This window comes from Wyeomyia smithii, chromosome 3 (assembly GCF_029784165.1).
Source record: "Wyeomyia smithii strain HCP4-BCI-WySm-NY-G18 chromosome 3, ASM2978416v1, whole genome shotgun sequence".
Taxonomy (NCBI): domain Eukaryota; kingdom Metazoa; phylum Arthropoda; class Insecta; order Diptera; family Culicidae; genus Wyeomyia; species Wyeomyia smithii.
Genome location: NC_073696.1, coordinates 73,463,883 through 73,575,028, shown reverse-complemented (window position 1 = coordinate 73,575,028; position 111,146 = coordinate 73,463,883). Strand labels below are relative to the sequence as shown.

The 111,146-nt window shown below is 39.8% G+C and overlaps 10 protein-coding genes across 14 annotated transcripts; 7 read left to right on the top strand and 3 right to left on the bottom strand.

Moving 5' to 3' along the window:
• Positions 1–12,585: 12,585 nt before the first annotated feature.
• On the top strand, positions 12,586–14,934 carry LOC129728349 (uncharacterized). The gene has a single exon (XM_055686787.1). It carries the CDS (start codon positions 12,586–12,588, stop codon positions 14,932–14,934), a length of 2,349 nt encoding a protein of 782 aa, XP_055542762.1.
• Positions 14,935–24,518: 9,584 nt separating this feature from the next.
• On the top strand, positions 24,519–25,997 carry LOC129728348 (uncharacterized). The gene has a single exon (XM_055686785.1). The coding sequence runs from the start codon at positions 24,519–24,521 to the stop codon at positions 25,995–25,997; it is 1,479 nt and encodes a 492-aa protein (XP_055542760.1).
• Positions 25,998–37,935: 11,938 nt separating this feature from the next.
• Positions 37,936–41,610, bottom strand: LOC129727713 (ovarian-specific serine/threonine-protein kinase Lok). Of its 2 annotated transcripts, none has more exons than XM_055685791.1 (5): positions 41,032–41,610; positions 40,740–40,897; positions 39,487–39,855; positions 39,243–39,423; positions 37,936–39,075 (listed from the first exon to the last, which is right to left on the bottom strand). In XM_055685791.1, exons 1-5 carry the CDS (start codon positions 41,213–41,215, stop codon positions 38,495–38,497), a joined length of 1,473 nt encoding a protein of 490 aa, XP_055541766.1. In that variant the 5' UTR covers positions 41,216–41,610; the 3' UTR covers positions 37,936–38,494. The 2 variants fall into 2 exon arrangements, with proteins under 2 accessions (XP_055541766.1, XP_055541768.1); XM_055685793.1 differs by having other exon boundaries at positions 41,080–41,607.
• An 8,731-nt stretch (positions 41,611–50,341) lies between these two features.
• Positions 50,342–52,044, top strand: LOC129728080 (SUZ domain-containing protein 1). The gene is made up of 3 exons (XM_055686460.1): positions 50,342–50,612; positions 50,960–51,309; positions 51,498–52,044. The coding sequence occupies exons 1-3, from the start codon at positions 50,556–50,558 to the stop codon at positions 51,979–51,981; spliced, it is 891 nt and encodes a 296-aa protein (XP_055542435.1). The 5' UTR covers positions 50,342–50,555; the 3' UTR covers positions 51,982–52,044.
• A 7,137-nt stretch (positions 52,045–59,181) lies between these two features.
• LOC129726701 (nuclear pore complex protein Nup214) lies at positions 59,182–77,489 on the bottom strand. 2 transcript variants are annotated; one of them, XM_055683702.1, is made up of 7 exons: positions 77,332–77,489; positions 77,115–77,250; positions 74,212–77,063; positions 72,487–74,023; positions 71,862–72,204; positions 71,389–71,793; positions 59,182–59,200 (listed from the first exon to the last, which is right to left on the bottom strand). In XM_055683702.1, the coding sequence occupies exons 1-6, from the start codon at positions 77,365–77,367 to the stop codon at positions 71,403–71,405; spliced, it is 5,295 nt and encodes a 1,764-aa protein (XP_055539677.1). In that variant the 5' UTR covers positions 77,368–77,489; the 3' UTR covers positions 59,182–59,200; positions 71,389–71,402. The 2 variants fall into 2 exon arrangements, with proteins under 2 accessions (XP_055539677.1, XP_055539676.1); XM_055683701.1 differs by lacking the exon at positions 59,182–59,200 and having other exon boundaries at positions 68,560–71,793.
• LOC129726702 (trifunctional purine biosynthetic protein adenosine-3) lies at positions 62,365–69,332 on the top strand. Its single transcript, XM_055683703.1, has 7 exons — positions 62,365–62,706; positions 62,889–63,136; positions 63,298–63,692; positions 63,937–64,191; positions 64,311–64,533; positions 64,774–64,921; positions 66,409–69,332. The coding sequence occupies exons 1-7, from the start codon at positions 62,527–62,529 to the stop codon at positions 69,076–69,078; spliced, it is 4,119 nt and encodes a 1,372-aa protein (XP_055539678.1). The 5' UTR covers positions 62,365–62,526; the 3' UTR covers positions 69,079–69,332.
• Positions 77,490–85,275: 7,786 nt separating the features above from the next.
• Positions 85,276–86,782, top strand: LOC129727876 (dnaJ homolog subfamily C member 28). 2 transcript variants are annotated; one of them, XM_055686124.1, is made up of 3 exons: positions 85,276–85,453; positions 85,516–85,639; positions 85,698–86,782. In XM_055686124.1, the coding sequence occupies exons 2-3, from the start codon at positions 85,550–85,552 to the stop codon at positions 86,682–86,684; spliced, it is 1,077 nt and encodes a 358-aa protein (XP_055542099.1). In that variant the 5' UTR covers positions 85,276–85,453; positions 85,516–85,549; the 3' UTR covers positions 86,685–86,782. The 2 variants fall into 2 exon arrangements, with proteins under 2 accessions (XP_055542099.1, XP_055542098.1); XM_055686123.1 differs by having other exon boundaries at positions 85,277–85,453; positions 85,509–85,639.
• A 1,657-nt stretch (positions 86,783–88,439) lies between these two features.
• On the bottom strand, positions 88,440–94,184 carry LOC129727875 (homocysteine-responsive endoplasmic reticulum-resident ubiquitin-like domain member 2 protein). Of its 2 annotated transcripts, none has more exons than XM_055686121.1 (4): positions 93,618–94,184; positions 91,276–91,769; positions 90,118–90,807; positions 88,440–89,601 (listed from the first exon to the last, which is right to left on the bottom strand). In XM_055686121.1, exons 1-4 carry the CDS (start codon positions 93,741–93,743, stop codon positions 89,112–89,114), a joined length of 1,800 nt encoding a protein of 599 aa, XP_055542096.1. In that variant the 5' UTR covers positions 93,744–94,184; the 3' UTR covers positions 88,440–89,111. The 2 variants fall into 2 exon arrangements, with proteins under 2 accessions (XP_055542096.1, XP_055542097.1); XM_055686122.1 differs by lacking the exon at positions 93,618–94,184 and adding an exon at positions 92,120–92,303.
• A 4,567-nt stretch (positions 94,185–98,751) lies between these two features.
• On the top strand, positions 98,752–99,588 carry LOC129728347 (uncharacterized). The gene has a single exon (XM_055686784.1). It carries the CDS (start codon positions 98,752–98,754, stop codon positions 99,586–99,588), a length of 837 nt encoding a protein of 278 aa, XP_055542759.1.
• Positions 99,589–104,220: 4,632 nt separating this feature from the next.
• Positions 104,221–108,569, top strand: LOC129727874 (alpha-aminoadipic semialdehyde synthase, mitochondrial). The gene is made up of 6 exons (XM_055686120.1): positions 104,221–104,354; positions 104,510–104,656; positions 105,644–105,973; positions 106,030–107,980; positions 108,039–108,224; positions 108,287–108,569. Exons 1-6 carry the CDS (start codon positions 104,292–104,294, stop codon positions 108,400–108,402), a joined length of 2,793 nt encoding a protein of 930 aa, XP_055542095.1. The 5' UTR covers positions 104,221–104,291; the 3' UTR covers positions 108,403–108,569.
• The last annotated feature ends 2,577 nt before the right edge of the window (positions 108,570–111,146 follow it).

Below are 111,146 nucleotides of genomic sequence, written 5' to 3'. Positions count from 1 at the left end.
AATGTTATATAGCAGGAATCCAGAGATTCAATGAATGCTGCTGTGGATAGGACACCCATTAGCATAATCATTATTTTTTTTCCAGTTTAAATCTCTTTTAAACCATCGTCGAATTTTTCCGACGAAAGCGAAAGGCATGACTCGAACTCAAACCACCGCATTGTGTCTAACGCGGGTGTCTGGTCAGCTGTGTGTATATTGATTACTACACCATAGCCACGCAGAAATCTGATAATGGAGATTTTTCAGTTAGTCCTAACGACTCGTTTGCGATGTTTGTGTGATGCGGTAAATGACCGGTTTTGCTTGCCTAGCCAGGTCAGGCCATACACCTCGATCATACACACTATCGTTATTTGAGAGGAGTGTATTTTCTATTCTTTTTTTAGCGGGTGTATGTATGTATGGAAAATGATAAGACAATCAACATACAGAATTGGCCTCCAAAACAAGAATCTGTTACGTATGCGTTACCACGGAACAGTGTGTTGATGTCGTAATATATTTTTGTATACTTCATCTTGGACGGTTGTTCTTAGAAGTTTCTTGGCGCGTGTCGATTCTCCGCTAGTGTATTTATAGGGTGTTCCTACTTGCTCACAGGTAGCTTTTTTTTAATTTATAAAGGAAAAAAACAATGACTTTTCAGCTAAAATAATTTGCATTCAACAAAACAATTGTCATTTTTTTTTATTCTCATTTTTGATTTGGCTGAAGCTCTGCATTGGATTTTCTATGGGCAAAAGATGCAATTTTGTGTTATTGTTTTTTTTTAATCACGACTCATTTTTGAAAAGGTACGTAAAAAAGGTATTGATGACTACAATTTTTTTTTTTCAAAAAATCATAACTTTTTTCCTGATTTCTCAATGATTGAACAGTTCTCAATGTTTGGGTAATGTTTTGTAGTTTTTTTAAATTGATTTTTTAAGAACGAGTCTCTTTAGATAATTAATTTTGCTTTAATTATTTTTTTTTTCAAAATAAAAGAAATTTTTTTAGAGTGTATATTTTTTGAAAAGACAAAATTATTATCTATAACATTGCTGAAGATGTTACACCGATCAAACAAACCGTTTCGGCTCTAAAAATGGGGTATTGCACTCAGATAACCCTCCCTCCCTTCTCCTCAAGCGTTACGTATTTGAAGGACATTTCCTTACGACATTTCAGCTTCAGATAAGTCATTTTTTATTCTCGCTTATTTTCCGTCGATTTAGTTCCGCCACTGTTGTTGTGCCAATCACCGGCGCCAACGGTTCATGCGAAGGAAGGCGTGATCCCAGAGATTTTTCGCCTCAGAAAATCTCCCGGTGTCGGCTGGGATTGAATCTAGACCAGTTGGGTTGGTTGTGAGTGGATCACACCACCTCACAACCATCGACACCTATGCCGGCGGTGGGATTCGAACCCAGGCGTCGAGCGTGCTTGGAGGAGACGTTACCAACCACATCATATTTGAAATAGAAAAAAATATTTCCTACAATAAATAATCGAATTTAAAATGATATACATTTTCCTGGTGTTTTGTTTTTTTTTTTGTCACCCTAAGGCAATAAAATGTATGAGAAAAATTTAACCATGAAACATCCTTTTGCGTTAGGGATAAAAAAAAAATTCCTCAAAACCGATTTTAAGCGGACTTCGGGAACAAAAGCCTTCGGTAACAAAATGCACATGAAATCGTCTAATTTTTTATGGCAAATATTGAAACGCATGAAACGTAGACATTTAATTAATTTAAATATGGTATACGGCACGATACAAATTTAAGTTTAACTGAGCCAAGTACACTTTTTATTAATTCTAGATTAGCGGGAAGAGGAGGGAGGCACTTTTTTTTTATTTCTCGCGGCCGACTACGAGCTAGTGGGGATTAAAGGTGAGAGGAGGGGAGATACAATTCTTGCTTAAAACTAATTAAGATATACGATCTATTTGTGTTTCGACTGGTGTACTTTTTTGTTTTTCAAACATAGATTTAGGCTCTTCGTGTTCGTGTCTCCAGCGTCGTATACGGGTATTCTGACAAATAGACAAAAGAATATTAATTTTTTTTTTATTCTCGCTTGTTTTCCGTCGGTCTAGTTCCACCACTGTTGTGGCCAATTACCGACGCCCAGGGAGGCGACTCCACACCCAGGACCCTAACTCACGATCCGTTTATTAACGGACCGGCGTCAACGGCTTTACTTCTTCGTGCGATGGAAGGCGTGATCCCAGAGATTTTTCGCCTCAGAAAATCTCCCGGTGTCGGCTAGGATTGAATCTAGACCAGTTGGGTTGGTTGTGAGTGGATCACACCACCTCACAACCATCGACACCTATGTCGGCGGTGGGACTCGAACCCAGACGTCGAGCGTGGTTGGCGGAGACGTTACCAACCACACTAGGCCCCCGCAATATTAAATTTTAATGTCAGTCTTTTTCAAGTAACAGTACAATTTTTCAAATAACAGTACAGTTGTGTCATGTACTGAAGATCACCGCTTCCCAGAATGTCTCTAACGGGAACGTTGGGTTGTTTTCCTCGGGCCTGGAGGGAATCTATAAGCTCGGACCTAACATCACAGAATTCGGCACACGACCAAACACCATGCTCGATATCATGGTAGCCATCGCCACAAACGCAGTGATTACTGTCTACAAGCCCTATACGAAAGAGATGCGTGTAGTGATTGGACATAAGTCTGGACATCACGCGAATGAAGTCCCGACCTACTTCCAACCCCTTGAACCATGCTTCCGTCGATACCTTAGGAAAAATTGAATGTAGCCACCGTCCCAGTTCATCTGAGTTCCATGATGATTGCCAACTGTTGAGTGTTCTCTGACGCAACATGCTATAAAATTCATCATAAGCAATTGGTCTTACATAAATATCGCCATCAATAGCACCCACCTTAGCTAAAGCGTCAGCCTTTTCATTGCTCGGAATGGAACAATGAGAAGGGACCCACGCTAAGGTAACCCGGTAATTTTTATCTGTTTAAGCACTTAAAAACCGCCGTATTTTCCCCAGGAAATACGGGGTGTGCTTCACAGTCTTCATCGATCGCAGAGCCTCAATGGCACTGAGACTGTCTGTGAAGATGAAGTAGTGGTCTATGGGCAGGGTTTCGATGATTCCAAGAGAGTACTGAATAGCAGCAAGTTCTGCGACGTACACGGAAGCAGGAGCATCGAGTTTGTAGGAGGCGGTAAAATTTTCGTGGAAAACACCGAAGCCAGTGGACTCATCTAGATTAGATCCGTCAGTATAAAACATTTTATCACAACTCACATGTTTAAACTTATTTTCAAAAAACCTTAGGGATCTCTTGTGGGCGCAATTGATCCGGGATACCAATAATGTCTTCTTTCATGGTGGTGTCGAAGAATATAGCATTGTTAGAAGTATCTAAAGGTGCGACATTGAAGGGAACGTATGAAGAAGGGTTAATATCTTGAGCCATGTAGTCAAAATATAAAGTCATAAATCTGGTTCGACCAACCTCTCGAAATTTTCAATTACTAATGTGTTCATGAATGTACATCGAATTAGTTAAAATAACTGTGAAAGCCAGCCAGTTGTTCAGACAGGGTTGTATTCTAGGGTGGTCACCACAGTTCTCCCCCCTTTAGTTTAAACAATATTTTTCTGAAAATGGCCAAACTTCACTGCCATATAGGTATTCATTTTTTTTTTGAATGCGGTTAAACATGACTGCCGCTTTAACTTTTTTTTCAGATAGTGGCGAAACAATACTGCCACAAACTCAAACTTATGTTAGTTTTAATATATAAAATCGACATCCCTTTTAGGACGCTTCGGTCTACTAGAGCGACGCAAACTTTCTGGATGACAACTCGAACTTGACGGTTGATTCGATTGCGACCACTGTCGCGTAGATGGGCCCTCCTGGGGATCAACTTCCTCAGGCGGTAAACACGCCGATGTGCCGCCACCTTCCGAATCACAAACCATTGGATGATCGTCAGATGTGCCTCGGTAGATATACGAATCTGCTGCGAAACCAAGGAATCCGCCAGCATCGTCGTCAACGCTTTCATCGTCATCGTCATCGCGCGCTCTTTTCCGGTTAACACTCCTTCCTTCCTCCCTCGCAAAAATCAAACCGTGACGATTTCTGCGAGCTCCAACCAGCTTCAGCTGATTGCGGTGCGCCAGATACACCCGACCTCCGACGGAAACCTGAAAAGTTGTTAAGGAAACACGTTTTAAAAATTTTGCTTCAAGCCATCGTCGAATGTCAGTAGGTTTGAAATTTTTAAAGTATACTAGATCTCCTGGGCGCAACTTGTCAATCCAGTCAGGAATGAATACATCCAGCCAGTCTCGTCCCAACAAAGGTGTGAAGCAACTTCCACTTCGCAAAACGATCAGTTGAACAGTTTTCGCTTGGCCGTTAAACTCAACTTTTACTGTTATTTCTCCTTCCACCTTCAACTTACTGCCATTGATCACTGCTAATTTCTTGTCGCACGTCTCTAAAGGTATGTGATCGAATTCTCCCTCGTACATCTCCAAACTGATGACGGAGACTGCAGCGCCACAATCAACTTCCATCTTCAACCGCAAGCCGTCAACGAAAACGTTACGGAAACACGGTTCGTTGATTCTATTGACTGATGATATCATCAAACAGTCCATGTCGTCGTCATCCGAGACGGATCTATTTAATCGACGTCTCAAACTTTTCTGATACTCGTTCAATTTTGGCTTTGCTGCTGGAGAATCGACAAACTTCACTGACTTTTTCTTGTTTTTCAAGTCGTAACAAAAACGACGTGTATGTCCACTTCTACGACAGAAATTGCAAAACAGATTTCGTGACTTTGAAGTGGAACGATTTTTACGGTCAAACGAAACTGATCGGCTTCTGCTCTTTCCTCTGCTAGGCTGACGACTCCGTCCACGCGAGCGATCTCGGAAATCAGACCGATTGTCCCGATTCCCAAGCCTGTTCAACACGCTCGTACGGCGCGAACTGGAATCTCGAGAGATTATTTTCACCCTCTCTCCTGCTGCTTCCGAATTCGTGATGAGTTTCTCCGTTTTCGCCAAGGTTAGATCGTCCTCATCAAACAAACGCCTTTGTAGCTCCTCATCGCGGATTCCACAAACCAACTTATCGCGAATCGCCATATCCTTAAACTGTCCGAATTCACACAACTCTGCTTGGAGCTTAACAGCTAGTATGAAATCCACAGCTGTTTCATTCGGCCCTTGTTCGCGTTTGTAGAATCTGTAGCGATGGATCAAATCGCTTTCCGTCTTGTCATACCGTTTTTTAAGAGCATCCGTAATCTCCTTTAACGATAAAGCTTTCAAATCCTTGCCAGGGAAAAGAAGCTTTATCTCGCTGTAGACTTCCCTGCTACAGGTAGCGAGAAAAGAAACTTTTTGCTCCGCCGGATCAACCACTTTATGATGCGCAAACACCCAGTCCAACTGCTCCAAAAACTGCGCAAACGGAATAGTACCAGGAACGTACGGCTCGATTTGATTCACTAACGGCATACTTGACATGATGAAGAAAAAAAAATAAAAAAAAAATTGACAAACTAAAAGTTGTACTAGTGTGCAAAATTACAAAAATATTTTTTTTTCAGTGTATATTTCACTGGTGCGATCAAATCAAAACAAACTGAATTTGATCTCCACACAACTCAACATAAAAAAAACAGCTGTGAACAACAAAACACTTTTGCCTATTCCGCTTCGTGCGGAACGAAAAACACAAGCAAGAATACGATTTGTTTCGGCGGTGCGATGAAGCAGACAAAAAAATGCCGCCGATTAGTGTTAGTGCTGAATCAAACAGAACTTACATGCAAAACTTTAATATGCTGCTGTTTGATTATGGTAGTGCAGCATAAACTTTGCCAAAATCAAAAATGGCTCTTTTGCCTATCCGATCACGGTAAAAAACAAAATGAAGCGCAATTCCTCCTGCGTGCTAAACAGTCGAAAAAGGCTTACAATCGCACTTTGAACATGCAGTTAAAACAAGATAAACTGTGCAAAAACTTACGTGGTCGTTGACGCAAACCTGTTTGATTAAAATCAAAAAACTTGTTAAAAGTAAAACAAACCTGATTTACCAGGATAAACTTTTTTTTTTTTTAAATGATTTTTATTACTTTGCGGAAAAACACTACTACCGCTTTTCAACACTAGCTCTCCGCAAACACTTGGCGGGGCAAAACTTTTTTAATTTTTTCTGTCGCTTTTCACTCCAGCGGGAAACAAACTTTCGGCAAACTGAACGCCGCGAAACCACTTCACCAGCAAACTTAACGCCGGAAAAAAAACTGTTCGTAGGCTACGGAAACACTGTCGCAAAACCAAAGAAACCGTTCGTACACACGCGAATTTCTAAGAAAGAAAAAACCGATTTCCTCGTCGCCACTAAAATAACTGTGAAAGCCAGCCAGTTGTTCAGACAGGGTTGTATTCTAGGGTGGTCACCACATTAGTAACCGGTAAGAGAGATTCCAAAAACGATGTTTCAACGGAAGAATACCCGCTAGCACTTCAAGACTCATCGTATGGGTCGACTGCATGCAACCCAAGGCAATCAGGGATGCCACATGTACAGATTTATCTGTATTTTACAGATTTTTGGCCGAAGTAACGGTACAGAATCTGTATATACAGATATACAGATTTTCGTCGAAAAGTACAGATTTACAGATTTTTCGAAATTGACATTAATTTTTAAAAACGCTCCAGATTTTATTTCAATAAATATTAAGCAAATTGAACATATTTTCAACTCCTCACACGTTTTAAGCTAAAAATTTTGTTGATGTACCATAAAAACTTAAAAAAAAACAAAGTTCTTTATGTTTAAACAATACAGATTTTTTTTACAGATATTTTTGTTCCAGATACAGATGCTCAGATTTTTTCAAGGGAAAACACAGATTTAAATGTGGCAACCCTGAAGGCAATACGCAAACAACGATATTGTATTCTTTCTAGTTTCAAAATATGCGTGTTCGCAGCGGAGCGAAAGCAGAAACAACCGTATTTGTTCCGTCTCCCCACCAAAACTAACCACGACCAATCAGCATCAAGCAGCATCTATGCGAGCCACCGCAGCTGCTATAAAAGAACCCTTTGAAAGGGAAAGCGTTCATTCTTCGTCTCACGCTTGGTGTGTATAGACGTGTTAGTTACAACAACTGAAAGTTTTAGTTTACCTATCGCATTCGTTTATTTTACCTATCGCATTCGTTATACAACAGTACGTTGTCGTGTCCCAACGAAATGGGAAAAACGGGTTCCAGTAAGGAGCAAAACAATAAGCGTCCTCGTGACCCTGCTGAAAAGGATGATGGAATCGCCAAGAAGATACTAGCTGCTAACAAGTTTGCATCGCTGGCTGACCAAACTACCGAGAAAACGGAAAAGAAGGAGAAAATGCCGCCTTTCTACGTAAAAGGTTTCCCGCCTGGACTAAGGCAACACTTCAATGAACTTATCAGCAAAGGGCTGATAGCTACCCTGAGGCTATGCACGGACGGCTACAAAATCGTCGTTCCATCCACCCCACATTACAAGGCAGTAGAGGCTTACCTGAAGCAAACAAAAGCGGAGTATTTTACTCACGATATTGCAGCTACAAAACCATTCAAAGTTGTACTGCGTGGTTTACCGGAATTGGAACTGGACGAGTTAAAAACGGAGCTTGTCGCTTGCGGCCTAGAAGTGGAAGCAGTATACAAAATGATAAGACACAACAAAGCCATCAAGTATCGTGATCAGTTATACCTGATCCACCTGACCAGGGGTTCAACTACACTGAGCACAGCGAAAACAATCACCGCCCTTTTCAACATCATCGTGCAATGGGAGCGATACAAACCGATTCATCGCGATGTCACGCAGTGTTCCGATTGCTTGAACTATGGACATGGCACAAAGAATTGCCACATCAAGAGTCGCTGCATGAAATGTGCAGGTCCGCATCGAACAGTGGATTGTCTTGTTGAGGAAGCCGAACAAATCAAGTGTCTCAACTGTGACAAAGAGCATGCTACGAACAGCCGTTCCTGTCCAAAACGAGCAGAATTTATCAAAATTCGAAGTGAAATTGCCAATCGCCAGCGACCGTCGAATAGAAAAAGTGTACAACCTAGCGTTACACCAACCCCGCCAGCGACTTCAAGTACGTTGCCGTTTCCACCTCCTCCAACTGGTGGTGTTCCTAGCCGGGACCCCCCCGGATTTTTGAGTTATGCACAGGCTGCCAGCATGCCCCCAGCAAGTAGCAATTTGTACTCGATGGAACAGCTAGCTACGCTGTTTCTTAAACTCGATCAGCAAACAAAGGTTTGTCGCACCAACCAGGAACAGATTGCGGTCATGATGACTTTTTACTACCGTCATGGATCCATTCTTTCGAATCCTTAACTGGAATGCCCGCTCTGTGGCCAACAAGAAGTTAGAACTTCTACATTTTCTGAACACACACCACATCGATGTCGCTGCAATAACCGAAACACATTTGAAGCCGAACATGAACTTCTGCCTGCCGGAACACTCGGTAGTCAGACTGGACCGCACAATCTCAGCTGGGGGCGGGGTTGCAATCGCCATAAGGAGAGGACTACCATACAAATCACTACCGAGTTTCAACACAACCTTTGTCGAAGCTGTAGGAATCGAAATTACCACCACTGATGGACCACTCACATTTATTGCGGTCTATTGTCCGAAGCAGTCTCGTCGGGCAAATGGAACCACGGTGAAATTGAAGAACGACATCCAAAAGCTGTCTAGAAGAGGAGGCAATTTTGTCATCACAGGTGATCTCAATGCTCGCCACTCCGCTTGGGGTGACTCCAGGTGCAACTCAAATGGTAACATCATCGTAGAAGATTCCGAAGCTGGATATTACTATCCCGCTCATCCGGAATTGCCAACTTACATCTCTCCTGGTGGTGTAGGCTCTAAGCTTGACATTTTTCTGACCAACATCACCGATCGATTTTCGATTCCGAAAACCATAACAGAGCTCTCCTCGGATCATCTTCTAGTCATCGCTGAGATTGGTGCTAACGTAGAGCGGCGTCAAGTTAAACAAAGAAGAAATTACCATCGTGCAAATTGGGTTCAGCTGCAGCGGTATGTTGAAAACCATCTTGATGCGGACATCACTTTGAACAGCACTGGAGACATCGACCGTACTCTACAGTCCATGATAGACGTCATCCAGGAAGCAGAGTGCCGCTACATCCCATCTGTTCCAGTGACATGTAAGTTTGCGCAAATCGACGATAACACCAAGCGCATAATTTCCTTGCGAAACTCGCTGAGAAGGCAATATCAACGTACCCGCAACCCTAGGCACCGAATCTACGCTAGACAGTTGACAAAAATCGTTCAAGAACGTCTGGAGAAAGTGAAAAACAGGCAGTTCGCAACCGGATTACGTAATTTGCCCAACTGCTCACGGCCATTTTGGCGTGTGGCTAAAGTGTTGAAGAACAAACCAAAACCCATTCCGCCATTAATAGTGAATAGTGAAATTTTGCTAACTTCCCGCGGAAAGGCTTGTGCTACCTCTCAGCATTTTGCCGCTTCCCACAATCTTGGTCGTGATATTGTGAGTGGAATCGAACCAGCTGTCAGTGAATCGATAGTAATTCTGGCCCGCACACCGAATATCTTACCACCTGATCAGCGGATAACAGTGGACGAGGTACAAAACAACATTAAATTCTCTCGGAACATGAAGGCTCCCGGATTTGACGGAGTGTTCAACCTTGTGCTCAAAAACCTTGGACCAACAGCCTTGTCTGTGGTGGAAAAAGTGTTCAACCGATGCCTTGAATTAGCGTACTTTCCTACAAAGTGGAAACTGGCGAAAGTGATTCCCATTTTGAAACCAGGAGAGGATCCCACATGCCCCAAAAGCTACCGTCCCATCAGTCTGCTTTCTGCCCTCAGCAAGGTATTCGAACGATGCATCTACAGCCGTATTCTGTGCCACGCAGAAGTGAACAACATATTCCTGGACGAACAGTTCGGTTCTCGCAGAGGCCATTCAACAACATATCAACTGCAGAGAGTAACAAAACTCATCAATCGGAACAAGGAGCTATCTAAAACAACTGCCATGGCCTGCCTGGACATAGAAAAAGCATTCGACAACGTGTGGCACGACGGGCTTATCTACAAGCTACAGCGCTACAACTATCCCGTTTATCTAGTGAAGATTGTGCAAAACTATCTTACGCTGCGCAAATCTCAGGTCTGTGTGCTGGGTGGCCTGTCTGACCCATACGACGTAGGAGCTGGTGTTCCACAGGGCAGCATCCCTGGTCCTGTTCTGTACAACTTATTCACATCAGATATTCCTGAACTACCCAATGGAGGCATCCTGTCGCTGTTTGCTGATGATACCGCCATTATGTACGAGGGCAGACAGATCAACCAAATAGTTAAAAAGCTGCAAACTGGGCTTAACGTCTTCGTGAATTACCTCACCTCATGGAAAATTTGTGTGAATGCAGCAAAAACTCAGACCATAGTCTTCCCACATCGGAATAGTCAACGTTTGGTGCCGACAACAAAGATTCGGTTGAACAATGTGGATATTCCCTGGTCGTCAAATGTTCGCTACCTTGGTTTGACCTATGATCATAAGCTACTTTATCGCCCCCACATTGAACAAACAGTAACGAAAAGCTTAGTGCTAATGAAGAAGTTGTAACCGCTAATCAACCGAAAATCGAAATTTGTCGTGAATAAATTGACGGTATACAAACAGGTCATCCTGCCGATGCTTCTATACGCCTCGTCGATCTGGAGAACCTGCGCGAGAACCCACCTGCAAAAGATTCAACGGATCCAGAACAAGTTCCTGAAAATGATCTTGAACGTGCCCTTCGGAACCCGAACATCAGAAGTGCATCAAATAGCTGGTATCGATATGACCGAAAACATAATCTCTGCACACGCTGAAAACACTAAAAACAATGCACTTAACTCTAGTGCGGTGCTCATTCGTGAGCTTTATTTATAAGTAGCTAGGTATATTTATTTAATGATTAAAACTCTAATGCCGAGCATTAAAATGTAAATCATGTACGTAGAAAAGGAAAAAGTAGTAACACTTATAGTACATTAAAAACATCAGAGTTGAAAAGTTGATAAAATTGAATCTCTCACAATGTTCAAAAAACAAATGTATAATGAAAATACCGTTGTTTGACCAATAAATAGTTAATGGGTTCGATGATGGCAATTTCGGTCACGGGTTACTTTAAAACACGTTTTATTATGTCAAAGCCGACGTTTCAAGGATATATTTCCTCGTCCTCAGGGCAACTACGATTAACAGTTTACAATTTACATAGATTAGTCACACGAATTAAGTTATTACATACACAACTTACAAACAAAACAAACAAGTTCTCGTCAAAATATGGTGCATTGGTGTTAAATTGCTGTTGGTTAACTACACTACACTGTGGGTGTCAAATATGTAAAATAATTATTGGTTTGTGACTTTTCAAAATTTAAAAATGCAAACGGATGAGCTACACTTACACAGTATCTTCCAACACACATCACACACGATTAAAGCCGTCGGGAAATGTTGCGTCAAAACGGAGAGAAATAATGTTGCAACATTATTTCTCTCCGTTTTGACGCAACATTTCCCGACGGCTTTAATCGTGTGTGATGTGTGTTGGAAGATACTGTGTAAGTGTAGCTCATCCGTTTGCATTTTTAAATTTTGAAAAGTCACAAACCAATAATTATTTTACATATTTGACACCCACAGTGTAGTGTAGTTAACCAACAGCAATTTAACACCAATGCACCATATTTTGACGAGAACTTGTTTGTTTTGTTTGTAAGTTGTGTATGTAATAACTTAATTCGTGTGACTAATCTATGTAAATTGTAAACTGTTAATCGTAGTTGCCCTGAGGACGAGGAAATATATCCTTGAAACGTCGGCTTTGACATAATAAAACGTGTTTTAAAGTAACCCGTGACCGAAATTGCCATCATCGAACCCATTAATGAAAATACCGTAAGAAAAATAAAGAATATTGATTCCAAAAAAGGGAAAGTGTTCATTCAGTTTTTTGTCGCGCAACCATCCACATCGTAGCAGCAGTAGCAGAAGACCAAAGAAGAGAATAAATAGTTGGTAGCATAGCAGCAAAGTTGTTTTTCCTGCATTCTTCTTCCTTTGGAGCTGAGCAAAAGGCAATTCCCCCAGTTCTTTTCAGGACTAATTAGAGTTAATTTTGAGCCAATTGCAAACTCCGTTCCCCTCTGGTGTTTACAGTCCACCACAAGACGTTCCAGTGCGAACATCAATTTGGTCCTTCGAACCGGATCACGAGCCACCCAGAAGAAGCAAAATCCGTGCTGCGTTATTTTCCTACCAAAAGAGAATTGAAAACGCAGTCGCTCTGTGCTATCAACTCGCCCGTAGGTAGAAGAACCTGCTACAGCAACTGCGATTGTGGCTAAAGCGTAAAAGCAAAAGTAAACGTGTTTGAACGTGTTCGCGCGCGTTTGAAGTAGAATTTTCGAGAATGCCCGTAATGCATTCGCCGTCGCGTTCGGAAAACGGTGATGGTGACGGATCTGCGTCGTTTCATGGATTCGAAGAAGGAATTACTATGAATCCCGACAACGAGAATAAATATCGTGTTGTGGGCCGTCAGCGCTCACAAGTGAAACAAAAGTTGGTGCGGATTCAACGTACACTTATCACTAATTCTAATATTGGATTGGCACAATTAAATGTGCTGTCTAAAAATCTGTCTGCTGTATATTCGAAGTACAGTGGATTCCACAGTAAGGTACTTTCCTTTGTATCGGACGATGCTTTGTATCAGCAAGACGAGGAATATGCTGGGTTCGAGAGCATATATAATGACGTGTGCAATGCCGTAGAGGAGTTACTTTTGGCAGCAAAGAATACAGCGGTGCCAGAATCTCCAATAAACCAACCAGCTCAACCAGTTATTATTCAACAGCAACCATTAAAGATGCCAATTCCAACATTTGACGGAAGTTATGCCGCATGGCCGAAGTTTAAGGCTATTTTGATTGATCTGATGGCAAACTCCGGGGATACAGATGCAATTAAGCTATATCATCTTGATAAAGCGCTTATTGGAAATGCCGCCGGAGCTCTGGATGCTAAAATTCTGAGTGAAGGTAATTACAAACAAGCCTGGGATGTACTTATGGATCGCTACGACAACAAGCGTGCGATTATCGAGACTCATTACCGCGGATTGTTATCCTTGAAGACAATGTCATCACCATCGTATAAAGAACTACGTGCCCTCGTGAATGAAGCGACCAATCATATCGAAAGCCTTCGTTATCTCGATCAAGAAATCAACGGTACTGCAGAGCATTTTTTTGTATTCCTTATCGTTTCGGCATTAGATAGTACCACACGTCAATCTTGGGAATCTACAATGAAAAAGGGAGAACTCCCGAAGTACAAGCAAACCATAGAGTATCTGAAAACTAGGTGCCAAATCCTAGACAATTGCGAAACTGCTTTCCAGGCAGCTGCTGCTCCAATCAAATCGAAGCAAGTTCCTTTCCAATCAAAGATTCAGCCACAGAAAAGCTATGCCGTTTCGACTAGTTCATCACAATCTACGCTTGTTTGTGACATTTGCGGCGGTTCACATCGAAATGTCCAGTGCTCAGCCCTTTCCAACCTTACACTTGCTCAGAAGAACGAGAAGATTCGAGCTGCTGGAGTATGTTATAACTGTCTACGCAAAGGACATAGAGCCAAGGATCGTCCTTCCGATAAAGCGTGTCACAAATGCCAACGCCGTCATCACACATTACTTCACCACGATGGAGTCATCAACAAAGAATCCAGATCCAATGTTTCTGCTCCTGTTGAAATGGCAAATCAGCCATCGGTTATTGCCGTTCCAAACCAAGCTACTGCACAGCAAACACCTGCTCTGGTTGAGCCACCTATTTCAACCACTTGCTCCTCGTTTTTTACGAAATCCGCCAAAACAGTGTTACTACAAACTGCGCTAGTAGAGGTCTTCGACATAAACAGTCAACCGCACCTGTGTCGTGTTCTGTTGGACAGTGGTTCTCAGGTGAATTTCGTAACCGAAGAAATGGCCAACCGCCTAGGCCTCCTTAAGACACCAGCCAACGTTCCTATCGTGGGTATCAATGCTTTACGTACCCACGCCCGTGATAAGGTGAAAGTACAGTTCCGTTCCCGCGTGTCTGCTTACCACGCCGAGCTAGAATGTCTAGTTACCCCGAGAGTAACGGGCATAATCCCAACCTCCAAAATTGACATCTCGCAATGGATGATCCCTGACGGAATAATGCTTGCCGATCCTGAGTTCCATACACCCGACAAAGTTGATTTGCTTATTGGTGGAGAACTATTTTTCGACATCCTCAAACCGAGTTCGATTCATCTTGCCGATGGATTACCACAGCTACGAGACACTCACTTCGGATGGGTCGTAGCTGGTGTCATCATTGATCCGCACGTAGTCAACGTGTCCCTCCAGTATTCGCACACAACCGTCGAAGACATCGAGCGAAAAATGCAACAGCTCTGGCAAACAGAAGAAGTGCCTAACGTTCCAAAACTGTCAACAGCCGAAATAGCATGTGAGGCACATTTTCTTTCCACTTACCAACGTAATGAAACAGGAAGGTTTATTGTCAAGCTACCATTCAAGGAGAATCTTTCCCAGCTGGGTAATTGTCGTTCTCTGGCCTTGAAGCGATTTCTCATGCTGGAGAAACGATTGATTCGAAACCCTGAGCTGCAAACCCAGTACGTAAACTTCATCCGGGAATATGAGTCTTTAGGTCATTGTCGTGAGGTAGCCGAGTCGGAGGACGTACCAAACCAACAAGTGTATTACCTCTAGTGATGGGAAATATCGCCCAAAACGGACATCGATTACAATCGATAACTCCGGGGTTTTTATCGATATTATCGATAAGTATCGATAATTTGACAGCAAATGTTTGCGGTAAAAAAAAAATTTTCAGATGGCGATGAAAAAAAAACTATTTCAGATGGTGATGGAAAAAACTATGCCAGATAATTGAGTTGGATAAATTTCCCATGGAAGGTCATCATGTTAGCTTCCTCACAAAAAAATATTACGTCCTTGTGTGCAGCCTACCGGCAGTGAACCGGAACATTCGCCATGGCGGACGAAAACATGCGTGTAGCCATGTTTTTAGCTCTTTCTTCGTTTTATTATTAATTCATCCTCCGTTTTCGCGACAAAATTGTTGGAATTAAGGCTGTGCGAGATTTCGAATGATTTCGTATAATTTCGCAAAACTCGAAATTTCCCGAAATTTCGCGAAATTTCGGTTTCGCGAAATTGCCTAAAAATTTCGTTGAATTTCGCTGAACTCCGCCTAAAATTTCGCGAAATCAAACTTCCAATTTCGACGATTACGAAATTTCGCGAAATTTCGGACCAAATTTCCGATGCACATTATTACATTATTTTGGTTTGTGCTCATTGCGACTATAAATTAAATTGAATATATCTCAACAGTTATCTGGTATACTATGTCAGACATAGAAGATTCAACTCTCAGCCGGTAATTTTCGTTTTTAAAGACAAAACCGTAACATCATGCGGGAGATATTTTTTATTCACGCAGAGCATAAAATTCATGTCATCACTGAAGTCATATTCGAGGAATATGAAGCCGTCCAACTGCGCTACAAGGTATCTAGTAATTTGTTTGTAGGAATAAATTTTACGCATCTTTTACGTACATCAAAATGTGGTTATATTTGCAGCGCACAAGGTTAAAAAGGTCACTTTTTGTTTTTCGTTAAGGAGGGCATAGCAATTTCTGTCAAAACTAAAGCTCTGAAGCTTTATCTTACAGGCCAAATGTTCTATGCCACTCGACTTGTAAAAATTTTAATGCGTTTATTCGGATTTCTCTGTGTTAGAGGACTCCTCTTCGCACACCGTAGTGTATTTAAATGTGTTTTTTTCAGATAGTTCATTGCTATCACTAGGCTGACCAGATATCATGCCTTATAGTGTGCAGACAGAGTGATCGATGTGTCAAGCAGAAAAAGTTGTAATTGCCTGAATTTTTAGTATTGTTTCAAAACACTCTGCTTTCAAAGTCAGCATAGGTTTCAAAATTGCCAGGAACCTTATCAAAAATATTTTAAACGTGTTACCAAAAAAGTATACTTTATCAATAAATGAATAAAAAGCACATGGTTCGCTCTCGTCGAACACATAACTGAGAAATGTTTCTCTTGTTTTAGAGGACACAAAATTTTACAATGTCAAAAACAAGTTCAGATTATAAAAGCGATTCTGACTTTGCACTTGACGAATATACAAGGCAGAAGAAAAGAAAGGTTAGAAAGAACGAGAAATAAGAGAACGAGGATGATTACGAATAACTTAATTGAGCAAAAAGAAAACTATTTGTTTGTTACAACATTCCATTCTAACTGTTGATTGGTTGAAAGAAAATTAATTTTTGGTTTGTTTCAAAGGGGCCGTTCCCAAACCACGTAGTCATATATAGGGAGACGGGGGGGGGGGAGGGGTGGTTATCAAAAGACCACGAAAAATCACGCGGGGGTGTGGGGGTTAACGAATAGACCACGTAGTCTTTTTTCTGACTTATAATTTATTATTGCCACTCAGTCAAGACGAAGCCTTCGCAATTTTTTAAATAATAAATTTATTTGATTAATAAGTGTCACGGAAAGTTTGAGAGTTGTCAGCAGTTAACTGTAATAAAATTTTTGAAACATATTTCAAATTTATTCGAACGAAGAAAAAATTTATTTTTGTTTTAAACTGGCTTTGCCTTATATGGCATTTACTGCTTTAGAATAATAGTTCTATTTTGCAATGCGTCGGGATTCATGACATTTTTCCTGGAAGTATATTTCAATACTCAACGACCGGTAAAAAAAACAACGTTTTGGTCTTAAAAACAATATATAACACCTGGATGTTCATGAACTGAAGGAAGAAAGAAGATGTTTATATTTTGTTCGACATTCAAAAACTTTGTAATTTATTTAAAAAAAACTAAGTTACAAATCCGATACCTGAAAATCACTAAAAGTAAGGTTTCACTTATTATCAACTAAATATTTTTCTAGATGATTTCTAGATGAGTATACAATTTACCATATCTATAAGCGAAAAGTTTATCGTAGATGATCAAATTACTTAAGCAAATTTTATTTATTTTGATACTCAACAACAAATTAAAAATCATTTTGAATATACTCAACAGAATAGCGTATTTTAAATTACTTTCAGGTAAGAAAATTGTTATATTTGTTAAAGACAATGAAATATTATTAAAAATTAAACAACCATTATCTATTTGTTATTTTGGCTTTGAGAAAATGATATTACTAAAAATTCTATTTACAATTTGCGCAATAACTAATAATCAGTTTTCTTAAACCTTCATTTTTTTATAAATTTTTCATACTTTATTGTACATATATGCAGAATAAGATCACAAAACAAAAGACCACGAAAGACCACGGGGGAGTAGGAGGGTATAGAAGGGATCAAAATATGACCACGTAGTTTGGGAATGGTCCCAAATGCATTTTATTATTTTTGGTTTCGCAGAAACTCACAGGGCATATTTTTTTAGGTCAAAATTATTTTCTACAACCTTACCAGAGACACTAGTTATGCCAGTCAAACAAACCGATTTAGCTGAAAAAATAATTTAATCTCAAATTGGGCACTCTGTGGGTAGTTAAAATATTTTTATAATCGAAACAGTTGGTTTGATTGGCATAGTGCCTTTGGCAAAGTTATAGAAAAAAATATTGTCCTTCCAAAAATAAACATGTTGTAAAATTTTTTTTTTTGAAAAAATATAACTTTTTTTTGATATCTTCATCGTCTCGGTAATTTTTTTTGTAATTTTTATACAAAAAAAAAATAAGATTTTTGAAAATAAGCTTTTTTATATTAATTTTAATTTTTCTTTTACATTAAAAAAATGAATTTTTTGATTTTTTTTTATCGGAAAGATAAAATTACTATCTAATACTTTTCCAGAGGCGTCACACTGATCAAAAAACTTTTGGCTCTGAAAATTTTTATAATCACAATAATCCTCCCAAAATAGCATTTTAAATAGCTTCTCAGCCTATAGAAACGTTTATGCAAAGTTTAAGCCAAATCTAAAATAACAAAAAATATAGAAACTGGGACATTTTTTGTGGAACTGCTCAGTTAAAAAGTAATTTTAAGTTGTATTAAAAAATGTGCAAACATATTGAAAACTTTAAAGTTTACAGTATAGTTAACTTAAATTTCGTTTTCCTCGAATTGATAAAGATGTCACTTAGTCTAGTCTGACTAAACGGTGTTAAAGAAAATTCAATAACACTGGTCGACAAAAGCGAAAAAAAAGTTGCCCTAAAGCTCAAGATGGTTGGTTGCCCTCCAAAAGTTTCACAGCTTTTTAACCATTCCTGTAAATTTTGCTGCTTTTAGAGAATGCAGAAATGCATCCGAAGGCCGCCGAGGAATTGCTTATCGGATTCGTCGCTTTTACGTTTGCATAGGGAAAAACCCTTTGGAAAAGTCATCTTTGCTAGGGACACCAAAACTCACAGGAATGGTTGAAAACCTACCTACCATCTCTCATGTTTTCCAGTTCGAGCTCTAGGACAAAACTTGGATTTTGAATGATGAAAGTGCTATGAAAGAAGGATTACTAATTTACTATTTTAAACATAGTTGCATTCAAACCAAAAGAATCAGTTCAGAAGTTTATTAAATTATTATTTACAAAGACATTTCGAGTTTGACCTTTATATCATTTGTATCTATCGCGCTACTATTACCTGCAATATAATCTGTATAAATGAATGCATCAAGATTTCAGTTTTTAGCGTTTTTGATTTTCTCGACAATGTCGGTTTATCGATATCTGAATACCTACGTCACTCTTCGTCGACCAGGTAAGCACCTTGCGATCAGCTGCTGAAGGGTACTTCGTTAGCGTACGCTCCAACGTTTCAAATCATTGTAATGCTATGTTTCAGGAACATTCATTTTATTTTTCGGAATTTCGCGAAATTTCGCGAAACTTAGAGACCAATTTCGTTTCGTCTCGAGAACTCGAAATCCACCTTGATTTCGTTTCGACTAATTTGGCGAAACCGAAATTAAGGGTTAATTTCGTTTCGTTTCGTTTCGACACCAGAAAAGCCAGTTTCGCACACCCCTAGTTGGAATAGGTCTTGCGCTTCAAGTTTGTCCAGAAATTCTCGATGGGAAGCAGGTGGGGGACATTGGGCGGTTTCGCCGACTTCGGTACCACATCGATATTCAGCTGCTCCATCTCCTCCAACGATCGCCGACGTCAAATCTGGCCAGAACACCGTGTCTTCGCGCTTATGGTGTTTCTTGATGAACGTCGCAACTTCTGTCAGGCACTTCGTACTATAAATTTCCCCGTTCACGGCCAGCCCGGAGCGAAAGAAGAGCAACTTTAACATCCCTTTCTCGCTGATTGTCAGCCACAGCCCCACCTTCTTTGGGAACTTGGTCTGTGAAATAAACTTTACCTCGGTGCTTACTCCCTTCGTGGGGGAGGTAAAATACGAAGAGCCCTGCTAGTCGTTGCCATCCAGGGTGAGATAGGTCTAGTCGTCCAATACCACTGCCGCGTCGCGATTCGCCGGAAAGTCGACTTTACCATCTTATTCAACCGCTGTCGCTGCGCCATTGCCTGCAGCTCCGAGACCAGTGGACGGGACTGCCGCTTCCTGCATGTATGTCCATGTTCTCTAGATGCTTTTCCACTGTTTTAGAGCATACACCAACCTCTCGGCCAAGTGCGAGCCACTTTTCCCTCAGTCTTCCTCTTCAGCACCCTTTGAAGCTTCTTGTCGCGCAGGGTCGTTGGTCGTCCGGAACCGGGCTTTCTTTCGATGCTCTGATCGTTGTCCAATAGTGTCAAGATGTTGTAGATGCCAGAACCGGCATACCCGGCGTCCACAAAGTGCCGCACGATGTCCGTTTTTGACGCGGCGGGGTACCGTTCTTTGAACGCGCACACTTCTGAACGGAGTAGCTTGGCTTTTTTCACCATCACAGTTAGAGTTTGACTGATAGAGCTGTCCAATTTTTTTTGCTAACTCATGGGTTACTATGATTGATGATGCATGAGTAGTAGTTTCGCCAGTGCGATTAAAGGTAAACCCATGAAAAATCGGCAATTTTTGTCCATTTTTTTACCGCAAACGTTATTCGACAAATGCAATTTTGCTATATAAATTCGTTAAAAACAGAGACAGAGATGGCCCTAACAGAATGGATACGTTTGCGTTGCGTTGACATCAATGTGACAGTAAATGTATGGGCTAACTGTCAAATTGCCGCAAACGCAGCCGCAACGTATCCATTGTGTTAAGGCCTTGAATGACAAAATTTACGATACTGCGTATGAAAATTCAAACAACCGGACGAGTTAAACAGTTTGTTTTGGAAAGTCTTCGGGTTTTACGCCGGGAGTGCTTTCTACGGAGTAGTTTCAAACCGAAGTTCATTTTGAAGGTTGTATAATTAGGGAAATAATTGAAGCAGGCAAAATTCTGTCAATTTTTAAATGGCCAAAACTTCACGAAAAATGAATCAATTCTGACAAAACTGGTTTCATTTTACTGGAAAACTGTCCTAGTTTCCTAGTATTACTTGAGAACTGGACGTGACCAAGGGTCACTGGAAATGTTTCGGATTTCCGGAGTGTGCGCCAAAGTGTACAGAGCGTTGCAAATCGAGCAAGAAGTAAAACCTCTCTTCTCCTTTCTGCTTGAGAACGGAACATATGTTACGCTTCTCGAGTCTTTTGTACACACGCTTTGGAGATACTCTTTCTTCTTCATGCATTCCCTTGAGTAGCAGCTAGCACGCACCGACACGAACAAACTCTTTCGTATTGCTACTCAGCTACCGTGAAAGAGTACGTGAGTAGGAGTACTCGACTAAAATTGCTCGACTGAAAAACTGTGCTCGAAAACGAAAATGCTTTCTTCCCGGTTTAGCCTCATGCACCGACAGTGGGGTAACGTGTAGGGTATCGGACTGCTTCGGTAAGTTTTTTACAGCAGTCTAATGCAAAACCAGCCGAAGCGAACCGCTGCCGAAGTAGTCCGATACCCTATCATTTTTTTCCCTATGCAACCATCGCAAAGCATCTTGAAACAATTGTCTTCGGCTAGTAGTTCTCGCGAGTTGGGCAATAGGTACACACGAGTACACATGAAGAGAGTAGACGGGAGTGTGTGCATATGATCTCGGGAGTAAATGCGAGCAAGAAAGAACGAGAAATAGCTTGAATAGAGAATTCTCTACTGTGTGAAAGCGGCATCACCGAGAACCTCACATGAGGTGTTGCATGCCGCTTACGAGCGAGACTAACAACACTGAGTGTACATTTTTGCAACGCGTAGAACTTTTTCTGACATTCTGTTTCACTTAGGTTTATATGTTGTCAATAAATCAGAATTTATTTCGGGTTTATTGGTAGCCAAAGATTGAAAATTCGCCAAGGAATCACCGAGGTATTTATCAAGTATGGGTGTTGATTTTGGCGGTTTTTTCCCTGTTGGGTACTAATTTTCTTTGAGCTTGCAGCACTCTAGCAGAATTCAATCGAACATTGTGGGTGTGTAGGTCTTGTTAAACCAAGCAACTTTGCAAACTTGCGTTTGAAAATTTATCTGGATTAACATTTAAAAAGGTCAGATTATTTTCACGCGGATTTTCTCTAAAAGGTTATTTATGCAGATTTTCAAATTAACGTGGTTTTTTACGCGAATTTTTGAATTAAAGCAGTTTATCAAGCGGATTTCTGAATTAACATGTTTTTTTCACGAGGCGCGTAAGAAAACCCAACTGTATTTGAACCTTTTCAATTAATCAATATATTTTAGTAAAAATTATTTGAACTTTCCTTCAAAAATATAAAAAATTGAGTTAAAGATCCTACTCTGAAAAAAATATAATTTTAAAAATGAAAAATGATTTTAGAAAATATCGGTGATATTAGATTTTTTTAAATGAAGTATTTTAGATAGACAATTTCGTTGCCTAAAACGTTCTATGTGTTGCAAAAATGTACACTTTGACACAAACTCTTGAAATCCGAAACATTTTCGGTGTAGGTTGGTCACACCCAGAGTCTATGTTTATAATAAGAGTCCCGCAAAGATGAAACCAAAGGAACCAAATCAGTGTCAAACGAGGGTACCAATCGAGCAATGTAAATAAACAAGGTGATAATGTTAGGAGTGGATGAAAAGTGTTGTAATTGAGCGTAATAAAGAATATGTGTTTTTCCGAAGTTTCACTTACACATTTCAATCATTTTCAACATTTTCATTTCAACATTAAATCTGTACACTGGTTCACTCAAATTTAACAAAACATTACCGGTGTAATCTTTCAAAACTGTGTACCTTGTGAAGAATTTCAAAAAATGATATTCGCTTATGCATGGTGAAAAACAGAACTGTATAGTTTTTGGCAACAAACGGCATAGAAACTGTGTTGCCGAAACGATAGATTTTCTCTTCGCGCGTGAAATGAAATCGGTTATCAAAATTGATTCATTTTTCGTAAAGTTCTGGTCATTTAAAATTCGAGAGAATTTTATTTATCTCAATTATTTTGTCTACTCCAGGATATTTTTTGGCGCAACAATTTCGTTGATTTGGATTTTTAGTGGAACTAAAAATTGTTTGTTGGATAACAGATACTTTAAACTTAAACAGTTCCATGGTAAACTAAACAATTACCAGAGAATTACCAATAGACTGCCGCTATGCATGTCCATCATATTATAAGAGTTGGCAAGCCAAAGAAAATGCATTTTATTACAATTTCGTATCATTGCTTTTTATGAGATTGTGCAAAAAGTTTGGATATTTTTTTAAAGTTCTCCAGTACTAAGTTGTCGAATTCATCTGTTCTTAGGAAACTAAAATCTATAAATACCTTATTAGTTACCATTATTTCTCAGAAACTCAGTGACACCCGGGGCTAAAGGTTCGCCCGCACCACCCCCAACAATGCTAAATCTTGTCGAATAGCAGCACCAAACAAATACCTAGCGGCAGAAGCAACTCCTGGGGTAGGGTAGGTGAGGTTTCCTTCTTTTGAGTCTCCTCCAGTAACCAGCCGCACTGACTTTTGCTTACCCTTATAATATCGATAATTACCGCTAACGTCAAAAAATTAACGATAATATCGATGACCATCATTTATCGATATTGTCGATAAGTATCGATAAGTTTCCCATCACTAATTACCTCCCGCACCATGCAGTACTGCGGCCGTCCAGCTCGAGCACGAAATTGCCGTGTCGTGTTCGACGCAAGCGCAAAATCTTCACCATTGGAAGTTTCCCTTAATGATGTACTTCAGATCGGCCCAGTAGTACAAAACGACTTATACCATATTGTGCTACGATTCTGTACGTTTAGAGTGGCCATCACCGCAGACATTTCAAAAATGTACCGCCAGATACTCGCAGCTCCATCGGACCGTCGATTTTTGAGAATTTTCTGGAGAGAAAAGCCGTCGTTACCTTTGCGCGTGTTGGAATTATGCACTGTCACGTACGGCACTGCCTCGGCACCGTACCAAGCAACAAGATGTTTACTGCAACTTGCCGAAGAGGACGGTAGAGAATTTCCTATTGCTACGCGCATAGTAAAGGAAGAGACGTACATGGATGATGTACTCTCGGGTGCAGACTCAGTGGAACAGGCCCTTGAGGCGCAGAACCAGCTGAAGCAGCTTCTTCACCAGGGAGGCTTCCCTATACATAAGTGGTGTTCCAACTCGCAAGAGTTCCTCGAGCACATACCGGTCGATGAGCAGGAGAAAATGGATGCTTCCGAAAACCGTGGTGTGAATTCAGCTATTAAAGTGCTCGGATTGCGTTGGAATCCTACCACAGATACACTTTCCATCGCAAATCATACGAATCCATCGGTCCCAAAATTGTTGACGAAACGAATACTGTATTCAGAAATCGCTAAGTTCCCCTAGGCCTGGTGTCACCGGTAATAGTGAAGGCGAAACTTCTAGCGCAGCAACAGTGGCAAGCTAAGATTGGATGGGATGATCCTGTGGACGACAACATAAAGGAACAGTGGCTAGAGTTACAAAGTTCATTGATTCATTTAAATGATATCGAGATTCCAAGATGCGTGCTCTCCGACAGTGCGGTAACCTATGACGTACATGGTTTTTCAGATGCTTCTACAGTAGCATATGGAGCATGCATTTACCTCCGAAGTCTATTTGCCGATGGGTCGGCCTCGCTTTGTCTTCTAACCAGTAAATCAAAACTGGCCCCCTTGGAAGAACTCTCCATTCCGCGGAAGGAACTGTGTGCCGCTTTATTGCTATCCAGACTAGTGCAGAAGGTGTTGCCAGCTTTAACGATGAAAATCCAGGAAACAGTACTGTGGTCTGACAGTACGATTGTTTTAGCATGGATTAAAAAACCATTGAATCAACTACAACAGTACGTGCGCAATAGAATCGCTCTGATTCAAGAGCAGACTAGTGAGCATCGATGGAAGCATGTCAGATCGCAGCAAAACCCAGCCGATATCATCTCCCGAGGCCAACTTCCTGAGTATCTTCAGAACAATCCGCTCTGGTGGAGTGGTCCCGAATTCCTGAATAGGGAAAAGTATGAAGTAGACGTGCCCGAAACTATACCTGATGAAGAGCTACCAGAACTTAAATCCATGGTGACAGTGTCAAACGATGATGGTTTGCTGGCCCATTTCCACAAGCAAAGTAGTTTCCGTAAAATTCAACGAGTCGTGGGATACATTTTGCGCTTCGTTAAGAATTGTAAGAAGAAGCGTGCCGAACGTGAGCTTGGGACACATTTAACCGTCAGTGAGCTACGCCAATCCACGGAAACCATTGCATATGTCGTACAGCAGTTCCATTTTGCCGATGAAATCAAGCGCGTTGTTACCAATCAACCGTGCCGAAAACTTGGTAATTTACGCCCGGTTTACGTCAATAAGCTTCTCCGCGTGGGTGGTCGGTTGGATCGCTCGCAACTACCTTTCGAGAATCGTCATCCTATAATATTGCCGGATAAGGATCCGGTGGTGCGGCTGCTAGTGCAACAGATGCACATCGAGTTACTCCACGTAGGACAAACTGGACTTTTGAATGCCATGAGACAGCGATATTGGCTTCTAAACGCAAGATCTACCATTCGTTTCATCACCCGTCGTTGCGTCAGATGTTTCCGTACCAGCCCTACTACTACCAGTCAGCTAATGGGAAACCTACCAGAGTCTAGAGTAGTACCTTCCCCTCCGTTCGCCGTAACAGGTGTCGACTATGCCGGGCCCTTTTGGACGAAACAAGGATCACGTCGACCTGCAATAGTGAAATCGTACGTAGCAGTGTACGTTTGTATGACGACTAAGGCTGTTCACCTGGAGGCCGTGTCCGATTTGAGCACCGATGCTTTCCTGGCTTCTCTTCGACGACTGATTGCTCGACGGGGCATGATTCGTGAGTTGCACTCGGATAATGCTACTAACTTCCGAGGCGCCAACCATGAATTAAGAGCATTGTACCAACAATTCCATAATCAACAATTCGTTGAGTCGATTCAGTCTTTCTGTAGCAGCCGTGAAATCGAGTGGCACTTCATCCCACCAGATGCCCCTGAATTTGGCGGCTTGTGGGAAGCGGCGGTGAAATCCTGCAAAACTCATCTTAAACGTATTGTCGGTACCGTGAAGTTAACTTTTGAGGAACTGGCTACAGTCTTAGCACAGATTGAGGCTGTCATGAACTCCAGACCGCTGTTTACCATCTCCAATGATCCAGCAGATCCACTTGTGATCACGCCAGCTCAAACCTCATCGGTCGACCACTTATAGCTCCCGCTGAACCATCGTTAGAAGATGCTGGCAGCATCTCCAACTTCTCCGTGAACAATTTTGGCGTGCTTGGAGCCGAGACTATTTAAACACCCTACAACCCAGGAAAAAGTACCTACGAGAGACGCCCAACGTTCGTGTCGGCATGATTGTGCTACTGCATGATCGAAATCAACCTCCTCTCAATTGGAAACTAGGTAGCATCGAAGAAGTCTACCCTGGCGATGATGGGCTTGTACGAGCAGTAGATGTCTTCTCCAACGGTCACCATTTTCGACGTCCAATCAACAAGGTTTCAATTCTACCGATTGAGGACAACCAATTAGTTGGAAACTTCGACGATCGCCGAGTTCCGCAACCGGGGGAGGATGTTCCATCTCCCCACCAAAACTAACCACGACCAATCAGCATCAAGCAGCATCTATGCGAGCCACCGCAGCTGCTATAAAAGAACCCTCTGAAAGGGAAAGCGTTCATTCAGTATTTTGTCGCGCAACCATTCACATCGTAGCAGCAGTAGCAGAAGACCAAAGAAGAGAATAAATAGTTGGTAGCATAGCAGCAAAGTTGTTTTTCCTGCATTCTTCTTCCTTTGGAGCTGAGCAAAAGTCAATTCCCCCAGTTCTTTTCAGGACTAATTAGAGTTAATTTTGAGCCAATTGCAAACTCCGTTCCCCTCTGGTGTTTACAGTCCACCACAAGACGTTCCAGTGCGAACAGTATTCAAGAACTGACAGTATTGTTGTTTGGTATAACCTCAGAAGGTCTCCTGGGTGAGAACCCCACCAGGTTCCGATAATCGTACGAAGAAAATTAATCCTCTGTTGGCGTTTTCGTGTCAGATACCTAATATGACAAGCCCAGGTGCATTTAGAGTCGAACCAGACCCCGAGATATTTAGCGACTAAAATCTGAGTGATCGTTTTACCCGTTAGTAGGAGCTGCAGCTGAGCTGGGTTATGCTTCCTAGAAAAAACGACCAACTCAGTTTTCTCCGGAGAGAATTCGATACCCAGCTTAAGAGCCCATTCAGACAAATTGTCTAAGGTATCTTGCAATGGTCCTTGCAGATCGCTAGCCTCGCTACCAGTAATGGATACAACGCTATCCTCTGAAAGTTGCCTCAGTAGAAAGCAACGCTAGGCAATCGTTCGTCCCTTTGCCCTGGCGAAAGCCAAATTGAGTATCTGAAAGTAAACCGTTTGTTTCGACCCATTTGTCTAACCCTAAGAGGATCATTTTCTCCATTAATTTCCGGAGGCAAGAGAGCATCGCAATCGGCCTATATGAATTGTGATCAGAGGCAGGTTTCCCGGGTTTCCGAATAGCAATGACTTTTACCTCCCTCCAGTCATGCGGAACAATATTTAGCTCAAGAAACTTGTTGAACAAATTCAACAAGCGTCTTTTTGCAGAGTCGGGTAGATTCTTCAACAGGTTGAATTTTATTCTATCTAACCCTGGAGCCTTATTGTTGCACGACAGGAGAGCCATTGAAAATTCCAACATCGAAAATGGAGGCTCTTCTGTAGTTACCAAAAACGCGTCGCGAAAGGTTTTCTGCTCCGGTACAGAGTCCGGACAGACCTTTTTGGCAAAATCGAGTATCCAGCGATGAATACTCCTCACTCTCATTCGAAACGTCACGGTTCCGCATGCGCCTGGCGGTATCCCAAAGAGTGCTCATCGCTGTTTCCCTCGACAACGCGTGTACGAACCGCCGCCAGTACCCGCGTTTTTTCGCCTTTACTAAGCTCTTCATCTGCCTGCTCAGTGCCTCGTACTTTCGAAGTAGGTCGACAGTGCCGTACTCCCGGTAGTCCTTATACGCCGCGGACCTTCGCGCGTACAGCTCAGAGCATTCTTTGTCCCACCATCTGTTGGGAGGGCGCTGTCTAATCGTTACCCCGGGTACCAGTTTCGTCTGAGCTTGAGTCGCGGCGTCGATTATCAAGCCAGCTAAGAACGCGTATTCTTCCTCTGGAGGAAGTTCCTCGTGAGTCTCGATAGATTCCGCTATAATAGACTCATAACGCTTCCAATCAATATAACGTGTGAGGTCGTAGGAAATATTGATTGGGTTCGGGGGAGTTGAACCATTAGCAATTGATATAACGATTGGAAGATGATCACTACCGTGGGGATCGTTGATTACTTTCCACTGGCAATCTAACGCTAGTGATGTTGAGCAGAGGGATAGGTCAAGCACGCTTTCACGTGCTGGAGGATTAGGTACACGTGTCGCTTCCCCAGTATTCAAAAGTGTCATATTGAAGTCGTCGATCAAATTACAGATTAAAGAAGATCGGTTGTCGTCGTACAGCGACCCCCATAGCGAACAGTGAGAGTTAAAATCTCCCAAAATCAAAAAAGGTGCGGGAAGCAATTCTGCTATATCAAGGAGTTGCTTCTGTTCAATCCGCGCGAATAGGGGAATATATAACGAAACAAGGCAAAGGTCTTTTCCATTCATATTCGTTTGAATGGCAACAACTTCAATATTCGAGATCGAGGGGAGGTCGATTCTGAAAAAAGAATAGCACTTTTTGATCCCTTAAAGTACCCCTCCACCGTGTGAGTATCGATCTCGACGAATGATATTGAAATCGTGAAAATTAAGTTGGTCATTTGAATTGAGAAAAGTTTCACAGAGCGCGAACGCATCACAATTGTATGTGTTTATCAAATGTGAAAATAAATCGAATTTTGGGATGATACTTCTGCAGTTCCACTGTAACACAGTGACAAAATTCCTAACCTCTTTCGTCGTATTAGTCATCGAAAGATATGATAGCTGAAATGAGGGGCCAAGTTGCTGTGAGTTGCTTCAAAAAGGTTTTCACTGTAGGGAGAAGGGCAAAAAGAATGTTTTGAAGGGGATCTGGTATGTTGAATGTTTTAAATATCCAGTCCACAATATCAGAGAATTTTATGAACCCTGTTTCTTTTATGTCTTCTGATCGAGAAATGGGTGCACGAGGGGTTTTTGGTGCCCCAGGAAGCATAGGCGTAGCCAGAGGGGGGCATGAAATGTTGACATTGGTGCAAAATTTTGTTTTCAATTACTCTAATAGCACAAAACGACATCTTTAGTTCATAGAAACATCTGTGTAAAGTATCAGCCAGATCAAAATTAATTGATTGAAATGCTTCCGCTATGTTGCGTGTAATCACACAGGTTTTTCAGTTGATCCACCAAGGAAATTGCAGCGGCAAAATTACCGGGCAAATCCACCTGCATCAACTGGCTTGGAGTATTGGAACCGAGCTGTGACAATTCCTTACCTTGATTCTCTTGTAACCTCACTGGAAACACGGTTCGATGAAGATAGTGCACCTGCCTACGCGTTGTCCTCGCTGCATCTCGCTAACGTAATACGCATGTCGTTGGAAGAGTTCAAGCGCAAAACCGAAAATGTCGTAATTTTTTATGAAGTTGACAATTTTGTTGGAGAGATGGAAGTTTTGTATTAACATTGCAACAGTATGAGAGCAGACCGTAAGAACTTGGAAGAGTTGGATCTTATAGATCTGCTAGCTAAAACCCGTTCTTTCTTCCCTGCGACTGAGAAAGCAGTTAAAATTGCACTTGCTCTACCATGGAAACATGCACGATTGAACGCTCGTTCAGCACATTACGTCGGGTGAAAACCTGGCTGAGGTCAACAATATTTGAACAGCGGTTGAGTGCTCTCTGCTTGCTGAGTGTTCATCGGCAGATGGTCAACAACAATCTTGAAAAGACACATGAACCGCTTCCGGGACGTTTGACGTTTGATGCCCGAAGATTTTATTGAGAATCTTGACTGTGTCTTCAATCTTCACGTCCTTGGGAAGCTTTGACAGGATGTAGTTGAGATAGCGGCTGTGCGAATGGGTGTCCAGCTTCCGGAGGAGTAAACGTACCTCCGCCACATTATTCAGCTGGCCTGCATCGTTCTCGAAGAGGTCCTGGTAGCGGTTGAACAACAACGTCCGAACGTAACTCCGTTTTCTTCGTCGAAGACAAACTCGATGATGTTCGAAAAGAGGGACTCCAAAATCTGCTCCGGGGTTTGATACTGACGCTGCTGCTGCTGAACCGCTATCCACTGTAAAATTTGGGTCATCTTGTGAATCATATCTTGAATTCCCGGTTGCAGCTGCTGATCAACTCTATCTTCTGCCATGTTCGTGGATTTTTGAGATCCTCGTCACCAAAATAATATGTCCGAAGGTTTGAATGAACTTAAGAGTTTTTAGTAAAGAACATCTATTTATATTCACGGTTGGAGAAAGAATAATCAAATTCTCCACTCTGATGTCAAGGACAACTGGTTGCCTTGATGTAACAATCACTAAAGACTAGTATTTATTTCTATTTTTCAAAACACACTACAGTCGCTTTTACGCGGGGGATACGTGCGCGTAAAAAAACGCGTAAATTCCGGAATCCGCGTAGAAAAAACGCGTAAACTTCGGAATCCGCGTTGAAACCGCGTAAATTCCAGAATCAACGTAAAAAAAGCCGCGTAAAAAGCGACCTTAGTGTACCATTTTTTTACTTCTAAAATTTTGAAGAGCTTGCCCCCCCCCCTATTTGAAATTCTGGCTACGCCCATGCCAGGAAGCGGTTGGTACTCCTGGTTTGATTTGAAATCAAAACCGGGGGATACTTGCTTCGGTTTTTCTTCACCGCTTCCTTTTTGTGTTGTCTTATTGGTCACTCCGCTAGGGGTTATCTTACGACCTTTGCGAGAAAAATTAGGAGAGTTGAGCATTCTCCTCTTCCTAGATCCCTCTGGCAAGGCATAAGAACACCCTTCGACGGGATCGTCAGATGTACCCTCATCGGTTAGCAAAAAGGAAAAGATGTTTCCTGTCGAGGGTGGCTCAGCCCTCTTAAGCATTTCTGCAAAAGAGCGCTTTGATCGTTCCTTAAGGGAACGCTTAATTTTTTCCTCGCGCTGTTTGTACGCGGGACACACCGAAAGGTCATGCTGAGTTCCCTCGCAGTAGACACTTTTCAGTATCCTCACTGCAAGCGGTCTCAGCATGATTGCCTCCGCACTTGCTGCAGCGTGCCTTGTTGCAGCAGTAGGTGGCTGTATGACCTAACTGCTTGCAGTTTTGGAAATGCATGACCCGCGGTACGAACAGGCGTACAGGCAGACGAACCCTGTCCAAAGAGATGTAGTTCGGCAGTGCGGATCCGGCGAATGTTACACGGAAGGAATCCGAAGGGAGGAATTTCTTTTTCCCTTCTTCGATGGATACTGAATGCAATTGCTTGACATCCAGTATCTTTACATCTTGAATCAGGGATGCAATTGCTTGACATCCAGTATCTTTACATCCTTGGCAGGGATGTACACGCGGTACTCCCTTGTAAAGAGCTCGTAGCTAGCAATTTCGTTTGCTTGCTTCAAGCTACCCACGACAACTCGCAGTTTGTTCGGCCTCACCTTCGTAATCTCGGTTACGGCCGGAAACTGTTTTGCCAGGTCTTTGCCTATTTGAATTATATTCAAAGGTTTTTTTATGGGCCGGAAGTAAACAACGTAGGGACCGCTAGCGGCATCTGGGTAAGCTTTTACCCGTATTTCCGGTACCCTTGGTACAGGGCTAGGTATCGGGGATGGTACAGGGGTAGGTAAGGGAGAACTGCTGGGGGAAATTTCAATTTCTTCCCCATTTGTTTCCACATCCAGGAAAAGTTGCACCTGCATGTCGTCCATTCTGCGGGAGCGTTACGCTCTACCGCACACAAACGATAAATATTCGAATATGTGGGGGGGGGGGAGATCAAATAGTTGAAATAGGTAAATTTTAAAAACAATTTTTCAAACTACGATGGATCAAATGAAAAAAAGACAATCGTATTGGGGACGAAAAATAATACTAATAATATTTATAATAATAACAATAATAATAATTCTAATAGAAATAATTCTAAAGTAAATACTTCACCGAACGTCTAGGTCTGTTGTCTACACGACCTCGTGGCTGCTATAGGATTAATCTGGAAGGGTGTCTCAGCAGAACAAACAATGGTGACACCAAAAGATCCAATTTCGTGTTGTATCACAGAGGCTGTATCTCACATGCAACCTAACAGATGCCACTTCTATTGAATCCACTCACTCAGCCGTATGGAGATCCGTGCTGCTAGCGGGGTACCAGCGGGGCGAGGAACTATTTTTGCTGTTGTAATCCCAGCTGCGTGACCGGGCCGGCCACTGGCAGGGTAGCCTGCCAGTGCGCAAAAGATGCTTCTGCTGATAAACTGCAGGCTATTGTTGTCGCACAGGGCACAGCACAAGAACGAACCGATAAAACAATACCCGTCGTACGACAACTCGTGTGCCGTATTGTTAAATTTCGAATCAAGCGGAGTAAAACAATTTGCGTCTGTTCAAAGCGAAAGCAAAACAACGAATGGTGAAACGTCGACATCTCGAAAAGAATTAAAAAAAAAAATTTCGACATTTTGGGACTTACAATATTTTCGAGGTAAGGTAAATAAACAATTCGAAAGAAATTATTCAAAATAATCAGAGTAGATTGCGACTTTTACTGGTATTTCGCATGATAAACTACGAAAATTCTAAAATCCGCGTTAAAAGAAACGCGTAGAAATCACACCAAAAACTGCGTAAAAAGCAATTTTACTATATTTCCAAACGAACTCACGACTGTTTTCGGTTATTCGATAAATATGAACTCCTTTTTTAAAACACTATGCAACTCTTTGTGTGATTTTGCTCCATCTTTTAAGTTTTCAAATGACATCAAAAAGCAAAGCCTTGGTGCTACCATTCCGTATCGGAACTCGACCTTCTGTTTATTATACACAGACTTCGCAGCCAACTGTTGAGTGTACAGGACAATTGCGGGGCTAGCGCTACGATCCTACTGACACTAACAGTCTCTCCCGCCGAGCCGAGACTCGAACATACGACGACTGGCTTGTTAAGCCAGCATCGTACCTCGAGACCAGCTGGGAGAGTATCAAATTACATCAATTTTACTTAAATGATGTAAAATTTGTAAATTTTTTTTTAGAATTGAATATTTATTCAAGTCTAGAAATTAATTTGCTGCAACGGCATGTTTTTTTTCCACATTTCCGCGAAAACTGAATGTGGAAAATTGTAGGGAATTAGCCCCCCTAGGATTTTTCTTTGGTTACGTCGATGACTCTTATAAATGTTTAAAAAAGCCCGCAATATGTGCTGCTTGTAATTAAAATCTCATCAAAAATTGAGTTTAGTTTTTTTTCTTCCGATCCCGCAGGTAGCTCTGGTCCAAAATAAAATTCTTTTTAAAGATTCCGATCCTATCTCTATCAACTTTACCCGACTCGATGTCGAACACTATTCACAAGTATTTTCAATACGCATTGCGCGAAACTGATAGCGTCGTGAACGATGTTTTGGATAATCAAAGTTTTTTTCCATCTGATTTAAAACTCCCTTTTCACGGAAAATGTAAGTATCCATTCACCTAAGAACATTTTCTTTAAAAAACCCAACAAAATATGTTGCCTTACAACTGTTACTCATTCAACGCAGGTCACAGTTGCCGCAAAGCCGCTGTCGCCTTTAGCTGAAAACAACAACTAGCTTTTTCCATAACCTGAAGAATCAAGCCAATTAGGTCATCATTTAAAAAATACGGGTTTCACATTGATAGTTCATTGGAAATGGTTGAACAAATGAAACTGAAGACATGCCAAAGGATGAGCTTCCCGGTGTGAAGCCTAATTTCCCGGTGGAGTGGCCACCCTTGCAAATTACATTTAAAGAAATATGTTTTGAATATATTAGGTGAATTTTTTTATGATTGTAATATAATCAAAATGTCGTTGTGGGTTTTCAGGAACCGGGATAATGCTTAAAAGCCGGAAACCGGCAACTTCAGATTTCATTTTGAAATCCGAAATTGCGGCTTCCGTCTTTTGGAACCCATCCTAAAATTGCCCAATACAACCCAATAGAGGTATTTGCACTCTTTGCGTACCAAGAATAGCGATGTTGTATATCAAGTGAATGAATTTCATAATAATAAGAGTACAGGCCGGATTAGATTATCCAGCATGTTTGGAACATGTCCGAGTTAAATAAAACTAATCAGTGTCAAATTATTTTTTTTTCTTCTCGAGATTTTCCCCCTTTTTCCACAGAAATGATTTCTGGTTACGCCACTGCATTCATTCAAGTAACATAACAAAAAAAAATTATTTCACGTTCGGTAACGGCAAATTTGTGAGAAAAAAATGGCGATTCGATTATCCGGAGTGAAATTTTTTTCGATACTCTGGATAATCGAGTCCGACCTGTATAATGTATGAATTTTAACAAAATATTTTTGAAGTGAGTTGTTCTAAAGAGATAGTTCAATAAAAGAAATGATTCCTGATTTCGAATAATTTAATTCCGAACAACGTCCAGAACGTTCAACTTAAATAAAAATAATGTTGACGCCACATATTTTGTACCAAGCACCCTTGAGAGCGGCCATCCATCAGTTAACCGCAACATTCGCCATGGCGGACAAAACATGCATTTAGACAAGGTTTTGAGTTCTTTCTTCGTTTTATTTATCCATTCCTCCTCAGGTTTCAAGACAAAATTGTTGGAGTAGGTTTTACGGTTTAGGTTTGTCCAGAAATTCTCGATGGGAAGTAGCTGGGGACGTTGGGCAGGTTCACCGACTCGGGAACCGCATCGATATTCAGCCGCTCCATCTCCTTCGACGATTGCACCGAGTAGTGGGTTGATGCCAGATCCGACCAGAACACCATGTCTTCGCCCTAATGGTATTTCTTGATGAACGACGCAACTTCCGGCAGGCCTCTCGTTCTATAAATTCCCACCTCCATGACAAGTCCGGAGCTAAAGAAGAGCGGCTTTGGCATCCCTTTCTCGCTGATTGTCAGCAACAGCAGCATCTTCTTGAGGAACCGGTTGTGTGAAATGAGCTTCACTTTGGAGCTCACTTCCTACGCGGGGAAAGTAAAATACGAAGTGCCCTGCCAGCCGTTGCCATCCAGGGTTAAATAGGTCTCGTCGTCCATCACGTCGCGATTCGCCGAGAAAATCGAATTGACCATCTAGTTTATTGCCTGCAGCTCTGAGACCGGTAGACGGGACTGCCGCTTTCTGACATGTATGACAGGTATGTCGCTCAGGGTCGTCGACCGTCTGGAACCGGACTTTCTTTCGATGCTCTGATTGTTGCCCAATAGTGTCAAGATGTTGTAAATGCCGGAACGAACATACCCGGCGTCCACAAAGTGCCGCACGATGTTCGTTTTCGAAGGGACCGCGCACACTTCTGAACAGAGTAGCTTCACTGTTTTCGCTATAACGTCTAGAGTTCGACTGATAGAGCTGTCATTTTTTTCTGCTGATTCATGGATTACTATAATTGATGCTGCATGTGTAGTTTCTTCAGTGAGTTTGATGCTAAACCCATTAAAAACCGGCGGTTTTTGTCCATTTTTAATGCAAACGTTACGTACAACGTGTTCAATGGGGACGGGACACGAGGCATATGGACGCTAGGCATATGGATGTTAGGCATAGTGTGCTAGGCATACAGACGCGAGGCATAATGGATGTGAGGCATAATGGATACGAGGCATACTGCCACAAGGCATAACGGACGCGAGGCCGAATGGACGCAAGGCCGAATGGACGCGAGGCCGAATGCGATGTTGTACGATCGCATGAGATCCAATTATGTAGTTCAGGTGTTATTATATTCCTAAAGAGTTTAAGTTGGGTATAATACCTTTCTTGAAATCATGCGGCGAAGACGCATAATCGAGGGCAAGGAAACGAGGCGGCACTAAGCCGCAGTGGTTTCCGCAGTCCGAGCCGGCCGCCGACCCGCCGTCGGAAGCGGCGGCCTCTCGCACCCAAACGACTGATCTACTGGTTTGCTAGGTCTACTCAAACAGAGTTTTCTTCCCTTAGTTAAGTCCGAACGAGCGGTAGCGAGTAAGGACAGCATTCGCTCGGACAGCGAGTCGGCCGAAGGCCGCGAGTGTATTGCTTTTCAAATGACACTTTGAAGCGAAATACATGTTATCGAATGCTGTGTTGATGATGACGATAATAACACATTCCATATCACTTCCCCTTGGCCTTGTGTCCTTTCGGCCTAGCGTTTATTCGGCCTCGCGTCCGTTCGGCCTCGCGTCCACTCGGCCTCGCGTCCATTCGGCCTCGCGTCCATTCGGCCTCGCGTCCATATGCCTCGTGTCCGTATGCCTGCCGTCCATTATGCGTAGCGTACTATGCCTCGCGTCCGTATGCCTCGCGTCTGTATGCTTAACGGGGTGCCATCGTGTTCAATACGTTCGAATACACTTTGAAATGTGTTTAAAAATTAAAATACAAGATATTCTTTTCTGAATCAGTTTTATTAAAGCAGTGTTTATTGAGAACCTTTACGACTATATGACGACTATGCTATATGACGAGCTTGAGACGTTTTTAAAAATAATCGCACGTGGCACCCACCTGGTCCATTGGTATCGCGCCCGACCTTAAAAAAAAGCTTTTTAAATTGTTTTATAGTGCTCACTTTATATATGCTCTGCTTGGCCAGAAAGTACGACTATACATAAAAGTCCAGGGGATTAAGGTCCGGAGAACTAAGAGGCCACAAAGTGTTATCGAGAAAATCAGTCAAGAAACGTGTTTTATTTTTTCATTTATACACAAGTAGGAGCTTCCCACTGAAGTGGAAATGTAAAAAAGTAAGTTTTCCCATACAAATTTAAAATGCAATGCGCCAAACATAGACAAAGCCAGGCGATCTCCGGTAAGTTCAGGATTGTTTGGGCCCCAAATAGAATTAAAAAATGTGTATTCTAATAATTTTAAGAGATTCAGATAGACATTCCAAATCAAAAACCTTTTAATGATTAACTTTCTCAATGATCCGTTTTCAAGGTATTTCAAATTTATGTATAGTAAATTAAAAAACAAACACTAAAATTTAATATTATATAGTTCAATTTTACCTTGAAATTTTTTTTTGAAACTTGACATTCCAAAACTTTTGGTGAGATGTTCAGCATAGAGAAATGTAGGCCGATTTTTCACTTAAGAGTTAAGTTTTGATGTTTTATCATCAATTTCGACTTCCAAAAGAATAATCAAATTTTAATGATGCAATATGATTCTAATACTAATTTTAAATCATAAGTCTCTTGGCGATTAACTACTTCAAAGCATCCGTTTTTAGGAAAGCTTAAAGTCAGGTTTGAAAAATTTGAGTTAATGAAAATATAAAAATATATAATTTGAAGGTTATTTTTGCTGTCAAAAAATGAATTGTGTTATATTGAATTGTGTATGCTTGTTGCTGGAGAACCACGAGTTTCGTAGACTATTAGTGGTTCTCCGGAACATCTTGAAAACGGATGGGACAGAACATTCACGGTGCTTATAGGTCCTCTGTGGAATTCAAGTTATAGCACCCTACGTTATGATAGGCAGTAATAACGTCAAATGAGATAAACTTATCTATCTCAAAACGAAAAATGATGTTTGCTCGACCCTTTTGTAGTCGTTTCCAAATTGTAATCTTTTCAGGGTGGCGAAAAAGTTTTCTATATCAAATTCCCTGGTTTTCCCTGAAAAATAACAATAATTTCCCTAATACTTGTTAGTATTCGGCACAAAAAAGGGCAACGTAGACTAACGCATCTCTGAAATCCCAGTGAAAAAGTATTCAATTGGATATGGAATCGAACCGTAGTGGTCCCGAATTAACCTTTTATGCTAGAAAAATCAGTTTTTTCGCTAGAGAGTCGTTTAAAAAAGAATCATTCAGAACATCCTCTGATTTCCCTGATCGAAAAATTCATTCCCTGATTTTCCGGGTTTCGACACCCTGTCTTTTTTATACCTAAAGGATCTTTTATTTGAAACAAAACAAATTACAACAAACAATCGGTTTATTCTTAAAACATATATACAAAATAAAAGTAAGTCTTCATAAAGCTCAACAAGAAATATAAGCATTTTTTAGCCCACAAAAATGTGTGAAGCATTGTCTCTTATTTTTAAACGATTGAAGGTAACTAGACGACACATTCAATCTTATAATCAACAGTTCAAGATTCTTGCACATTACATTACATATGATAACTTTTCTCTTGTCTAATAATTGAGCCGTATACGTATTTCTACCGTTTCTGCAGTTTTAAAATAAATTTCCTTGTTAACAACAATGTGAAGTAATTGTGTAGATGCTTATCGTGAAATCTCCAAATATAAGACACATGGTGTTTGGCACATGGAATGTTTTTTTTTTCAGTTGATAGACGCAACTATATCAGATGAGAGAATAATAATTATGATTTAAATCGACAGATTAGATTCAAAAAAATATTGGCTTTAATGTAAGTTTAAAGTCATTTTAATGTTATGGATTTTAACACGTGCCGAGGTTTTAAAGTTGATTGAATCAGTTTCAAAAATCATATGGTTCTCTAGTCAATTGTTCCGCGGTCGTTTTTTCGGTGGTTCAATGAACACGTGGTCATTATTATTTTCAATATCAGAAGTACATTTTCCAGGTTTTTTAGTACCTGTCAACTTCTTTTTTATTAATCGCTCAACTTGTGCGACTGCATCGCGATCTCGCAGCCATGCACTGCCAAGAATTTCATCTAAAGTAGGGCGGTTTTTTGGATCAACCGTTAGAATTTTATATATGAGATTTTTAGCCGCGGATGATATGGGTTTCCACGACTCATCACTGAAATTAAATCTGGCTCTTTTGATCTGCTCCACTGCAGGGGTCCCATAACTGTCAGAAAATGGCATTTTTCCGCTTAGCATTGTGAACAGCACCACACCGAGACTCCAAATGTCAACTTTTTTGGTATAAGAACCTATACCTCCAGTTGCCAGCACCTCAGGCGCCACAAATAGAATAGTTCCGCATATGGTACGCATTACGGAGTCTTGCTCAACAAATTTACTAAGACCAAAGTCGGACACCTTCAGCAATGTAATTTCATCTTCTTTCTCTAGGAGAATATTGTCTGGTTTTAGGTCACGATGCGTAATGCCTAAAAACAAATAAACTTTCTTAACGGTAGAATTTTTTTTTAGTGCAATCTCAATCTTCTTTAAATATGGTTACTGAGTTTTATATTATATTCAGTGTTTTTTTCAAGAATTTTTTCATTAACATACATATATTCATCACAAAAACTGCATAACAAATATTACCAACCTTTTTCGTGAAGATATTTAACCGCGTGGCACATTTGCAGGAAAAATATCTTTGCCGTTTTCTCTTGAAGGCGTTTATTGCGAATTATTCTGGAAAGTAAATCTCCACCCTTCATATACTCTAACACCATATACACGGACTCTGGAGTATTTACTATGTCATGCATCTTGATTACGCAAGGCTGTAACGAATTATAGAAAAAACCATATAAATAACGTATTCTATACTATGCGGGGCCACTTACATGCTTCAAGCTTTTCATAATTTTGACCTCATTCATAATTCTTTGGGGTTCGTTCAAAATTGTTGGCTTGCTGCATTCATTCAACAAATTTTTTTTAACCAACTTCATCGCAAAAGCTTCGCAAGTTATCGCATTGTGAATCAAATAAACCGTACCGCATGCGCCGGAACCAAGCTCATGACCCACATAGTACGTTTGTCGTATTTCTTCTGGTAGTTCTGTAAGGTGTTTTGAAACTCGTTGATCCTTATATACTATTGCTTTGAAACTTTGATGCGATAGAGAAATGACATCGTCGTCTTTCAGAATAAATTCTTTGCCTTGGCCAATCAGAGTTCCGTTGATAAATGTTCCGTTTCGGGAATGATCCTGCAGAAAAAAATAACACTTAGAAACTATCAATTATTCTTATTCGTTCTTAAATATCGTTTACAGTACGTTACAACGGTCGTTGTTCAGAATCAATGAAATTCAATAACGTGGGAGAGTGTTTTCATCCAGGAAGTATAAGCAATATTTACAAATGCAAGAGTTGCAATTTCGGCGAAAACCGTTAAATAAACATCGGAATCATATCATATACCTTGATAGTGAAATGGACATGCTAAAAAATACGTATGTAAAAACATAATATAGGTAGTTCTAATATAAAACTAGTAAAGCCCTATTATTCACCCCACAGTTAAAAAGTGACTAAGAGTTGATATGAAAAATCGTTAAAATATAACTTGTATAAATACCTACCTACATAAATACATTTCTTGTATAAAATTCTCTAAGAAGTTTGTAAGTAACAGATCTTAACCCATTCCCGGCGGGAGATGCCATATGGCTTATCCTGAAATCTAAACATGGATTACAGCTTAACAATTATACTTGATTTTTTAAACCATGGAGCTATTCAATACGGTTAGGGAACAAATTGATCTACAATACGCAACCCAGTTTGTGTCAATTGAACATGTAGTTGCTGGGTAATAAAAGTTATAAGGTCATTTTTCGAGGTAACATCTGATTTCTCCCCGCATGGAATGGGTTAAAATAGGTGCAAATTTCTTTGGAATTCTACATTTTTTTTACATTACATTTTAACAGTACTTTTTTTTAATTTTAAACAGTGGAGGGGATAATATTGAAGAGAATTGAAACAAGACTAGCAGCAAAAAAGGTGGCTTCAAACTACTATGCTACATAATGCAATTTTACTAGTTCGTATTAATTTCTGGTAAATACTAAACAAAAATGTAACCTACCTTAATATAGGCTGGAGCCTCTTTATCAGCTAGATTTTTGCGTATTGTGAAATGCAAGCTGGATATTCCACGAATTATTTTAAGCGGAACGTGCTCCGTATTAATGCACAGATCATTTGTCTCCTTTCGTCCTGCGCTATAAGTTTCCTTTCGCAAATCTGTAAAACAAGATAATAAAATTCATGTAACACACACATCCATTATACTTTTTTGTTTCAATTCGGTTCATGATTCAATCTACATTGTTTATTGTTACTACTTAATTTTGTGCATCGCAAATCCAATCATGTACCGTAGATTCTGGAAATAGTATCAATAAGCGGAAGCGCTCTTTTTGTACCAAGGGTAGTGATGGTCATGTTTTTGGCGTACAATCGTCCCCATATCAATGCCTCCATTGGTTGGCTTTCGAATTGGCTCATGTCTTCGGAATGTTGAGTTTGAGTTGTAAAAACAGTATCTACTTCTTGCGACATGATGAAATAACAATGAGATGTTTCGTAGCAAAAAAAAGTTTGTCAGCACTTTAGAAATTCTGATTGCACTTTAGTGCTCATTAAAGAAGAAGAAACACGTTTTACAGTCCACACAAATACAAATCTAACTATTTTTCGATCACTTATTAAAACAAAATCTTTAATAACAAAACAGTGACCAAAAGTGTTAAACGCTAACACAAACTTCCTCATGAAGTTTAACCACTTTGAGTTTATTGCTACTTAAACACTGAACAATGCAGAACCTTAACCCTATACGATTATATTCCTAAATCCTATCGTGAAATCAATGCGATCATCTCGTGCAAGGTTCTAAGGATAACAATGAAAACGGTTAGCGGGAAGAAAGATTTAGGTATCGGCTTCCGTGTTCGAATGAGCAAATCCATCGAACAGAAATAACGCTTCTAAACATCAGGGTTCTCATTTCGGTAAAAACAGGGGTCTGACGTTTGATGAGTATCTATCCAAAATCTAAATGCAATATGGCGTCATTTATTCAGTAAACAACTTGAAAACTATGATTTTTCTCAACCACAGTGCAGTTCTTACATGAAGATATATTACGTGTAAATGGTGTTATCAAAATTATCACAATAATGGTACCACAACGTCAGTGTTACCACAATCTCAGTGGTACCGCTATAAAATTTGGTAACGCGACTTTTATATCGGATTTGACGTTAATAGCATAGCCCTGGGTAAAAAAAAGTCGCTGCTCTAACCAAGGGGTTGGCAAGGTAGCCTTCTTGTTGAACGTACTTCTAATTTTGCATCAGTTTATCAGTAAACTACTAAGTCTTTATCTTTACCGCTTCATCTGGGGACAAATAGATATATTGAGTATCAACTAGAAGATCAAATAATATGTATAACTTCAAGTATATCAATATTATTAATATCAATAATATTAGTTGTTCATATCCCGAATCAACATAAGATGAATGTATCCAACTTTCCACGAACGATAATGGCACGTGGATTTGACATTCAATGTAGGTTGTCAAACTATTAGGTCATTGGATATTTACATTGAATCATAGACAAACAGACGTGCCACCTGATGACGATCTCATCGACCAGAAACATAACGATTATTTTGAAATTTTGCTTAGTGGGCATTAATGCCGCTAGTGTCGCTATAAGCAAGCGTACGCATTCATTATCAAAGACAAAAAGCGTCAGTAATGCCGCTGGTGTTGCTATAAGCAAGCGTGCACACCCATTAGCAAATACAAAAAAACCAACTTACATCAGTCTTTCTCAAGACTACCTAGTCCTTTCTTTCTTTCTCAAAACTTGCAATTTGATATTATTTTTGAGCTTTTTTCGTATCACCTGAAATGGCAGGACGAAAAAAGAAACCACGCATCGCTACGGGGAGGAAAAGAGAGGCATCTCTTTCTGACACTAGCTTATCCAATGAAAATTTTTATGATATTCTGCCTGAGCAAGAAGCCAGCGAAATTTAAATGTTCGAAAGTAAAACTATTCAAAGTGAAATTTCTGTAAAAAAGGAGAAAGTTCCACCTATTGTGGTAACTATTGCTTCTGAATTTAATATTTTTAAAAGAGAACTTTCTACGTTTCTCTCCGACGTCAAAGTTTCTTATCAAATTGGCCGAAGAGGCGAATGCCGTTTACTGGCCCAAACATTGAAAGATTGGAATCGTCTTATTCAGTATTTAACTGAAAAGATGTATAATTTTTTTACATATGACACTAAGAGCGCCAAGCCGTTCAAGGTCGAATTGAAAGGTCTCACCAACGATCAAACCGTTGATGAGATCAAACTTACTTTAACAGAATTACTTGGCATAGCCCCTACCCAAGTTATTCTAATGAAACAAAAATCACGAGGTGAAAACAGTCAGAGAGCTGGAATTTTCCTTGTTAATTATTTAATTCATTTTAACCGCACTGAGGTTAACAATTTGAATTTTTTTGACAAAGCACATGCTATCTATAATGTGCGAGTGAAATGGGAATTGTATCGAAAATTTGGCGGAGGTGAAAAGCATATCACCCAATGCCGTATTTGCCAATGTTATGGCCATGGTTCAAAATTCTGTAACATGGACCAAAACTGCCTTATTTGTGGAGACTCTTTTCACAAAAAGGCCACATGTCCTGTGAAAAAGAGTAAAAATTTTCGTTGTGCGAATTGTAACGGCAACCATATGTCAAATTTTTACCAATGCCCAGTCCGTTTAGCAATTGTTAAGGCAAGGCAAGGTAAACATATACCAATTTCCCAATCAAAACAAAATTCTCCAAGCGTACAGTACCGCCCACTTCTTCTACTCCTTTGCATACTCGTTTAACATATGCACAGGTTAGTTCGAACATTCTACAGGTAGTTCGAACATTCTACCGCCTAATGTTGGTAGTTCGAAAATGACCGTTAATATGGGAGGTAAGCAAAACACGGTTGGTTGACGAATGGTTGGACACGTGTCACTTGAGATCCTATTGTGGTCATTCACCTCTGTCCAGCAATTTCTATCCCAACCTCCACGTGGTGCCGACCGGGATACGAGTAACCTTAGCGGAGATCGGGTAACCAACCCCGGTGGAAACTTTGGTCGTATGCTGACTGGGAAGGGGGAACGTACGCGGCTGTTTCCCCATGTTAGGGGCGGCGTACAACAGCGTCTGATCCGGAGCGGGCGGCTGAATCATGAAACGCGGTGTCTCGCCAGCTATATCAAAGACGGCAGCCCCGTCACGAGACTAGGTATCGCAGCCCTAGTAAGGCAGCATACTGAATATTAAATACTACGAACAATCCAGATATAAATACGGAACGGAATAATCGGCATGGACCTAGGCGAACGAAAAAGGACAACGATTATTGGAAACTCGGTACTTGGAATGTAAGGACTCTACTCGAACCGGCACGCGCAAGTATCCTGGCTAGAGAGCTGCGGAAAGTGAATGTGGAGGTTGCAGCTATCCAAGAGGTGCGGTGGCCGAAATCGGGAAAACGCGAATTCCGAGCAGTAGTTCCTATTGCGGACACTTCATTTAAGTACCCCATCTACTATAGCGGCGGCGTGAAAGCAGAAAGAGGAGTCGGTTTCGTGCTAATTGGAAAACGGATGAAGCGTGTCATTAGATGGAGGCCGATCAGTGACCGTATATGCGTGTTGAGAATTAAGGGCAAATTCTTCAACTACAGCCTAATAAATGTGTACGCACCGACCAACGAGCATGCGTAAGCACACCTGGATGCACCCGAATGGAGAGCTTTGCTCTCAAATTGACCACGTTCTGATTGATGGACGGCACTTTTCAGACGTTACAGACGTAAGGTCGTTCAGAGGACCGAACGTTGACTCGGATCACTATCTCGTAGTAGCCAAAATCCGCGCCCGGCTGTCCAACGTGCTGAAATCCAAGGCAACGAGGAGGATGCAGTTGAACATCCAGCGGCTATCAACTGAAGGAGTGGCTGCAGAGTACTCGCAGAAGGTTGATGAACGGATTGAGGAAAGAGTTGAAGGGAACCTGAATGAACAGTGGAGGCACATCCACAGTTCGATCAGCACTACAGCGCGAGAAGTGTTGGGTACAACTGCGGCAGCTGCGCCCAATGAGTGGTTTGACGCTGAGTGCTAGCGAGTGACGGAGGAGAAGAACCGCGCCAGGGGTCACATGTTGGCCACGGCTGTGACTCGTCAGAGTATGGGTAGAAGTAGTCGACGAATTTATTTACCTGGGAACATTAGTGACATGTGACAACGAGGTTAGCCGTGAGATAAAGAGGCAGAGAGCAGCTGCAAACAGGGCCTTTTACGGACTACGTAACCAGCTAAGGTCCCGCAGTCTGCAAATCCGTACTAAACTTGCACTCTATAAAACACTGATTCTTCCAGTGGCTCTTTACGGCCATGAATCATGGACGCTGAAAGAGGCTGATCGGCGAGCTCTTGGTGTTTTTGAGCGTAGGATTTTGCGTTCAATCCTTGGCGGCAAACTAGAAAATTGTGTTTGGCGCAGACGCATGAACCTTGAAGTGTACCAGGCATACAAATCGGCGGATATAGTCAAGCGGATAAAACACGGCAGGCTTCAGTGGGCTGGGCATGTAGCGAGAATGCCGGATGAGCGTCAAGCGAAGGCTATTTTTAGGAATCCCGATAGAGGTCGTCGACTTCGGGGTAGACCCCGCACTCGTTGGATGTGTGCTGTCGACGAGGATGCACGCGAAATAGGTGTTAGGGGCGATTGGAGGATAGCAGCCCAAGACCGAGGGACATGGCGACGTATTCTGGATTCGGCCCTGGATCGATAATCGGTCTGTCGCCTTAAAAGTAAAGTAAAGTAAGTAAACAAAACACGCTGGAAAATAAATGTACACCTATTACCCCAGCTAATATTACTACCAAAAATATTTTTTCTAATGTCAACTGCCTGGGGCCTATTACGGCAGGTAAACTTTCTTTTCTGCAACAAGCAATGTTCGATCGCCATGTTGCAGGCAAAATCAATGTTTGAAGCCATCCAAATAGGTACAAATTTTACTATTAAAATTGTTTCTAATTTAAAATTTAGCAATGATTTTAAATAAACCAATCAAAATTTTAAATTGGAATGCTCGCTCATTGAATGCCAATGAGAATGAGCTTTTTAATTTTCAAACAGTAAATAATGTGCATATTGCAATTATTACTGAAACCTTTTTTGAAACCTAACATCAAATTAAAATATGATCCCAATTACGTGGTTCATAGATATAGGATTCAGGGTTCCGGCGGTGGAGTTGTAATTGTTATTCATCGCCGAATCAAACATCGTCTTCTCCATCTTGAGACGAAAGTTATTGAAACTTTGGGAATTGAAGTTCAAACTGAACTTGGGATTTTATTTATTGCCGCAGCATATTTACCATTCCAATGCACACGCGAGCACAAAAATTTTCTTAAAGGTGATTTACAAAAACTCACCAGAAATCGTTCGAAATTATTTATAATCGGCGATTTTAACGCTAAACATCGTTCATGTAATAATAATTCTCAAAGTAATTCCAATGGCAAAATGTTATTCAATGATTGTTCTTCAGGATACTATTCTATTTTGTCTCCGAATAGTCCTACATGCTTTTCTTCTGCAAGAAACCCATTAACAATTGATTTGGTGCTAACATATCAAAGTCATGTATGCAGTGATTCAATATCAATATCAATCAATATCAACGTTCTCGTGACCCTGTTTTTAAAACTATTTATAAAGATTTACAGAAAGAGATTAAACATAGATTTACTCTTCTGAGAAATCAAAATTTTGAGACTAAAGTTGAAAAATTGAAACCATATTCAAAACCCTTTTGGAAGCTGTCGAAGATTCATAAGAAACCTTCAAAGCCTATTCCAGTTTTAAAAGATGGTGAACGTTTTCTTGTATCCAATGAACAAAAGGCTCAAAGACTTGCTCAGCAGTTTGAGAGTGTTCATAACTCAAATTTCAATTTTGTAGGTCCAATTGAAAATGAAGTCACACGTCAATTTGATTTAATTTCTTCCAAGACATTATACCTGCAGAAATAATTGAAACTAACTTGAATGAGATTAATTCAATTATTAAAAATTTCAAAAATATGAAAGCACCTGGTGACGTTGGAATCTTTATTATAATAATCAAACATCTCCCTGAGAGCACAATGGAATTTTTAGTAAAAATTTTCAATTGCTGCTTCAAAATTGCATATTTTCCCAAATTATGGAAAAATGCAAAAATTACTCCAACTATAAAACCGGACAAGAATCCAGCTCAGGTTTCAAGTTATCGACCAATCAGTTTGCTTTCTTCAATATGTAAACTGTTTGAGAGAATTATTCTTAACAGAATGATGTCACACATCAACGAAAATTTAATTTTTGCAGATGAACAGTTTGGATTTCGCCATGGGCATTCCACAACTCATCATTTGCTCAGAGTTACTAATATGATACGAGCTAACAAATCTGAAGGTTATTCCACTGGAGCTGCTCTTTTAGACAAGAAAAAGCATTCGACAGTGTTTGGCATAAAGGTTTGATTGCAAAATTGCAAACATTTAATTTTCCAATTTTCCTAATCAAAATTTTGAAAAGTTCGAAAGTTGTTGTCTATCAGAATTCAAAATCTGTTAGATTTCCTGTCAGAGCAGGTGTGCCTCAAGGTTCCGTCTTGGGCCCAGTCCTGTACAACATATCCACTTCAGATCTTCCTGATTTGCCTCCAGGATGCACAAAGTCATTGTTCTGCGATGACACAAGCATTTCCGTAAAAGGAAAAAGCCTTCGTGTCATATGCAGTCGATTGCAGAAAAGTTTAGATATTTTTTCTTCCTACTTGCAAAAGTGGAAAACCTCTCCCAATGCTTCTAAAACTCAAATGATAATTTTTCCTCATAAGACTAGGGCTTCTTTCCTCAAGCCAAACAATAATCACGTTGTCAAGATGACGTTGAATATTTTATATTTGCTGAAAACTCATTCATTTTCAAACATAATTAGAATCTTCAACGCAGTAATGTAAAACATTTCAGGTAAAAATACTGTTTCGTTTTCAAATAGGATTTGAAATATTGAGTGAAAACTTTCAATCTTCTCAGTTCGATGCAAATGTTTAATTGGTCGATTTAAAAAATTATGCAGGATATTTTTGGTAGGTGACCTAGGGGCTAGGCACCTATATTTTATGGAAAATATTTCGAGAATATTATTCGATATCGGTAGATATATTTTGATATTATCGTTTATCTGTCAATTGACAACCCTCCAACGATAATATAACGTCAACGAGCTATGATATAATTAGAGGGGTGCCCAAAAATGCAACGATAAATACTTCGTAATATTGAATATTGGAAAAATTTCGCAATATATCAATATTGTCTTGCCCCAAGTAGGTGACAGCTTTGCCATTTCCGTGCTTGATTTCTATGTGCTATGCATACTCGAAAAGTATAGCATAAGTGCGGCTCTGGTAGAAATCATAAAAAAAGGAACCTGTAATTACTTGCTCAGTTCGAAAGATATTGGTATCTCTAACCTGACCTGTTACGTATTTCTTTAGTATGTGAAATAATAATTCATCTCTAAACAGCCTGTATTTTCATCAGTGTATGTACTTTTCACTCCTTGGTACTGACATTGAAATATATTTGCTATGCCGTTCGCTGCAAGGCGACGGTAGCGACATCACACTCTACATTACCATAGCATGGCGAGGTGTTTAATTCGGAGGGTATATTTTTGCGCACATAAACTTTTCACACACTTTTTATCGTTTGCTTGTTAGTCTGTTATCTGTAGTTTGGATAAACGAGTGAATATGAGTACAGTAATTGAATTTCGAGTGTGAATTGTTAAGAGTATTGCTTTTCTCAGTCCATCTAATGCAACGAGGTATACAACGGTGAGGAAGGAGAAGACATTTGTCTACATAGACCATTTTATGAACCGACAGGTGTCACGGATCCTGTTGATATTGCTGCTGCTTTTACGTGCGATATGTCAGCGGTTCCGAGCTTTCTGTCAAAATTTCATTCATGAATTGAGTTCAGAAACGTCTCGTAAAATGGTCTATTAGTAACAAAAAAAAGGTAAACAGAATCACGTGTTGAGGTTGTAACGTAGATCTCCAAAAACAAGAGAATGCCATTTGGAATTGTGTTCCGCATTGTTTAACGACGCAGGCAGGCTGTTAAAAACCGCAGGGCACCGGCTCGATACCCAAAAGATCGCAGCCTGACAACACTGCAGTGAAACGTCAAAATGTAGGGATCACTTTGGATGATCGTGCGAGAGCGACTACAAGTGCGTGCTTAAAATCGTCTTAAATAACTATTTCCTTAACTATATATATGCTAAGAGGCAATTTACTTTTTTGAATTCACTACATCCTTCACGAGTAAGTCATTCATTAAATACCTTTCTCAAGTTAAAATATATTGAATAAAAGATATCGATAAAATTATTTAGGAAACGTATCGATACGCGAGCACGCGGTTTGGATTCATACGGGTGATACGGAAACTAATTGTACGTATCATCATTATATGACACTAAATTGTACACTAATAATTGAATATAAATTCCAGTTTGAGTTGATTACATAAAACTACACTTAGAAAAAATGCCACGATTACTTCAAGTGTTTTTGCACTTGACTCAATTCGTCACATCGAACTGCAAGTTGAAGTGATTTAGTGTTGATTTCTCGATGATTACCACTTTCCAATGAAATGATCTTGCGTTGAAAACTGGTTAATGGAAATCACCATCGTATTATAATGAATATCTCTTGTATTATCACCACTGTTTAAATCAATTGAATTACAGCTGCAATTCCAATTGACAAACGTCAAAACCATGAGACGAAACAAAAATAGTGACGATGGCGAACAGAGTAAGCAGCTTATTCAGCCAGAGATCAAAAATTTATTTGAGCGTAAGTTTTATTGAAGCTTTTGAATTAAAATAACAATAAAACGACTCTTTTACAGATCCTGAAAGCGATTGCATCGATACAGTGACAGGGATCATCTATAGGTTTATCTTATTCTTAAATTAAAAATCTAGAATAAAATAAAAATGAAAAATCTAAAATAAAAAGAAGTCTCTTGAATTTAGTGTGAATTTATATAATTATCCAATTGACCGACATTTCGTATCTCAAACATAAGCATATCAACAATGATGAACATAACAACAGAAAATAAAGTGATTTGCTGTTGATTTCATCGTTCTTTGCTTTAATATATTTCGAAAGATTTCCATTCAACTCTGAAATGTTAGGCAAGTAGTGCGAATTCAACAGCAAATCACTTTACTTCGGCGTGATTTTTATTTACAGTGTACTAAAAAGCGCTTTCTTTGCCTCCCGCCGGAACATAGGCATTTTCAGCCGTAAACTGTCATAACGTGTGATAAAATTTTGAAAAAAAAATGTACCGACATTGATTTTTGTGCATTGTTTTTTGATTTCTACGTCATCACTGTTAACAAAAAAGTAGCCCTTTAAACCCGAGACTCAAATCATTTCCGTACCTTTCTATATTCCATTGCATCTGATGCACAGTTAACTTTTCAACTCAACCCTGACGTAACTGTTATTGAACGTCAGTTTGCTCCTTCCAATTTGATATTGTTCTTGCTTCTTGCGTTTCACTTTTCCTTGTGTGCCTATCTGGGAATTCCATCGATGAAAATTTTTTCTCGCAAATAATTTTTACTGTAATAGCCAAATTTCTTGTTATCTTCGCGAAAACAGACAACGGATAAAGCATTAAACGGATAGCGCAATACAAACTGTAGCGCACGCTATAACAATGTCTAGCAAAGGACAGGACACAGTCGACAGCTGGGAAGAAATCGACGAAGATCGGGTAAGTAGAGGCAACAGCGTAATCGCAACATTCGTGAATCAGGAATTTAGATTGGCATATTTTGTTCGTGCGTGAAACATTAATATTTTTGTGTACAAATTAAGATGTCTAAACGTTATATTCGATCGGATCAATTTAAAAGGGTACTACAAAACACGACCTTGCTCTGTATGTGCATTCTCGTTTGACCTATTCAGTGCTACTGTAGATATAGTGTAATATTAATATTACGTTATAGGTTTTCTGTCTTCTATTCAATTATTATTTCTGAAGCATTTCTGATAACGAATTTGCTTGATACAGCAGATTTATAATACAAAAACAATAATGTACATACTTTTTCACAGTTGGCTTCCCGGTTGAGTAAATTATCTAGTGATGATACCGTGCGGTCTGGTGAACTATTAACACCGAATGTAGCTAGCGGGAACGGAAAAGCAGGATCATCCGCAAACAGTTTATCTGGGATGCTGGACGAAGAACTTCGTCCACGAATGATACTGCAAAGACCTCAGATGCAAATATTAAAGCGACCACAATCTATTGTGCAGGAGGAAAATGTAACCATTGATTCTAAGCCCAAGACCAATATTAAGTCGTTGGATCAACGTAAACAAGAGTATGCAAAAGCACGTTTGCGTATTCTTGGTTCGGCCCACGATGAAGAGGAACAACAGCAGAAACAGCCGGTAGAATTGTGAGTGACTAGAATCCATGAATTAACAGATATAGCAAGAAATTACGCCTTATTTGCAATGTTAGTAAATCACAGTATGCAAAATGTGCCAAGCATTCTGTTTATTTTGCAACAGGCTTCTAGTCTAAGCGCGTGGTTTTTTCCTATTGTAAAAACAATTATTTTTACGAGAAATTTTGTGTTTTCAGATCTAAAAAAAGCAACACAAATGTAAACGGTTTGCGAATAAATAACAATAGTTCTGGTAATAGCAATGTCGGTGGAACTGTGAGACCCGACCGTCCACAAAGCTCGTTTCGACCTGTGCCAGGCAACTTTCATATGCCGCTGCATCCCGGTGCCTATTACCAACCACATTCTGCTGTCACTAGGTGTCAGCTTCCGCCAGAACCACCGAGTAACCATCACTATTATCAGCATCAAGGGCCGCCTCCTCAACCTGGTGGATATGCCTTTCCACATCACCACCAACAGCTACAACAGCAGGCTCATCAGCATCAAAAGCAGCTGATGTCATTTGTTGGCATGTCCCCACAATCTTCTGGTCCTGCTAGTAGCTATCATCAACAAATGGCTGGATACAATGCCCTCGGAGGAATTAGTAGCAATAACAATGTTCTGAGAATGCCTGCTGGCCCGGACGGCTCTCATGGATTCACAATGCGGCGGTAGCTAGATTACTAAAATGGGATGCGTAATAATAAAATATACCTTCATTTACTGACTTTTCCTCAAGTCATTTTTTATTATTGGTTATAAAAATTTGCTTTATAAAAATATCTTTTGTAACTGTTTGTTGAGAGCGAAACCAATTCGGGTGCGGGTAATTCATAAAAGCGTCAGCATACTTATATTTCTAGATTTTTAAACCATGTCATCTTGCGTACAATGCTTTAAAATGGTTATACCCGTTTTATAGTGAAGAAAATTTGTTTTATTATGATTATTAAAGTATATGATGAAGATTGCGAATTGTACCACGAAAAAAGTGTTTTGAAATGACAAAAGATATTTTGGAAACTGAGTAACTATTTTTCGTTGTTTCCGAATGAGTTCCTTTTTATGCACTTTAACGAACGCTGAATCGTCGAGCTGATTGATTATTGCCAAACAAATTTTCCGACTTTTAAATATTTCGCGTTGTTCCGTTTTCGTTATCAATACGCACAATATGTCGGTACCCGGCCACCGTGAGACTATTTTATTGTGCATCAAGCCATTGTTTCTATTACGATAACTGTCACGATGTTGCGATAAAAGTTTTGATTTTGAATATTGAGTGTAATGAAAAATGTAAGAGTCGGGATGGAAAAGAGAGTTAAAACTGTGTAACGTATAATAATTTTATGGGATTTGTGTCATTATGTAAATATGTATGTGTATAAAGCTTGGGTAAATATCATGAGTCTCTTAACATTTTCGTTTGGTTAATTTTATTGATTGATTGATTTGTTGATTGATATATTAATATCAATAAAATATAAATAATTTTCTCATGAACCAATAAGGAAAAATTGATAACAAATTCAGCATTAGGAGTGAATGAATGAGATTCATTATAAAACACTCAATAACATATCATGTTCTACTGTTGCAAGTAAAAATGTGTCACTTTTATACACAAAAATGCCAATTTGGCCCAGCCGTCCGAAAATTCAAATATTTTTTGTCGAGTTAAATATGAGCATTTACTGCCTAAACTTCTTTGTATTAGCTTCTTGAAAAGAGAGACAGAATAAAACACACACGTCAACTCTCCAATTTTGTTGAAAATTTATGAACTCGTGCCTTTTTGGTTTCACCAATAGAAGACTTCTTCCTAAGTTAAGGTAGGTGGTCCCTAAGAGCATCATTTTTACTAAAACATCTATTTTATTCGACTTCATTCATGTAAATCTCAAATCTTTTTTCTTGAAGAGAATATCTCAATAACAGCAATTTGATATTTTGTAAAAACTTTCTCACCCCATACGCTTGTTTTAATCCTTGAGAACCTATATAAACTGTATAGTTAAATACGACAAGTGCGCGTTGTTCATTTATTATTCGTATTAACCTGATTCGATCAAAGAACGGTTGAATAGAAGCAAATGAACGCAGTTTGTCAATCGTTAATCCAGTTCTACCTCGCGTTAATCATTTAATTGGTGAATAGTGAAGAATATTGTTCTGCCCTTAGGTGTCGTACACAAATTACGTAACGCATGAAGAAGGAGGGGGGGGTGAATCTGCGGTACTTAGTGCTACATATGAGGGGGGGAAGAGGTGGACTTGAGGGGCAGGTTGTTCAGCGTTACGCGATTTTCCCCTTCCTCGTAAAATTTCATATCGAACGTTTCCATTGTTCAAACGAAAACGGGAATGCAATTTTGTGATATTTTCGCGCAAATGTTGTACTGCCGTAAATTAGAATGACAACCTTTATTTGAAAAATTAATTGCAATCCTGGCCAAGGCAATGACGGTTAAATTAGTTATTTCTCGGTCCAATTTCAGCACTATAATAATCTGTTGGTGCGGCACGAATGACGAAAATTGTTTTTTCACGGTTTGTAACTTTTTCAGTTCAATTTCCGTTTTTCATGGCTTAAAATACTGAGGCCGAAAAAAAACAATAATGCAATAAGAGTCCTTCGAATCTCTTGATTGTTCTTGAATAAAATAGAATTATTCATTTAGATTTTAATGTTGTTTTTGCTGTTTCTATTTGACCATTTTCCCGTGTTTATATTTTATTAGAACATCGATGAAATCCACCAACCTATTGCAAAAGATAATTTATCTTATTGAAAAATAATCAGATAATTTTGCAGCTTATGTCTTGTTCAGACTTTAGCGGATATCATGTGATATCGTGTATCTTGATATTAAAATCCATACATCTAGTTTTTGCAGAAAATTTGGTGTACGAAATTTGATATCAAGATAGGCGATAGCACATGATATGCGTTGTAGTGTTAACTCTTGGAATAAATGGTGTACACTGTTAGGCGGTCAAATAACTAATGATTTATTCTTCTCTCTTCTGTGCAGCGTTGCCAACCCTCCAGTTTTTCCTGGATATCTCCAGTTTTTTTGAAGATCGTCAGCGAAACAGCTGAAGGTTGAATATTTCCAGTTTTTTTAAAATTGTTCCAGTTTTATCCAGTTTTCTGTTCATCATCACATTTTTTTAACTCATTCCCATTACATGTATGGTCTTTTCAGTATTTTTTGCATTCATGCGCCTCGGTTGTAAGATTTTATTCGAAATCTACTCAATTTCAAGTACGCCAGTGACTGGCGATAATCTCCATGTGTAAACAATTTTCTTTTAGCCTTTTTGGTTACATGCAATAATGCGGTGCAGCATTTTTGAACCGAAAATCAAATAAATTTATGTAAAAGCTTCATCTTTATATATACAGTTTTCTCCAGTTTTTTATTTTGAATTCTTCCAGCTTTTTTTAAAAAAAAAGGTTGGCATCGCTGCTTCTGTGTTATAAAAGGTATAATATTTGGAGGGAAAAAATTTAGGCGCGCTAACTGCGCTTTGGTTTTAGTTCTAGATAGTTGCCTTTCTGAGCTACAGTAGTTTCTGCGAATACGTGTTGCCAGTTTAGATTCCACAGTCTCCTTCACTCCTCCTCAAGCACTATTCCGCAGACCAATCCGCTCACGGAATGTTTCCAACTTAACACGCGCCAGCGGCTTAGTCAACATATCCGCTAACATGTTCTCCGATGGACAGTAAATGACGTCGATTTTCTTCTGCTCAGCCAAGTCACGTACAAAGTGGTATTTGGTATCCACGTGCTTAGACCGTTTGGTTCCTCCATCTTGCTTTAGCAGTTTAATGCAGCTCTGATTGTCTTCAAAAATTTTTCTCGGATGCTGGACGTCTTCACCAACATCTTTCATTAGCTTCATTATCCATTCCAATTCCTGACAACACTCTGATAGCGATATGTATTCCGCTTCTGTTGACGAGAGCGCAACACATACCTGCTTTCTTGCAGTCCAAGATATTATTCCATCACCAAGTTGAAATATAAATCCTGAATTGGACTTTCGATCAGTAATATTTCCAGCCCAGTCTGCGTCCGCGAATCCAATAAGCTCGCCTTGTCCGCCGATATGCAGGTTTAAATCAGAAGTGCCGATGAGGTAACGAAGTACACGTTTTGCCTCAAGCCAGTCAGCAGTTGTGGGTTGAGTCACTTTGCGACCAAGTATCGATGAACTAATGGCAATGTCCGGTCGGGTGTGGGTAGCCAAGTAAAGCAAACCTCCAATGAGACTTTGGAATTTTTCGTTAGTTGGTAGTCTCTCACTCTCCTCCTTTTGCTTTACATATCCAATATCCATTGGGACTTTGGATATTTTAGCGTCTGTCATACCAAACATCTCAACTAGCTTACGTGTATACGACTTTTGATTAAGGCAATAATAATCGTCCTTTTTCTCCACTTGTATTCCAACAAAATGACGGATGTCTCCCAGTTCAGTCAAATCGAATTCTGATTGTAGCTGTTTGAAAATTTCGTCGTATTCTTGCAGATTGGTGCTAACCACTAATATATCATCGACGTACAACAAAATAAATGCCGATTTCGCTCCTCGATGACGCACATACAGGCAAGGATCTGCACTGGATGACTTGAAACCCATTTGTCGTAGAATACTATCTATTTTACGGTTCCACATTCTTGCAGATTGACGCAAGCCATAGATGCTTTTCTTCAACAGACATCCTGTATTGTCATTCGCGGTCGTCACTCCAGGTGGCATTTTCATGTAGATCTGTTCATTTAAGTCTCCGTTAAGATGAGCTGTCTTAACGTCAATATGTTTTACCAACATTTGTCTTCTTGCTGCGATGGATAGCAATGCACGAAAGGTAACCTGCTTGGCAACGGGAGCGACTATCTCGTCGAAATCAGTACCGTACACTTGAGTAAAACCCTGTGCAACGAGGCGTGCTTTATAGCGTACAACATTACCATCCTCGTCGTATTTTCTTTTAAATACCCAACGACAGCCAATAAGTTTTTTCTCAGACGGTACTTTTACCTCTTCCCAGGTTTTAACATTCCGAAGCGAATTTAGTTCTTCACCAAATGCCCGTGTCCATTCCACCTTTTCAGGTCCACTGACAGCCTGATGATATGTACGAGGTTCGACAGGTAACTCTTGAACAGGACCATTTACCTGATAGCGTTGTGGGGGATTTCCGAAATTGCTGCGCTGGGAATGGCGTGTCGCGTAATTTGCCAGCACTTCTTGTTCATCATTTCCATAAAAGAATGAACTCGATTCAAAGCCTTCGAAATCATCTTCCCCCGCATCTTCATATTCTCTGATATCACTTTTGTTATCATTTTCAGGTTCAATTGGATCTATCGTCATCGGGAAGTCAATTAAATTATCTTCATTTTTCAATTTCTTTCCCATCGGTCGGAAGACTTCTTGCTCATCCTGCCTCAAAAAACGCACATCTCTGCTTATGGCGACTTTGTCCGTATCCAGATCTATCAACCGGTAGCCCTTGTGTTGTGAAGAATAGCCAATGAATGTCATTCGAGCGGCCCTTGGTTCTAATTTTGTGCGTTTCTTCGACGGCACCATAACATAGGCCTGCGAACCGAACACATGAAGATCCTCAAAATCAGGTTTTTGCTCGAAAACAATTTCATGAGGGGTCTTACTCCTGATTCTAGTCGGAAGCATATTTTGCAAAAAATTGGATGTGTTGACAGCCTCCGCCCAATAACGATAGCTCATGTTAGCATCTAGTAGCATACATCGAGCCATTTCCACCAGCGATCTATTTTTACGCTCTGATACACCATTTTGCTGTGGTGTGTATGCTGTAGTAAATTGCTGAACTATTCCTTCACTCGCACAGAAGGACTGCAAAGATTTTGCATTGTATTCTCCTCCTTGATCTGAGCGGAGAGCTTTCGGCGGTCTTCCGAACTGTATTCTGGCCATCTGCACGAAACGCTTGAAGCAATCTTCTGTTTCCGACTTACTATTGAGAAAGAATATCCAGCTATAACGACTGAAATCGTCTATAAATGTTAGGAAGTAACGACATCCTCCTGGTGTTGTAGTTTTCATCGGCCCACATACATCGCTATGGATTAAATCCAACACTGTGGTTGACTTTTGCTCTACTTGTTTTGGAAAAGGTAATCTCGCCATCTTACCCTGAAGACAACATTCGCATACCGCACGTATACCACAAGGCTGAATACGAATTCCATTAGCAAGTCCTCCTCTGACCATTGCAAATATGGCCTCTGGATCGCGATGTCCTAATTTTCGATGCCATTCATGGATACATAATGGATTATGACTTTCTGTTGCCGCCACTGTCGGTCTGCTTTGCGGTTTCAGTAAATACAAACCACCAGCAAGCACAGCTTCAGCAGCTATCCGTCCATCTCGTGAAATAGTACAACCAGAAGAAGTAAAGCTCACCTCGGCTCCCTTGGCGATCAAGCAGCTTACAGATACCAAGTTAGCTTTAATTTCCGGCACGTAGAGTACTTGTGTCAGTGTCATTTCATTAACACCCTGTTTGCGGACGAGGCGAGGGATTTGACATATTCTTTCGCCTTCCACTTTACACTTGCGGCCGTCTCTCTTCATAACGCATTCGAAAAACTCACGGTGTGCACAAATATGCCATGACGAACCAGAATCAATTGTCCAATCTTTAATCGAATCACCAGTTGCAAATGCGAAAGCTTCTTCTTCTTTTGCGTTTGTCGCAACTTTGGCCAGAGCACTTCTAGATGGCTTCGATTCATGACTCACAAAATCTGATTTTAATTTCACTCTGCAATCTTTTTTCTTATGGCCGATTTTTTGACAAATCTTCTTGGACATTTTTTCATTCACCTTTAACGCTTTATCAGATTTTTCATCCCCCTTACTTTTAATCACTTGATCGATCACCTCTTGCTTCACTAATTCCAGCGTAATTACTTCTTCTTTTCGGCAATCCAACGCTGTCGTCAAAGCACTAAACGATTTAGGTAGACTTCGCAAAACCATCATTACTTCCAGTTCTCTACCTAGATTGGTTCCTGCCTTCGAAAGCTTTTCGAATAGTTGCTCCATTTCATATAGATGTTGTTCAATGTCTTCTCCGTCTGTGTAGCGCATTTCACAAAGTCGATAGAAAATGCCAACTTTTGCCGACAGCGTCACTTTTTCATGGTGATTTTGCAAATTTTCCCATGCGTCTTTTGCTGTTAATGTGTTACGAATAAGTGCATGTTGGGTTTCTTCCACCAACAAGCCGATGGTTGCTCTAGCCTTTTGATCTCCTGCTCGCTATGCAGCAACTTCCGCAGCATTTCCCGCAATTCCTTCCGACGCAGCTCTAGCCACCGGTGGATTTCCTGGGTTAACATATTTCCACAGGTCTTCCCTTACCAGCAGCAGCTCGACGGTGAATTTCTAGCTGCCATAGTTCTGATTATTGAGCTTCGTGATTCCTAGACGTTCCATCTTGACTGCAGCGCACTAACAAAAAAAAAACTAAACTGTACCCATAACCTCTTGGAATAAATGGTGTACACTGTTAGGCGGTCAAATAACTAATGATTTATTCTTCTCTCTTCTGTGTTATAAAAGGTATAATATTTGGAGGGAAAAAATTTAGGCGCGCTAACTGCGCTTTGGTTTTAGTTCTAGATAGTTGCCTTTCCGAGCTACAGTAGTTTCTGCGAATACGTGTTGCCAGGTTGGATTCCACAGTCTCCTTCATTAACGGGTGTTAAATAGTTTCCAAACGGTTGCCAGAAAAAAGTGACAGTTCAGGAAGCGTCAGAAATCGGTCGGTAAGCATGTTTGCTCTCATCTGAAACCATATAGAGCTTTTTCGAAACCATATAAAACTGAAAAATTTAATAAAACTTTACTGGTACGTTAGGGTTTTCATTAAACATATTTTTTTTTCAGGAAAATAACAGTGGCAAAAAATACTCAGCAAAATTCTTTTAGAAATCTTAAAATGTAATATGCCTTATCTTTTTTAAAGATAGTTTAAGTTATACCCTCGAAACTAACAAAGTTATTTATGAAGAGTGTTTTTGGCTTTTTCAGAAGCTTCGACGAGCAACTCGTCTCATTTGAAATCATGGTTGAGTCGAGAGACTTCTGCAAAAGGGTTCTTTGAATCGCCGTACTTCAACTCTTTCCTAGGTCCATCTGCAGCCCATCAAAATTATGATGAAAGTGATGAATTTCAAGGTAACAAACACATAATTATTCTCAGTCATAATGCTCTTTTCTATTTCTGACATACATTGAAATCTACAAATACTTCAATACAATTACATTTGAACATATCAAAATTCATACTAGGATTTGTCATAGCAATATTTTTACCTCTCGATGGATAATAAAACCAATATTCTACCTGAGTGAATTCACCTACCCAATTCTTCCCCACCAAATATGAAATGAAATTCAAAAATTCTAACCATGCTCGTGAACCAAGTATGATGACAGTTCTACAAGGTATGTTATTCACGTCGATGCATTAGTATTAGTGATCGTTATGAACTTTTTCCAATTTTGTATGAAATTTGAAATGATTTTGCATTTTAAACTAAACTTATAAAACATACTTTCCTGAAAAGTTATAGAAATGATGTTGAAACATGTTTTAATTGTGGGGAATACATAAACATGCTGCGGTTTAGGTAAAATATGCTGTTTTTCATCAATTTGCCGGTAACCTTTTTGCACTTTTCGTTTTTTTTTGTACTCTAATAGCGCTTCTAAATAGAGTCGCTTATGTTTCATACAGTAACAAAAGTCATGAGCTATGACAATGACTAAGATTATGCTCCAACTATTAGAAATATAGCATTTTTATATATTTTATTTCGACATATTGTCGCAATCTTTCACACTAAATCTAAATTAATATCAATTTCTAGTGTGTTTCAACTGGAGATTCACTCTCCAACCAAAAAAAATCAGATATAAAACAACATAAAACGAGAAATTTCCAAAAATGTTCTGAATTCCATACAAAACGCGAAATTTTTCATAACGAGATTTGTTTGTGTGCGTAGATAGACAAAAATGTAGCATACCTTGTAGAACTGTCATCATACTTGGGCTCGTGAATACTTGTTTATGTCGAACACGTTTCAGAGTCTGAGTGTAAACTTATCAATTATCACTGACATACATACAAAACCAGCGTTAGTTGAGAGCCAGGGTTGCCAATGTTCCAGTTTAAACTGGATTTCTCCAGTTTTTTTCAAGTAATCCAGTCAAACAGTTTATTCCCAAAATCTTCCAGTTTTTCAGATATTTGCCAGTTTTATCCAGTTTTTTATTCACTGAAGCTCCGATTGATTTTCGAAAATATTTTTAAAACGTAAATATTGTAGATTGATAAATTATTTTCACAATTCTTAACAGCATTCTCAGTATGCTATCTTCTCAGAGAGCTTCGTAGCCGCAAGGTTACAGAGTCCGCTTTGATAAGCGAGTGGTCGTGGGTTCGAATCTTAGTAGAATCAGGCCATTTGGTTGTCAAAGGACTTTAACATGGGTTCATTCTCAGGCTCTCTACTACATACCCTTTCTTCAAGCTGAATTCTATAGTACCATTGCTGACTTTCATCCTAACAAAAAAGTCCCTCTTATAATAAAACTGTTCTGAGTAACGTATAATAGTTCTCTTCAGGGAATTGTAATTATGACGCGGTCTTGGCTTGAGGACCGAGGTTTCGATACGACTCCTTCCTCTTGACAAAAGTTTTAGTCCTACTCATAATAAACCTGACCAGAGGTGAAGCATGAGTACCTCTTCAGGGAATTGTGATTGTGACGCGGTGTTGGTAGGAGGAACGAGGTTCGATAAGACTCCTTACTCTTGACAAAATAAGTCCTTCTTATAATAAAACTGATTTCAGAAATATTTACCCTCTACAGGGAATTGTAATTGGCGATATTGGCACGAGGAACGAGGTTTCGATAAGACTCCTTCCTCTTGACATAAATAGTCCCTCTTAGAATAAACCTGGCCAGAGAGGAACTTTAGGTGTAGCCTCAGATCAGGGAATTGTAATTTAGCGATATTGGTAGGATAGAAAAGAGGCTCGGTATAGTAGAGCAGTAAGCTTGAAATGAAAGGGTAAACTCTCACACACAAGCACGAATATAAATGAAAAAAAAAGCGTATCATTCACTTTAATAGTGATACTGCCAATAATATGAAGTGCGGAATGCAGAAAACACCTGGGCAATATCACAATAGATCAAAATGTCTCTGGTCGCAGTGATGAGTCCACACAGAGAAAAAAATGCTATCTTCTCGCACGAAACACGGTCAAATTTAAGACTGCATGACGTGGTTGAGATAAAACCAAACAAATAGATTTTACCAGACCATGAAAAAGAAATTCTGTTTATTTTCTGTTGCGTAGCAGGTAAAAAATTATTAGAAGAATTAGATACCAAAAGATAGCGAAGTCAGAAATAATTGAAATTTAAACTTCACTGATGTAACGGAAGAAAATGTTGCTCTATTTTCTTAATTTTAAGATAGATTGATTGCGTAATTTTAAATTGCGCTGCTGTTAGAGAAAATTTTTCAATCCATAATTTTAACAAAATGTAAGTCCGAAATAAAACAGTTCTGATTAAAATGAGTAATTTTTTGCAAAGAGTTATCTCTTTAGTTGCTTTATTCGGGTTATTCGCGTTGAAAGAGATTTTGAAGGCTGTTCGCACCTACGTGAACACTCATATGTAATTGTCAAAATGTGCGTGATGACAAAAGCAAAAATATTTCCTTCCTTCTTTTTCGCATGCAAAAACCAAACAAATATCAGCAACACCGTCAACGCGAATAAAAAACTGTCATTGGATCCAGTCCCCATAACAGAAAAGCACACTCACAATCATGTTTTTGCTTTTTTTTTTTAATTTATTCGGAATCCAGTTTTTTCCAGTTTTTTCTTCAGCCTTTTTCCAGTTAAATCGCAAATTTTATTGGCAACTCTGTTGAGAGCTGAAGTCTGCATAAAGGCATAGTTTCCAGAGCGCATAGCCATATTCCACTCATATCATTTCAATCGGTCAAACAGATCGCACATGTTTTGAGAGTTCAGTGCTGTGTTATTTCACCGGTGTCATTTGAGTTGATTAGCATATCAAAATTCGTTTCAATTGCAGCTCTTTTGTTAACCCGTGAAACATGAGTGCTGCTATAAAAAATGTGCTTGTCGTAGGCACTGGTGGCCGTGAGCATGCGATCTGCTGGAAGCTAACCCAGAGTGTCAAAGTGGCTAACATATTCGCTCTTCCTGGAAGTCCAGGAATTGCCCAACTGGACAAAGTTACTCTGGTCACCGATGTTAACGTGAAGGATTTCGATGTAAGTATTTTTGGAAGTGTTTTTCAATTCTTGCGAGAAATTAATTGTTTAAATTGGTTTTTTAAGCATCTAGTATTCCTTTCTGAAATAATAGGATTTGATGAATAACAAGTGTATAAATTACTCGATGAAGTACATCCATGCATCATATTAACATTACCTACTCTCTTTTTCAATATTAGGCCATAGTATCCTGGTGCAAGAATAATGCAATAAATCTGGTTGTCGTCGGCCCGGAGGATCCCCTCGCGCTCGGATTGGGAGATAAGTTGCTGGCGGCCGATATTAAGTGCTTTGGACCCACGCAAAAAGGTGCCAGGATCGAGTCAGATAAAAACTGGTCTAAAGATTTTATGCATCGAAATGGAATACCAACGGCACGGTACTCGTCCTTTGATAAAGCAGCGGACGCTAAAGCGTTCATTCGAAGGTAAGCAAAAGGGCTCTTTACAAAATTAGGTTTTTGTTATTTTTCTCTGAGGATTAGTGCTAGAGGGATAATTTACAATATTTTAGTGAGATAAAATTTAGTGAGATTTTCTCATGATAGTGTGTGACTAACTTAACTATTTCTATGAATTATATCTGCAGCGCATCCTATGAAGCACTGGTGGTGAAAGCTAGTGGACTTGCAGCCGGAAAGGGTGTCATCGTAGCCGATAGTCAAGATCAGGCATGCGCCGCAGTGGATGAAATTTTGGGCGATAGGAAGTTTGGCTCCGCTGGTGATGTCGTCGTAGTGGAGGAAAAACTGTCCGGCGAAGAGGTGTCCGTACTAGCTTTTGTCGATTCAAAGACAGTGCGTGTAATGCTACCCGCACAGGATCACAAACGGCTGTGTAATGATGACCGCGGACCAAACACTGGTGGAATGGGCGCCTACTGTCCTTGTCCGATCATTAAACCCCACGAGCTAGAGATTGTTACGAGAGAAGTACTGCAGCGAGCGGTCGATGGATTGCGCAAAGAAGGCATTAAATACAACGGTCAGTAACTAACTATAGGGCAGTATTGGAATAGTTTACAATTATGGTTTTACTAGATAAGCCATCTCTGTTGATAGAGCTTGGGTCAGAAGTAACAGGTCAACTATTGCATTCGATGGCGTAAACAAGCGTCACTGTTGCTAATAAACAATTTGTTTGCACTCTCGCTTTCTTTCAGCTTTCAAGGCTGATAAGCTTTTGTCAATATTGTGCTACATTTTCTACGTCATCATTTGTTTTACAGGAGTATTGTATGCTGGTATGATGCTTACACCCAATGGTCCAAAAACTTTGGAATTCAATTGCCGTTTCGGTGATCCAGAAACACAAGTAATCCTACCCCTATTGGAGAGTGATTTGTACGATTTGATGGACGCCACCTGTGATAATCGGTTGGATAACACTCAGCTTCGCTTCCGCGATGGTCTCAGCGCTGTTGGAGTTGTCATGGCCAGCAAAGGCTATCCAGAAACGTCCACCAAGGGATGCGTTATAAAAGGTGAGTTATTGGAATGCAATCAACTGAGCATTCCCACGCTCAATTTTTTTTAACTATTCAGTTAGTAAATATAAAAAAATAAAAAAAAAACATTTTGTTTATCCTCAATTTGTTTCTAGGCCTTGATTCGATTGCGGAAAGGCGAGATCATCTTGTGTTTCACAGTGGTGTAGGAAGAAACGCAGACGGGGACTTCGTTACAAATGGAGGCCGTGTATTGATCAATGTTGTTCTGCAGGAGAATCTGCGAACAGCAGCAGCTCTAGCCACAGCCGCCTGTTCTGATGTGCATTTCGACGGCTCACAGTACCGAACTGATATCGCCCAGAAGGCATTTAAACAGTAATGTGAACTATATATATGTTTTTAAAACATTTTGCTCCAGTGCCCTAATAATTGCATTTAAATTTCCTTGATTCGCAATTGGATGTATTGCAGTGATAGATAGAAACATGAATAAACATTGCCAATTTTTCATAATTCATTCCTAATAGTAATTAGTTTTATATACTCATTTTGTAGATGATCATCACATAGTTTGATAGGATTAGCTCTACTGTTTTTTTTTCTTCTGCTCAACAGTTTAAGTCTCTCGTACAAAGCAAGTGGAGTCGACATAGATGCTGGTGATGCACTGGTTCAACGTATCAAACCCTTAGCTAGAGGAACCAATCGTCCTGGAGTTATAGGAGGTCTAGGAGGATTTGGAGGATTGCTTCGTCTAAATGAGGTGTGTAGAACGTGTGCATTTTTTTTTTATCCATATTTATTGTTTCAACCAATTTGTTCAGCCATAGAGTTATTTTTACATTATTAGTGAAAGAAACATTACTTTTTATCGGGCAGATGTTGCTGTTTCTAATTATGGTTAAAAACGCACTGAAAACTTCAAAACATCGAAGGTGATAATTTGCACGTAGTTTCTATTGTTAAAGTACTACCAATGCCTTAACTTTAAAAAGTAGTTTCGCTCTATCGAATGTTTGTTTTGATCTGAGATAAGAGATAAATGCTCAATTGCTAGCAGTAAGAAAAATATCCAAGAATTAATGTCAGCAGCGTATAAGGAGCTGGACTGATCGTTAATAAATGTACATGTACATCATAAATTTTGAACAATACTTAAGGTGAGAAAAAAAATTAAAATTTTGCAATTTTCGAATAATATGAAAAAAGCCTTTTGAAATATTGACCAATCCTTCTCAAAATGCTTAAATAAATTCTTGAACAATCATTGTACTTACTGGAAAACAAATTTATGGAAGATATGAAGGCAACAAATTACAAGAGGAAAAAAATTTTTTTTGCAAATTGTTAAGCAGGTATTAGACGAAGCAAATATTTGCTATTTTTGGTACGGATTTTATTTGGTGCGAATAAAATTCGTACCAAAAATAGCAAATATTTGCTTCGTGTAATGTCCGCTTTAGATTACTACCACCAAAAAAAAATGAGGCCTAATTAAAAAATGTGTCCTTATAAATTGAGTGTAAGATCACTTAGAACATGTTTCGGCAATCGTTATATTCAAATTGAAATTTTTTTTTCTCTATCTCAAAGTACAATTTTTTGATGCAATTATTTCGGAATAGTGTTTAGCAAAACATTACTTTGCCGTGTTTACATTTGTCGAAAAACTACTCTACTACTACGATATTCTTCGACTTTCTTGAAATCTGCGTCAATAACGTCTGTGATCGTTAAACGATCGTTTTTTGATACAAAAAGTTACACTTTGCTGGAAAAATATTTTAATGCAATTTTCAGCACTGAAAAAATAGATTCTTCGGGAAAAACGTTCCTGTTTGTAATACATATAAAATAGGTACTTATAAAAATGATCATTCAGATACTCGGTACCCGGTTTCAAAGAAGCGGCCATAATTCCACTAATAAATAATGTTTTCTGTAGTTCAAAAACTCTATGAAAATTATAACTTTATTAAATTAAAAAAAAAGTGCTACACACCCTTGAAAAAGAAACTTGCTTGATTTTTCCCGAGCAAAAACGTCGCCCTTGTGAAATACAGACGTGTTGTTTACCTTCATACTGCTTATCAGACTTCCGAAAATTTCTTAGTGTTATTGATAAACACGCAAAGTGCTGGGTTAGAAACAAAATGTTACGCATTTTTAGCTTTATATTATTGTTTGTCATATATAATTCAATCATTTTGTTAACGCTGCAAATAATACAATAAAATCGTATATTTACAGGTGACTTACGAGAACAACTTTGGACAACGTGTTCGCTACCAGGATCCTGTGCTGGTACAAGGTACAGACGGAGTCGGCACTAAGCTTAAAATTGCCGAAGCGTTGAACGTATGGGATACGATTGGCATAGATCTGGTCGCTATGTGTGTGAATGATGTACTGTGCGAAGGAGCTGAGCCGTTGGCTTTTCTAGATTACATCGCTTGCGGCGAACTGGAGGTGCCCGTTGCTGCTCAAATCGTTAAAGGCATATCCGAGGGCTGTCGGGACTCCAACTGTGCGCTGCTAGGGGGAGAAACAGCTGAGATGCCATCCATGTACGCCAGAGGTACATACGACATAGCCGGTTATTGTGTGGGTGTTGTTGAACACGAAGCCATGTTGCCGCGCATTCCGGACATACGAGAGGGTGATTTAGTTATCGGCTTACCATCTAGTGGTATTCATAGCAATGGATTCAGCCTTGTTAACAAAATTTTAAATACCAGTGGATATAATCTCAAAGATGTGGCATCGTTTAGTGAAAATGGATTTTCACTTGGTCGCGAGCTGTTAACACCCACCCAGCTTTATGTCAAACCGGTATTGCCTGTGCTTCGGAAGGGTATGGTTAAAGCTCTGGCCCACATAACAGGAGGCGGTTTACTAGAAAACATTCCAAGAGTTTTACCTAGTGGCCTCGCAGTACGGATAGATGCAAACAGCATCAATATTTTACCGGTATTTGGTTGGTTAGCAGCAAATGGTAACGTTTCGGATTTGGAGATGCTAAGAACGTTCAATTGCGGTATAGGAATGGTGCTGGTGGTGCCTGCCGGAGATAAAACCTGGGAGCCGTTGCAGTCTTGTGGTGGTTGCATAATCGGCCATATTATACGTCGAAAGTCCGATTTGTCTGATCAAGTAATAGTTGACAACTTCAACCATGCAATCGTCAAAGCATCAGAACCATTCCGAACGAAGGATTTAAAACCTTCGATTTCGTATAAGGATAGCGGCGTAGATATTAATGCTGGCGAAAGTCTAGTCGCAAAAATCAGGCCACTGGCTAAATCAACCGTTAGAAATGGATGTCTCCGAGGTTTGGGTAGTTTTGGTGCACTGTTCCGACTGAAAGACGCAGGTAAATTCAACGATCCTGTTCTAGTCTTGGGTACAGATGGTGTTGGAACAAAACTGAAAATAGCCCAAGAGATAGGTTCACATAGTTCGATCGGCATTGATTTAGTCGCAATGTGTGTCAATGATATCCTCTGCAATGGAGCTGATCCAGTAAGTTTTCTCGATTACTACGCCTGTGGTCGTCTAGATGTTGAAGTTGCAGAAAACGTGATTTCAGGAATAGCAAATGGGTGCTTACAGAGCGGAAGTGCTTTGGTTGGTGGAGAAACAGCTGAGATGCCCGGAATGTACGGAGAAGGAAAATATGATCTAGCCGGTTTCGCGCTTGGGGTGGTTGAGAATGATAAAATGCTCCCCAAAATCGAAACTATTGTGGAAGACGACGTAATCATAGGACTACCGTCGTCAGGCGTCCACAGCAATGGATTTAGTCTGGTGCATAAGATACTGGAACATGCCGGAGTTACCTATAAAGACGTTGCACATTTTAGCGCGTCTGATAAAACTTTCGGAGAAGAGCTACTTGCTCCCACAAAAATCTACGTAAAAGAATTACTACCACTGTTGAAGCATAATGTGGTTAAAGCGTTGGCACACATAACTGGTGGCGGGCTATCGGAAAACATACCCAGAGTTTTGCCACATCATCTAGCAGTAGAAATTGATGCTAAAAAATTCCACATTCTGCCGATTTTCGGATGGCTTTCTAAACTAGGAAATGTTACCGAAAAAGAGATGTTACGAACATTTAACTGTGGCATCGGTATGATTTTGATTACCTCTGGCAAAACCGCACAATTAGCATTAGAAACACTCAAAGGAACTGGAGCCTCACTAATCGGACGGGTTGTATCTGGTGATTCTCAAACGGAAAAAGTAAGAGTTGTAAACTTTTCAGAGTCCCTCCGCATATCACAATACACCTGCTGCCTGCCAAAAAAACGCATTGCCGTTCTTATTTCGGGATCTGGAAGCAATCTTCAGGCATTGATTGATGCCACTAGAAACACCGCTTTTGGAGTGCGTGGCGAAGTTGTGTATGTTATTTCGAACAAAAGTGGTGTTTTCGGATTAGAGCGAGCATCAAAGGCCGGAATTGCGTCGAAGGTAATCCTCCACAGAAATTATCCTACCAGGGAACTGTTCGATGCCGCCATGTCCGAGGAACTCGAGAAGCAACGCATAGATTTGGTTTGCTTAGCTGGTTTCATGAGAATTTTGTCGGAAGGATTTGTCAAAAAATGGAAAGGTCGACTAATTAATATTCATCCGGCATTGTTACCGAAGCACAAAGGAATCCATGCACAGCGCCAGGCTTTAGATGCAGGTGACTCGGAATCTGGATGCACAGTGCATTATGTGGATGAAGGAGTTGATACGGGAGCAATAATTCTGCAAGAACGAGTGCCGATTCTACCCGGAGACACCGAAGAGATTCTAACGGACAGAATTCACCAGGCAGAGCATATTGCTTTTCCCAAAGCCTTGCGATTAATTGCTAATGGATTGGTTAGTTTAGGTAGTGACGGCAATGTTAAGTGGCTGTGACCACAACATTGGATATACATGACATACCGATAACTGAACTGTTTTACGTTCAACGTTAGCAGATAATTGTGATAAAATAAATATATTTGGCTTTTGAAGTTATTACGTACTACAGCATTGATAAGACTATCAAGCCTTGATAAAGAAAGATTCACTGTCCGCCATGCCATGTTAATATTGCTTGCATTGTTCTTAGGTTATACAGTATCTATTTTTGAGATATATTCAGAAAAATACACTAAAGTTGCTTTCAACACGTTTTTTACGCGGGCTGCTTTTTCCCATTACTCACAAACGGTACAAATTTCGACCTCATTCCAATCACGTTTTCCTTTTTAGGCCAAACGTAATCATATATTCTTAAAAAACTCAGTTTTTGGTGTAACCCCTGAAAATTTAAAATATTGCATTTTGGCCTTTGGACTGACCACTATCTTATTCAAACAAAGTTCAAATACATTCGAACGGTTATCGACATTACTGTTTCAACTCAATTTAGACTTTTTTACGCGGTTTCATACCATTCATTATGATAACGTAAGTATTATTGCATTTGGTTTTTGAGGATATAGAGTTAATTCTGACTTTGACGCATTATGAGAAATCCTTGGTGCTTCTTAAACAAGAACGATAGGCTTTTTCAAATACATGTTGTTTGCACAAAAAAATACTACAGACATAATATCGTCAAATATAGGTATAAACGAAATTCTTTTGAGTGTTGTTGAATATATTTCTAAAAATAAATTTCCAGGGAAGGCTGAAAATAAAAATACGTAAGTCACCGAGCAAACACATTGATTCTGTCTGCGGACTCTGTATATTTTGTAACAAAAAATCCCCTAATTACAGTCCCATGTCACTATTTCATACAACCCCAGGGCTGTATACCTTGTAGTATTTTCATTTTACATTATGAATACTTTATATAAGATCACGATTGCTTTTTCGAAACGCCGTCTTTAAAGATGACTCTTATAAAAAAATCTTTAGGATTTGGCGATACGTAAACTGAGATATGTTTATCCGAAGACAATCCAGAAATTATTATGATCTGAATTTTCTTCTAGGTACCTATAGCTCTTCTTTATAGTGAGTATTCGAAGTGCCTCATTTATTTAAACCTTAGTATTTTTAGTTTAACTGTATATTTAAAAAAAAAGGTTAAATAAAGCAAGTGTCTAATGGATGTTTTGCATAAGTTCGCTTCGTTAGTATCTAAAATTTGAATGAATTGAGGTTAGTATGTAAAACAATAATGTATCGAACGAACTACTTCAGCAGCGGTTGTCGTCGGCAGGTTTTGCATAAGAATTTTGTAAAAAAAACCTGTTGAACAAAACCGCGAATGAAATAGTTCGATACCTTATATAACGAAAAGATTAATCTTTTACCTTAGTTTCAGTCATGATTTGTTATGTAAACGCAAAAGTTTAAATATTTGAGATAAGATAAAATACACTTAATTTCTGAACGAAATAAAAGTAGGTATAGGAGTAGATTGAATTAAACCAGCCGATAATGTAAATGTATATGACCGGGATCGTCACTAGGTTTCAAATAAAATTTTCTTCAGGACAAATTTTTTGAGGTATGTAACATTTTTATGTGACAAATCTGCAAAGTCTTGTACAAAGTTGAAAGTTACGGCCTTTTTGCAAGACAATGCGAACGAATTTTGGCTCATTGTTTAAAATCTGGATGATTTTGAGTTTTATCTGTTGGCCAGCAGTCAATCAAAAATCTGGCATAATCCAGATTTATCTGGCATAATCCAGACTAACTGAGTAAACTGCGCACCTAAATTTAATAGATCTTACTGAAATCTATGTGAGGAGTAAAAAGCAAGATATTTTTCTAGTCCCCAATAGCACTAATGAACTTAAAAATTATATTTTGGCTTGTTCCGTTAACATGGTGTCTTCAGTACAGTTAAACAACCAATACACATCTTAAAATTGAAAAACGTTCACTAAAAACATTTTTGATTAAAATATAGAAATAGTGATCTGATGATTTAAAAAAAAAAGGTTCATAGTGCATTTTTTGCCGTTTTTGGAATAATAAAAAAATTTTCTCAGTTACTATCATGATCAACTTTTAAATAATTGATCAAAAAAATAGAAAAGAATTTGAAGATTTAAGATAGAAAGAAAAGTGGATCTAGAAAGCAAACATGTCCGTCGGATAAGTGAAATTCGTGATGAATATTAACCATATGAAATAGATTTTTTTTTTCGTTATAAGACGTCACATATAAGCACAATGTCACTGTTTTTGATAACACGATTAACATAGTTATATCTTTACCTTACTTGCTTATCCTAAGACCGCCAGCTGGAAAACGATGATCCGCCAAATTGTGGTGATTTCTGGGATTGCTGCTGAGCAAGATTTCCAAAAGAAATGCCTGATGATGACGAACCAAGCTGTTCGAATAGGTTGTTAGACTGTGTTGATGGGCTCAGGGAAGCTTGGCCAAAGCCTACAGTACTGGTACCAAAAGCCGGCTTACTGCCAAAAGCTGGTGGACTTCCGAACGTTGGTGCACCGCCGAAGGTTGGTGCACCGCCGAATGCGGGTGAATTGCCGAATGTAGCTCCACCACCAAATGTGGGTTTATTGAAAGCAGATGGAGTCGAAGAGCCAAAACCAGCCTGAGCTACACTTCCACTAGAAGGTTGACTGAATGCACCACCGGGAGATCCAACAAAACTAATAGTGAGAGATGATGAGTTACCTTTGAATAGTGAAGCAAGATAAAAAATTGATCCAGAGCTTACCTGCTGCTGCCGAAAGGAGTTGAGGTAGATCCTCCGAAAATGGATTGACCCGATTGAGGGGAGCTAGGTTGTCCAAAAGCAGATGAACCGAAACCAGAACCTGCCGCGGCAGCGCTGCCAAAAATATTCCCCGTACTTTGAGCATTGCCAGTACTGAACGATGATGATCCAAACATGGATCCGCCTGCTGCTGGACTTGCTACTATTGAACCAAATGGACTGCTACTGGACACAGCAGCACTGCTTCCAAATATTCCGGAAGATGTAGTAGCTGTCGGTGCTGCAGTTGCTCCGAAGGGGCTTGCCACTGACTGCGTATTTGTTGCACTACCAAAAACGGAACCTGTGAAGGAGAAATGATTTTTTAAATATCACAGACGAATAGCTTTGATCACATAAAAATTGCCAGCAATGACCCAAACTACAAAGTCTATGTATGTAGGATCTCTTAAAAGTTTTGGTTTGTTTTCTAATAGAACAATAAAAAAGCAAAATTAAATATGTACCTATTCTAAGGATGTATGCATAACTATTTATAAACTCTATCCTATCATTTGTTTTGAATTTTTCAAAAGTAATTTTTAAAGTTATTTTATCGGTAGCTGTTACTGCTTAGAAATATTACCTTGAGTTGCACCAGTGAGTCCTTCAGTTGAAGCGACTGACCCGAACAAGGTATTCGTTGGAGCTGCCGTGGCACTGAACGGAGAACTCGAGGTTGTTGAACTAGCTCCGAAGATCAATCCGCTGGTGCTGGTTGTTGCAACCGATCCAAACAATCCGCTGGTCTCGCTGCTAGTTGTCGCAGCAATAGAAACTGCACCAAACATATTGCTAACCGACTTGGGCACTTCAGCAGGAGTGGCACCGAATGGTGTGTTCACAGCAACAGAGGAAGCATTTTCTCCAAAAATATTGCTGGTTTCAGTTTTAGGGACGGAGAAAGCTGCACTACCAAAAATATTAGACGATTGCGGTTTTGCAGTGGCTGCTACTGTAGGCGAGCAAATATTAAATGATCCAAAAAGATTTGCGGAGGAGTCCGTGCCAGTCGTCTGCATACTAGCTGTATTCGATACAGAAACAGATGACTCCTTTGGAGATGCAGACACTGCAATAGGTGATAACACAGATCCAAACGAAAAACTTGAAGTAGTTGCAGGACTAGTTGTAGCTACCGTTGATGTTTTAAGAGTTGTGATTGCTGCAGTAGTAGTAGGGATGGAAGCAAAACTGGAGGTGCCTGTACTGGACACGAAAACTGGTTCAGATTTCGGAGGATCCGATTTAGTGGATAAATCAGCAGGTTTCGTTATAGAACCAAAGCCCCCAAAAGTAAATCCTCCAGCAGAACTTGTAATTGTTGGTAGTTTTAAAGATCCAAATACACTAGGCGTATTGCTTGTAGATGATACTACTGTTGCTGCTGTTGTTGTTGTCGTACTCGATGCATTAGAAATCGTAGAAGCTGAATCCTCTATAGAAGTTGGAGCTATAGAATTTTTGATGCTTCCAAAAAGCCCAATGTTACTAGAGGATGTAGTAATCGCGGCGTTGGGATTATTGGAAACTGTAGTTTTCGTAATGGTGGTACCAAACGAACTTAAAGAAGTTTTAGTTGTTTCCATTACAGATGGTTCAACTTTTTTTAAGAGGCTTGTTAGAGCGGGAAAAGCAGCTGCAGCTCCTACTTGTTCGGATCCGTTACTGGGTTTTGATGGAACGTCCTTATTCAACTCTTCTGTAACCTTTCTTTCTTTCTTTGTGTCTTCCTCTTTTGCTTTAGTAAGATTTAAAACAGGAGTGATTGATGTCGTTCCTTGTGCCACCAATTGAGGTGAGCCAAAGCTAAGTGGACCGCTAATAGTGGATCCGAAGGAAAACGTTGACGGCTTATTGAAAGTCGATCCAAAAGTTAATACGGGTTTGGCAACAGAATCCGGTTCTGCCGATGATTCATCCACTTTGACAATTGCTTGAATAGTGGTGTTAGGTAAATTAGCAAGCGTAGCTGATTTTGACGAGTCTGGCTCCGGTTTCGCAATTGCTGTATTATTTATTGCTTCGAATGGTGCTTGAATATGCTTTATCGTTGTGTTACCGAACAGCAACGATTCTTTATTTGTTGTATCCTCTTTAGAATGAGCTGGCATACCGAAGTTCTGTAAAACGAAAATATATGAATTTTTAAAAATATACATCTTTTCTAATACTACACTGCAAGAAAATACTTTTAGACAATCACATATATGTAGTAGCCATAAACTTCACACACACTCATCCTTCATTAAAAGTACACAGCTATTCGATTACAAGTATTACAGACACAAATAAATATAGATAAACTTACCGTAGACGTTTGTCCGAAACTAAAAACAGGCGCTACGCTACCACTAGCAGTTATCGGAGGATTGAACATTACCGGCGCAACTTTGCTCGATATCGTTGATGGTGCAACTGGCACTACTGTTGCCGACGCTGGAGGTGCAAAACTGAATGCTCCAGCCATTGTGGGCGAAGGCGCAACCGGGCGATTGGTAACCGATGTCCCCGCTGATGGCTTGGGTGTAAAGGATGGCAGTGCCGTAGCTTTGGGTAATTCAAAAACCTTGGACGTTTCTGAGTTAGATACAGGCATGAATTTTACTGAATCAGTTGATTGCTGGCATTGTTTTGTTTTCAGTTTGGACTTTTCACTGCTATCATGCGCGGCTACCGTCGGTGGAAGCACCGAAACAGTTTCTGGTTTCAATTTAACCTTTTCCAAATTTACACGACGTACTTCGTTTCGCCGTTCCCTCACAACCTCGGAACTGAGACCTACACGATCCGGTCTTCCAGGTTTTATGATAACGATTCTTCTATTTCTGAGCATAGTTCTGAGGGCACTCATTTTAGGCTCGGTCAAATGTCGAGCGTCTTCACGTACTTTGTCGGCGAGTGTCATAGAAATAATAGAATCAGTTAAAGAATCAATAACAGGTGTTCCACTTTCCCCCGCGAAAGGCAAATCTTTTCGGTGTCCTTTTTCAAGTCCCCGAATGCTCTCACGCATACCGAGTCGTCCCTTAATATAGCTTAGTTTTTCCCGTTGTCGGTTAAGAATTTCTTGTTGCTTAGAAAGCGTCTGATACAGTACCTCTAAACTAGGAACATGCATTCGACGTTTCGAATTCACCTTGCTCGCTTCTTGGAAACTTGACCATTGAGCATCGACTTGTTTATTCACGATCTGTAATTGGTTGCTGTTTGTAGTTAACTGGTTTTGAAGACTGGCAAGTTGTCGCCGACTCGACTGGGACATAGCATGTGTTTCTTGAAATTGATTTGGACTAGGGTGCTTATAGATGGAATTCTTACTGTTGGCTTCTGCTACCATCGCAAACGCCTCATTTAAACTTAAACGAAGAGCTTGTACATCCGAAGTAAGTGAGTCAGTACTTTCTGTAGCTTGAACGCTTAGATCCTGCAATTCTTTGAGATTTTTCACTATAGCAGCTGAATCATCCTTAGAGCCTACGGAGGTGGACAATGATTTACAACGATATTTCAGATTTGTAAGCTCTGCTTCAAATTTATGCATTTCTTCTTCTATCATCGACTGTATTATAAAATTGTTATCGTCCGAAGCTTCTGGCTTTTTGTAAGCGGGTTTCTGTTGAGCTTGCTGTGACATACCTCCGGATTGAGTAGAACCAGAATTTTCACTATCTACAGGAGGTGGTGTGTAAATTGGAGGGACGGTTATGAGTGGTTTTGAAGCTTCTGAAGGTTTTTGCAATTGATTGAGGGATGTTTTCAGCAGAGAAGATTGGGTTTGAGGCATCGTGAAACTTTGCGGTGGCACTCCAAATGATGGAGGAATACTTCCAATAGCACTGCTTTTCGCTTCTACGGCCGGAGCTCCACCGAAAGTAATTTGTTTTCCGAAAGAAGGTAGAACTGCTGTTGGAGCCACAGCAGATGCTGTAGCTCCAAAAAGATTTGCAGATGTCTTTGTTTCGCTGGGACTGAAGAATGATTTTGTTTTCAATACAGCTGGTGTAGACGTTGCTCCAGCGGGAAGAACAAATGATATATCAGAAGGTTGTGAGTGTGGTGCAGTCGGAGCAAGTACGATAGATTGTTTGTTAATGTCAACTTTGTCAAACTTTCCTGATGTATCAACAATAGGTTTTGGAGGCGAACAGATATTCGGAACATTTGGAGTGGTATTGAGAACATTGAATGATACCAGAAACCCATATGTAGATAACATGTGAATCATTGGCATAACGGGAAACGTTTGTTCTCCGATGGTAACTTCATGCGTACAACCCGTCTCCAAAGCTAACCCAACAGGAAATGTTTCCTGTTTATCTGATGAAAGAGGGAGCTCTGCTCGAGCTTCATCGGTTGTTGTCCATTGATACCACGTTGGTGTTTCTCCGGTTTCTGTTGTTCCTAAAATTCCAACCTCCATACTGTTTGCAGAAGCCATCAGCAAAATATTCCACTGCATAATGTGTTGCAAGAACACTTGACCTTTACGAGGTACACTTTGACTGTAACAAATATCGTCATAATTGATAAAAACAGGGTTTCCTAGTTTAGGCGCATTTACGATGAACAATGATGGGACACTATCTTCTGCGTGTGGCAAAAATACAGCGGCAAACTGATAAGTTGATAACCACTGTAACGCGATCACATCGAACGCACCTCCCAAGACTTCAGTTGGACAAATAATAGTTCTAGCAACTTTTAGATCCGGCTTGAATTGCATCAGCTTTCCATTGAGAAAACCAACCACTAACTGTTTTCCTTTTGGGCTCCAACAAGCACAAGTAGCTCCTTCATTTTTATCCAGTGAATGAAATTCTATTCCTGTTGGTTCCTTTAGTGTATACACGGAAAGTGCGCTGTTGTCAGTACGTACTGAAAACATGTTATGAATTACTGGATTCCATAGTATTTGAGTACTTCTGACCCCTACTTCAGGAGACGTTCTTATTTCATGAAGTTTAACAACGGAAGCAGTGAGAAAAGAGGGGACTGAATAGATGTAAATGAACGGAACACCGTTACTTATTACATCGATTGCTAAAAACCCGTTATCACTACTTATTGAAATCTGGAATGGTTCACTGGGCAACGGAACAGTTCGTAGTGGAACAGGAGTATCAAAAACCCGTTCTCCAGTGATATCCTTAAGCTGCAGAACTGTAAAATAAATTTGCGTCAGCTTAGTTTTGCGTTGACAAAAGTGATTACCTTTTAGCTGCGTTTCTGTCGTTCCAGCAAAAATCAAACCGTAAACACTTGCTGATGCGAGCAAGTTGCAATTATCGCTAACATTGCCATTGCCTTTGAAAATTAGCACTTTACTCTGGAGTTTAAATTTTAGATCCTGTTCAAAGACAAATATTTGTAAACATAACCTTGCGACAGATAAAAACAAACAATATGCGAGCTAGACTATGCATCTTACCGTGACATCTATCCCTTCCGGTGCTGGAGTAGCCATCGTAAAGCAAACAACTCAAATAACAATATATTGAAACTTTTCTTTAGATTTTTTTCAGGTTTTTTCACGAATTACGCGGCTTTTTAATTTTCAACAGCCGCACTACTAAACTCACTTGTTCAAGATCAACGTAATGACGTTTCGATGTGTATACATAGAAATGAGAAATCCTAAAATTGAGTAAAATTCACTCACACTCTACAGGTTTTTACACGCTCCTTTAATTTTACTCTAAATTGAGCAACTTTAACTCAGTTTTACATTGTCTATCATAACGTCAAAATTGAGTAAGTTTCGTTTACCAAACTGAGTAACAGTTACTCAGATTGTCATAATTTTCTGCTTTACTCTTTTTTTTGAGTGGTATTGAAAACGTTTAAAAACGTTTCGCTAAATATAAGTTGTTGTTTGGAAAAACGTGTTGAATTGTTGTTTGAAAAAAGTGTTTTTTATTTGTGTATTAAGCCTGTAGTACAGTAGTTTGACCGAGCGTCAAATATTTGTCACTTTTTGACAGATAGAAATTTGGTCAAAGATAATTATTTGTCACTCTCCAATTTTAACATGGGGCAAACACGGGCAAACAACAACCATGATGTCAAATATATTTGACCCTTATGTCAGAAGGTCAAATATTTGACCATTAGACAAAGAGTGTACTACAGGCTTTAGAGTTCCTCCAGATATGAGAATGGTTATGGATTTTTTGGCATGTGTACTATTTAAAACCTCAAGTCACAGTTTCCGGGTAAAGGACTAAACACAATGGATACGTTGCTGCTGCGTTTGCGGCAATTTGACAGTTAGCCCATACATTTTTTGTCAAATTAACGTCAACGCAACGCAAATGTACCCATTGTGTTTGGGCCTTAACAGTGAACCGTATTGCTGCGGTTTTTAATGAAGCTGCTAAGCCAGAAGATACACTAATGATTTAATAAGGTTTGTTTTTTTATTACATATATGTAAATGCAAAATCAGGTAAATTTTTTCTCATCACATTTACGAGTTGGACATATGAAATGGAAACGAGACAAAATGACGAATGCGATAATGACCAAAACAAAACGAATTGACAGCTATCCCATTACACTGTTCGTTAGCTAACTGGGCTGAGGGCCTAGCCCAGTTAACGAATGTCGCTCGCTAACTGGGCTGACATTTCAAATGTCGTCAAATATCGAGGGGGATTTCGATGTAATGGCGCTAGGCAAAACTCTCAGCGAAAATTGTAAAACGTTTTAAACAAATACACTAAAAATCCTGATTGATGAACAGATAATGAGAAAAAATAAATTGTTAAGCAGGTATTAGACGAAGCGAATATTTGTTATTTTTGGTACCAATTTTATTTGCACAAAATAAAATCCGTACCAAAAATAGCAAATATTTGCTTCGTGTAATACCTGCTTTAGCATTGCGTGTGCTTTATTTGCACTAACCGTTGCCTGGAAACATGTTGTTTTCATAAAACATTCATTTGACCTGGAAACAAATAGATGAATATCTAGTGGATCGCATGTGTGATGACAACCAGAATCCATTGAACTGAAAAAATCAATCTCAATTTACTATTCATGTGCCCCTATCTCGTTTTGACAGCAACATGCCAAACGCTGATTTTTGACGTTCATCTGCTTTTTAACCGGGCTATAGCCCAGTTAGCGAACGCCCAGTTAAAAAGCAGCCCAGTTAAACAGCACCCAGTTAGCGAACAGTTACTGTATTACGCATACCAATGCAATGACACTGAAAATGTTTTATTTGAAGCTGCAAAGTATAGCACGGAAAAAGTGTAGCTACACCGCGAAAACGAAAACGACATAAGAAACTTTGACTCGATTATTGCGCTCTTCGCACCAGAGCTGCCAGATTTTATTTTGGATAATCTGTATGTACCCGTAAAAAAAATCTGTATTTGTCTGTATCTTGTTTGTGTGCCTGCAGGTGCTTGGGTTTGGGGTTACTGGGCTTGAAATCCAACCTTAAACCTCGCCTGAAACCGTAAAAAGTTGGGTAAAATTCTTGAAAGAAAACTCCTGTCTATAGCCGGGTTTTATTTTTCTATGAAAGCAATCGAAAGGTATTCTTGTTCAAAAGTTTCCCCACTTAGCCAAATGTTGGATGTCCAGAAGAAATCAAAGAAAAGCAATTCCCCGCTTAGCTAAATGCCGGCCGGATTGTCGGCAAAAGAAGAGCGTTGGTTGTCGTCAAGGCATATACAATATAAATACAATCAGCTGCAAATATTCCACTTTGAACGAGGAAACAGATTTTAAAGCTCGTTCGCACCTATAAAAATTCTTATTCGGAACAGTCAGACTGCTTGTGAATACCGAGAAAACAAAGCAAAAATATTGCTCTCTTTTTCTCTCACACAAAATAATTCTAAAACAAATAATAATAAAACAACACTGCGTACTGTGGATAAGGTAATCCACGAGACAGTTGCGATCAGCCTCAGGTTTGTTCAAGAGATCGCAACTTGGATGCAATCCGGATCGAGAAGCGTGAACTACAAACCTTGTCCGATCGGTTGCTTTAGTATTGCAAATGGCAATCCTTCAAACAACAATAGAATATTATTTAAGTTGTAAAGTAGGCAATGTATGTGATTTTTTCGAGAATGCGAAAAATGTGATGCGGAAACGGGCTGAGGGTGTGATTTAGACTTAGAAAAAATTTTCCTCGTCCTGTCTGGACGGTTGGTTTTGCAACTTGAAAAACAGCAGCAATAACAAATGTACAAGCAATTAAACGTCACCCGTCCCCCCCTATGTGGGAAACGCATTCGGAAAACTGAGGACTGATGTTCGGATGAAAGGTTTGTGAGGCAGAGGTAGCAGTTCTTTAGTTCGAACATATTTTGAAACATCACAATTTTAAACCGAAACTTAAAAAATTCGATTGCTGAAATTCTGTACAAATCTGGGGTGACATTGCGCATTTCGTTTCGAGCAACTCGAACAAAACTAAATGATCGCTGGAGGGCGTTATGTTTCGTTTTTCGTATTTTTTTCGACTCTGCGGGTTAGATGAGCCGCAGGACTAATGACAATGACAGCTTCTTTTAAGCATAGCATAACTGGCAGTATGTGACATACTCGAAAATAGCGAAAATCGTTCGAATTGAGCTGCGCAATGCCACCCCTGTATTATAAATCAAAATTCTGTGTGAATTCTGTATTCTGTATAATTTCTATGTCGTGGTCAGAAAATCTGCACGCTCGTAAATAATAACTCTAAAATGAGTAACTTTTGGCGCATTTTCGTAAAAAGTGGAACAACTCTTAAATTGAGTAACTCCACAAATACTCAAAACTGAACACTAGGCGTCTTTAAAATGAGTCATTATTACTCAAAATTTGTAATTGGAGTAATTTTGTTGTGGATTAATTGGAGTAAAATTTTTTATGAAGCAAAGATTATAACAGTAAGTTTCCCTCAACATTATCGAACGAGTGGAAGACGAAATGGACGTGTCGTTTTGCTCGTCGATGTTAGTCATTCCCAAAGGGAAAGAAGACTTTCGTTTAGTAATAGACCTTCGTGGGCCAAATCAATTCATTCGTAGAACACCCTTTGCGATGCCTACACTCGGAAAATCCTCGTGGAATTGGAAGGATGTAAGTGGTTTTCCACGATAGACTTAACAAATGCCTTCTACCATATCGAACTTCACGAAAATAGCCGGCATCTAACAAACTTTCTCACCAAGTTCGGTATGTTTCGCTGTGTACGGTTACCGTTTGGGTTGTGCAATGCACCAGATATCTTCCAGGAAGTATTACAACGAAAAATATTGGGAGGATGCAAAGGCGTTAGAATTTACCTGGACGATATTTTGGTGTATGGTAAGACCAAGGAAGAGCACGATGTGAATCTGGCCGCGGCACGGTGCTAAAATCAACGAAGCGAAATGCGTATTGAGTAGCCAAACAGTCCAGTTCTTGGGATTTGTGTTGACACCTAATGGCTGGCAAATCGAGCAGGAAAAGTTAAGCGCTATCAAAAAATTTCGAACACCTGTCAATTGTTCGGAAGTAAAGAGTTTTCTTGGATTGATTACTTTTGTTGATCGATTTTTGATTCACCGGGCGACCGAGATAAAACATTTACGCGCACTTGCTAGCGCGGAGAGATTTTATTGGACCGATAAGGAGCAAAACGAGTTTGAAACCTTGCAGAACAAGTCGTTGGAAAGAATCAAAACGCTGGCATTCTTCAGCAATACAGATCGCACGGAGTTATTTGTGGATGCGTCAGCGGTAGGACTCGGAGCAATACTTGTATAGTTCAGCTGCGAAGAAGTTCCGAGAATCGTGGCGTGCGCTTCTAAAGCGCTAACAACAACAAAACAGAAGTACCTCCAAACTCACAGAGAAGCTTTAGCTGTTGTCTGGGGCGTAGAGCGCTTCTCATTCTACCTTACTGGCAGAACTTTTATTATAAGGACAGACGCAGCGGCGAACGAGTTTATATTCAACTGCAATCACCGGATTGGAAAAAGAGCGATATCAAGAGCCGAAGCGTGGGCGTTGCGGTTGCAACCTTACGATTTTACTATTCAGAGAATTGCAAGTGAGGAAAATGCAGCTGATGCTTTATCACGGTTGATTGATTGATCTCAAACAGCGGAGTCTTTCGATGACGGTCATAGTAATAATTTATGATATTTGCTATTGACGCAGGTATCGATATTACGCTTCACGATATCGAAACTCAATCTCAAACTGAGTAACACTAGGCGTCTTTAAAATGAGTTATTATTACTCAAAATTTGTAATTGGAGTAATTTTGTTGTGGAGTAATTGGAGTAAAATTTGTTGTGGAGCAAAGATTACAACAGTTAGTTTCCCTCAACATTATCGAACGAGTGGAAGACGAAATGGACGTGTCGTTTTGCTCGTCGATGTTAGTCATTCCCAAAGGGAAAGAAGACTTAGGAGGATGCAAAGGCGTTAGAAATTACCTGGACGATATTTTGGTGTATGGTTAGGCCAAAGAAGAGCACGATATAAATCTGGCCGCGGTACAGGAACGCCTCAGGGAGCACGGTGTTAAAATCAACGAAGCGAAATGCGTATTGAGTAGCCAAACAGTCCAGTTCGCTTCACGATATCGAAACTCAATCTGAAAACGATGAAGAAGTTCAACATGTTTGTGCAGCATTAAAATTCAACAATTGGGCTCCAGAATTACGTGCATATGAATCTCAAAAGCTTGATCTTCATTCCCTCGGCTCTCTGCTTTTCAAAGCCGATAAGATTGTGCTACCAAAATCATTACGCAAAAGGGCTTTGGAAGCGGCACACTGTGGTCATGTCGGCGAGATGGCCATGAAAAGAGTTATGCGGGAATTTTTTTGGTGGCCAGGAATGGCTAAAGAAACCGAAACGTTTGTGAAGAATTGCGAAACCTGCACCATGCTTGCGAGAAGAAATCCTTCGATACCCCTGTCGTCGTGAGAACTTCCCGATGGCCCTTGGGAAATCCTCCAAATAGATTTCCTTTCGGCAACGGGATTCGGTTCAAGAGAGTCTCTAGTACTAGTGGATACGTATTCCCAGTTTTTATTGGTCATAGAAATGCATAGAACAACGGCCGAAAGTACGAACACTGCACTTTGCGAGATTTTCAAATTATGAGGGTGTCCGAAGATTTTGCAGAGCGATAATGGGCCACCGTTCCAGAGTGCCATCTTTCGTAAGTTTTGGGAAGAGAAGGGCGTAAAGGTACGAAAGTCAATTCCCTTGAGTCCACAATCCAACGGAATGGTCGAACGCCAAAATCAGAGTATTACTAAAGCCTTGGCAGCAGCTAGAATTGATGGAGTCAATTGGCGTACAGCTTTGCAACGGTTTGTACACAACCATAACACCCTGGTACCCCACTCTAGACTAAAGGTTACACCATTACACTATCGAACTAATGGTTGGGTGGAAGTACCGGGGTACGTTCCCTAGCCTTTGGAGAGAAACTAGTGAGAAGGTGTTAGATCGTATTGACGTGCGTGAAATTGATGCAGAACCAAATTAGTGAGCAAAAAGTATGCTGACACGACCAGAGGTGCTAAGACTTCAGACATTCGTGTTGGAGACGAAGTATTAATTGCACAGCAATGTAAATCGAAGACGGACCCCACATTCTCTGCGGAAAGATACACGGTTATAATGAGACAGGGTGGAAAAGTGGTGGTAAGAAGCGACAATGGCGTTCAATACGCTCGAAACGTGCAAGATGTGAGGAAAGCACCGCTTAGATATGAGGAAGAACCGGAAGAGGATGAGATGAGCGATTTTAACAACCATCAGCAGTTTAGGATGGAATCGGAGTTCCGAAATGGCATGGTTGCACTACCAGAGAACGGTGAAGGTGAATCAGAGGCTAATAACTTTCCAGGACCTTTTTTTTTTTTTTTCTTCACATAACTTTCCAGGACCTGCTACAGATGATTTTCAAAATCCAACAGGCCGTAAGCTTCGTTCTAGATTTGGGTTGAAGAAGCCTGCAAGGTTTGATAATCAATTCGTCTACAGAATTTATCAGTAAGGAGCAAAAGAAGGATGCCGTTTGAGAACTGATTGTCACGTTGTAAAAAAAAAAAATAAAAAAAAACATAGCGGTTTTCAAATTTGATTTTGTAATTAAAGAAACTGAAGTGGTCCTAAGAAATACAAATATATACAAAAAAAAAATAAAAACAGCAATAAGAAAGAGTAGACATAGAGAATATTGTAGTGGACAGAGTTATTGTGTGAGTTATTTCACAAATTCTAATAAAAGTGCGAGTGTTGGCAACATTTCTGAAGAATACCGCACAACCCTATTTTGTTGGAAATCAAGATTCGAGCACTAAAAAGAACGGTTCGAAGCGCGAGTTACATGCTTCGTGATAACGAGAATGAGACAAGTCTGGCTTGAATAAACTGAGAGAGTACGGATGCGAGTGAAAGAGAACGATCTTGGTAGTGTACAGTCTGTAGGCTATTCGCCCTGACGGAATTAAATTATCTCCTTCACACACATTGAACTACCCGTATGCGAGTTTTGGGGAAAAATATTAAAATGTTTGCTATCACATTCACTCTTGAAGAAATTCCTATCTTCTGCCCACATAGAGTAAACAAATTGAAGGTGGCAGCACCGTAACTCCGTCAGAGCGGATACGCAAAAAGAAATTCGGTATGAGTGTGAGTATGATCGTATACCTTTGATGAGAGGATGCATGCCAGACAACTAATGGGTGAGAAGGACTTCGGAGAAAGAGTGATTCCTTTCTTCATTCAGTTGGTTAAGTTTGACAAAGACGGACGCAGAAAATGACGGGCAAACGGGACAAGCACGACATACGACATTACTCATATTTTGGGTACAGTTCAGTTTCATTACTGGCTAGAAATCCACCACGGCCAATAAACGACACCACAAGTTCATCAATAATTACCTTGTAATGAAAGTAAACAGTTATAATGCCTTCTGAGGCGCACACAATTAAAAAACATGTCACAAACTGAAGCACATCGTAATCATCTTTCAAAATGGACGTCCTTATATGCGACGTTACTCAGAAAGAAGTTATATGAAGGGAACCCAAAAACTGAGTCAAAGTTACTCAAAATCAAAAAGGGCTTCTACTCATTTTTTGACGTCTACGAACATCGTTCTAAACTGAGTCAGAGTTGCTCAGTTCATGAGTTATTATTTACGAGCGTGTGTATAATACAGAGAAAGACAGGCAGCCCTGGCTTGGATTGACTTGAAATTCTGGTGATAGGTGTTTTTACCTAGTACTTGCTAATTCTATTTCTGCGTAAAATACGAAAAACACACATACACATCTGCAAATCCGATTCAACATGCTACACCGCCACACCGGCCAAAATATTTAAATAATAATGCATTATATACCCTTATTTTTAAATATATACAAAAAATAGCAAAACAAAAAACCTCAGTTGTTTTTTCTTGTTCTTTACGCATAGTTCTTCTCTGATGTCTGTTTGAATCTGTTTGGATTGGAAGTAGGAGTCCTACTGTAGGACGCAGTGTGTTCATTAATAAATTTATAACATAAACAATTACGGCATGTCGTGCATATTTTTTGTTTTTGATCAATCAATAAATCAAAATCTTTTCAGATTTTAGGATCAGCAAAAATTGGGTTTTTAGCAAGACTCCAATGTTTTATCGAAAACCCTTTTTTCAACTGAAACCTCCTTTCCCAATTAGTTTTCATTCGAACTTCACTAGCAAGAGAGACTTATATAACGTGAGCACAAGTTTATGTAACTGTGAATTGACTTTAAATAAAAAATTATTCCTTACAGAAATGTTATATGATTCTTGGCGTGACGGAGAATTCTGATCAAAATTCGGTGCGAGAAGCTTACATTTCTTTGGTCAAAAGGCTACATCCTGATAGTGGGCACCCAGAAGCAAATGCAGATAAGTTTCAAGAGGTGGATGCGGCATTTCGAATTTTGCAACAAAAATTTGCTAAATCTCGCAGAGGAATAGTCGAAGATCTGCAGGATAAGGTGAAAATGTTCGACATACGACATACAGCTCCACAGCACCGACAATATCTCAGTTTTGAAGGGATAGGTGTAGGAACCCCTGCGCAGCGCCAGAAACAGTACCAGTCGGTTCGAGCACAGCGGGCTCAAGAACGAGTGCTGGAACACCGGATGTCAAAAGCACAAGCTTCCGAGATGGCTCTCATGAAGAAGGGGGAATATTTCAAAAAGCATGAGATTAAAACCAAATACGGATTTGATCGAGTCGTGGAAGATTTAATACAAGAAGCAATGTCTCGTGGAGATTTCAGTAATCTGTCTGGATTTGGCAAACCTTTACCGAATCATCAGAGTCAAAATCCGTACGTAGATTTTACCACAGCTAAAATTAACAAAATTATGCTTGACAATGGTTTTACTCCCGAGTGGATCACGTTGCACAAGGAAATCCGCGAAGACATAGAGTGTGTGAAGAACTCTCTTTATAAAGAGCGTAGTCAGTTAGGTGAATATCCGCTTACTAGAACTGATGAGTACAAGTGGGAACAGGCACTTGAAGAACACCAAGCGCTCGTGCAAGGTGTAAATAAAAAAGTCGATAAATTTAATCTAATAGTTCCGGTCTTAAATAAGCAAATGGTGCGGTTTGACCTGGCAACGATAGGAAAAACAGTGCTTCAAACAGGAAAACATAGAGACCAGTTGCAAAGTGAGGAAAAGCTGCTCTCGTCAAACACTGAACCAAAGCACGCGGAGAAGGTCAATATTTTTAGTTTAATAGAGTCGCTTTTAAAATGATAAATGACGGTGCCAATTAAATTGTTTTGTTTCAACATGATTAAAGAATCGTCAAAATGCAGAATAAAAGTGGTATTTTGTTGCTTTGCAAATTTTAATCATGTTGTCCTTCTATTGTGTAACAAAACTAGTCTTCTGTTGCACAAATCAAGATTATAATCTTTACAATGGTGATATAATCCAAGGATATATATATCATCCATTTTTTATACATATTCAATAGATGTGCCTACGACTCTGTTTTCAATCAAAAGGTTATGAATCAAATAAAAAAGTTCTGCAATGAACATGATTGGATCTCCTGAATCTTGTTCAAATGATTTTGGGCATATTTTTTTTTTGAAACCAATGATACACCACTAATTTACACTATTTACACCACTATTTACACTAATAGTATTAGGGTAAGGTGGGGCAAGATGGGTCACGAGGCAAGATGGGTCACGGGGCAAGATGGGTCAGTGCCGTTTTTGAGCTTGAAATAACTTTTTTGGTGATGACACTAATTTTGCATGATGCGTAACGTGTTTACGACTATGTATCACGTGTTCATAGTTCATATTTGCATATTGCTTGTTTTTAATAAATAAAATATTTTTTTCGCTAAGTTTCTTACGCGCTAAGTTTCTTACGCACACTTTTGAAAAAACGGGTTCTCTCGTCGTACGCTATTTAACCTGAAGTAAACCTTTATTGCAGCAGCAGTTTTACTCATGATGTACTAAATAATATGCTTTTTAGCATAAATAAATGTAAAATAATCATGAATATCACAATCGTAAACTAAATTAATGATTGGGGCAGCATGGGTCACCAAAGACGAGGCAGTATAGTTTGCATCGACAGCTGATTTTTCAATGTTAACGTTTCAGTTTTAAGGCTAGATTCGACGTAAATGGTGTTGTCACTCCGGAAAAAACTTTCATTGTTTCAATAAGCCGACAGTAGAGAAGTTCTACAAAATGCTGCAGAAAGCAAAAAATTTAACCCCTTCGGCGGTATAACATGGACGAGATGACCCCATATTTTTGTTATCTATGAAGAGAAGGCATTTTTCTTGCTATCCGTTAAAAGTTCATTGAGATATAATCATATTTTTGTGCTGTTTGATAGGGTGACCCATCTTGCCCCTCCAAATGACCCATCTTGCCCCGCCTATTTATAGGGCCAAAAAAATCCTTTTCTAAAAAATCTGAAAGCGAACCAACACTTGATTTTTGTTACTTTTTAGCGTAATTTTATAAAATATACATAACTTCAAAATAATCATCTGAAAGGTAGACCGAAACTATCTTCAGTTACGTGATATTGAAATTTTGGCTTAGGTGAGCCATCTTGCCCCTCCTTACCCTACACGTTTATTTGTTTAGTTACACTGAAAATAAATCGCACGTTAATCCCTGATACTCTTTACATATGAGTGTCCATAAACGAATCTAATCATTCTTTTATGTCGACCCATATCGATTTTCATTGAAATCCACAGTATTTTAACGTGTTTTGGCATTTGACTTGTGTAGCCATTAAAATCTGAGTGTAAAATGATTGATTTTGGTATGCATGACATGACAAACCGAAGTGTAAGACACTTGATTTTGTGCTGTGAACTGAAACGCAAGTGTATTCCACGTAGATATGAAATGTTTCATCTATTAGCACAGAAGTAAGTGGAATCCACTTGGCAGTAACGTGTCGAATTTTACAGTGTAACCGGGCGCAGTGTAATGGGCGCAGTAACCGCTTAAAAACGCAGTGTTTTTAATGAACATAAATAAATTTATTAATCATCTTGTAATTCATTAACTGATAACGTTTTTCTAACTCTATATTACAGTTGCTCAAAAATAGGTTCTTAGGTATAACATATATTTTTTAGCCAGGAAGCAGAATAAATTTAAAGTCGAAAATTAAACAATAATAAAAGATAGGTAGTGCAAATGCTAACTGGACTTGACTGCGGTCGTATCACCTATGTTCTATAGCAAACGACCGGACTCGTAAATACTAATTCTACCTCTCCGTTAAAGCTTTCAGATAACCTGATCCTACAGCATACGTACGTTTGTAAAGCGAATATAGCATAACTTTGAGTCCGCAGAGTGTGTATGTTTTTGGCAACGACTTTTCCACATGATAACAAGTGTAGTCAAATTTGCTTATATAAAAATAAATTTTTTCCACCGTCAGGCCTTATATTAGAACTCGTGTGCTCTTAGAAGAACTTTAAGCCCAAAACTAGATTGCATATGCTAAGATATCTTTAACCTATGATAAACCACGTTTATGCTGTGCAGGGAGTAGATACTATGTACATATAATATTTGCACACCGTTCCTGCTGTTTTGCTCCGCTCTGTGTAATCTGGAGTTGACAAATAGTACGACAACACTATTGGCAGCTGGTGCATCTATTGTCAGACAATATATTTTAGGCAGCAGGAGTGTCAGGTATGATTGATGTAAAAAACGATAGCACCAAAGTTCGTAGAAATGCGGCGACATCATTCAGATTAACTCGATTCGCTTCTGGCATCACGGTTGATGTAAGATCGTCCACTTCTAGTGTTCCTGGTTCAGTCGATGCCATGGTGTCTTCTTCCAACGGTTCCGGTGTGGGCGAGGTAGATTTTTTGTCTGACTCGGTAGCGGTAGTACTTTCAGTTGTCATATCCTGTTCTGCTTTTGGCGAGTCTGCGCCATCTTTCGGATTTTCCGAAGTGGTATTGTTTTCCACTTGTGGGTTGTCGTCAGTAGCTCCATTAGCATCTGCTTCCGGTGCTGGAGCCGGAGTTGCAAGACGAGCGCGAGCAACTGCATTTGGTCGTATGCCATGTGCATTGTTGAGCTGTTGAACGACAATCCGTCTGGCTCGTTCCAAACGATCGGCATTGTTGTTGCGAAAGAAACCAATTTGATACCTGCATATCAAAAACAGAAGAGTGCAAAAAGTTGTTAGAAGTGGTTTCATGATGTGGAACTTCGATATCTTTCTAGGTTACAAGCGAGATTTGAGCATTTCGTAAATGAAACTTTTAATATTCCATCATTATTATAGCTAAACCGTGCAGGCCTCTTCAACGACTTCTGTGTAATTTCCAGGTAATTTTATTATTTTTGTTTTTAAATTTAGACTCTAAGTATAATTCCTAGACAGGCATATTTTTGCAGGATCAGTTACTTTAGTAATTTTTAATAGTTGCAACAGAAAAATATGGAATTATGATTCATGGTAATATTATTTATACCCAAGCTAGATAGTGGAATTTGGGCTAATTCGGTTAGTTAAATTGTTTCAAACAAGTGATAACCGAATGAAATAACCGTGATGCTAACACAGGGGCCAAATTGGAGTTTTGAAGCTAGTGCTAATATTTAAACAAAACAAACCATCGTACTTAGTTTAGTTTCTTCCTAACTTCCGAAATTATACTTACAAATAGAGTGATGTTCCGATGACAAACACCGTCATGCACCGGATAGGCGATGAATACATGTATACCACGGTCATAAGGATTCCCACTCGACACATGCTGAAAAAAATATCTAGCCAGTCACGATTTTCCTGCTCCTCGACCACTATATTGGGAAATCTTCTCGCTGGTGCAGGTGCTGCTGGTGCGTCTGCAGCTGTACCCGGTGCTGCGTTTCCGGCGTCGGCTGTATCTACGGCTGCATCGGTGGCACCGTCAGATGTTGTCGTTCCCGGCGGCATAGTGGGTGTTGTACTGGCGGTAACACCTCGGCTTGGTCCAGCGGTCGCTTCGGCTTGTGGTACAACTGATGAACTAGGTCCTTTCGGAAGCATAACGGATGCTGCATTTGAAGAACTAGCTGGCACAGCCGTGGAAATGTTAGTGGGATGTGGTTGATTGTTCAATATTGTTCCGCTGGATGTAATGGGAGCTGGAATGCTGCTTGCCGAAGGTAATTGTGATGAATTCAGGGTTGAAAGGTACGGGTAGTAAGACAGATTTGGTGTAGTTTGGGCTAGGATGGGGTTTGCGTTAGCTGCTGTTATTGGCATTGTGGGAATCTGTTGCGGATTAAGCTGTGGAACAGTGGGCACAGGAAGATGATGGCTATCTGGATGCCGAGCTTGTTGTTCATTGTGTGCAGTAGATATCCTATGGAGAAAGAAAAAGGGTGAGTGTCTGCGATTTCATTCTGTTTGAACGAACACAATTATATATATATATATATATATATATATATATATATATATATATATATATATATATATATATATATATATATATATATATATATATATATATATATATATATATATATATATATATATATATATATATATATATTATATTTTTTTTTTTTTTTTTTTTTTTCATGCAAATCCATATTCTGAAGTGAAGCACCAAACATTGAGTAATCATCAAACTTTTGGCATTTATGAACAAAAATCGAAAAGGTAAATAAAAATTCAAGATCTCTCTTTCTCTTATTTTTGCAAACACACACTCGCTCAGTTTTGTCAATGAAAATGTTCATATTTCAGGCGAAATTATAACCTTTTCTCGGTGAGCATGGTAAAACAGTACTCGAAAAAAGTATCTTATCATTCTATCAGTACTTACGCATTCATGTACTGGTTGAGATATTGCATGTAGGTTTGCTGCATCCAATTCTGCATTGCCAACTGCTGTCCCATAATGTAATCGGCCGTGGCCGTTGAAATATGATTTGCAGGAAAGGTCGTAGCTCTGTCGCTGGTGGTAGAGCTAGTGCTATTTCCGGTCGCTACCCCACGGTGTCGTATACCATCCGTTTGAATTGCAACTCCACCTGATGCTGTATCCATCGTTCGTGATGTCTCGGCGTTGGATCTAGAAGCACCGGTCGAAGCTTGCACGTTAGCGGTTTCTGATTTTACTTTCGGTGCCATAGTTTTGGAACTACTGCTACTGTTACTACTGCCTGCAGGATCCTTGTGATAGCGGTTATTTTTCGGTGGAAACACTAAGTGTACTGTGTAAGCTTGTTGACCGTCGTACTGGCGTAGAACATCTTTGAGTATAACACTATCCCCTAACAGTTGACCGGAGTAGATCAGTTTCTGTTCTTCAGTACTCTGCAATGGAAAAATTTAAATATTACACTTATAATATTCGAAACCTGTGTTTCAGCTTGTTTAAATAGTCTTATTATTCACAATCGCTCTTATTGTCTTTTGAAAATTTTCACCCCCCACAAACATAACAGTGTATATTTCCCATAAGATGTAGTGTTATCAGCCCATCGCCAGTATGAATAAAGTTTAAACACGTAGCTTTTGCGCTGCTATTTGGTGTTACTATCAGCTAAAAGCACAATACAAGACTGATAAGAGCAGCAATTCTAGCAAATCTATAAATTTTATTTGAGATACATTTTCAAGTTAAAATTTTTATTAAACCGCCTCTACACTTCACAAATACGTACGATTAATAATCACCAAACCATCGCGATGAACGATTTTTACAGTATCATGTTTTTGGTAGGAATAAAAAATCTCATTCTATCGTATCCATTGACTCTTCTGAAGCGGCAACTGAACTCGGCGGTGATCGCCGCAGTTGTTAGTGTTTTTATTTGCCTGCTAGTGCTGCTAGTGAGTTTGAATCGATTAGTTCGATGGGGTACTAGTATGCAAACACGACTACAGCTCTGCTGCTGGCTGAACTGACGTGTTAAAATTCGATTCCATACTCTTACTGTTTGTAGTGATAAAACAGCTTGTTCGTTTGATAATATATACAGAGGAAACGAACACGAAAAGAAAGTAAAACAAAATACACTCGTAACGTAGGAAAGATAAGTGAACATGTCTACTGTTTAAAACGCTGGGTTTTGGCAAATGTATGTGATGATTAATATTTGTCAAGATGTATTCAAGGGTTTTTAGCAGGAGCTTCAAAATGTATGGCACAGTGGTTGTGCACTTACTGGTTCGATGGCTGTAGAATTAAATTAACTATCTGTATCATTCTATAAAAACATTCATTATTCAATCCGTCAGATGCATCCATCGCCAGTTTTACATACCCTATCAATATGATTAAATTAAAACTAAGTCTGTTCAATCTAACGAATTTTCGAGTAGGTAAAATGAGATATAATTTTTAATTACTTATTGCATTTCAAATGTTTCATGGGACCATAAAGATATAAAAATATCTCAATCTTCAATCAATTGTTTTTATGAGGCTTATATAATCGACTGAAGTTAATAAAAATGAAATGGTGCATCTTTTTTTTTTGTTTTTTTTTTAAATAAAAAAAATCTGAATATTTTATCTACAAACGGAATTTATTAATAAGGTTCTCAAATCATTTTTAACAAACAAAAACAAGACCGCACATCGAATCGTCCCATATACACATTGAAAATACTAGTCTAGCAGCCCAAAGTAACAGAAAACAGTATTACCATGCACAGCAACGCCGTAATATTTATTTTGGCTGTTTTTTTACTGGATTATTTGAGTCTTTTAAGTTTCCTTCATGCTTTGGTTGTTTTTTTTTTTTCATTAACTTATAGGCATTGCATTGGCTTACGGAATTAGCTCAATTGTTTTTGTTTGGCTACGTTTCGTGCAAGGTTAGGCAAAAGTAAAATTTAAATATTCAGACATAATAGTCAAAACATTTCAATCTAAGCAAAAACACAGCATCGGTATACGAGTTCTCGTTGAGGTTTTCTTACCAGATATAACTGTTTTGTCTCTACAATGCTAATTGAAGTTTGTTTATTCTATTAATAAACATGCATGTTCAGTGATTAATATACGGAACATCGAACAGGTAGAATTCTAACAGTGAATCAATTATTCAAAGTTGTGTTCGTAATGATATAAGAGATTGTTTAAGAACAGTTTTAGTATTTGTTATAGATTTTATTTTAGACTTTTAAAAGGTCTCATGAAAAAAGTGTACTCACTGGTTTGCCGGGATGTACCTCCGTCAGGTGTCCTTTAAGACGACGTATCGACCATGATGGCTCACATTTTATAGTCTGATCCTCAAACTGTTGGTTCGAGGCTTTCACTATCAGTGTTATGTCCATGATGCAGCTTATATCGGCTTGAGCTTGAACTAATGCCACAATACAAACAGGGCTTAATATGAATCACTATCTATCAAGTTACAGTATAAAATCGCCAATCAACACAATCAATTCTATATTTAGTTTTTATTTCATCAGTGGTTTATTATTTCCCGTATAAGATTTTCCACTGATGCAATGTCACAATTTTTTTTGCGTTGCAGCAATATGAAATAATTTATCTCGATCTCTACTGCTCTTCCAGTTAGATGACCACTACACTGAGTATCATAATCGATGAGAGTGAGTTTTAATCAATCTTGATTCAGTAGTCCCGTTTCATAGCACGGTTCCAAAGACTTTCCAAAGTTCACAAAAAATATTGGTAATTTTCTGATCTGGCACTGACTGCTCGATGTAGTGGCCACTGCAACACAACCCAACCTTTTCAATTAAACCTTATTCGCCTAGTATTGGTGAAGTGTGGGATTTTCTGATTGGTCAAAATAAACTATGGGTGTCATTCATGACTGAAGCAACAAATGACAATGTATTATTTTCTTTTCAATTTGTAAAATTCTAGTAAGCAGTAATAGAGAGAGGAGAATAACATTAAGAAATAATAATAATGTTTTGAGATGAGGGTAAATGGTTCTTACTTAATGACTAATAAGAAAACGTCCGAGAATATTATCCTCTTTATCGAAGCGTTGTTCATGACTCCCCCTCTATGCTTGCTTTGTGTGCCGCTGTCAGTATGCCAGGCTGAGAGTGTTCGATGTAAAGTTGCCTTGACAATTTGTAGATTTGTGTAGACCCTGTAAAGAGAAAGAATGAGTGAGTGAAACGTTTGTATTCAAAGGTGAATACATTTATTTGGGATATCGGAGAGAATTGGGTTGTTTTGCTTCTCAAGGATTTCTGATTTTTATATATCAGGTAGAAGAGTGTAAGTTTCTGAGCAAAACGTGTTTTTTTTTAATTTTATATCATTGTCCTTCGATTTTTAACTGAAAAATAAAAATCGCTCCAAATCGCTACAATGACAGTTATAGCGAATTTCTTAATTCTCACCTCGTTTTGACCTGGAAGCGCACTACCTGCTGTCAAAACCCTTCTTTATTCGCTCGATTTGGACCCAGTTTTGACCTGCCGTGCTGCCCGAAGCGCACTGTAAAATTTGTCAGCTTCAACCACTTCCACCACTGCACGCGCTAAGTTCGTAAACAATTATCTGGCATCTCTGTCCCACTTGCGTCTTAAACGGCGATGACGTTTTATTATTCCTCGGCAGTTTTGCCCACACACAGTGAAATAAAGAAATTCGCTATTAGTATTGCGCACTTCCTACCAAAATGGACTGCACAGTTTGAAAGTGCAACAACAAACAAGTGTGCATCAAAGTGCTCATTGACACTTGTGAATTCGTTTTCGCGATGCTACTACACCGTTCCCGGAGTACAAGGTAAAATGTGTAACACGAGTATAGCTACACCGCAAAAACGGATTTACCATCACCCACCATACTTTTTGACAGTTTTCTTTCATTCGTGTGCGGTAGTGCTGCCAAAATACATTATTAGAATTTTTTTAAATATTGGAAATATAAAAAAATCTTGTTTGTGGTTGCAATAATTTATTCATGTACGGACATCTAATAAATGTTACGCAATACATTTTCTAAATTCCACTCTTGATTGAACACTCAAAAAGATAGTAAGAGTTTGATTCAATCAGATTTTGAAGGAAGTATATTAGTTTTACTCAATCTTTTCTGGCAATATAACTAGAGTGGCGCCGTGTCATCCAAAGTAACGCTGGTAACACTGAACATCCTTTCTCTTTTCCCCACACGTGTTTAATAGGTTGTTTGCTCAATTGGAATGACACTGACAGATAATTTTCATTCTAATTTTGACAGTGTCGCCACTCTATATATTTACAGGCACTCTAGGATCCAACTGTGCTTGAAGAAGTGAGCAGAAAATCCAGTAGTCAAAGCAATAAGCAATATATGGGCGAATTGTCATTGTAACGATTTCGAGCAGTTTAAATTCGTAATTTAAACATTGAATGACAACGATAGATTTTTTTTGAAAATCACGGTTTTGCTTAGAAAATGCAGTTCTTTCAGATAACATAAAAAAACTGATATAGCTAAACAACCCAATTGTGAACAAATGAACAGATTATTAATTATTATTCGTAGAAACACGAGAGATAATTTACTGTCATGAAAACACAAATTTGTTCACATTTTTGACGATGCTCCAAAAATTTTTATTGATTAGTCCCGGTTTTCCACAAAATGTCTCGCGTAGGAATGCGTCCCGCGAAATGTCCCGCGTTCATCTAAAATGTCCCGCGTGCTCTTGAGATGTCTCGCGGTTTCAATAAAATTTTATCACCAGATTTCACATATCTTTACTGGGACAACGTGCCTCTTTAATAAGTATCAATCTACTCATTATCGTTGCTTCATTTTGGAATCAATATTATTGTATTCCAGAATTTGAAAAGTATTTTTCGCATTGTTTTAACGAGGAACTAATGTTGTCAATCAGTGGTGAGTACAATTCCGCAAAATTGCTAAATATTTGTTAGCGGATTAGCAATTTCATTAGTTTTTCAGCTGAAGCACCGTTGAGCTAGCGTCGTCAGAATGTTGGTCTTACAAACGCTAAGGGGGGGGGGGGGGGGGGGGTTAACGAAATGACCACGTGGTCTGTTTTTCTGACTTATAATTTAAGATTGCCAGCAAGTCAAGAATGAAGCTTTTGCATTTTAGAAATATAGAATGTACTGAAAGTTTAATAATAAAAATGTAAAAATTTAAGTGAATTTTTGGTAACGAGGGGTATAAAAAGTGATCAAAACATGACCACGTGGTTTAGGAACGGCCCCTAATCGTTATTTTGCTAAATTTCAAAGAAGCGATTTGGAGCGATTTTTATTCTTCATTTAAAAATTGAAGGACAATGATATAAAATTTTAAAGAATCACGTTTTGCTCAGAGAATTTTGCTCTTTTAGCTGATGTATAAAAATCAGGAATCCGTGAATAGCTAAACAACCCAATTGTCTTAATTGTTTATCTTCGGGATGATTTTTTGTGTGCTTCTCTAATTATTCCGCCGACTTTTGAAACAATTCACGTATAATTTTCTACTGTTTCAAGGTAACTACCCAACCCTTATCCCCCTCCCCCTCCTCACCGACCAACGAACAATGTGTCCCGCATTGGAGCTATCAGCTATCTAGTCACTCTAGAATTACTACAAATAATTCTCTCTGCAAATTAACATGTGGCACTGCCAATCCCAGGCATTATTCTTCCAGTTTACGTTGTTGTGAGCAAATTTCCTAATATGAGCTCCTTCTTAGACTGACCAGATTTTATCGAGGTGAAAACGGGACAAATGGTTTCAAAAATGGGACGCATGGGAAGAATGATATTTAGAACTGTTGATTAGCCAAAGCATACAAACTATTATTCATTGCTTTGATAAACCTGCCTCATTCTGTACAATGTTTAATATATTTCATGTAGTGAAGTGTGATTTTTGGCGATAAGGTCGTGAAATTTATCATTTTACATTTAATGTTGCGAATTTCCGACAGCTTACTCATTTTCCAATTTACCAAATTTCAATGCAAAGCATCAACAAGCAAATTTTCAAAGGAATATCCAAAAAACGGTACAAAATAGTAAAAACGGGGCGGTTGAAAATGGAGGAAAAACGGTACTGTCCCGTTCAAAACGGTATACGTATATGACTAGCTCAAGGGACTGGTATGGTAGCCTTCAAGCGCAACGAACATCTATTCCTGTACCGTTCATCACAAAACTTACTTTCGTCACAATTTGCTTCTATTTGTTTTGGGGCACAATTATTGTACAAAATATCACTTAGAATATCACATTGCAGACAAAAATCTTTAGAAATTGCTCAAAATTATCCGATATGCTGTCAATAACTGCAGTCAACATTTGGTCGGTTTGCCCGAATCAACATAAGATAAGCGTAAAATGACCATTTTCGAGTGCCAGTGCCAGTGATGTTGGTAACGCGTCAAATGTATGGTAGCTGACAGCGGTGCCATCCCCGTTGACTAGCTGGTCTCGAGGCAATGGAATATAGAAAGGTACGGAGATGGTTTAAATCTCGGGTTTAAAGGGCTTTTTTTTGTTAACAGTGATGGCGTGGAGCTTCGAAAACATAATGGAAAGAAAACAATGTTTGGTGGATTTTTTCACAAGTTTTGAAAGTTTAACGCCGAAAATGCCTACTTGCGTCGTTAAACAATGCCGAATACCGTTTCAAATGGCATTTGCTCGTTAACCGAGATCTACGTCACCATCCAAGCACGTGCTTCTGTTCACCATTTTTTTTTTACTAATACAGACAAATGCCTTCTTCTTCCTCACCTGTGTATACCTTTTTGGTCTCGAGGTACGATGCTGCCCTAATAATAGGGTCGTAGACAACGATATACAATTTTTAAAAACCACGTTTCGTTCAGAAAACGCAGCTCTCTCAGATGACATATAAACAACACTGCTATAATAGCCAAACAGCCCAATTGTCCTGTAGAGCAAAATCATCAAAATGACCTGGAAATAGTTAAAAATTTAATCGACCATTTTTGATTTGAATGAAACTTTGCACGTATTTAGCTTAGCAAACTGAGCGTTTTTTCACAGATGCAGAGATTTTTTAGATCCACGGGTTATTTTTTAAAAGGGCCTATGCATTTTGACATAGGTTTTATTCAAAGCATTGTACCTCAAAAATTGTTGATTGTATAGAAAAACTGTCTGAAATATTTTGAGTAAGAAATTGAAAATAAACACCAAATTTTAACTTAAAAGTTAAATTTTTTAAATTTTTTTTTCAATTTTGAATTAAATTTAATTTTAAATTGAATTGATTTTTTTAAATTTTTTTTTTCAAGAAACTTGAGGTTATTACGCAACTTTCGAAATAAGTGCAAAATCCGTCAAGAAGGAAGACGACCTTCTTAAATGCATGGGCTTTTGCGATCAAATCTGCCATATCCGCTGTGCCGGTCTCAACGCGCCGTTCATAAAGGTCGTCCGAGAGAAACACAACCTGTTTTGGATGTGCGATGAGTGCGTTAAACTAATGAAATACACCCGATTCAAAAGTGTCGTTTCATCCCTCGGGAACGTGGTCGCTTCTGTCCTTGGCGACCAATTACACAGTTTTTCGGAACTCAAGGACGAAATTGTTAAAAACAATCAGCATGTAGCTAAACTTGCCGATAAGGTAATCGCTGCAACCCCGGTGCGAATACCAAATCGAGACCGTCCCGCTAAGCGTCGTCGCGGCGAGGCAGAAACTCCAATCGAACCGGCTGTTGGTACTAGACACGTTGAAAATCATGACAGGCTAGTGGCTAATTCTCCACCTGATTTGTTTTGGGTATACCTCTCACGTTTTCACCCTACCGTGACCGTCGATGTCGTTGAGAAACTAGTCAGGGATGGATTACAGACACGGGATGCAATCAAAGTCGTCTCTCTGGTGAAAAAAGGAACTGAACTTCAGTCACTGAACTTTATTTCGGTCAAGGTCGGTGTTCCCCCTGAACACAAAGCCATTGCCTTGAGTCCTGGTACTTGGCCTCAAGGGATCGTTTTCAGGGAATTCGCCGACACACGAGGCAACTCCACAGTTTGGTTACCTCCCACCACCTCCGCTTTCCCAGCCACTCCGGTAACAATTCCCAACGGAAACATTGCTACTGGGACTGCATCCGCTACCCCTGTTTTGCCCGCCCCTTTTGGAGGAACTGCGTCGGACAGCGCTTCAATACAAGCATCTGCAATAGAGGAACCCTAATTAACCACGCTCCATCACCGAGACGCAACGTTATCAGCATCATGGAAGTTCCCGACCCCGCCTCCGCAGTCGAGCATTTCCCGCCAGCGTTCATCAGTCGTCCCGGTCCTGCGTGTGGGATAGGGGAACGGAACTTCCAGATCGATGTCTGCGGCAAATATGAATTTGTTAGCAATCCTTCATTTGTTGATGCGCTACGCGTTTCCAGCCCACCGACAACTGACTTATCGCTTCTGGACGATCAAATCACTGACTCCCGCTGTCATGACAGCACTCTCACAACAAGACGACATCTTTCTTCAACTGACACTTCAAGATTCAACGTGACACCGGGACGCTTCGATGTTGGCATCATGGATGTCCCTACCTCCCCGCCGCAGTCGAGCATTTCCAGCCAGCGGCCATCCCGGTCCTGCGTGCGGATGCGAGGGACGGAGCATCCAAAATCTCAGATCAGGCAAGTGCGCAAACGTTAACCATAGACCATCCACTGACTCGCTACCCGTTTTTAGCCCGTCGACCAATCCGAAGACGAATAACGTTGACCATGGACATGATATACTTCTTTATTACCAAAACGTGGGTGGTATGAACGCTAGCGTCTCCGACTATTTAATAGCATGCGCCGACAGTCCATATGACATCATTGTTCTGACCGAATCCTGGCTCGACAATCGAACACTCTCTCGTCAAATCTTCGGACCCAATTACGAAGTTTTTCGTTGTGACCGGAACCCTAAAAATAGTCGCAAAACTTCTGGTGGTGGAGTTTTGATCGCAGTTCACCGTCAACTCAATGCTTCTATTCTCGAACACGATGATTGGTCGACCGCCGAGCAAGTGTGGGCAACAATTGAACTCGTGGACCGCACGCTATTTTTGTGTGCTATCTATGTTCCTCCTGATCGTACCCGCGATACTGACTTTCTTCGCGCACACATGTCTTCGGTTAACACCATCATTTCGAAGACGTTCGCGGTGGATGACGTAATTATCTTAGGCGATTTTAATTTACCTGGTATCACTTGGCAAGAGCGGAGTAATGGTTTCATGTACGCTGATTTCGGCTCGCTTAGCTTGTCACCAGCCACTAACGAATTGCTAGATAGCTACAGTACCGCTACTCTTCAGCAATGCAACAGAATCACCAACGAAAATGGGCGCTTTTTGGACCTCTGTTTCGCTACTGTGCGCTGCCAAGCCCCTGAAGTGGCATTGGCTCCTTCTCCGCTCGTTGAACACGTCCTGCATCACCCGGCCTTGCTGGTGTCTGTCCATCAGAAAATCTCCTGTGTCGAGACTACAGCACCGACATCCGTTTATTACGATTTCGCCCGTGCCGATTTCGAAAATATCAACGTATTGTTGTCTGAAATCGACTGGAACACGGTTCTTGACACAGACGACGTCAATGCCGCCGCCTTAACTTTTTCCCATATTCTCAATTACGTCATTGATCAACATGTACCGAAAAAAAACTAACTCCGATCAACGATTGCCATGGCTGAACACTACGCTACGACGTCTTAAATCAGAGAGGAAATCGGCCTTGAGAAGGTTTTAAAAATACAGAACTCTACCTCTACGGAACCACTACCTATCGATCAACACTCGCTATAAACAGCTAAGTCGCTCCTGTTTTCGAGGCTTCCTTCGGAATGTCGAGCGCAAGCTCAAACGTAACCCCAAATCATTTTGGAAATATGTGAACGAACAGCGAAAAGACGGCGGCCTACCATCAAGCATGTTCTTAGACGGTGATACAGCGAATAGTGTTGAACAGATCTGCCAACTATTTTCGCGGAAATTCTCTAGCGTGTTTGTAGACGAAAGATTAACGACGGACGAAATTACTTCCGCGACGGCACGTGTTCCTTTTCTCGGTCGTGCATTGACTAACATTTCCATCGACGTTAGCACGGTTACATTAGCCGCCTCGAAGCTCAGGTCTTCCATATCCGCTGGGCCAGATGGCATACCGTCCTTTGAGAAACTGTATCAGTAGTCTGGCTGCTCCAATGAGTAATCTCTTCACCAAATCCATCAGTTCGGGTGTTTTCCTCTCGATCTGGAAATCGGCATACATGTTTCCAGTACATAAGAAAGGGAACAGAAGAAACGTTAATAACTATAGAGGAATCTCAGCGCTTTGCTCTATCCCGAAGCTTTTTGAGCTCTGCGTGTTCGAACCCACTTTCTCGTTCTTCAAGCAGTACATCGCAGACGAACAACACGGTTTCATGCCCAAGCGATCCAGGGCCACGAATCTCCTGACGCTTACATCTTACGTAATGAACAGCTTTGACGACCAGTCTCAGACGGACGTTATCTACACGGACCTTTCCGCCGCCTTTGACAAACTGAATCACGAGATCGCCGTTGCGAAGCTTGAAAAGCTCGGCATCGGAGGCCCCCTACTACTATGGTTTAAATCCTACTTGACAGATCGGCGTTTAGCAGTGAACATCGACGGAGTTTCCTCGAATTCGTTTTCCGCTCACTCCGGCATTCCTCAAGGTAGCCACCTCGGGCCACTGATTTTTCTTATTTACCTGAACGATGTCAACTTCTGGCTTCAGGGCCCTCGACTGTCCTTCGCTGACGATCTGAAGCTATTTGCCAAAGTGAAGGTTCCATCAGATGCCGCTGAACTCCAGGAGCAGTTATCGATTTTCGCGAAATGGTGTGTCGACAATCGCATGCAATTAAACGTCGACAAATGCGAGATTATAACGTTCTCAAGGAAGCTTAGCCCAGTTACTTTCGATTGTAAGCTATCAAATACGCCTCTACGACGCACAACCTGTGTTAATGACTTGGGAGTACTGCTCGACTCCAAACTCACATTTAAACAACATATGACCTTCACCGTCGACAAGGCCAGCAGGAACCTGGAATTCATAATACGCATTGCAAAAAATTTCAGCGACATTTATTGTCTAAAATCTTTATATTGCGCTTTGGTACGATCTAGCTTAGAATACTGCGCTTCAGTGTGGAGTCCCTACTACCTGAACGGAGTAAGCAGAATCGAGGCAGTACAACGACGGTTCATTCGCTTTGATCTCCGTAGACTACCGTGGACTGACCCCTTTCAACTACCAAGCTATGAACAGCGTTGCAGGCTTATCGATTTGGACACCCTGCAAATTCGTCGGGATGTGATCAGAGCTATATTCATCTCGGACGTATTGACTTCACGGATAGATTGCCCGGCGATTCTCGAACAACTTAACATCTATGTCAGACCACGTATGTTGTGAAATAGCCTGTTTCTTCACGTGCAAAGTAGACGAACAAACTACAGTAGCTTCGGCACGATAACCAGTCTACAGCGCCATTTTAACCGTTACGCATCATGTTTCGACTTTGACGCCAGCTGCGAGGTACTGAAGAATCGATTTTTAACATTAGCACGTAGCACTTAGATTAAGAAAATCAGTTGGGCCACAAGGCCTGTTGATGTATTTTTTACAAATAAATAAACAAATAAATAAGTCCACACAGTTGAAAAAAAATCCCCGAATTGTTTGTGCCTGACTTGGACAGTGTTCGGCAACCATCTCGGCTGAATCTATTTTGCCGAGAATTTCGGAAAACAAGTGTTTGACAGATGTCATTTAATGCCGAGAATCTAGGAACGCATTACGTACGTAACACTTTGCACAAAGAAAAATAAAGGCTGCATGAGAATGACAAAATTTGCTGACCTCGGCATCTACAGTGTTTAACGATAAATGCGGCAGGAAATTCAGAAGGGGTTCGTCAAGCTTAGTTTTTTTCGGCGAAGTCTCGGCAAAATAATCTGATGGTTTTTGGCAACCGGCTTTTTTGCTGAAATATTGGTTGAATTCTAAGAGGCTAAGTGAACTCGGATTTTTTTTTCAGCCGAGCTTGAGATGCAGTTTAAGCGTGCAGGATGGAGAAATGAAAACCAGACTTTTTAATTAATAATTTTCAACCATAGGGTACCAATGAACTCGGAGTGACTTCTAGTTTTTTGGCATCATATGCACCCAAAAAAAACAAGATGTCAGGAAAAGTTATACGCGTTGCATATTTGGCTAGGGACACCAAAATTAATTTTTTACGGTTTGAGCTTTTGAAGTGCACCTGTGATGACCAGTGTTTTTCTTCTTATTGTATAGCAATGAACGGCAAAACGTGGCTCAATGGAGGCGCTCGTACTTAGTAAAATTCGTACCGTTTAATTCAAATGCGTAATCCTTTCGCGCTGTTTTGCCTGTTTGGTGTAACGGCGTTCAATAAGTAAGCTTTTTATATGCGCTGCGTATAGCAGTTCTATACCTACACATCGACCTAGTGTTTTTGTTTTTGTTTAAATTCAGTAAAAAGAATCAAAGAATGGAGCATAATTCGAGTCTTTCATTTTAAACAAAGAAGATAAATTCTCAAAAAAAATTTACCTTCAATACTTATCTGATTTACGCAGATTGTTTGAAAAAAAAAAAAAACGTTAAGCATATATGTGTTGCACACATTTTAGTTATTCTTATCTTTTGTATCCCGCGAGAATTATTGGCCATCTATTTCGTATTCCAATCTCTTGTCTTTGGCTACTGATAGTGTGTACAACGCGAAGAAGCTCCATGTGTCCAATCCAATTCTTGTTGTGAGGCGAGTTGCTTGTTGAATCTCGTGCACATGTCAGTCAGTAGTAAAGACACACTTGAAGTAGTAACATGTTTCGAATTATCAAATGTAAAGAAAGCTTATCACCACGACTGTTCAGTCGGGCCAAACATGTAAGTGGAAAGTTTCTGTAGATTACAATAACTTTAAACTGTAGGAAAAGTCTTCATTAAAAAATGCATACATTCGATAGAGTGTTCTTAGGATATAATTAGTAAAAGTGAATAGAACGTATTTATTTAGTAGTTGCCTAAATGTACATTTTCAGACAGGCAAGGTAATTGCTATCCGTCGCGAAGATCAGTCAGTATGGGAACGACGAGCCTCTTTCAGTCCAGCAATGGTGAAAAAGTTGATCAAAAACGGCGTTAAAGTGATAGTCCAGCCATCTAATCGTCGAGCCTATCCGATGCAGGTAAGATGAGTTCAAATTCGTAATTCGCGGGGGGTGTGCTGATAAGCATAATTGCTCTCATGAATAGTGGTGATAAGCGGTAATTGAACAATCGAGTCATGTGCGCAACAACCTCGTGATCTAGTCCTGACAACAAATTAAGCAGGAGGTTCGGAACGTTGTTGAAAACTGGTTACAACTGTTGTAGATCATACTAGTATGTTCAAGATATTCGTTGATAAGCCATTACTGTAACTCTACAAGGTATTTGATTGTCGATCGAGTATTTTCTCAACACCTTGAAGTACTTTGAAGGCTGGTATTATCAAGTGGTTTTCCACAGCACGTAATAAGCAATAAATAAAGCTCTTGCGGACAGGTACTAAAGAGTACGTCTACAAACAAGTGATGAGAAAAACAACGCGTTGTTGTTCAAAAGCGACAGTATGAACAACTGATAAGAACGCGAAAGAGATACTGCATATTATGAGCTAAACAATAGAAGTGGTCACTGATAGATGTATTCAAGCCCCCTTTGAGCCAGAAAAGTGACGCTTAACCTGGTTCGTTTAATGACGTATCTAACTCTCGCGAATTTCTATTGACGGGAGACATACAAAGTATTACGATTAGGTTAAGATAATTAAGTGTTGCGAAAACTGTATGACAGACCTGAATCGTAGTTCTTGTTGTCGTTGCCTCATAGGTTGAAAACTGTGCATATACTAAGTCTATAAGAATAGGAAAGTATAGTAGTAAAATGCTCCAGTTTTTTTTTAAACTTTTATTAATTTGATATTACCATGACATCCATGGTGAATTAACTTGCGAGGCTCTTGTACTACTCTAACGATTATTTTTTTTTAGTTAAAAGCTCTGGGTACAAACCGAATTTAGTTTCTTTGAAGTGACACTTATTTTTTCTAGCTCAGCATTTTACTTAAGGGATATTTAGTATTTGCAGTAAGAACTACGAATAATAAAACGCTAATGTGATTTGTTTTGCAGGCCTATCTCAACGCTGGTGCCACAGTTCAAGAGGATATAAGCGAAGCATCAGTCATTTTTGGTGTCAAACAGGTGCCTGTAGATGCACTAATTCCTCAGAAGACCTATTGTTTCTTCTCCCACACCATTAAAGCCCAAGAATCGAACATGCCACTACTCGATGCTTGCTTGGAAAAGCATATCCGTTTGGTTGACTATGAGAAGCTGATGGACCGTAACGGAGCCCGCTTAGTAGCTTTCGGTAAATATGCCGGAGTTGCTGGTATGGTTAACATTCTGCATGGTCTAGGTTTACGACTGCTAGCTTTGGGTCACCACACTCCATTTATGGTAACCGATAAAAGAGAAGTAAAATTATTTCATAACTTAATTGAAACTTTTTCCAGCACGTGGGTCTAGCACATAATTATCGTAACTCTTCGATGGCACGACAAGCTGTGCGTGATTGTGGCTATGAAATTGCCTTGGGAATGATGCCCAAATCCATTGGACCACTGACGTTTATTTTCACCGGGTCTGGAAATGTGTCTCAAGGAGCGCAAGAAGTATTCCAGGAATTGCCGATTGAATACGTTCCAACGGAAGCACTGCGAAAAGTAGCTGAACATGGTAGTCAAAACAAGTTATACGCCTGTGAGGTTAGTCGAGCTGATCATCTGGAGCGACAAGATGGTGGTGGATTCGATCCCGTAGAATATGATCAGTACCCAGAACGGTACATTTCAACATTTAACAAGACTGTTGCCCCATATGCCTCGGTTATCGTGAATGGCATATATTGGGCTGTCGGATCCCCAAAGCTAATCACTATTCCCGATGCAAAAAATCTTTTGAGACCCGCAAATACTCCATGGTTACCGACAAGCTCAGGAGCACCAGCCCTTCCGCATCGTATGCTTGCAATTTGTGATATTTCTGCGGATCCTGGTGGTTCAATTGAGTTCATGAATGAGTGTACTACAATCGACACACCGTTTTGTTTGTACGATGCTGATCGCAATAAGGATATGAAGAGCTTTAAGGGTCCAGGTGTGCTAGTTTGTTCTATAGACAACATGCCTACACAACTACCGAGAGAAGCGACAGACTTTTTTGGCGACCTTCTTTATCCGTATGCTCTAGACATCTTACAGAGTGATGCCTCTAAACCACTGGAAGAGCACCACTTTTGCCAACCCGTGGAAGGCGCAATAATTTGTAGTAATGGAAAGCTGACACCATCCTATGAATACATCAATGAACTTCGCGAAAGTAACAATAGATCAAGACACAAGACTGAAGGTTGCTCTACAAGCAAAAAGCGAGTTCTAGTTTTGGGGGCAGGTTTTGTTTCTGCACCTCTTGTTGAATATTTGCATCGTGAATCTAACGTTAGTATAAAAGTGGGGTCTCAAATTAAGGAGGAGGCCGATCGGTTAGCTTATAGATATGCTGGAATCGAATCGGTTTACATTAATGTAGAAGATGAAAGTGTTAATTTGAAAAACTTATGCGAAGAAAGTGATATCGTCATTTCATTACTACCGTATTCTCTACACGGATTGATCGCCAAACACTGCGTTGCTGGTAAAACCCATCTAGTTACTGCCAGTTATTTGAATGAAGATATTAAACACCTTGATGAAAGCGCGAAGGAGGCTGGAGTAACGTTAATGAATGAAGTTGGGCTGGATCCCGGCATTGACCACCTTCTTGCTCTGGAATGTTTCCAAGAGGTGCAAGAGAAAGGCGGTACCATCGAATCGTTCGTAAGTTTCTGCGGTGGATTACCAGCACCAGAACATTCAGACAATCCATTGCGGTATAAATTTTCATGGTCACCTCGAGGTGTTTTGCTCAACACATTGTCAGCGGCTAAATATTTGAGTAAAGGTCAAGTGGTGGATATTTCGGGTGGAGGAGAATTGATGACTGCTCCTCGAGAATTAGAGTTTTTACCTGGTTTCGCACTGGAAGGCTTTCCGAATCGGGACTCCACAAAATACAAGTCACTGTATGGACTAACCAATGTCCATACACTACTAAGAGGGACAATTCGATATAAAGGATTTTCTGAGAGCATTAAACCAATGCAACTTTTGGGGTTGATTGATCCTAACGTTCATCCTATGCTACATCCCAAGGGCCCTGAAATTACCTGGCGACAGTTAATTATCAATCTGCTAGGTTTGGTGGATGCTGACATTTTCTATGAAAATTTAAAAAATAAATTGGCAGAAAGGGTTGGTAACTCTGACGGAATCATTGAGCTGGGATTGTTGGAAGATACTCCTGTGTTCAAAATGGGTACACCATTGGATACTCTCAGTCACTATCTGTCGAAAAAACTAGCATTCAGTGCGTATAATCTTTGCTTAAATACATAATGTAGAAATAAACAATATTTGTCATTCAGGTGACAGTGAACGGGACTTAGTCATCTTGAGGCATGACGTTGGCATTCGCTGGAGTGATGGACGGCGAGAAGAACGGGGCATAAATTTCGTAGCCTATGGGCAACCAGCAATTAATGGTGGACACTCAGCAATGGCAGTGACTGTGGGTTTTCCGGCGGCCATAGCAGCCAAAATGATTTTAGACGGTATTCTTAATCAAAATGGCGTTTTCTCTAGTCAATCACAACAATATTTTATTCGTTTGCAGGTGAAATTCAGCAACGTGGTGTGGTGCTTCCTTTTTCATCGGATATCTACCGAACGATGCTCGCACGATTGGAGAACGAAGGTCTAGTTGCAACAACAACATCGAAGTTTCTTTGAAAACCTGAGCGTGAACAGTTTAAATTAATAAGATTTAATTACAAGATTTATTTCAAGTGCAAATATTGCAACCATCTCACAGCTTAAAAAGTGAATTACGGAAGGCTTATGTTGTATCAGCATATTGTGTTTTGTATGTCGTTCAGAATAAAACTTCTAAACCCTCACTGTTTTCTGTTTATTTGAAGCTCGAATTAAATTTGGTATGTCGCAGCTACCTGAACATGAAATATTCTATTATTCTCAAATGGGCTATTCTAATTGAGTTTTAATTTCGTTTGGACTTGCCAAAGTTTTTAATACACTCTAAAGCTTGTAGTACACTCTTTGTCTAATGGTCAAATATTTGACCTTCTGACTTAATGGTCAAATTTATTTGACATCATGGTTGTTGTTTGTCCGTGTTTGTCCCATGTTAAAATTGGAGAGTGACAAACAATTATATTTGACCAAATTTTTATCTGTCAAAAAGTGACAAATATTTGACGCTTGGTCAGAGAGTGTAATACAGGCTTAATAAATATAAGGAACTAGCTGACCCGGCGATCTTCGTCCCGCCTATTTTAGTGTTTAATTTAATAATTTTAAACATTTCAAATTTATTGATTCCTTGCGATTGGATTATATCGTTTAAAAATAATTGGTTTTATCGGAATGGCAAATCCTCAGCTTTTGGCTTTTGTACATGACCTCTATTCCGGATATATATTGGGTGCATTTCAGTTATTTTCGTTGTTTTCCAGAAACTGAAAGTGGTCATCTTCTAATTCAAAATGGTGTCCAGGGTCAATGCTTGGCTTCTTTACATCATTTCGATTACGGACTTATCCATATGTAGTAGTATTCGGTTATTTTCGGCTGTTTTCCAGAAGTTGCCATTTTTCAATTCAAACTGTTGTCTAAGGTCAATTTATAGCTCCTTGCATCATTCTGGATCCGGTGATCCGGAACCGTAAGTCGCCATCTTGGATTTCAAAAAGGCACTTGGATACAATTTCTGGCCCCTGAGCGCCATTCTGGTTTAAGAAACACCCATATTGGGTGTTATTTGGTCATTTTCGGCTGTTCTCCAGAAACCGGATGTCACCATCTTCGAATTCAAAATGGTGTCTGTGGTCGATGCTAGCTCCTGTGTATCATTCTGGTTCCGAAGATACTCATTTTGTATGGAAATCGGCCATTTTTGGCTGTTTTTTAGAAACCGGAAGTTACCATCTTACAATTCAGAATGGTGTCTGAGGTCAATTTTCAGCTTCATTCTCGTTCCAGAGATACTCATATTGGGTGATACTTTAGGCTGTTTCCAGACACCGGTAGTCGCCATCTTACAATTCAAAATATTGTCTGAGTTCGATTTGTGGCTTCAGTGCATCATAACAATCCCGGAAATACCCATATTGGGTGGTATTTGGTCATTTGACGCTGTTTCTTAGAAACCGGAAGTCGCCTTCTTACAATTCAAAATGTTGTCTGAGGTTGATAAGTCGATTTGTGGCTTTAGTGCATCATAACAATTCCGGAAATACGCATATTGAGGGGTATTTGGTCATTTGCCGCTGTTTTTCGGGAACCGGAAGTCACCATCTTGGATTTCAAAATGGCATTTGGGAACAATTTCTGGCTTCCTTGCGTCAATCTGACTAAAGAAACGCTCATATTAAGTGGTATTTGATCATTTTCGGCTGTTTTCCAGACACCGGAAGTTGCCAGCTTACAATTCAAAATGATGTCTGAAGTCGATTTGTGGCTTCAGTGCATCATAACAATTCCGGAAATACCCATGTTGGGTGGTATAAGGTCATTTGCCGCTATTTTTCAGAAACGGAAAGTCGCCATCTTGGATTTCGAAGTGGTATTTGAAGACATGCCAGAGGAAGGAAGGGTGTCGAAACATTATTGACATGTTTGTTACCTCTGAAAACATACCAAATTTGGTTGTATTTGGTTGATTGGTTCCCGAGCTGTGCGAAATTCGTATTTCATTTGTATGGGACCCCTCCCTTGTAGAAGAGCGAGGGGTGTCAAACTATTATGGATATATATGTTACCCCTAAAAACATCTACCTACCAAATTTGGTTCTATTTACTTGGTTAGTTCTCGAGATGTGCAGAAATTTGTGTTTCATTTGTATGGGACCCCTCCCTTCCAGAAGAGAGAAGGGTGTCGAATCAACATGGACATATTTGCTACTCTTGAAAACATCTACATGCCAAATTTGGTGCCATTTACTTGGTTAGTTCTCGAGATGTGCAGAAATTTGTGTTTCATTTGTATGAGACCCCTCCCTTCCAGAGGAGGGAAGGGTGTCGAACCAGCATGGACATATTTGTTACTCCTGAAAACATCCACTTGCTAAGTTTGGTTCCATTTGCTTGGTTAGTTTACGAGATGTGCAGAAGTTTGTGTTTCATTTGTATGGGACTCCTCCCTTACAGAAGAGGGAAGGGTGTCGAATTAACATGAACATATTTGTTACTCCTAAAAACATCCACATGCCACATAATGCTGTCGGAATGGATGTAGGATGTAGGTGTCGCGACCCTGGTAAGGTAGCATACCGAAACCGAACAACGAAAGTAGAAATACGAAAAGGATCAATCGGCAGAGACCTATGCTACGAACACGGAAAAATATTAAGGTAAACGATTGGAAATTGGGTACTTGTAACGTCCGATCTCTCAATGTACCGGCGCGGGCTGGCTTGCTTGCTCGAGAACTACAGCGGCAGGGAGTCGAAATCGCA

Excerpts from the sequence above, each read along its gene's own strand:
- LOC129728080 (XM_055686460.1), top strand. The coding sequence starts at position 50,556 with ATGTCTAGCAAAGGACAGGACACAGTCGACAGCTGGGAAGAAATCGAC. Across the intron at positions 50,613-50,959 it reads AAGAAATCGACGAAGATCGG|TTGGCTTCCCGGTTGAGTAA; the intron begins GTAAGTAGAGGC and ends ACTTTTTCACAG. Across the intron at positions 51,310-51,497 it reads CAGAAACAGCCGGTAGAATT|ATCTAAAAAAAGCAACACAA; the intron begins GTGAGTGACTAG and ends TTGTGTTTTCAG.
- LOC129727875 (XM_055686121.1), bottom strand. The coding sequence starts at position 93,743 with ATGGACATAACACTGATAGTGAAAGCCTCGAACCAACAGTTTGAGGAT. Across the intron at positions 91,770-93,617 it reads AGGTACATCCCGGCAAACCA|AGTACTGAAGAACAGAAACT; the intron begins GTGAGTACACTT and ends TTTCCATTGCAG. Across the intron at positions 90,808-91,275 it reads CTCAACCAGTACATGAATGC|GATATCTACTGCACACAATG; the intron begins GTAAGTACTGAT and ends CTTTCTCCATAG.
- LOC129727874 (XM_055686120.1), top strand. The coding sequence starts at position 104,292 with ATGTTTCGAATTATCAAATGTAAAGAAAGCTTATCACCACGACTGTTC. Across the intron at positions 104,657-105,643 it reads GTCGAGCCTATCCGATGCAG|GCCTATCTCAACGCTGGTGC; the intron begins GTAAGATGAGTT and ends TTTGTTTTGCAG. Across the intron at positions 108,225-108,286 it reads AGCCAAAATGATTTTAGACG|GTGAAATTCAGCAACGTGGT; the intron begins GTATTCTTAATC and ends ATTCGTTTGCAG.
- LOC129728349 (XM_055686787.1), top strand. The coding sequence starts at position 12,586 with ATGCATTCGCCGTCGCGTTCGGAAAACGGTGATGGTGACGGATCTGCG.
- LOC129726702 (XM_055683703.1), top strand. The coding sequence starts at position 62,527 with ATGAGTGCTGCTATAAAAAATGTGCTTGTCGTAGGCACTGGTGGCCGT. Across the intron at positions 63,693-63,936 it reads AGAAGGCATTAAATACAACG|GAGTATTGTATGCTGGTATG; the intron begins GTCAGTAACTAA and ends TTTGTTTTACAG. Across the intron at positions 64,922-66,408 it reads GATTGCTTCGTCTAAATGAG|GTGACTTACGAGAACAACTT; the intron begins GTGTGTAGAACG and ends GTATATTTACAG.
- LOC129728347 (XM_055686784.1), top strand. The coding sequence starts at position 98,752 with ATGGGCTTTTGCGATCAAATCTGCCATATCCGCTGTGCCGGTCTCAAC.
- LOC129727713 (XM_055685791.1), bottom strand. The coding sequence starts at position 41,215 with ATGTCGCAAGAAGTAGATACTGTTTTTACAACTCAAACTCAACATTCC. Across the intron at positions 40,898-41,031 it reads TACTATTTCCAGAATCTACG|ATTTGCGAAAGGAAACTTAT; the intron begins GTACATGATTGG and ends CTTGTTTTACAG. Across the intron at positions 39,856-40,739 it reads AGGCTCCAGCCTATATTAAG|GATCATTCCCGAAACGGAAC; the intron begins GTAGGTTACATT and ends TTTTTTCTGCAG.
- LOC129726701 (XM_055683702.1), bottom strand. The coding sequence starts at position 77,367 with ATGGCTACTCCAGCACCGGAAGGGATAGATGTCACG. Across the intron at positions 77,064-77,114 it reads GACAGAAACGCAGCTAAAAG|TTCTGCAGCTTAAGGATATC; the intron begins GTAATCACTTTT and ends TTTATTTTACAG. Across the intron at positions 74,024-74,211 it reads GTTTCGGACAAACGTCTACG|AACTTCGGTATGCCAGCTCA; the intron begins GTAAGTTTATCT and ends TTCGTTTTACAG.
- LOC129727876 (XM_055686124.1), top strand. The coding sequence starts at position 85,550 with ATGTTTTATCGAAAACCCTTTTTTCAACTGAAACCTCCTTTCCCAATT. Across the intron at positions 85,640-85,697 it reads GCAAGAGAGACTTATATAAC|AAATGTTATATGATTCTTGG; the intron begins GTGAGCACAAGT and ends TATTCCTTACAG.
- LOC129728348 (XM_055686785.1), top strand. The coding sequence starts at position 24,519 with ATGAAAATCCAGGAAACAGTACTGTGGTCTGACAGTACGATTGTTTTA.